The sequence below is a fragment of the Gymnoscopelus braueri genome (genome assembly GCF_963280865.1).
Source record: "Gymnoscopelus braueri genome assembly, chromosome: 9".
Classification (NCBI taxonomy): Eukaryota; Metazoa; Chordata; class Actinopteri; order Myctophiformes; family Myctophidae; genus Gymnoscopelus; species Gymnoscopelus braueri.
Window position 1 is genome coordinate 6,307,370 of NC_137610.1, and position 133,799 is coordinate 6,441,168.

Sequence of the window (133,799 nt, forward strand, 5' to 3'; positions counted from 1 at the left end):
CTTGAAATATATAATCCTTGGTTTCTGTTGTGTGTAAACAATAATAACAATTCAAAGCAGTTTTCCCCAAACCACACCTCCAGTGGCTGTCATAAGAACGAAGGGAGCGCTCTATGATCATGGCACCAGAACCTGCTTGGCTCGCGCAGCTGCAGCCCGTCAAGCCTAATTTATGCTCCGTCCCGCGAAGGTGTCGCACGCAGAGAACACGCCGAGAATAGCAGACCTCCAAGCTCACAACGGTCGCATCCGCGACGCGGTTGTGAGCTTGTATGTCAGCTGTTCTCAGCGCACAATACTGTTGGCCGATGAAGTATATATGTTACAGGGAAATTGGAAAACCAGGGAAATTGTAAAAGGAGCGCTCCTTTTCACCCACCCCAGGCAATTCTGTAGAACCAACATTAGAGAGCAATGCAAGCCACACTAGACTAGAGCCCCCCACCACACACACACACACAGGCGTGTGTGTGCATGTATGCATGCGCACACATGCACACGCACACACGCACACATGTGTGTCGTGGATAGTAATAGTAACCCATGAAAAGATCTATTCTCCCCCTATCGGTTTACTCCGCGCCTAAAAACAAGCATACCTTTCCAATTTCCCAACAAATGCCAATTTCCCTGTGACATATATATGTCTCGCTAGGGCGCACCTCACTAGCCAACACACAAGAGGAGGTTGAATGAACTGAAACCAGTGATCCCCAAAACAACAGGTTTGGGGATCTGTTGGGAATTGATTACATGAAACAGTCACCTGTGCGTCCAGTCTCAATGTTGGTAAACAAATAATTGGTCTATAGTTCATCGCACAACAGCGTTACACAAAGTAGCAAACATAGCCAATCAAGAAGCTCACAACGAACAGCCAATAAAGAAGCTCACAACGAGCAGCCAATCAAGAAGCTCACAACGAACAGCCAATCAAGAAGCTCACAACGAACAGCCAATCAAGAAGTTCACAATGAACAGCCAATCAAGAAGCTCACAACCTGTAGTGATTTAATGTTGCTATTATCTTGAAAGTGAAAGTCTGTGTCGGTTTTATTAATATGTCACCAATGAAAAGTATTAAACAAGAACTTGTGTAAATAATCTAAATAATAACCATTAGAACACAAGGTTCTTTTTTTGGCAATTTCCTGTTTTGGACACCCAACTGAGCCAAAAGAATAGCACTAATATAAACATATATTTATATATTTAATATAATATAAAAATACATTTATGTAATGTAATGTAATGTAATGTTATGTAATGTAATATATAGCACACACCTCTTTACAGTTGTCAGAGTTAGAGAAATGGATGAGGTCATCGTTGTACATTTCCTGGGAGTTGATGATGTCACTGTATTGTTTCTGACTCAGGTCTTTAGGGTTGATTCCATTGGCTCTCAGGAACTCTCTGTACGCTACGCTGAACGCCTGGCCGATGGACTGGGCAATGAGCTGGGCCTGGAAGAAATATACTGAACAATGAACTGGGCCTGGAAGAAATATACTGCACAATGAACTGGGCCTGGAAGAAATATACTGAACAATGAACTGGGCCTGCAAGAAATATACTGAACAATGAACTGGGCCTGGAAGAAATATACTGCACAATGAACTGGGCCTGGAAGAAATATACTGCACAATGAACTGGGCCTGGAAGAAATATACTGAACAATGAGCTGGGCCTGCAAGAAATATACTGAACAATGAACTGGGCCTGGAAGAAATATACTGAACAATGAACTGGGCCTGCAAGAAATATACTGAACAATGAACTGGGCCTGGAAGAAATATACTGAACAATGAACTGGGCCTGCAAGAAATATACTGCACAATGAACTGGGCCTGGAAGAAATATACTGAACAATGAACTGGGCCTGGAAGAAATATACTGAACAATGAACTGGGCCTGGAAGAAATATACTGAACAATGAACTGGGCCTGGAAGAAATATACTGAACAATGAACTGGGCCTGGAAGAAATATACTGAACAATGAACTGGGCCTGGAAGAAATATACTGCACAATGAACTGGGCCTGGAAGAAATATACTGCACAATGAACTGGGCCTGGAAGAAATATACTGAACAATGAACTGGGCCTGGAAGAAATATACTGAACAATGAACTGGGCCTGGAAGAAATATACTGAACAATGAACTGGGCCTGGAAGAAATATACTGAACAATGAACAGGGACTGGACGAAATATGACACTCACGTCCTCTGACTCAAAGACGTAACAGATCATTCTATACTGATTGGTTCCTTCGCTGGGAGAGAGGGGCGGGGCCTCTGTGAGGTCATCAGAGGGGGACTGGGACATCCTCCTCCTCGCCATCAGCACCACGATGCTCCCGATGTCTGCGATGTACGAGATGGTCCTCAACGTACTGTCCATCATGGTCTCCTGAGGGACAGGACACACATAACATACATTCATACAACAACAACAAAAAAAACTTACTTACTGTAACTATGATTCATATTAGTATGTGTTACTGCAGCCCTAGAATGTCTGTGATCTTACATACATTTCATGTATTCCAAATACATAGCCATAGATCGGTCCCTCAGTGCTGCGTCTGTACTCACCCAATATATCGCCACCTTTCCACAAGCTGCACACGGACGACTTTCTGTCCGGGCGAGGGGCCCGGAATGAGTGCAGGACTGAATATATCTAAACTTCCTTTGGGAAGCACAAATGTTTGGGGCACACAATTGGCAGGTTATGTGATTCATTACCCCGCACCAATCACAACGCACCTGTCAATTGTGTGCCCCATTCGTTTGTGCTTCCCAAACACAAGGAAGTTTTCATAATTATGTTCGGTCCAGCAGTCATTACAGGTCCAGCCTCGTCGCGGACAGAGAATGATGTACGTGTGAATCGCGTGGAAAGGTGGAGATATCAGATATCAGTATTAATATCAGATATCAAATTACATGCAGACTGTGGTTTGTGTGTAGTTCCAGACCTATGTGTCTGCGTTGAGCACTTTGACAGTGTAGTGTAGTGTGGTGTAGTGTAGTGTAGTGTAGTGTAGTGTAGTGTAGTGTAGTGTAGTGTAGTGTAGTGTAGTGTAGTGTAGTGTAGTGTAGTGTAGTGTAGTGTAGTGTAGTGTAGTGTAGTGTATTAGTGTGTACTTCCACACCTGTGTGTCTGCGTTGAGCACTTTGACAGTGTAGTGTAGTGTAGTGTAGTGTAGTGTAGTGTAGTGTAGTGTAGTGTAGTGTAGTGTAGTGTAGTGTAGTGTAGTGTAGTGTAGTGTAGTGTAGTGTAGTGTAGTGTATTAGTGTGTACTTCCACACCTGTGTGTCTGCGTTGAGCACTTTGACAGCTTTAGTAGAAATGAACAGATCAACCTCTGTTACCATCTGACAGTCTTCATCTTGGCTCTGGAAAAATACAGAAAATACTGCTTTAATTCATCAGCTGTGTGTGTGTGTCTGTGTGTGCGTGCGTGCGTGCGTGCGTGCGTGCATGCGTGCGTGCGTGCGTGCGTGCGTGCGTGCGTGCGTGCGTGCGTGCGTGCGTGCGTGCGTGCGTGCGTGCGTGCGTGCGTGTGTGTATCACAGTAGAGGCCGATGCTATGCAAACAGCTCCTGCTCATTGTCTAAATACTGGCAGATCAATACAATATGCAACAGCGCCATTCTGTGGTAGGCTTGTGTAATGTAGCTGGAAAAGCCTGGATGGGTCCATATATATATACATATATATACATATATAAATGATATACTATTATATATATAGTATTATATACTGTATAATTTATATACATAAAAAAATATATATAATAGTATATCATTTATATATTCCGTGGTTAAAGGGGTTTATAGGAAAATGTCTGCCCCTCTCGAACCTTGATCCGGCTCACAGCCTCCTGGGCCTGCGTCATGCGGATGGATTTAGATGGGTTCTTGTCAGACAGAACCAGGGTGCAGCCCAGGTAGTTTGCAGCAAAGATGATTCCATCGATCAGGTCCTCTGGCTCACACGGACCTGGGACTACAACAACAGAACACCAACACATCCTTATGATGAAATACCACAACTTATTACAACAACAACACATGTTGAGATATTACAACTTATTACAACAACAACACATCCTCATGTTGAGATATTACAACTTATTACAACAACAACACATCCTCATGTTGAGATATTACAACTTATTACAACAACAACACATCCTCATGTTGAGATATTACAACTTATTACAACAACAGAACACCAACACATCCTCATGTTGAGATATTATAACTTCATGTAAATAAATATTGTATAACGATTATACTATCCAAGAATAAGAAGTATTTACCATCGACAAAGCTGGGGAAAGAAGCAGCCTCCTGTGTTTTCTGCAAAAAGGTTAACATATAGATTACGAACGTGTTAAAAGCACACTTTCTATATCTATAGGGTACAGCTGAACCTTGTGTGTGTGTGTGTGTGTGTGTGTGTGTGTGTGTGTGTGTGTGTGTGTGTGTGTGTGTGTGTGTGTGTGTGTGTGTGTGTGTGTGTGTGTGTGTGTGTGTATGTGTGTGTGTGTGTGTGTGTGTGTGTGTGTGTGTGTGTGTGTGTGTGTGTGTGTGTGTGTGTGTGTGTGTGTGTGTGTGTGTGTAGGCTGTGATAGGGGGTCCTTGATGGAGATCTAGGGCGTCCCCAGCTATCTGATTGATAGTTACTGTATATATGGACCCTGCAGGAGTTATGGTGGTCTGTGGTCTGTGGAACTGGGCTTCCTTGAAATTATAACCTTTGAGAACCAGGGATGATTCTACATGATGGGAGACTAATGAATATATTACCTTGGGGGTGTGGTTTACCTTGGGGGCATGGTTTAGCTTAGGGGTGTGGTTTACCTTGGGGCTGTGGTTTAACTTGGGGGTGTGGTTTCTGTTCTCCACCTCAGGTGCTGGTGCAGCTCCTGTCCTGGCCTGCAGAGGGGGCTCTTCACCCTGCTGCATCAACAATGCTTTCAGTTGCTTTAAATGCTATTCACCATATTCACACGGCGGCCATTTTGCTATCAAGTTAATGAAATAATGCCACCCCGGGTTGTTTTCTTTTTCCTCCCAACCCGCAAATATGGGGGGGAAAATGGCCGCTGTGTGAATATAGTCAATTGTCATCCCAGTGGTGTAAAGGTAGTTCAAGTAGTAATACCACAACATAGAAATACTCTGTTACAAGTAAAAGACCGGTATTCAACATTTTACTTGAGTAAAAGTAAAGTAAATGTAACTCTTTACCTGAGCCAGATTATTGACTCAGGAATGCGACAAAAACAAAAAATAAATCTCCATGAATTGAAGGCTTCATGGGGTGTGTGTAATTGATGGAAAATATGTCATTTTTTGGGTGAACTATACTCCTGTCCTGAGTAACTACTCCAGTACTTAAATGTACTTCCACCACTGTGTAATTCTATGCACATTACAGGACATAATATCATGTAATTGTAATCTTTCATTATGTGTCAGACACAGTGAGAACCACATGAACCCTATTCTGGGAAATGTCATAATAGGAGAGAATTCTCAAAAAGCATCGCAGCACATCGGTGCATTGTGAGCTTTTAGATCGATTCTTTTCAGCGAAGAGATTTGGTTTAGAGGGAAGAAAAGACGGGCCCAAGTACAGAGCTCTGGGGGACCCCGGTCAACAAAGTAAATAGGGGTTTAAGTTGTTAACAAGCAGAGGATGAAGTGTGATCTAGAACAACGCATTCTCACTCCCAAGACGGCTCAGGACCGATCTGACCAAACATTTGACGTCTGGGTGGTCCCAGTGACGGCACTTGTTGACTATAGGGGAGACATGAGTTACCATTCTGTCCCTATATATGTTATTTATAACTATATATGCTATATATAACATATATATGTCCCTATATATGTTCCATATAACATGAGTTACCATTCTGTCCCTATCGGGTTAGGGTTAGGGACTAGGCTAGGGGACTAGGGGAGACATGAGTTACCATTCTGTCCCTATCGGGTTAGGGTTAGGGACTAGGCTAGGGGACTAGGGGAGACATGAGTTACCATTCTGTCCCTATCGGGACGTCACTCCAACGGCCCTGAGTGAGAACGTTCGGCACGGCAACTCGCTCGCCTAGCAGCTCCCTTGGCGGTGCCTCTGGTGGCTCAAGTCCGCTTCACACGACACGCCTTCGTCGTTTTAACTGTTTTTAGCGGAGCCTTCATCCCTTTACGTCTGGGGTTTGAGAACGGCATTTACACATTCCAGGAGTGCGGAAGCGACCAGGACGGCATCAGATGATCTGAAGGGGAGTGGGAGTGAGAGTGTGTAGACTAGAAAGCATTTGCATCAATTACCTCTGGATGTGTCTCTGTCCGTCTCTGGATCTGGTCCTCAGGAGATGCTGGGTTGTGGTGTCTCTGGAGGTCCTCAGGAGACGCTGGGTTGCGGTGTATCTGGAGGTCCTCAGGAGACGGTGGGTTGTGGTGTGGAGCTGTGGGTGGTCTCTGGAGGTCCTCAGGAGACGGTGGGTTGTGGTGTGGAGCTGTGGGTGGTCTCTGGAGGTCCTCAGGAGACGGTGGGTTGTGGTGTGGAGCTGTGGGTGGTCTCTGGAGGTCCTCAGGAGACGGTGGGTTGTGGTGTGGAGCTGTGGGTGATCTCTGGAGGTCCTCGGGAGACGCTGGGTTGTGGTGTGGAGCTGTGGGAGGTCTCTGGAGGTCCTCAGGAGACGGTGGGTTGTGGTGTGGAGCTGTGGGTGATCTCTGGAGGTCCTCAGGAGACGGTGGGTTGTGGTGTGGAGCTGTGGGTGATCTCTGGAGGTCCTCAGGAGACGGTGGGTTGTGGTGTGGAGCTGTGGGTGGTTTCTGTGGAGCGGCAGAAGGTCTGGGAGGGGGAGGGGTCTCTCTACGGTGCTGCTGGACTGGTTGGGTGCGGGAATGGGTCTGACCTTGGGCTTGAACATGCGTCTGTGTTTGACCCTGGGTCTTGTTCTGACCCTGGGTCTGGGTCATGCCTTGGGTCTGGGTCTGACCTTGATACTGCATTGGGCCTTGGTTCTGGCCTTTGGTCTGTGTCTGGCTTTGGGGCTGCATCTGGCTTTGGGGCTGGATCTGGCCTTGGGTCTGGCCTTGGGTCTGTGTCTGGCTTTGGGGCTGGATCTGGCCTTGGGTGTGGCCTTGGGTATGGCTCTGGCTTTGGGACTGCGTCTGGCCTCTAGTCTGCGTCAGGCCCTGGATATGGGTCTGGCCTTGAGTATGCGTCTGGCCTCGGATATGGGATTGGTTCTGCGTTTGGCCTTGGATCTGGCCTTGGATAAGGGCCTGGCTTTGGATATGAGCCTGGCTTTGGATATGGGTCTGGCCTTGGGGCTGCATTGGGCCTTGGGTCTGGGTCTTGCCTTGGGTATGAGTCTGATCTTGGTTCTGGGTCTGGCCTTGGGTCTGGGTCTTGCCTTGGGTAGAAGGGTTAGGGTTAGATGGATGGGTAGAAGGGTTAGGGTTAGTCTGGGTAGAAGGGGGTTTACTTGGTCTAGGTTTGGTCCGTGCCGCTGGATATTTGCCGTCTTTGGACATCATCTTTAGATGTGAGACGTCCTCCACTGCTGCCCGCCTCCCCCGTCCCCTGGTCTGTCTCTCCTTCTCCTTTAAAGGCCTGTGAGAGGAGGTGGTCTCACATGAAGGCCTCTGAGAGGAGGTGGTCTCACACGAAGGCCTTTGAGAGGAGGTGGTCTCACACGAAGGCCTCTGAGAGGAGGTGGTCTCACATGAAGGCCTGTGAGAGGAGGTGGTCTCACACGAAGGCCTGTGAGAGGAGGTGGCCTCACATGAAGGCCTCTGAGAGGAGGAGGCCTCACAGGAAGGAGGCCTGTAAGAGGAGGCCTCATACCCTGCCTTCCTACTACCCCCTGGGGGTTCAGGGTATCTAGTGGTGCGAGGAGGAGCACGATCCTCCCTAATCCTGCCGTCTCCTCCCTTTCTGATCCTGTCTCCCTCGTTAATGCGATAAGGAACCTTCTCGTCTTTCTCCTCCAAGTCTTCTATGAACCTGGCTCCATCCAGCACCTCCTCCATCTCCTCTGGGTCACCACCACCACCAGAGTAGAACATGACCTTCTGGGTGTACTCTCCTGAACCCAACCCGTCCAGTGGTGAAGCCTGCGGCAGGAGCGGATCCACAGACCCGGCAGCGTCTACGTGACACTTGACGTAGCTGCCGTCCTCGGGACAGTACTGGCTGTAGTACCTCCTGTCCACCACACCGTCTCGGACCACATGCAGAACCTCGGTGTAGTCCTGCTCCACGTCAGAACCTACGTTATCGTACTCTGAGCAGGTGTCCTCGTCCATGTCTTCTGCACCGGCCTCACAGTTCATAAAGTAGTGGTGGTTGGTGGTGGTCCCACCAGAAACATCTGGTTTACTGGGACCGGGAGGATGGTTTGGACCCAGGATCCTGTTGATGGGTCCTGGTCTCTTTCCATGAGCCATGGTGGCCGGGACCACAGAGCCCACCGAGCACTCAGTCCTGGAAAGAAAGTTGTTGTTTTTAATTTAATGCTTTCAAGATGTATTATGCGTTTTACATCAGTGGTTCTCAATGCTTTCCTGTCAAACTGTAAGTATGAAGTATTCAGCATTAGGGCCAGGGACCCCCAGGGACCCCCAGGGACCCCCAGGGACCCCCAGCCCCATAACAGAATATTTTTGTATTAAATTTAGTACAGAATTCTGCAATGAGAGAATGAAAACTATGATCTGAAGTCATTTTTATACATGATCTCGATGAGCTAACCTCTAAATAACAGTTAACTTAATCACATTCAACCTGGCATGGCATTATTAGGGCCCAAGCTGCACAGTAGTGTGAAGCCCTATTGAAACTGCAATGAATATTATTCCACTTCCCGATAATGAATCGGGAAAATGAGCGCCTAAACGTACTCAAAAAGTTACGCAACTTTGCACACACATCACAAGTGGCGAATAATTATGTATTTTAATCGTCTCAAAAAGGGGTGTGGGGAATAGCGCCCTCTATAAAGATTTGTGCTTCAAGCCCCACAATACAGTTTCACCAAAATGCATGCAAATTGGTACACACCTGTGTCATGTCCCGACTTAGGCTACAAGAAAGTCTCTTTGAGCCTTTTTACAACCCTAACCCAAACAGTGGCGTTTTTGTGCATTTCACGCCATTTTCACAGGTTGTACTTTAACGAATTCATCCCAGGCGGATTGTCGGATCCGCCTCAAATTCGCTCAGCGTACACAAAAGACCTTAACAATGAAAAGATATCAAAAGCTTGAGTTTTCGTAAAACGGCGTGACCGCTGCGAAGCGTCAAACTTCAACGCCAAACAGGAAGTGAAAATAGCCGATCTACAATTCCTATTGGCTGGGCTTTAAACAGCCATAACTCCAGTTCCCAGCATCGAAAACCTACAAAAATTCCTAGGTACACTCAGACGGCCAATAGGGACAGGCTGAAATTACTTAAGTCCCGCCCCCTCTGTGTTCCTATTGGCTGGGCTTTAAACAGCCATAACTCCAGTTCCCAGCATCGAAAACCTACAAAACTTCCTAGGTAAATGTAGACGGCCAATAGGGACAGGCTGAAATTGCTTAAGCCCCGCCCCCTCTGTGTTCCTATTGGCTGGGCTTTAAACAGCCATAACTCCGGTTCCCAGCATCGAAAACCTACAAAACCTCCTAGGTACACTTAAACGGCCAATAGGCACAGGCTGTAATTGCTTAAGCCCCACCCCGTCTGTGTTCCTATTGGCTGGGGTTTAAACAGCCATAACTCCGGTTCCCAGCATCGAAAACCTACAAAACTTCCTAGGTACACTTAAACGGCCAATAGGCACAGGCTGTAATTGCTTAAGCCCCGCCTCCTCTGTGTTCCTATTGGCTGGGCTTTATCAGCCATAACTCTGGTTCCCAGCATCGGAAACCTACACGATCTACAAGCACACAATAACGTGAAAATTTGATAAAATAATAGGGCTTATTAAGAGTTTAAACTGTTCCTCATTTTGCTGGGCAGTGGGGACCCCCTGGATCCCCCTCGAGGAGCCCTGGGGGTCCCTGGACCCCACTTTGAGAAGCATTGTTTTAGATATTTCTAATAATAGTACAGTAATATAAAGAGAGATACAGATGCGACACAGGCCATCATCCATCCATCCAGTGTATATATACTGTATAATACTGTATACAGTGTATATATACTGTATAATACTGTATACAGTATATGTACTGTATAATACTGTATACAGTAGGCTACAGTGTTACGTCTGCAGGTGACTGACTGCATAGATGCATACATTTGTTGTTCGTAATTATAAATACAAAACATAAAAAAAGCTTCATAATTAAACGTCTCAACAAAACATTAAAAGATAAACAAACACACAGACACCATGAACTGTCCGTGGTGCTGAACTGACAAACAAACGGTTTAATTGTTCTGTAATCTTTAACGCTGTTAATTCTTCATTCATTCATTCATTCTGCGGCTCCTTTTAAGCGTCGATGTATCTGAACCAAAGATGATAAATCGTTACGCCAAACTTTTGCCGCAGCAACTGCAGCAGCATCAGCATCTACAGCCCTATAGGGGGGTTCTGCTCCCTGTTGTTCCCCAGCATCCACAGCGACCAACGCCACATTCATCCAGTGTAATATGATGATGATGATGATGATAATGTCATCTCCATGCACTCTGCAGCATTCATTCATTCCAAACATAAAGGATGCATCATAACAGACTGAGATTACTGACAAGCATCACATTAACCTACTGCTGCAGATCAGCCTCGACCTTCATTATTACTGCAGCCAGACTGTAGGGTGCATGTTACACCTTCATTCATGATGGTGCATGTTACACCCTCATAATGGTGCATGTTACACCCTCATGATGGTGCATGTTACACCCTCATGATGGTGCATGTTACACCCTCATGATGGTGCATGTTACACCCTCATGATGGTGCATATTAGACCCTCATAATGGTGCAGATGGTGCATGTTACACCCCCATGATGGTGCAGTTGGTGCATATTAGACCCTCATAATGGTGCAGATGGTGCATATTACCCCCTCATGATGGTGCAGATGGTGCATATTAGACCATCATAATGGTGCAGATGGTGCATGTTACACCCTCATGATGGTGCATGTTACACCCTCATGATGGTGCATGTTACACCATCACGATGGTGCATGTTAGACTCACACATCCAGCTGCAGCTTTTGTTTTTATCACATCATCAAACAGGCCCTTCATGCGTCTCTAAAACACACAGATGTATTATTATTATTATTACATGAATGTAATCAAAGAGTCACTTTACCAGCATATGGATGTTGTGTTGATCTGATCTCCTCCCGGTGGATCTGATCCTCCAGATCACATTGAAGATGATCAGGATCCTTTCTTTTACAATAAAACGGCTCCTCCAGCAGCACCCCGGAACGTGAGTAGAAACAATACCAAGCCCGTTATTCCACTGAGCGCCTCCAACGGCAAAACAACACAGTGGTGGAAAAAATACTCACATTTTTTACTTAAGTAAAAGTATCAAAACCACAATGTACTCCGACTCCAACAATGTGCACAACTCCATTACAAGTAAACGTTCGGAATTCAAAATTTACTTGAGTAAAAGTACAAAAGTATTATCAACCTGTACTTAAAGTATCAAAAGTAAAAGTACTTGTTATGCGGAAAGTTTTCAAATGTATAGAATTCATAAAAATCATTTGAAAATAGCAGACACATTGTGAGCTTGTAGATCGGCTATTTTCAAATGTAGCCATGGTTCACATGACGCTCGTCTGTCACAAGCGTCATGAAACCACTTGTGCCTAATTTTTATTGAACAATACGGAAGATACGGGTATTTAGACCTAAGCGCTTTGACTTTTTAAATCTATGGCTTTGGTAAAACACTTTACATTTGAAATATGAACGTTTATGTAGATGTACGGGTTGTATATGTAAAAAGTACCAAAACCAGGAACAAGTTGTTCCATGACTGTCTGATAAAGTGGTTAATGTATGTTTTGTAATAATAATCAAAATCTACGAAGTAACTAGTAAATAAGGTTTTCAATTAATTGTAGTGGAGTAAAAGTACAATATTTGCCTCTGAGGTGTAGTGGAGTAGAAGTAAAAGTACTGAAAATCGGAAATACTCCAGTAAAGTTAAAAAAAATACCTCACAATTGTGCTTAAGTACAGTACTTGAGTAAATGTACTTCGTTACTTTACACCACTGGGAAATGATAATTAAGAGACTCAATGAGATATTAAATGAATGATAAAACGTGGAATCTATTTATCTATCAGTATTCCCTGATATAAGTATCATCCATATCACACCTTTGTTCTAACATATTTGCGAAAATAAATAAATAATAATAATCTCGAATATGTTTTCAGGGTTTCTCTTATAAATGCAAATACGTTACAAATTACTTTACTCCTTACATCATTATTATTATTATTATTATTATTATTATTATTATTATCATTATTATTAAATCACCACAGACTTACATTATTATAACATTATTTATCCTCATTTTCAGCTCAATGCATAATATATCAGCAGAATCTAGGCTTTTCTGCCCCCTTGTGGTGAAAATGAGCAAACATGTCTATTAAGTCAGCGCTGAAACCATAACAAAACTTCCGGTAGCTCTTCAAAATAAAACTACATTCTGTCACATTGAACGCTAAAAACCATGAGAGAACTTCCGCTTACTGAACCAACTTGATGTTCCATCATACACTTTGCATCCGGTCTAGAATGGATACGGAAATGGGTTGTGTGTGCCAGTCTGTGTGTATGAACAAATGACCGAATACAGTAGGCGGGCTATAGACCGGATGTGAGCACAGAACAGTAAATAGAGCCTTATTCACCGTACGGCGACGAAGCGCCGAAAATAGACGATCTGTAGAGCTTGTAGATTTGCTATTTTCGACGACAGCGCAGCCGCAGTACCCAGTCACAGAATTCGATAGATCATCAATTTCAGTGTAACACACCAGAAATCTCTATTAGATTCTGCGACCTGACTGTGTTTACATCAGTGTAACAGCTAGCTAGCTGTTAACAGCTAGCTAGCCTATTGCTATTTATGGACGACACCGTCAGAAAGAAAAAAAAAGAAAACGTTACAAATTACTCTACTGTCCTAAATATATATTTAAAAAAAAAACTAGGCCTAGATTATAGTTTTACAAGTATTTCTAGTGTGTGTGTGTGTGTGTGTGTGTGTGTGTGTGTGTGTGTGTGTGAGAGAGAGAGAGAGAGAGAGAGAGAGAGAGAGAGAGAGAGAGAGAGAGAGAGAGAGAGAGAGAGAGAGAGAGAGAGAGAGAGAGAGAGAGAGAGAGAGAGAGAGAGAGAGAGAGAGAGAGAGAGAGAGAGAGAGAGAGAGAGAGAGTGTGTGTGTGTCTTTGTGTGTGTGTGCGCGCGCGTGCGTGTGTGTGTGTGGTTCAGTCACATAATTCCAGTTGTGATCCATTACTTCAGCCTTAAAGCCTCGCTGGGTTCTGCGATCTACTACAGGTCTGTTACAGTGTTGTAGAGGAAGAATAAATAAATACTTATAGTTTATTATTAATAGTTATTTAACATTAAACTGTAACATTATTATTATTCATACACACACAGGTTTATGTTGTAAAGTCTGTGCTGAGGAAGTGGCTTTTTTATTTTGTATTTATTATTAGACTATTAACATTCTGTCAACAATAGGATCTGATGTCTATATGAAACATCTAAACATCTGATCTGTAAACATCTGTAAACACGTCGAGCCTCTTCAACAGGTCAGTTCATCATCATCATAATCATAATAATAATAATAATTCCAAAGCTATCATTGAACCTGAAACATGACTGTCATATCATTTGTTCCCGGTTTTGGTACTTTCTACATTTACAACCCGTACATCTACATAAACGTTCATATTTACAATATAAAGTGCTGACCTCATGGACATCGATGTTACAAGTTAAAGCGCCTGAGTATAAATACCCGTATCTTCTGTAATGTTGAATAAAAAGCATTTTAATCCAATTGGTGGCAATATTCTCATAGTTATAATGTATCAGCTTGCAATACTTCTCCCAACCGATAGGGTCGCGTAGTTGAAAGCATATGGAAAGAAATGGCCGCCGATCGGATTAAAATGCTTTTTATTGAACAATACGGAAGATACGAGTACTTAGACCCACCCGTTTCAACCTGTAACATCCATGGCCATGAGGTCAGCGTTTTATATTGTAAATGTGAACGTTTATGTAGATGTACGTGTTGCAAATGGAGAAAGTACCAAAACCAGATAGAAGTTCCGCCATGACTGACATGATATGACAGTCATGTTAACTATAATGAACACGTAAGCTAACTGAGCTAAACCAGCTGTTTCTCAACGTTGGATCTGGGGAGTGTGGACCATGCCTGGGGTTCCAAATGGACCCTTACATGTCTGTAACTCTGAGTGTAAACATGGAACCAAATGGACCCTTACAGGTCAGTTTGCAAGAAGCACATAAAGTACAGTTCAATACAAGGTCTACTAAGAGGAGTTTAAACCCAAGAAAGCCTATGGCTTGTTTCCATTGGGGTCCTTTGTACTCAATTCATCGACAAGATTAGAGTTTACAAATGGAACCAAATGGACCCTTACAGGTCTGTAGTGTATTCTATATAAGGTTTAGTTGTGGAGGATGTTACAGGATGACTCAGTACAACGTGGTGTAGAATGACCTGATGAGATGGTTTCACAGTTTACTGATAAACCAACCATTTACCAACCTGTCACTCATAAGGAAGCGTCAGTGTATAAGTCATTCAAGGGGTTTTGTCATCGGCACTCACTCCACCAGCTAATCACTCAGCCCACAAGGCTGTGTGTTTCCACTCAAACTACCATAGATCTCATTCTAACAACGGACAAGGACAAAATCCTCAATAGTGGTGTTTCTACCTGTGGCATATCTGATCATAACATGATCTTCTGCACCAGAAAGAAACGTAAACCTAAGACCGGTTACCACAAATCAGTCACGATCAGAGACCTAAAAAATTACAAGAGTGAGGACTTAGATCACAGACTAGAGGAACAGGATTGGTCCGACGTTCTAAACAGCACACAGGTAGACGAATCTTGGCTTGGTTTCAAAACCAAATTCATTCAAATTTTGGACAGTGTGGCTCCCATGAAAACCATCAGGGTCAAAACCCGCTCGGTTCCATGGATGAATTCGGACATCCTTACTGCCATAAAAGTCAGAAACAAAAAGTGTTCTGAGTTTCATAAAGGTAGGATCAAACTCGCCAAATGCTTTAACAAAGGTCTCGAATCCCACGTAGCTAAACTCGAAAAAGAGAAAAACATGCTAAGAAACAAGGTAAATGGCATGCTCCTGTTAGCAGAAAAAAGCTACCTCGATGACAAATTGAGGAAAATCTAAGCAAACCACGAGAGCTTTGGAAGCTACTCAACAACCAACTAGGCTGCAGCAAGAAATTGAAAACCAGGTTTGCAAACATAAGCCTCAAGGTGAATGACACTCTCACTACAACCAAACGGGAAGTGAGAAAAATCCTCAACATATTCTTTACGACCGTGGCCTCAGAACTGGTTGAAAAACTACCCCCTCACTCTGGGAGATATGGTAAAGAGTATGTTGACTCATTTTACGAAAAACAAGGTGTACGCAAAGATGATTTTAAACTCTCCCCTGTGACAACAGATGAGGTGTTTAAAAAATTGAGTGCACTTCAACAACACAGAGCCACAGGACTCGACAACATCCCCGCCAAATTTCTAAAAGACTCAGCCATCTCCATTGCTATTGCTATTCATCAAAAATGTGGAATGCCCTACCAAAAGGAGTAAAGGAGTGTAAAACCCTACTCACTTTCAAAACTGCCCTAAAGATACACCTTCAGGAGGCTGCAATTCAAAAATGGCCCCTGTCCAAGTCCTAACCGACCCCATGTCCTAACCTAACCTACCCCCCTACCCCCCCCCCTCTCTTTCTTCTTTTGTACATATTTTTCACTCTTCATACCAGTAACCTGTAAACCGATTGTATGACATTCTGTATAGTAGTGTGTATTCTGTCATCATGATTTGTGTGCATGGGGTTCTCATCTTAAACAAGCTGCGTGCTTAATGAGATTTCCAGTTTAGTAGACCTTGTATTGTGAATTTGTACTTCCATGTACTGTTATGTACTGTCATGTACTGTTCTCATGTCTTACTAAATAAAGTACATCAATCAATCAATCAACCTCAGGATGGCAGATACATAAACAGACCCCGCCCCCATCGCCCCCAGGTGGTACATATAATATAATATGATATAATATAACCCGATAGCTCTGGTCCATAGAGTTAGAAGGAGTTCTATTCTATCTCTATGGGCCATAGAGTTAGAAGGAGTTCTATTGTAGCTCTATGGTCCATAGAGCTCTAATAACTGTATATGTTTTTATACAGTTTTAACCAAACTGGGGGTCCTTGAAATGAAAAAGGTTGAGAATCACTGAGCTAAACTTCTCTATTCCTCTTCTATCCATCCGTTCCTTCCAGCTATAGGAGCATCTATCCATCCGTTCCTTCCAGCTATAGGAGCATATTATCCATCCATTCCTTCCAGCTATAGGATCATCTTGCTGCATGATGGCTGATAAACCCAGACAGAGACGCTGTTTATCTTCATCCAAGAGGAAAGGAATCTCTAAAGGTTCTAAAGGTTCTGCTGGGACTCCAACAACAACCACCACTCCTCCAATCACCTCCTTCTTCACTAACGCCGCCCCGCCCAGGCTGGCCTGTCCGCTGTGCGGTCAGATGGTACCGAGGTACAGCATCAATGAACACATCGACCTGCAGTGTACACAGTTTGAAAGGGAGGGTTCTGGTCATGTGGTCTCGTCCAGTAGCAGCTTGGCTGTGGAGCCACAGAACGTAAAGCTGTCACCCAAGATAAACCCCACCAACACCCCAGAACAGCACCCGGCATCACCTCCAAGGGACAGGAGTAAAGACATGGAAACCCCCACCACCTCCACCTGCCCTTATTTCAAACAACCAAACACTCAGCAGACGCCACGAGAGGTCAGCAGAACTGTGGTCAGAACTTTAGACCTGGGGAGCCTGTCCTCCAAGCTGTCCAGATCTAGGAGGAGGTGTCCTCCTGGAAGGACACAGAAACATGATGATGAGGATGATGTTGTTGTTCTGGAAGACGAAGGCTCTGAGGCCCTGAGTAGTTCCCAGAAAGAAAACCACCTGGTTCAGAGGTTACACAATAAAGAGTGTCTGACAGTAACTGACCACCTGGTTCAGAGGTTACACCATAAAGAGTGTCTGACAGCAACTGAGCCCACAGCCAGCAGCCCTATGAGGAACCCAGCAGAACATCTCCAGAACGGACCAGAAGAACTTCATGAAGAGGCCACCATCATCATCTACCCCCCAGTCCTTTCTGCTTCCTCCAAACTAACAAAGAGAAAGAAGGTTCAGGCGTCTAGGAGCAAGACCACCGCCTTCAGCAAGAGAGCAAGAGAGGATGAGAGGAAGAGGGAGTCACCCAAAAGAGAGGATGAGAGGAAGAGAGAGTCACCCAGAAGAGAGGATGAGAGGAAGAGAGAGTCACCCAGAAGAGAGGAAGAGAGGAAGAGAGAGTCACCCAGAAGAGAGGAAGAGAGGGAGAGAGAGTCACCCAGAAGAGAGGAAGAGAGGAAGAGAGAGTCACCCAGAAGAGAGGAAGAGAGAGAGAGAGACAAGGACCACGGCCAAATGAAGACATCAGATAATGGCAGCATGCCAGTGATGGACAGTGAGCTCACTACTGACCCCTACAGGACGCCATACTACCTGCGTAACTTCCAGGCCGTAGTGGACAGAGTTCTGGACGATGAGGAGGACAGACGTCTGTTTAACCAGGAGGATCTGTCTGTCATCAACTCCTTTAAGAAGCTCTCAGGTTTGTGGGTTCATTCTGATCGTGTTTTAAAAGCATTTCCCCCTTGTTTAATGACATGTTTAATGACATGTTTCCTTGTTTAATGACATGTTTAATGACATGTTTCCTTGTTTAATGACATGTTTAATGACATGTTTCCTTGTTTAATGACATGTTTAATGACATGTTTCCTTGTTTAATGACATGTTTCCATGTTTCCTTGTTTAATGACATGTTCCCTTGTTTAATGACATGTTTAATGACATGTTTCCTTGTTTAATGACATGTTTCCTTGTTTAATGACTTGTTTATGACTGCTAAATAACTGTAATGTAATGTAATGTCATAGTGACGGCCCAGAAGCTGTATGTGAGACTTTTCCAGAGGAAACTGAAATGGCTGCAGGTCAATAAGCTGGACTATGAGGAGATAAGCTCTGACCTGGGACCTGTGGTTCTGGAGCTGGTTGAGGGGGCTTTTCTACAGACAGGTATCTATCTACTGTATCTACTGTATCTACTGTATCTACTGACCTGGGAGCTGTGGTTCTGGAGCTCGTTGAGGGGCTTTTCTACAGACAGGTATCTATCACTCTATTGTACTGACCTGGTAACTAATAATAATAATAATAATAATAATAATAATAATAATAATAATAATAATACATACGATTTATGTAGCGCTTTTCTAGGTACTCAAAGTGGCTTTACAGAGCAGATAAAAACAACTTTATTAGAACAAACTAGTTAAAAAGGTTAAAACTATAAAAGAAAGGTAAACAAAAACAAAAGGGAGGGAGGGGCAGGGGTTGGGGTTTTATGTAGGGAAGTTTGTTTTTTAAATAAAGATCTTCAAATAGTAAAATCAACAGGAACATTTTTATTTAAAAAAAAAACAGTACTGGGTTTGGTGATGTTCTATATTGTCTGAATCAGCTTTGTTTGTGTTCGTTTACGTGCTAAAAGAGTGACTTTGAGATCTGCTTCAGCGTACAATGTAAGTCAATGAGGAACATATTTTGAATTATCAATTTCTAATCAATGGAGCAATTATTTTTGATTTCTTGTCCTTTGGAGTTACATCATGACAAGGTAAACTCAACCCAAACCTCTACCAGAGTGGTCTTGTCCTTTAACATGTATTAGTTCCTTTACACCATCATTGGACGTGTCGTTTCAGCCTAACCGACTCTTCATCAGACAATGAAGAACACACACAAGCACCTACATACACCCACCCACCCACCCCCATAGCAAAGATAGCCGCTCTACAAGCTCACGTGATGTGACGTGTTGTGAGCTTATAGATCAGTTATTTTCACTATTTATCGTACAACAAAGTAAGCAGGGTTTCAGTGGGTATGAGAACCTGATCCTAGGTCATGTGTGTTCTTTGTTATTGTGCTTCTCACACAGAGATGGAGCTCCATGATGTCAGGGAGGTCCTGGACCTGCTGGCTGCTCCAGAACTCAAAGGTCTGGCTAAGACCTTCCACCTGGGGGCGTCAGGGAGCCACAAACGTGACCTAGTGGAGGGCCTCGTCCGTCTGAGCACCCAGAAGTCCCTCTTCTCTCACAGTCCTGGTAACAACAGCATCCGGGCTGTCATCCTCAGAAGGTGTGTAGATATAACACTGTCTGTCTGTCTGTCTGTCTGTCTGTCTGTCTGTGCATCACAGAGGATCGGTGGTTGTCCAGAACCCACGTGCTGGATGGATCTCCATATAGAGCACCGAAGTCTGACGTAATTTACACATCCTACCTGGGTCGCGGTTTTCCCCCCCGTTCTGAATTCCCATAGACGTGTTTAATATCGCGTCAAATAAGAACTGTGTTCCAAAAATAAACAAATGACCCCGGCGGTTTTACTCTTATGGATATGAACCATCAACTGACGGTGAGAAAACGATAATGTTACTTCCGACGAATTAGTTAAATTTTCGCCAGAAATAGACTGTTTCAAATATGAGTGACTGACTATCATAAACAATACAGAGCCACCTCCCTGACAATATCGCAGAGACAGTTTGTTTATTTTTGGACCACAATTCTTATGAGACGATTCTAAGATGACCCAATGTTATTCTCCATAGCGAAATTACTTCACGAACCAGGGGATGGACGAGTGACGTCAGGACTTCTGTACTCTATATGGACATCTCTGATGTCATCAATATGGGCAGCTCTTACATCTCCATATATGGAGATAGATTGACTAACGTCAGTTCTGGACAACCAGCGATCTGTGACTTTAACGTGTACAGATTAGATCTGACAGACTTTAACGTGTACAGATTAGATCTGACAGACTTTAACGTGTACAGATTAGATCTGACAGACTTTAACTCATTCACTGCCACTGACGTAAAAAACGTAATTTTTCCCGTTTACCAATCCTGCCACTGACGTAAAAAACATAATTTTATTTTTTTCAAAAAATATATAATTTTTTTTTAGTTTTTGTTTCAAATTTGACCCAAAGACCAAGGAGATATGATTGTTTAAAGATCTAGACTCCCATCCACTTCCTTGTTAACTTAAAACTTAAAAATTCTGTATCTCGGCTCCTGAGTACTTTTTTTTTTCGATGAAAGATCTCTGGCAGTGGGCAAACGCGGCCAGCAATAATTGTGGCAGTGAATGAGTTAACATACAGATTAGATCTCCTATGGGCCGTTGTTGTTGGACATGTGTGTCAGTTTGTGTTGTTTGTGATGTCAGACTAGAGCTCTGCTATGCCCTAATAAGGTGTTGCAGATGTTGAGAGAAAGAGATAAAACAGACAGAGATAAAAGACACACAAACACATTTAGCGGCTAACATGTCTGCTGATGATACACACGTTATTGTGGTTTGCTTAAATTAACCTTTAGGCAAAGCAAAGGTGATTGTGAGCTTTAACCATCCAGCTAAACACGTTGTCATCTAACTAGCATGTCCCACAGTGCAGACATGTGGTCTGTTAGCCCCGGTGTGTCCCACAGTGCAGACATGTGGTCTGTTAGCCCCGGTGCTTTTGAAGCCATGCAGCAAACCGATGTATCGCGGCTCGCTGCTTTAAGCGGCCCAGAGCTGAGGCCTCTCCTGCCATGTCTTGTCAGGATGGCTCTCTGCGCCCCGGCCGACCTGAGCCACGCCTGGGCCGAGGACAGGAAGATAATCCTCCGCCTGTTGGCCGGGGTGGAAGCCGTCAATTCTATCGTAGCCTTGTTATCTGTGGACTTCCGTGCTCTGGAGCAGGACGCACGCACGGAGCTGCAGCTCAGAGCCAAGGCAGGAGGTTCTAATGGAGAGAGGAGCATCTTAGTGTCTCAGCTCCACCATGGTTCTAATGGAGGGAGGAGCCTCCAACAAGGCCTGGCCTTGGAGTTCGAACACAGTGACCCTCTTAGGCGTCTCCGCCTGACCCTTCGTGAACTGTTGGCCGTCATGAACTCCAAGGTTTCAGATTCAAATCAAGAGTTTTCCTTGAAATCGTCCGAACTATTTGAAAGCAGCGTTTACTCAGAGGAGGTGGCACACGCGCTCTGCGTCCTGCAAGCAGAGCTGCCCTCCTTGCTGCCCGTCGTGGACGTGGCGTTGGCGTTGCTTCACGTCCGCAACGGCGACTGGTTCCTGTGCCGGCTGGTCGCTAACGTCCCGGACAGCTTCGGCCAGGTCTGCAGGGCTCTGGTCAGGAGCGGAGGAGAATGCCCGGACGAGGAGAGCGTAGCGGCGCGATGCAGAGCGCAGGCCTTGAGACACCTGTGTCGGATGAACCCGTCGGAGGCTCTCAACGTCCGTGGCATGGCGGTGGAGGAGTTCCTCCTGCCGGGTCTGGGTGTAGCCCTGACTCTGGACTACAAGCGGAACGCTGCGGACCACAGTGAGGAGGCCGTCAGTTCCCTGGTCTCCTACGTCAGTAGCCTGCTGCTGGGCAACAACGCCAAGGCGCGTACCTCCTTCAGCATGTTGGTCCACAAGGAGCAGCAGGCCGGTAAGAGGGAGGAGGTGCTGGGCCAGATGCGCACACAGCTGCTGCTGGAGCTGGTGGAGCTCCTGCCAGGCTGCAGCACCTCCCATGTGCCCGGTGACAGCAACACGGAGGAGAGCGGCTCCTCGGGCTTGGCAGACGAACTCAGAGAGGAGCAGACGGTGAAGGCCAGTGCTCTGCTCCGCCTTTACTGCGCTCTCATGGGCGTAGCCGGACTCAGGCCCACGGACGAGGAGGCGAAGCGGGTCCTCCGGCTGATGACCAGCCGACCCCCGGCCACGCCTGCCGGTGTGCGCTTCGTGTCGCTCTCCTTCTGCACGCTGCTGGCGTCTCCCGCTCTGCTCGGCACCCCGCAGCAGGAGCAGCTGACGGCCTCATGGCTGAGATGGATGATTAACGAGGAGGAATACTTTGCTCCGAGCGCTGCCGGCGTGTCGGCCTCCTTCAGGGAGATGCTGTTACTGGTTGCCATGTATTTCCACAGCAACCAGCTCGCCTCCGTCATGGAGCTGGTGTGCTCCACTCTGGGGATGAAGATGGCCATGAAGCCCGGCACTCTGAACAAAATGAAGACCATCTTCACTCAGGAAGTGTTCACGGAGCAGGTGGTGACCGCCCACGCTGCGAGGGTCGCAGTGACTAAACGCCTGAGTGGAAACATCAAGGGCTTCCTGCCCGTTCACTGCGTCTACCAGCTGCTACGTAGTCAGGCTTTCATCACACACAGGGTCTCCATCAAGGACTGGCTCTACCGTCAACTGTGTGAAACCACCACCCCTCTCCACCCGCAGCTGCTGCCCCTCATCGACGCCTACATCAACTCCATCCTGACGCCTGCCTCCCTGGCCACCAACCAGCCTATCACAGAGCAGGAGATACTCAATGTCTTCCAGAAGAGGAGCCAGGAGGCCTACAGCCTCACTGCCCAGCTCCTCATCCTCTACTACGTCCTCACCTACGAGGAGAACCTCCTGGCCGGCACCAAGACACTGGCTTCCATGCAGAGGAAGCCAAAGTGCTACTCTGCCGCTCTCATGGATCAGATTCCCATCAAGTACCTGGTGACCCAGGCCCACGGGCTACAGCAGGAGCTGGGAGTGCTCCACTCGGCGCTGCTGCGCCTGCTGGTCACCAACTACCCCCACCTGTGTCTGGCAGAGGCCTGGATGTGCCAGGAGGAGGTGACGGGCACCCTGCCCCTGCTCAGGAGCACCATGCTGGCTGGCAGATACACCCAGAGCCAGCTCCACCAGGCCTTCCAGGAGCTGCCATCCAGCGGTCCCAGGCTCCTCTGGATCCTGGAGCAGCTGGCGCTGCTGTCACCCAGCGAGCTGATGCCCTACGCCGAGCCGCTGACTGACAGCATGGGCCTGCTGCTGGAGCCCGGGGTGCCCCGACGCGTCCTGCAGACCCTCAACAAGCTGTGGTTTGCCCTCAGTACCGTCATGCCCTGCAGGCTGTGGGCGATGACGGTGAACGCGTTGCGGCCGCCTGCCGCCGCAGACCTCGGACGGCAGACATACGGTCAGAAGGACCTGGTGCTGAACCCTCTGGCCGTGCTGCGCTGTGACCAGAGGGTCTACAGTTGTCCTCCCTTCATGGACATCATCCTGAACGTTTTGAACGGCTACCTGCTGGCCTCCAGGGCTTACCTGCACTGCCACCTCAAGGAGAAGGCCGAGTTGGAGCGGCAGAGTCAGACCGTCGTCTCCAACCTGGACACGCCCGAGGAGGCCACCAGGGAGGAGAAGCACAACAAGAACGCCCTCCTGGCCGTGCAGGACAGTGCGGCCGTGCAGCTGCTGTTGGAGGTGTGTCTCCCGACTCTCCCCACCTCCCAGGAGCAGCAGCAGCTAGCGGCCGCCGGGAACTCAGAGAAGAGCCTCCTGCAGAGCATGAGGGCTCCTCTTTCCGGGAGGCCCAGAGCACCGGGAGACAGGCCAACAGGCCGGAGGAGGAGTGAGGAGGAGGAGAAGGAGGAGGAGGTGGCCGGTGGTGAGACGGAGACGGAGGGAGGTCCGCTCAGTGACCTGCATGAGGTAAAGGGTCTCAGTGACCTGCATGAAGTGCAGGGTCTCAGTGACCTGCATGAAGTGCAGGGTCTCAGTGACCTGCGTGAGGTGCAGAGTCTCAGTGACCTGCATGAGGTGCAGGGTCTGGTCTGCCTCTGGCTGCATCACATGTTCTTGGCCGACCCCAACGTTGCCCAGCTGGTCCACTTCCAGGGCTACCCTGCCGCCCTGCTGCCCCTGACCACCGGGGGCATCCCCTCCATCCACATCTGCCTGGACTTCATCCCCAATCTGCTGCTCCAGCCCCAGTTGGAGAAACAGATCTTTGGCGTCCAGCTGCTGTCACATCTGTGCGGCCGGTACGCCCTCCTCAAGGCCATGAACGTTGCCCGGGTGGCCGTCAGCCTCATGGGCACCCTGCTCACCAAGCTGCCCCGTGCCAAGCGCGTCGCCTTCTTCACGCCCACCTTGCCCTGCCTGGTGACCTTCTGCCAGGCATTCCCTCCGCTGTGTGAGGACGTGGTGGCTCTACTGGTGCAGCTGGCTCAGGTGTGCGCCGCCGTTGTGGCGTCCAGAGGCCCTGCCCTCAGGGCCGGGGGCGTCGACCCCGTCGTCAAACGACTGCAGCGTCTGAAAGACACGCCCCCCAAGGAGGCTCTGTTTCCAGGGGGAGGAGCCTGTTTAAAGCTCGGTGTTCCTCAGAGAACGACAAAGGAGCCTGAGAGAGCAGACCCAGACGTCCAGCTCTGCTACTGTGTGGAGGACACCTTCATGAGCATCATCAGCTCTAGTCTCCATCCAGCATAGAACACGCCTTCATGGTCATCATCAACTCTAGTCTCCATCCACTATAGAACACGCCTTCATGGCCATCGGCAGCTCCAATCTCCATCTTATATAGAACGCGCACACGCACACGCACACGCACACGCACACACACACACACACAGAGGCAAGAGAAGTGCATTGGTGGCTGAGTCAGATTCACATTCCCAGGAAAGGGTTAAACTCATTTTGTCAAAGCCGTTCAGAGAAATAAAAACAACACAGACCTGACTAAAACTAAAAGGTGACGATGGCAGAGAGAACAGACATTAAGGGAAGACGATGAGATCCCTGCCCTTAAAAAGCTTACTTTCATTCAGATGTGTTCAGTGATCCACTGCATTAGTTACTTATAATGCATTATAATCTGCTTATAATTATAGTAATACGAACTCATAAATACTCAGTGCTTTATAACAATAATCATAACACATTATAACGCATTTTATAATGACTTATAAGGTCAACTATTATAACACCTCATAATGGCTGGACACTCAGTTTTTTTTGGCAAGGATCACAGTGTATTGTAATTATGATTGATAGTTGTTGATTGATTGATTGATTGATTGATTGAATACTTTAGTCAGAAATGTAAACAGCACGAGGTACAGTCAGACATTTAAGCTAAAAACACAAAAACGTCCTGGGACTTGTTTCCATTGTAATTCTGTACATTATAATAATCTTTTAATGTATTATAATTACTGTTGTAATGCATTATGGTGTGATTATAAGTCAGTATAAGTGGTCATTATTTGCTTTAAGTAAAGTAATTGCATTCATGAAGATGTGGGCAGAAAGATGTTTTGTTCTTGCATAAATTGAATGTTAAAATACTTTATAAAGTGTTATGATTGTATTATGTGTACTTATGATTGCTTATACCTGTAATTATACGGTGGTGTAAGCTAATTACATTGCATCGATACTTGACCTTATAAGTGATTATAGAATACTTTATAATGTGTCATGATTATTGTTATAAAGCATTGTGATCATGAGTTCTTATAACTGTAATTATATAGTGTTATAAGCACATTATAATGCATTATAAGTATGCTTATTCCCTTGGGTCCATTCTGCACACATACTGTACATGTCCAATCCACCTTCAGAATGTCAGGCATGTTCTCCTGTAAAGGGTCTAAAATATCCTCAGTATTCTCCTAACTTAAGGCATCTTGTCTGTCTGTGACAGATGGCCTGTGTCACTTTCCACCACTCTGCCCCATACCCTAAGGACGCTGCTCTTGAAAACCCTCAACTTCGTTTTTGTGCTGAGACTGGGACTGGGAAAGGGAAAAAAAGTTTTTTATGTTTATTCATATTTATTAAAGCGATCAGTAAATATGAGAATCATAATTGCCAGTTACTTTCAAAAGCTCACAATGCGTTATAATATATATATATATATATTTTTATGTTGAACCTGGCATCCCAGAATGGGGACGCCAGTTTGAAAGAGTTGACAATGACATGGTGTAAATAACCATTGAAACATGACATTTATGTTCATTTCACCAGCTGTTTTCATACATATGTTGATTCATACAGCTGTTTTCATACAGATGTTGTTTCACCAGCTGTTTTCATACAGATGTTATTTCATACAGCTGTTTTCATACAGATGTTTCAGCTGTTTCCACACAGATGTTGTCTCATACAGATGTTTTCATACAGATGTTGTCTCATACAGATGTTTTCATACAGCTGTTTTCATACAGATGTTTCAGCTGTTTTCATACAGATGTTTCAGCTGTTTTCATACAGATGTTGTCTCATACAGATGTTTTCATACAGATGTTTCAGATGTTTTCATACAGATGTTTCAGCTGTTTTCATACAGATGTTTCAGCTGTTTTCATACAGATGTTTTCATACAGATGTTTTCATACAGATGTTGTCTCATACAGATGAAAGGAACCAATTCTAAGAAATTATGCAAAATAATTGTGTTTATCTCAAATAATTGTTATCGGGCGATTATGTCATTGTATTGTGACCCTAACCCTAAAGATGATGAATTTGTAAACCGTTTCCCACTAGTTTTGTGCTGTCAGTCACCGCTTGATTGAATGAACAAAGTATTGATTGAATAAATACAGTATTGATTGAATGAACAAAGTATTGATTGAATGAATAAAGTATTGAATTTGATTGAAACCTTTATTTCAGGGAAATCCATTGAGACCAGGGTCTCTTTTTCAATGGTGCCCTGTGTACAAAAATACATTTACAACAATGGTTTTACATAGGACAAGGACAACAAGGTACATATAAAAATAAAAAGGTTGCAAAAGTTATATATTAAAACCATATATTACACCAAGCAGGTGCAAATGAACAAAGTATTGATTGAGTGAACAAAGTATTGATTGAATGAACAAAGTATTGATTGAGTGAACAAAGTATTGATTGAGTGAACAAAGTATTGATTGAATGAACAAAGTATTCCTCTCATGTGTCCCTGAAGGGCCAAGCAGCTGGGGGGGCCCTGTGTTCGTCTCCATGGAAACCCCAGAGCCGTGTTCTGCCGCCTGCTCCTCCTCTTCTCTCTGACGGACAGTATGGAGGATGATGAGCGAGGAGCAGCTGGAGGTCAAGGTCAGCTGTGGACCATGCTGCTGGTCAACTCAGGACGTCTGGCCTTCCCCGTCTACAGCATCCAGCGCCGTGATAGGCTGTTCCAGGACAGAGAGGAGCTCATCAGGTTACAACTCTAACCCTGACACACTCTATCTATCTATCTATCTATCTATCTATCATTGTAGTAATATCCATCCAGACAGGTATGAGGCAGCAGTTAGTATTAATATTAGTTAGTAGTTAGTATTAGTGTCATAGTACTAATATCCATCCATTCTGACAGGTATGAGGCAGCAGTCCACGCCCAGCAGGAAGTGAGGTCATCCATGCAGGCAGGGCAGTGGGAGGAGTCTCTGGAGCTTTACTGTGCAGCTAAAAGCAGCTGGCAGCTAATCAGAGACACCCAGGACCTCAGGTGATTTTATCCCATAGGCTGAACAGTACTCATATTTTAACCCATAGGCTGAACTGCACTCACATTTTATCCCATAGGCTGAACAGTACTCACATTTTATCCCATAGGCTGAACAGCACTCACATTTTATCCCATAGGCTGAACAGCACTCGCATGTTATCCCATAGGCTCAACAGCACTCATATGTTATCCCATATGCTGAACAGCACTCACATTTTATCCCATAGCCTGAACAGCACTCACATGTTTATCTCATAGCCTGAACAGTACTAACTAACGCACTGTTGTGTGTGGGTGCAGCCAGCAGGTGGCGCTGCCTGTGTTTCTACGTTGTTTCACCACAGGATGGGTTTACACTCGCATCCTCTCCAGAGGAGTGGACATCCTGCAGCGTCTGCGTCGCTATGAGGTCTCACACACACACACACACACACACACACACACACACACACACACACACACACACACACACACACACACACACACACACACACACACACACACACACACACACACACACACCTTTGAGGTCAGATCATTACACACACATGCACGCACGCACACAGGAGGTGTGCGTGATTAGACATAAGGTACACATAGGGCTGATATGGTACCTTTTGATTGATTGAATACTTTATTTTTTTTGCAGAAAAAAATCACATGAAAGTACAGTTTAAATACAAGGTCAACTAAGAAGCCCCTGAAAGCCTAATGGCTTGTTTCAAATGGGGTCCTTATGTAGTCAATTCATAGTGACATTAAATGACAGATATACACTACAATGCAGAACATCATATGAACAGTTTACAAAATGAAAAATAAGAAAAACAAAGGTTATGACTTTTACAGGGGCCAGTTTTGAATTGCAGCCTGAAGGTGGCAACAAACCTGCAACAAACCTTGTGTCACATCAACCAAATACCATGTTCTGGTTCATCTGCTTTCTCAACCGTTATCAACACTTATCACACAATGATCTGCTGATTAGTAAATACAGACAGTACAGTAAGTACAGTTAGTACAGTAAGTACTGTAAGTAGCCTCCAACCAATGTTTCCTGAACCATGTGGCCCACAGCCGATACAGATAAAGTATAAACAGATCATTTAGTAGTAATAGCGGATGCTGCTCAGGGAAGAAAATACTACTGGGATGAACCTACAATTTACAATTTGCCAATTTTTGACCAGAGTTATCCAGAGTGACTTACAGTAAACAAGGTAAACACATACATAGAATATATATAATAATAATATAACAATATAATATAATATAACTTACAGTAAACAAGGTAAACGCATACATAGAATATATATAATAATATAATATAACTTACAGTAAAAAGGGGAAACGCATACATAGAATACAGAGACAGTGTAGTGTCTCAGTAAACTAGGATCACAGGTAGACCAGGAACCTAGCATCAATCTAAATAACATACTATCAAAATAATAATCTCTACATTGAAACTATAGGATCATAGGTAAACAAATAACCTAGCATTTGTCAAAATAACATGCTATCTAAATCGTTAAAACTAGGTCAGGTGCTACAGGCTAAGGCTAGGGCTAAGGCTAACCTGCACATATTAGTTGGTGGTGTTAAGAATATGACCCTATACAGCTTTAAAAAAATACCTGATTACATCAGTAATTTTGTCAATACAGTCTCTACTGTATTTGATGTTGATAATGATTAACACATTTAGTGCCAGAGGTTTTTTAAAACAGGGTACATCCAGTGCCAGCATTTCTTACTGTTTACGCTGATCTGTTTAGTGCTGTAGACGCCACGACGAGGACGCGGATGTAAACAAAGGGTGCGTGCGCGATGGTCGTGGGTCCCGTCTAACGCCTGGAACAATAATATTTCTAACGCGATCCCCCATTGCAGAGTGATCGTGCGTTGAAAATGGCTCGTTTTCACCACGGTAAAAAGATATGGAGATATGGACCTTTTCTCAAGATCCAATCATTGTAGTGGACGGGAGGTAGGTTTTTTGGACTGGATTCACATCCGTCCATTCCATTTTACAGGGTCCACGGATCATTCCTAAGTTGCGTTAGAGCGCCCCATGTGGAAAGAATAAATAAATAAATGTATTTGGTGTTAATGATTAAATGATTAATTATTTTCACAGGAAGCTGTGAGTGTGCTCAGGTCTCTACTGGCTCAGAGTGTTTACTGTCTGGACAGTAGGGGGCGCTGGTGGGACAGGCTGGCATTGAACCTGCAGCAGCACCTCAAACTACCTGAACAGGTGTGTTAATAGCTGACCAGGTGTGTTCATACACTGTTTCACCTCAAACTACCCGAACAGGTGTGTTAATAGCTGACCAGGTGTGTTAATAGCTGACCAGGTGTGTTAATACCTGACCAGGTGTGTTAACACACATATTCTCGTTCCAGGCCATCCAGGCCATCAGAGAGGGTCTCAGGGACCCCCTGGTACGGACCGGTCACCAGCTGTCTCTGCACCAGAGAGCTGTCAGGATGAAGGAGTCTCCTTCCTTTAAGAAGCTCCGTCTACAGCTCAAGGACCTGCCCACTGTGACTGTCCAGGACGTCCCACATGTGAGTCACCTGACCATCACTTTACTGTTGTTTGACCTCTGACCTTACCATCACTTTACTGCTGTTTGACCTGTTACTGTCCTGTTACTGTCCTGACCATCATACTGCTGTTTGACCTGTTACTGCACAACTGAAAAACGGTCATCGAGGCGTGCTTTCAAATGACGCCGCACAAGGCTCTAACTAGGCTAGCGCCGTTATATATCAAGGCGATGACGCGACGTAATTATTATATTTATACTTATATTATATAAACTGCAGGTCGGCTGCCACTCTTAGTTCATTTAGATCACCTTTTAAAACACCCTTCTGTTTGCTGCTGCCTTTCACACTTATTTCCCCCCTTTCTCTTCTAGCCGATTTTCCTATGAATGGAAGTTTAGTCTGAAGTAATTGCGCCGCTTTTTAGTTGTGTTAAATTGTAGGATAATATTAAGTAGGTTTATTACATGGCTTGGTTGAATGCTTGATTCTGATTGGTCAATCGCTGAATTTAGCAGTGTGTTATTTCTGGATAATGACCGCTGAGCTCAATAACAGACCTCTGTCTGATCAAAGACTCAGAGCACCTGCTGCACTGCTTGATTTTATGCTGTATCCAACATGACAGCCTTGTAAACAAACACACCATGTCATTTACAACTAAACGTTGCTCTCAACAATGTTTTTGGAAACATTTAAAGTGAAAAATAGACGATGCAGTAACATAAAATGTATTCCATTTGATCAACACTTCCTTGTTTTCCGAGGCGACCATGTCCACCCAGCGCAACACTTGCCATAAGCAATGAAATACATTGTTTTGTTGTTACTTTTGGGTCAATTTATTTATTAAGTAGCCGTGTAATAAGCGTCCTAACTCTATTAACTCTTTAGGTGACTAAATGTGGACAAAACTGGACATTACTAATTATTAACTCTAATTTTAATACACACATTAATCATGTTACCAAGATTGCCTTCTTTCATCTTAGAAATATTGCACGAATTAAAGTCTATCTGTCGTTGGACGATGCAAAAACATTGATCCACGCTTATGTTTTCTCTCGGCTTGATTACTGCAATGAACTTTACTCTGGCCTGCCAAAGAAAACAACTGACAGATTACAGCTTGTTCAAAATGCTGCAGCCAGAGTTTTAACTAAAACTAAGATGAGAGAACATATTACTCCAGTTCTAGCTTCACTACACTAGCTCCCGGTTGTTTTTAGGATTGATTTTTAAATGATTTTACTAGTTTATAAAGCTCTAAATGGTCTGGCACCTTCCTACCTCTATGACTGCCTGCCTAGATATGTTCCAAACCGGCCCCCGACCTGCTCGAGGTGGCTACAATGACATCTAAAAAACACGGTGAAGCAGCATTCTGCCTCTACGGGCCGACAGCGTGGAATAAACTACTACTAAATAATTACACCTAAGACAGGCAGCCTCTTGACAAGACCTATTTCTTCACTCTTGCTTTTGGTAGATTTCTAAATCTCTGTATTGTTATTCATGTCTTCACTGTTTTGCTATTATTTTAATGTTTTATGCTTTTGCTTTTCTTTTTTTGCTTTATCGTTAAATTTGTTGTACTTTTCTGTTATTGTATTCTTGCTCTGTAAAGCACTTTGAGCTGCATTTCATGTCATGAAAGGTGCTATACAAATAAAGTGTATTATTGTGGGATCGCTAAAGCGATCACACTACTGTTATCTTCACCGTGGGACCGTTTTTTGGACCGTAACTAGTCCTTCATACTTTTAGCTACAAACTCCGTTCCAACTCTTCAACGTTCGGCCTACTCAGGACATGTCGGCTACCATTTGAATTTTTGAAATAATTTGTACTTTTGGAGATATTTCACTTTTAATTGCTTTAGAAACCCCATTCATTTCAATGGAGAAATGACATTTAGCTACAGTGGAGCCTAGCAACTGCTTATTAGACCCTAGCAACACTATTAGAGCCTAGCAACCACCGTTTTACCCTAGCAACCACCAGTTTTACCCTAGCAACCGCATATTAGACCATATAAACTGTATATTAGACCTTAGCAACCCCCTATTAGACCCAAGCAACCGCTTATTAGACCCTAGCAACCGCCTGTTTTACCCTAGCAACCACCAATTAGACCCTAGCAACCGCCTATTAGACCTCAGCAACCGCCTATTAGACCCTAGCAACCACAGTTTTAATCAAACCTTTCAAACCTTTCGAACCTTTCAAACCTTTCAAACCTTTCAAACCTTTCAAACCTTTCACATCTTTCAAACCTTTAGAACCTTTAGAACTTTTCAAACCTTTCAAACCTTTCAAACCTTTCAAACCTTTAGAATCTTTAGAACCTTTAGAACCTTTAAAACCTTTTACATCTTTCAAACCTTTAGAACCTTTCAAACCTTTAGAACCTCTTAAAACCTTTCAAACCTTTCACATCTTTCAAACCTTTAGAACCTCTTACACCTTTCAAACCTTTCAAACCTTTCAAACCTTTCAAACCTTTCAAACCTTTCAAACCTTTAGAACCTTTAAAACCTTTCACATCTTTCAAAACTTTAGAACCTTTCAAACCTTTCAAACTTTTAGAACTTTAAACCTTTCAAACCTTTAACTCTACTAACACTATCAATACTCAATACCATCAACATTCTTAGCGATCCCACACTGTTTCTTCAGGAACAGTACTTTCTAGTTATTATTATTATTTGGGTGACTATCTGTGGACATATGTTAACTCTTTAGGTGACTATCTGTGGACAGCTGTTCCCACACGAGGGGGGAATGGGGAAGAATGTGTTCCTCATGCAGCCAGATGAAGGCGCAGACGAGGCCACTGTCATGTGCTCTGTGGAACAACTGACACTGGCACACTACCGTAGGCAAGGCTTTGACCAAGGTACTGTCTTATCATATAAAATACACACTACAAGTTACTGTCTTATCATATAAAATACACACTACAAGGTACTGTCTTATCATATAAAATACATACTACAAGGTACTGTCTTATCATATAAAATACACACTACAGTACAAGGTACTGTCTTATCATATAAAATACACACTACAAGGTACTGTCTTATCATATAAAATACACACTACAAGGTACTGTCTTATCATATAACATACACACTACCACAGACAAGGCTTTGACCAAGGTACTGTCTTATAATATTTAATATTCTCTTTTTAAATAACCTGGTATACAAGATACCATTTACAATGTAGGTATTTAGCAGACGCTCTTAATCCAGAGCGATTTACTGTAAGCAAGGACAACACAAGATAATACATCAAATGCACAGAAATAGTAATCTAATAATAAACACATAAGTAAACCAAGAACCTATCATCAGTCTAACCGTAGAATAACCAAAAAACCTGTCTACATAACATGCTATCTAAATTACATTTTAGCCTTGCATAAAAGCCTGAAAAGGTCGTCAAGACTAGTGTTACAGGCTGATATAAAATACAGTTCAAACTTTGTTTCATATCAAATCCAGTGTTCTTACATAGTGTACCAGATAAAAGATCAACACTACATGTGTGCTGTCTTCAGTTCTCTAATAGAGTGGTTCTCAAACAGGTCACTCCTGTAAATAACCTTTTCATCCACAGCACCCCTGAATGACATTGTGACTTTATAGCACCTTACATCTATGTCACATTACTCTACGTAAACATGTAACTCTTTCCCCCTCAGATACAGCATATGATGAGGAAAAGAGAAGATCAGTTTCCATCAGGACAGATTGAAAATAGTTTTATACTTGACGTTAAACCACTTTTTTTTTTTACTAATAGAGCACCGAAGTCCTGACATCACCGCCAGTAGAGGGCGCTGTTCCGCTGGTTCGTGGCTTTACTTTTTGTGTTGATATCCTCATTGGGGAATCTTAGATCGCCTCATATAAGAACTGTGTTCCAAAAAGAAACACACCACCCTGGCGATTTTACTCATATGGATATGAAGCATCGACTGAAGGTGTAAATGTACACATTTACCCAAAGAGTAACACAATATAAGCACTAGAAACTAGTCAAACAACCCAAAGACTACATTTCCCATGAACGCGGCTGCTGTAGGGACAGTGATTTCAGACCCGGAAGTAGTAGTTCTTAAGACTTTTAAGGCAGAATTCATTCCATTTTCGCCAGAAACAGGCTGTATCAAATATGAATGAATATCATAAACGATGCAGAGCCACCACCCTGACAGAAACGCCATGGTGGTGTGTTTATGTTAACACAGTTCTTATATGACGTGATCTAAGATTCCCAAATGGGGATTTCAACACAAAAAAATAATAATAATAAAAAAAATAAAATAAAGTGTTCTACTGGTTCCACGAACCAGTGGAACAGCGCCCTCTAGTGGCAGTGACGTCAGACTTCAGCGCTCTATAGGGTTAGGGTTAGTAAAAGTGGTTAAACTGAAGTGAAATGGATACATTCCATATATTATCAAAGTATTGTGCAGCACCCCTGGACTTGCGTCACGGCACCTAGGGTGTCGCAGCACCCACTTTGAGAAGCACTGCTCTAATCCTCATGAATCCTGTGACAACAGGGATACATGGAGAGGGCGGGACCTTCTCCACCTTGTTGGGTCTTCTGCTATGGGACGTTATCTTCATGGAGGGGGTCCCAGATGTGTTCCGAAACCCCTACCAGGTAAAGCAACGTTCTCCTTACTGCCTTCAAGTGCCTTGGAGCTTTGGTTTTATCTGTGTATCTGTATGAGCTTCATGCTTTATGGTAGGTTTGGTTTTATCTGTTCATCTTAGAGGTGTAACGATATAGTAACTGCATTGAAAAATCTTTTAGAATTTTCAACGGTCTACTATATTGATATGCAAACAGCAAAATATCGTATTGTTTGACTTTGTATCGTATCGAATCGTTTTGCAATGCAAATAATCGTATCGAATCGTTTTGCAATGCAAATAATCAATTTTATCAATACTAAGTACTTTTAAGAAGAAAAAAGAGGGGTTTATATCCAGTATCCAGGTATTTATTTTTCACACAGACATTTTGGGTAAATAAATAGTTACTATATCGATTTTAAATCATTGTATCGAATCGTATCATTCTAAATGAACCTGTCCTGTATCGTTCATGTATCGTATCGACTAAATCACTGAATCGAAACGTATCGTATCGTTCTAAATGAACCTGTATCGTTCATGTATCGTATCGACAACCAAGTATCGTGATACGTATCGGATCGTTGTTAAAACGTATCGTTACACCCCTAGTTCATCTGTATGAGCTTCATGCTTTATCGTAGGTCTGGTTTTATCTGTTCATCTCTATGAGCTTCATGCTTTATCATAGGTCTGGTTTTATCTGTTCATCTTCATGCTTTATCGTTTCTTCTTCCCCGACAGACCTGTCCTCTGGACCTGTTTACGGACTGTTTCTATGACAACAGAAAGGAGGCGTTTGACACGCGTGTGCAGGTGATGGAGGAGGCGTGTGTAGAGACGTTGTGTGACATGTTGGAGGAGGTGTGGAGCACCCATGAAGGAACCATGTGTTCCCTGGTCTCCTGGGAGCTGTTCTCCTCTCTACAGCAGGCTAAGGTATTATAGTTGTCTACTCTATAAGGTATTATAGTTGTCTACTCTATAAGGTATTATAGTTGTCTACTCTATAAGGTATTATACTTCTCTACTCTAGAAGGTATTATACTTCTCTACTCTATAAGGTATTATAGTTGTCTACTCTATAAGGCAGCGCTACTCAACCCGCGTTTTTTTTTTTAAGCACAGGATAAAAATATACATTTCCGTTCAAATATATGGGTTGCTAATTTTTTTTTCAAAAACAAACATCAATTGTTACAGGTATAATGCATAGTTTTCTATGCATTTCGGATTTTTTGGGGGGTTTGACCCCCATTTTTTTCCGGCCGTACGGCTTTGCCGCGCGCCCAGGGTAGGTGTCCCTTATTTCAATCTCTGGGAGTTGGCAACCCTAACCTTGCCATACCTTAGCTTTTGCTGAACTGATGCCACTGGACATACACACAAAATAAACAGGTACAGTGAAAAGAATATGATGTCAAAATGTACATTTTCTTATAACAATAACAATGCGTAGTGTGTGTTACAAAATCCAAAAATCCAAAATAGGACCGTCATTTTTAGCTTGCGGCCCCTTGGACTTTTGGTATTTTGCTGAGTGGCCCCTGAGCCATCTTAAGTTGAGTAGCCCTGCTATAAGGTATTATAGTTCTCTACTCTATAAGGCAGGGGTGTCAAACTCATTTTGGTGTCCGGGCAAGATTGGTCAAATGGTGACTTGAGGTGGGCAGGAACCAGTTGCGGACGCACATGCGCGCTCACACGCATTCAGTTATACAGCATTGTTTTTCAATCTGTTGTCTTGTCTCAGAAAACAAACAATGCAATTTGTAACAATAATAATAATAATAATAATAATAAGTGTAATAATAATAATAATTATTATTATTATTATTATTATTATAAACCATTTTAAAGGGCAAGACCACTTTGGTAGAGGTTTGGGTTGTGTAGTTACCTTGCCATGATGTAACTCCAAAGGTGGGCAAGAAATAAAAAATCACACCCTGTGTGAAGTGGGCGGTGTATTCCTAGCTAACTACAATACTGAAAGGAGTCTTTAAATACATTTATTGAAACACTCTTTATGATGGACAAAACCATAACTTGAAAAAAACCAATTTATGGTTTTTTTCAAGTTATGGTTGCTTATATAGGGCTATGCACATGTGTCATGTGACACTGGCCAATCACAGTCCTGAATAGATTGTGATTGGCCAATCACAGCGCAGGATAATTGTACAAATTTCCTGGGCCCAGATCACAGCGCAGGAAAATGTACATTTTTCCAAATCTCACTTATAGGGGCGGTTTCACCGCCCAAAAATAATTGCTCCATTGATTAGAAATTGATAATTCAAAATATGCTCCTCATTGACTTACATTGTACGGTAAAACTGCTCTCAAAGTCACTCTTTTAGCACAAAAACGAACGCAAACAAAGTTGATTCAGACAATATAGAACATCACCATACCCAGTACTGTTTTTTTTTTTAAATAAAAATGTCAACTTCCTGTTGATTTTGCCATTTTTAATAAGTAGAAAACCCGGACTGGATCGGCGGATCCGGATCCAGATCTTCAAATAATAAAATCAACAGGAAGTTCACATTTTTATTAAAAAAACAAACAGTACTGGGTTTGGTGATGCTCTATATTGTCTGAATCAGCTATGTTTGGGTTCATTTATGTGCTAAAAGAGTGACTTTGAGAGCTGTTTTACCGTACAATGTAAGTCAATGAGGAGCATATTTTGAATTATCAATTTCTAATCAATGGAGCAATTATTTTTTATTTCTTGCCCACCTTTGGAGTTACATCATGGCAAGGTAACTACACAACCCAAACCTCTACTAAAGTGGTCTTACCCTTTAAGCAGAATAATTTGAAGTTAAACAATACCTGGTAATGTGTGTGGGTGGTTAAATAATTACATTTATAGAACAGTGGTGTAAAGTAACTAATTACATTTACTCAAGTACTGTACCTAAGTAAAGATTTGACGTATTTTTACTTTACTAGAGTATTTCCAATTTCCAGAACTTTCTACTCCACTACATCTCAGTCACTGCTATAACTTTAAAAAATGTTTTATGAAGATTAGCTACTTTAATTATTTACATTTACAAAAATAGCAGATCTACAAGCTCATAGTGTGGCACTCAGTGCCGCACTATGAGCTTGTATATCTGCTATTTTTTTATATTATTTTATATATTTTATATATATACATATATATATATATACACACACACACACACACACACACACACACACACACACACACACACACACACACACACACAGAGAGATTATTGGGCAGGTATAAAGAAACCTTGACCATTACAAATATATAAATCTTTGGCCTACAAATATATACACTTGGGTGCAATGAATGGAGGAGTCTGAAAACCTTCCCAGAGTAAAACTTCTTTGGTAAGTATATTTGGTACCCAATACACTTCTAATATCTGATAATAATATCTAATAATCTGATCCTGATAGCATTATTGCGGACGCATGCGCTGTTGCCCACTACAGACGAACACCAAAACTCTCACCCCAAAACAGTCACCCCGGGGGAAATCCGGTGATATTCACCTGGTATTCCTAAACGTAACCTTGTTAAACTATGCCTAAACCTAACCTTATTCCTAAACGTAACCTCAGTAAAACTAATAATATGGCTAACCGTAAACTTATTTCTAACCTTATCCTCAGTAAAACAAATACAGGAGTACAAGAACCGCTGGTCAGCGAAAAGAAATGGGGGCGAGCGTGTATTGGGGCGAGTTTTCCGGTTATATTATATTGACGGCACGGCGGCTTGAAGTTGCGAGAGATTCTCTCTGTATGTTGACACAAACACACTGGAGCGATTTAGAAGCATTTTATAAGAAAACGAACGCTTATGTTGATTTAACGTTAGTAGGCCTGTATGTGTTTTATTGTTGGACATGCGGCAGGTTATAACATGGGCTTGACAGCCCCTCTTCTTCGCGGTTTGGCGGATCTGCTGAACGCCGTATCGGCCCGCTCAGACCCACCCACGGCACTTTCATCCCTGAGTACCTGCCAGGGGAGTACATGTGATGGCCCCATGAAGACAAAGCCACACATTTGCATTCCTATGGGCAAGGGTCTATTGGCTGTGTGTCCGCAGCGGACTATGAGTTTAAGGCAGCGGCAGCCTGAGCCCATGTTATTGTTCTCGAGGGGCTGGGTTCACACCTTCTTCAAACGGCGCGGAACACCTCAGCAGTACTCGCGGACCAAAATTGGGACGTTTGCCAGGGTTGATAAACACTGTGTTAGATGTAGTATCAATTTACTATTTTTAAAAGTATTTCGCGGGCCGCTATGTACCTTTCCGCGGGCCGCAAAACGCCCGCGGGCCGCGAGTTTGACAAGTCTGCTATAAGGTATTATAGTTGTCTACTCTATAAGGTATTATACTTCTCTACTCTAGAAGGTATTATACTTCTCTACTCTATGAGGTATTATAGTTGTCTACTCTATAAGGTATTATACTTCTCTACTCTATAAGGTATTATTGCGAACGCGGAAGGAGGCGCGGAAGGAGGCGCGGCGAAGCCGCGCCTCCGACCAAGTGGAGCTTACTATGTAACTGTGCTTGGGTTGTGTGTGTGTGTCTCCATCTGTGTCTCTGTGTTCACGCTCTCATTGGCTCGCGCCCCCATGTGACTCACGCTGTCATTGCCTCGCGCCCCCATGTGACTCACGTGCGTGCACTGCCTATTTGCAGCCGGCAGAGTGCGCCAGAGTGCAGGAATTTAGACAATGCTCTGCACACACACACACACACACACACACACACACACACACACACACAATGTCAATGTTCTCTCCCCATCACGGTGAAATAACACGGATTAAAAGTCCGTAAATACACAATATTTTCGAGCTGCGTTCGCTTCCAGCGTTCGCACGTCTTACTTGCAGTTGTCTACTCTATAAGGTATTATAGTTGTCTACTCTATAAGTTATTATAGTTCTCTACTCTATAAGGTATTATAGTTCTCTACTCTATAAGGTATTCAACCCCTTGTTTGTGCCAAATCGTGCGTGCGTGCGTGTGTGTGTGTATGTGTGCAGAGTGTGGTGTGTTGCTTAGGAGGCGTGTTCTTAGCAGGGATGATGAAGAGGATGATGAAGGACTACAGACACTGTCGTGGAGGTTTACCCGACCTTATGGTGTGGAACTCCAGCTCCTACATCTACAAGGTTATTATTATTATCATTGTTATCATGTTATTAATAATAATATTATTATTGTCTGAGAGAGTATGTTTTAACCCCTGTCTGTCCGTGTGTCCGTCGCCCCCTCCGTCTGTGGACAGCTAATCTCCGTTGGCTTGATCTCAGTGAAACTGTGCACACACACTCCCTGGATGCCAATTCAGAACCTCTGCCCTAAAATTTTTCACATGGGTCTGTTATAGCGCCACCAGGAGGCCGCTTTTTGCTAAACAATTTTTTTTACAGTACTCCTACAGATTTTATCCAAACATCACACACATCGGTACACAGTATCTCTTGTCATTAAACAAAACAGGTTTTTCAGATTTTCCATATTCCATCCTGATTGGCTAAAATGGCTTCCACAGTTTGCAGGAGTGCTCCGTTTTGAACAAAATGCACAGTGTGAACACATGAACACAGTGTGCGATTTCTGTGAAATGGTGCACGTACATTCTATAAAGAAAACAGCACATGGATGCACCTGGGACGTATCATCAGTGTTGTAGCCTGGGGTCGATGGGTGTTTCGGGTCTCAACAACATACACCCTCGCCCAGGTGACCCAGCCGCGGTTGATCAAGCCCCGACTTACGTCCCAGTAGCTACCCACGGTCAGTCCTGTAGGGAAAGACAGGGCCACTCAGTCCGCTTCTCCGGAACTACTCTGCCGGAACTCGGGGAGGCTCTGGCACGTGGAGGAACTAGGCTCTGTGGGTGGCCTCCTGGCCGTGCTCCTCCTTCGTCTCACAAGATCCAGGACCTGAGCGCTGTACCAGATCCGTTGCACCACCCCGATCCAAACATTTCCTTCTGGCGTGATGGTTCCTTCGGCGTGGTGGTACTGCAGGCTCCACTTGCGGCTTGCTTGAATGGCCCTCCTTAAAGGCCTCACCGTGGATTTGTTGGGCTTCTTCCTCACGGAAGACACAGGCTGGAGCGCTAACCCATACTGCTCCCGGGATGCCGTCTACATTCCGGCTATCAACCGTCTCTCCAGTGGTCACCAAACTATTCCTGGTTGTCAGGTAGTCTAATTCCTATGAGCCACTATAAATAGAATCACTAACTATAAAGAAAACATCACATGGATGCACCTGGGGCGTATATTCTCACTAGGCAGAGGAAGAAATGCCACTTGAAATTTTCAAATCAGCCTCATGGTGGCGTTATAACAGGCCGATTCGTGTTTTTACATATAACTGCATCGATCTGTGTAACACTTTGTATGTGCACTCCTTAGAGGCCAAGGAAAAACCTTTAACCTTTAATAGCGCCACCAGGAGGCCGACTCATGTAAAACACATTTTTGGATATTACTCCTTCAGATTTTCTCCAAATTTCACCCAAATCGGTACACATGATCTCTGTAATCATGTGATCAATACGGGTCTGTTTGATTTTTCACATTCCATCCTGATTGGTGAATTCCGAACATTGATAACTTACCTGACCTGGCGGAGACCTGTGCTCCGAAGAGCACTTTTTCTAGTTTTTATTACTATTATTAAATAGACCTTATGGTGTGGAACTCCAGCTCCTACATGTACAAGGTTATTATTATTATGTTATTAATAATATTATTATTATTAATAATAATAATGATAATATTACTATTATTACTTGACCTCATGGTGTAGAACTCCAGCTCCTACATGTACTGGAGAAAGAAAAGGAGAGCGTACCGTATAACCATTTCATATTTTCATAATTTGTTGAAAACCTTTCACACACCTAGATTCAAATAGTTTAAAAGCAGGTGCAAAGCAGACAAACAACACCAACAACATAAAACATATACCCACGGGTATATTTTTTATATTTGTATAATGTCCAAGCGTATATAGTAATTTAATGTAATGTAATATAATAGGTTGACCTGATATGTAAACAGTAAAGTCGTCTTGATGTGTCACCATCTGTCAGTTGAGGGACAGTGCTGTTTATATCCCATATCCCGGAGGGAATGTGACAATACCGTTGCTGTGGAAACGGCAGCCGGTCACAGCTGGGCGTCTGGGTGTGGATGAGATGAGATCAGATATACTCTATTATACTGGACTGTCTAGTTTTATGTTGTTGTTGTAAAACCACACTTTAAGGATCCTGTTGCAAGTTGCAACTCCTTGTGTTGTGTCAAAAATGGAACCAAATAATTTGGTTCCATTTGGACACTCAGAGTTAAGGATTTTACTGTGTATATTGGGGGTCCCGGAGATAAACAATGGCATCAAGCCAGGGCTCCCTGAAATGAAAAATGATTAGGGCTGACACCAAATAATGCCACTCTGTATAACGGATCACCAGCTTCACTTGCCCTATTGCACCATGGGCCTTATCCTGAAGGGATAAACATGGCATCTTTCCATGAGGGCAGTGTTGCTGCTTGGAGTTCAGGTGTCAGTCACACACCTCTCGCCAGGTGTGTGCCGGCAGGTCGCTCAAAACGAGAGCGATTACCAACAGAAGCATATTGGGGTATTTTGGCAATTTTTGGGGGGGGGGGGGGTGCTACCCACACGTTTAGCTGTGTTGCTCATTCCACGAATGCCCGATCCTTACAAGCTGTACCTTTGATTGATTGATTGCAGCCATTGTTTCGGTCCATTGTTTCTGTAGCCAGCTTTCTCCGGACTTTTCAACTTCACAAAGCTCTCAAACTTCTTCTTTGAGGCACGGAATTTACTTATAAGATATCGTTTGGATAGAATTTAGTTGTTTCACTTCATATGTGTGGTCAATTAATCATGACAGAGCCTATTTAAAAATAAAAATTCAGAGAACCGGCAGGGGCGGGCCGTCACACGCAGGTATCCGAATAAGGCACCCTATTTTGGGCATGGCCATCTCAAAAGTCCCGTTGCATCACATTAGTCGCGGAGGTGGCAAAAATGCACTGCAATTGGCTGAAGGCGTAAAACAGTGCGTACTCACCCACCAGCGTATGTTGGCACACACACACACACACACACACACACACACACACACACACACACACACAGATCTGTTGTGCTATAGTCACGGCTTTGTATTGCAAAAAAAAACGGGGAGACAGTGACACCACGCACGTCTCTGTATGTGTGTGTGTGTGTGTGTGTGTGAAGGTTGTGTGTGCTGCTGATGTTTGTTGTGTGAAGCTTAATGTCAGAGTGTTTGTGTTGGAGCGCCTCAGTGCGGCTGCAGAGTTCATGTGCAACATCTTGCATGCGTGGCTGTGGCTTTACCGTTTTCCTTCGCCGTGTCTGTAGGTCACGGCCTGGAGACCCCAGGGGGGGGGGGCGACCCTCTGTTTTTTTTTTTTTTTTTTTTTTTTTTCCATGATTGTACCCCCAAACGACATTTTCTTTGGGGGGGTTAGGGTAGGGGGGGGGTACTAGAATTCTGCCCGCGTAGCGGGCAGAACTTCTAGTGTCATACAATCAGCTATCAGGTTACTGGTATGAAGAGAGAACAAAAACAAATACAAAAGAAGAAGCTGAAAGAGGGGGGGGGGTAGGTTAAGACTTAGACAGGGGCCATTTTCGAATTGCAGCCTCCTGAAGGTGTATCTTTAGGGCAGTTTTGAAAGTGAGTAGGGTTTTACACTCCTTTACTCCTTTTGGTAGGGCATTCCACATTTTTGATGAATAGCATGAGTTCATTCCCTTAGTTGAGCCAAATCTGGGTTGAACATGATTTGTGGAGCTGCCTCTGGTGTTATGATCATGGACTTCATTAACATTTTGGAAGTATTTTGACAAATACAGGGGGATCCCAATGTTGTGGTGTATCTTGAAGACCAGGCCCATAGCAAGTTGCTGTACTCTGTCCTCAACCCTAAGCCATCCAATCCTAGCAAAATGAGCAGGGGTTAGATGGGTTTTATGATTGAGGCCAAGAAGTAGCCTTACAAGTTTGTTTTGGGATGTTTGGAGCCTTGTTTTTAAGGCCTTGGAGGTGATACCATGAAGTGCATGCATAATCATAATGACCTTGAATGAGGGCCCCTGCAAGAATCTTCAGAGTATTCTTACTGACTAGACGATCAATCCTCCACAAATTGCGTGTTGTTTGGTTGACATTTTTGATCACTTTTTCGGCGTTTTTGTTACCAGAGAGGTTTGCCTCCAAGATGGAGCCCAGGTAGGTAATTTCATCCTTTCTTTTGATGACATCATCACCCACTTTGATCGTGAAACTCTCTGCCTTGCTAAGGTTAGGACTGGACCCAAAGAGGATGGATTCAGTTTTACCCAGGTGTAGTGAAAGTTTGTTGTCAGAGAGCCAGATGCAGATCTTGTTGAGTTCAGAGCTGAGAGTTTTCTCAACCTGCAGCCTGTCCCTGTCCGAGACTAGCAGGGCCGAGTCATCTGCGAACAGGAACAGTTTGCAGTCGCAGGCTGATGACATATCATTCACATATATCAGGAACAGTAAAGGTCCTAGTATACTTCCTTGAGGAACACCACAAGTCACAGGGAGGGGGGGGGGGACTGGGTGCCGTTTACTTCCACCACTTGCTCCCTCCCTTCCAGGTAGGATCTCATCCAGTTCACTGACGTATCATCAAAACCTATTGCTTTGAGCTTATTGATCATAATTGGGTGATTAACTGTGTCAAAGGCCTTCTGGAGGTCCAACATGACCATGCCAATATTTGCCCTTGTCGACATCTTGTTTGATAGAGTCGTTCAAATAGAGAAGGCATGTGTCAGTGGAGTGGTTTGTTCTGAAACCAGATTGGAATTTGTAGATTAGATTTTTCTCGGCAAGATACTTATCGACCTGTTCATAGACTATTTTTTCCATGACTTTCGAGATGGAGCTAAGAATAGAAATAGGGCGGTAGTTGCCAGGGTCTAATTTGTTTCCTTTTTTGTACAGAGGGGTCACCCTTGCTTTTTTGAAATTGTTAGGGACCCGTCCCTGTATGATGGAGAGGTTTATTATGTGGGTAATGATTGGAGCAATGGAGGCGGCTGAGTCTTTTAGAAATTTGGCGGGGATATTGTTGAGGCCTGTGTTGATGAAGAGCACTCCATTTTTTAAACACCTCTTCTGTTTTCACTGGGGAGAGTTGTAAAGGTGACTAATCAACGATAAAAATGATATAAAACACAATACCAATTGGTATTATTAAAGGGGAGAAATAACACATTTTTTGTGGGCAGTTTATCTTGGCACAAAGTCTCAAACTAGCAGAGTGCATCTCATCAATCACATGAACCATAGCATATCTATTCTGAGCATGTCATAATGTGAACATTTCTGTATTTCTGAACATTTTAAATATCATGATAAATATGGTATGGTGGATTTGGTACGATGATATTATGGTATCATGGGTTTCTGGTATGGTTACATCCCTAATGAAGTGTTCCATGTTCATTTTAAGAACATAAGGATTATATAATGATTTTGATTGATTTTAATTGAATGGTATAATGATGAACCTGGTGTTCCTTAACAGCTGGTGGAGGTGAAGGGACCCAGCGACCGTCTCTCCCAGAAGCAGCAGATCTGGTTGGACGAGCTGAGTAAGCTGGGAGCAGAGGTGGAGGTCTGTCATGTGACCTCTCAGGGCGCCAGAGGAGCCTGTCTGGAATGACCACACTGCTGAGGATCTACAGCTCTACAGAGGAGCCTGTCTGGAATGACCACACTGCTGAGGATCTACAGCTCTACAGAGGAGCCTGTCTGGAATGACCACACTGCTGAGGATCTACAGATCTACAGAGGAGCCTGTCTGGAATGACCACACTGCTGAAGATCTACTCGAGACTCACCATCTCCGGTTTACTTCCTGTATCTGCGTGAAGTAGGCGGTGCCTTTTTAGGAGACAGGAAGCAGGTTGGAGTCTATTTGTTCCAATGGAAGAGTGAACGTGAACACAGCTTCTGAACCATTCTCTAGCTCCATGGTCACTGAACTAAATATTGGACCCGATCGTCGTCACAAGACACACAATATTTACAAGATTTTCATATTAAATGGCTTTTTTCAGAGACACAAATCAGGAGAAAATCTACTTTATGATCGACCTTTCTCTGTCCCAGCAACGCACTCTCACAGGATCTAGCACCAGTAAACACTGTTGCAAGGCCATACACTAATAATAATAATACTGTATTCTGGTAGTTATCGTTGCTATAAAGTATTTGTTCAGTTAACGGAGGTCTGTGCAGCTCTTTGATAAACAGAACATATTGTTTTAGGTGGGTTGCCAGTTCCAGCCAGTCAGAAGAGAGTACCCATTTATCTGCTTCAATTTTAGTGTTCCAGTTCCAACGTTGTTCTGCTCATTTCTGTGTGTCATCACTTCCAATTCCACTTATGAGTTGCATTTTCTGTTTCCTAAAGAGCTGGAGAGACGTGGAGACTCCTGTTACTGAACAAACACTCTATAGTAATGATTACTATCACAATATAGAGCTATTTAACACTGTCATCACTGTTGGGGTTAAATACTTTGTTATAACACTATGTACATTCTCAGGATTACTGATACTGAGCTGCTCACTTGTGAACTACAGAACTCACTGAATATTAATGAGTATGTTCATGTGCCTTAAAGGGATAGTTCACCCAAACAAATACTTTTTTTCTATGGATTAGTCTCCCCATGGAGACTTGAATTAATGGATTTTTTGTTTTGTTTTTGATGACCAGCGGACCGGTAGGCAGTGGTTCCGGTAGGAGACACAAAGGAGACTCTCTGTGTCACCTACCGGAAACCGCTGCCGGTCATTAAATTGATGACAAAAACACTCCATGGGGTGACTAATCCATAGGGAAAAAAAGTCATTTTGGGGGTGAACTATCCCTTTAATAAATTATTGAGACATATTACCATCATTTAAGCAATGAAACTCAGCTATTGTGTCATGTAAAAGGTGGATGCATGTATGTGCCATATATACTGTATGTACCTTACCATAATATGTATTATTGTATAGTATGACAATAGGACTGCCATTTTATTTATGATAGGCAAGAACTCCATAATAAAAGAGCTAATATTTTCATGTATACTTTGATATGACGATAATGTGTGTGTGTGTGTGTGTGGGTGGGTGGGGCACCTGCTTCTGAAATCACTGGGTGGAGGGCATAGGGTACATTTTTGCCTTCATCTATATGTCGAACTATTATGTATATTTTGCATAATGCAATGTGCTTCATATGCATAATTATGTATTAGGCCTACATGATAAAGACAAAACGACTGAAACCAAGGTAGGTAGGTAGGTAGGTAGGTAGGTACTGATTTAAGTAAATTAAAATATTGCAAATGTATAAAAAATCAAGGTACGATGTTTTTCGTACCCTTTCTTTGCTACTTTGTCTTGATTATAGTAACTTTTTACTACATTATTAGCCAGTTCTTAATCTTACCACATTGTTAACAACGTTGAATATTTATAGTGATTACTGTCATTTTAAATAGTAAAGCATGATAGAGAAGTCTGATGTGAGCTTGTAGATCTGGTATTTTTGAATAAGAACATTTAAGATATTTTTTTTTGTTTGTGCCCAAAATAGTTGTGGTGGCAGGTAGAATGTGGTTAAATATCAAGTAGTAGTATGTTTTAATTTGTACATGTTCAGAGTACAGTGTATTCAAGGTAAAATAAAGCACCCCAGGGTGCATTAAAAGTAAAATAAAGCACCCCAGGGTGCATTCAAGGTAAAATAAAGTACCCCAGGGTGCATTCAAGGTAAAATAAATGACCCCAGGGTTTATTCAAGGTCAAATAAAGTACCCCAGGGTGCATTCAAGGTCAAATAAAGTACCCCAGGGTGCAGTCAAGGTCAAATAAAGTACCCCAGGGTTTATTCAAGGTCAAATAAAGTACCCCAGGGTGCAGTCAAGGTCAAATAAAGTACCCCAGGGTTTATTCAAGGTAAAATAAAGTACCCCAGGGTGCATTCAAGGTAAGATAAAGTACCCCAGGTTTATTCAAGGTAAAATAAAGTACCCCAGGTTTATTCAAGGTAAAATAAAGTACCACAGGTTTATTCAAGGTAAAATAAAGTACCCCAGGTTTATTCAAGGTAAAATAAAGTACCCCAGGGTGCACTCAAGGTCAAATAAAGTACCCCAGGGTGCATTCAAGGTAAAATAAAGTACCCAGGGTGCATTCAAGGTAAAATAAAGTACCCCAGGGTGCATTCAAGGTAAAATAAAGTACCCCAGGGTGCATTCAAGGTAAAATAAAGTACCCCAGGGTGCATTCAAGGTAAAATAAAGTACCCCAGGGTGTGGGGAGGCGGATGAGAGGAAGCTGCATCAACAGTCAGGCTGCAGAGACAGAACATTATATTATAATATAATATATTGATGTTGTAAACATGGAGTCTGTGCTCACAGCATCATTAATGCTGTGTTTCTGTCATCAAACACAAGGTGAGTTTATTCATAAATATAAACATGATGTTATGAAGCTAACGGGCTAGCAGCACTTAGCTTAGCATGGCCTAGCCTTGTTGTGAAGGATGGATGAAAGAATAAAGAGTGATTAATGAAGGAGATAAACCTATAGGATGATGAAAGGGTTATTGTGTTTATCACGGTGCTTTATGGTCACGGTGTGTGTTGTTGTGTAGTTGTGTTGTGTAGTTGTGTTGTTGTGTAGCCATTGTTGTGAGAAGATGGAGAAGATGCCCCGACTGGGGTGATACGTGGACATTAGTGACCTGTGGAAATGTGTGACTCTAGAGGGCGCTGTGTTCGGTGGTTCACGTTAAGAACCCGAACACACAAGGCTGTGTTAGTATCAGTGTTTTCATCTAGAGGGCTTATAGATCAGATTCATCACATTATGATATCAAACAGGCTCAAGGTGAGCTCAGAGAAATAGTATTAAATATAATACAGCCACAGCTGAGCGACAGTGGCCTCTGGAGTCACAGATTTTGATGGGTCACATAGTTTGGTGTAACACCTGCTAAACGTAGCCTTTTACTCTTGTTCATCGCTTTGCTTCACAAACAACTAAATAATAAACATTAACATCTGTCTGGAAACACCTTAGATCTGCTTTATTATCAATGTTTGTTACATTATAGACATGCATAAGACTTTATAGTTGGAACCTTTCTGCTCTTTGATAGTCTAGCATTCTTTCTAAATCAAAGCTTATAAACATAGATATAAGTGTCTTATGTTAAACACTCAGTGCTTGGATTACAGGATGTTTTAATCATATTTAGAGGTTATTAATGAGGTTAATGTTAGATCTCTGACTGTAAGATGTCTGGTAGAGAATGTCAGTCATAATGCATGCATATTATTCCTCTGAACAAAGACTGATTGATGTGATGATAGTCTCAACCATCTATGTATCATCTACTTCTATCTATTTATCTATGCGAGTCTCACCATCTATTTATCTATCTATCATCTACATCTATCTATTTATTTATCTATGAGAGTCTCACAACCATCTGATCTACATCTGATCTATTCATCTATCATATATATATATATATAACTGTCATCTACATCTATATATATCTATCATTATATCTATCATCTACATCTATATATATCTATCATCTACATCTATATGTCACAGGGAAATTGGCATTCCAGGGAAATTGAAAAAGGAGCGCTCGTTTTTAAGCGTGGGGCTACGGCGCGAGGCGGGTTTTTTCGAGACAGGGTTTTTTACACGAGGCGCTCCTCCTCACGAGGAGGAGGAGAAGGAGGAGGAGGCGCGAGGTGGCGCTTTGATGCGAGAGGAGGAGGAGGCGCGAGGCGGGGCTTTGATGCGAGGCGGACCTGGCTTTTGTTATTCCCCCCCCAAGGGGGCGTTCCCGGAACGCTGAACACGCGTTCACACGCACACGTGATAATAGTTATTGTCCATGACGGAGGCGCACCGACATAGCAGAGCTTGAGGCCGAGGAGGCGCGCCTACAGGCGTGAGTGCCCGCCCCGACCGGCCGATGGTCTGCTAGTCGACTCAGCTCCGTCCGAGTTGTAAACCGATAGGGGGAGAATAGATCTTTTCATGGGTTACTATCCACTTGTGCGTGTGTGTCGTGGATAAACTAAAACAAATGTTAAAAGCCAGAACACAATAAAATTATCTTAACAGTCATGCTTTCAATAAACCAAATTGGAAGCATGAGCGTGTATGCGCACACGTGTGTGCATGCGTGCGTGCACACGCATGCACGTTCATGTCTATGCACGTCTATGCACGTTGCATAGATGTTCTAGTCTAGTGTGGCTTGCATTGCCCTCTATTGTTGGTTCTACAGAATTGCCTGGGGGGGTGGGGGTTGAAAACGAGCACTCCCTTTTCAATTTCCCTGGAATGCCAATTTCCCTGTAACATCTATCATCTACATCTATCTATTTAACTATCATCTCAACCCGATCTCACACGACTTAGTATACATTGCACGGAGGTGTCATTCCGTGCATAGACAACTGGAAAACCCGAAAATCCGTGCAATTTTAAAATAAATGGGACCATAATTTAGCTAAACGCATATCATGATGATTGAAAGGAGACTTTAAACTAGCGACTGGAAGCATATAGTATCTATGACAATGTTTATTAAGGTAAGAAAATGAAGTCTAAAGTTAAGTCAAAAACCCATCCGCTTACATTGAGAGAATATTCTTTCTGACACCAGCAGGGGTAAAACAGCAAAACTACAGGCCATTCATATGAACTGTCTCTTCCGTATTGGAGTCAATGTAAAAATCTCAAGCTGGCCCCTTGGTTAGAACATACAGTATAATAGATCTCGTCTCCAGTCTGTTCAGCATCATGTCTACTGAATGTCTTTCTGTGAAACGCATAATGAAGTGTTCCATCTCTGGACTTTTCATTTGATTAGATTTTGGTCAAATAAATATGAGTAAAACACAATATAACTGAAACCCAGGATAAACACATGAAAGTGTAATAAAACTTTGTTTCCAATGTGGTCCTGCAACATAAAATACAAATACATAGTCCAATAAATGACATCGCAGCACATAGCACGTCACATGAACTACACAATACTAAACACTGAAAAAACATCTAAAATCCCAAATATGAAACCATTCAAACTCATCACTAGCCTGTAGCTTATTATTCCATAACTGTATCTTCACACTTTATTTATATGCTTTTACAATGAGACACACCTGACACAGGCATCTCATAGTGTGTGTGTGTGTGTGTGTGTGTGTGTGTGTGTGTGTGTGTGTGTGTGTGTGTGTGTGTGTGTGTGTGTGTGTGTGTGTGTGTGTGTGTGTGTGTGTGTGTGTGTGTGTGTGTGTGTGTGTGTGTGTGTGTGTGTGTGTGTGTGTGTGTGAGAGACTCAGAATACATGTTATTGTCACATCACAGGTTTCCAGGTGTAAATAAGTGGATGAAATACATTTTGGTTTAAGATCCATCATGTAGTTTTAGGGGGGAGGGAGGGGGCAGAGATGAGGAGAAACATGGGAAAGACAAATCAATGATAATGTATGTACAGTATTATGTACATTCATACATATAGCATAAAAAGGCAGCAGGTGTTGTTCCAGGTAACAGTTAGGGGTGAAGTTTTTAGCCTGGGACCAGACGAATCTGCCAGTGCAAAAAAAAAATTGCCCTCTGTGATTTGGGTCTGGAACCGCTCCGTTGTGAATCCATTTCCTGCACCCGAAGTCTGGGGTGACCAATCAGGACGTAGTATTCAAATATGGGAGACTGTAATTGGTAGTTGGTTGTAGGTCTAACCAATTGCGTCCAGAGCCATCGTTTTGATCCCGCCCCTTGGGGGGAAAAAAAGTCCTCATAAAAGCACCAGACTCATATCCACGCAGTGATATACACAAATCCACGGAGCGCTGCCCTGCGCGCAGCCATTGCTGCGGTGTCAACGCTCCGCAGCAAAAAACACCGCAGCAATGGCCGCCTACAGGCAGCGCGTCTGTGGATTCGTCTATAGTCTGGCTACGCGAGGCGATGAAGTTCCTGCCCACCCAGCGCCCACCCGGTACCCTACCCACCCGGTAGTTGTGAGAGCGAGGCGTTCTATTGGTGGAGAGGCTGTGAGAGGGAGGCGTTCTATTGGTGGAGAGGTTGTGGGAGGGGGGGGTTTTATTGGTGGAGAGGTTGTGAGAGGGAGGCGTTCTATTGGTGGAGAGGTTATGAGAGGGAGGCGTTCTATTGGTGGAGAGGTTGTGAGAGGGAGGCGTTCTATTGGTGGAGAGGTTGTGGGAGGGGGGGGGGCTTTTATTGGTGGAGAGGCTGTGAGAGATCTAGCAGATCTAGATTAAATGATTGACAGTTTTAATCCAGTTTTTTTTATTTGTTCTCTTGTTTTCCAGCATTAGTCTGTTTTTTTATCTAATTACATTAATATCCATTAATGTGTGTGAAATCTGCTTGTTATAATTGTGTGCAGCCCGCTATAATGTTATTGAACAGAAGTGGGGAAAATGTGTTTTATGTGTGGGTTGTTTTATCAAAAACCTACAAAAACTGTTATTAAAAATAAATAAATGCACATGGCTGTATAGTCAAAGAGGCATTCAGGGCCTTTAGGGGGGAAAGACAATTATTTGAATGCTATTTAATTATCCCTGTTTACTTGAGCTTTGATATATCTGGAGAAAGAGTTTGAAGTCGGTTGGACAGTTCTAGAGATGAATGAACTACAGACTCACATTTATAGAATTACATTACATTTAGGGATGGGTATTGGCAAGAACCTCATGATACGATACGTATCACAATACTTGGGACACAATACGATTATATCACGATATATTGCGATACGCGATATATTGCGATATCACGATATATTGCGATACGATACTTATTGCATTATATTCTGATACGATATATATACATATATCACAACTACATATTGTGTATATACTGTATATACACTCAGGGCCGGACTTACCGTTGGGCTAGGGTGGGCTGCAGCCCACGGGCCTCCAACTGGGGGGGCCTCCGATTTTTTTGGTAAAAAAAATATATATATATATATTATTATTTTATTTTTTTTATGCCAAAAACTGGAAAAAAAACGAACCCAATCCGCCCAGAACCGCGAAAAAAACGAACCCAATCCGCCCAGAACCGCAAAAAAAATGTGCGAGCGCGCAAAGGGGGCGCGCCTCGAAAATTACTCTAGCCCACGGGCCTCAACTCCTATAAATCCGGCACTGTATACACTACATTGAGTAGCTGCAGATCAGTGATGTTGAATGTTTTTTCATAAAGCCTGTATCTGCAAAAGCAAAAAAAAATAAAAAATGACGGCCTGGAGTATCGATATAGTATGGCGAAATAAAATATTGTGATATATCGCGATAATATTGCCCATCCCTAATAATTACATTATTAGTATTATTATTGACTTGTTATTCTAATTTCTAGGTTCATTGTTTACCTGTGATCCTATAGTTTACTGAGACACTACACTGTCTCTCTGTATTCTATGATCCTATAGTTTATTGAGACACTATACTCTGTCTCTGTATTCTATGATCCTATAGTTTACTGAGACACTACACTGTCTCTCTGTATTCTATGATCCTATAGTTTATTGAGACACTACACTGTCTCTCTGTATTCTATGATCCTATAGTTTACTGAGACACTACACTGTCTCTCTGTATTCTATGATCCTATAGTTTACTGAGACACTACACTGTCTCTGTATTCTATGATCCTATAGTTTACTGAGACACTACACTGTCTCTGTATTCTATGATCCTATAGTTTACTGAGACACTACACTGTCTCTCTGTATTCTATGATCCTATAGTTTACTGAGACACTACACTGTCTCTCTGTATTCTATGATCCTATAGTTTACTGAGACACTACACTGTCTCTATTCTATGATCCTATAGTTTACTGAGACACTACACTGTCTCTCTGTATTCTATGATCCTATAGTTTACTGAGACACTACACTGTCTCTGTATTCTATGATCCTATAGTTTACTGAGACACTACACTGTCTCTCTGTATTCTATGATCCTATAGTTTACTGAGACACTACACTGTCTCTCTGTATTCTATGATCCTATAGTTTATTGAGACACTACACTGTCTCTCTGTATTCTATGATCCTATAGTTTACTGAGACACTACACTGTCTCTCTGTATTCTATGATCCTATAGTTTACTGAGACACTACACTGTCTCTGTATTCTATGATCCTATAGTTTACTGAGACACTGCACTGTCTCTCTGTATTCTATGTATGTGTTTACATTGTTTACTGTAAGTTATATTATTATTCTATATATTCTATATATGTTTACCTTGTTTACTGTAAGTTATATTATATTATTATTATTATATATATTGTATGTATGTCTTTACATTGTTTACTGTAGGTCTCTCTGGATTAACCTGAGAGAGATGCGACCTGGAACGCATCTGTGTCACTTTAGATTTCTTTGGCTATTCAAAAATAGCAGATATACAAGCTCATAGCGCGGCACTGCTATGAGCTTGTAGATCTGCTATTTTTGAAAAATTGTGATTTTCTTTTTCAAGATTTTTTTCAAAAAACTGTTAGGATTTAGAAAACATTTTTAAGAATCGCCTCAGGTCTTAAAGGGTTAAGAGCGTGTGATAAATGAATACACATTGTAACAAGTAATGGTTTCCCTGCAGGTTACTATGGGAATCCTCTGAACCAGTTCATCCGTCACTATGAGGGTCTGTCGTATGATACAGAGCCGGTGAGCAGTAACCACCACAGAGCCAAGAGGGCGCTGTCCCACCATGAGCAGTTCCTGCATTTAGACTTCCATGCCCACGGCAGGTTTGTAGATCTAACTTACTCTCTATTACACTTCTATTAGTCTTGTGTAGCCAGACAACTATTCCACAATCTCTGAATGCTATATAGAGTCTGGAACTATTGTAGGGCAGTTTCGAGGCTCCGTGAGCACCCCAAAAACACATCTCTTAAACCTGTTTTTTTAGGACCCTAAAGGTGTCTAGTTATGATTTCTGCTTGTTGCCCATGTCAACTAATGTCCCATGGGGTTTATTTTTAACCCTTTCTGACACCTACCCCCAACCCAAACCATAACATGAAGATAACAGAGAATACCATAACTCTTGAAGTAAACAACATACAGCGACAAATGAACACATTTTTCTATATCATTTTGACCAAAGTAATTCATTAAAGTGGTTATTATAAAGATTCAAGCACATCTTGACTCTATTTCAGGACATAAACAGCCAAAAACAAGCAGAAAACGTTCAAATCACAATTATCACATCTATATTTCTCTTTGTACTAAACTTTTAAGGTGTATTCTTTTTTACCATATGTTTTTTAGGACCTTTATGGTGTCTAGTTAAGATTTATTCTTGTTGCCCTGGTCAAATAATGGCCCATGGGGTTCATTTTAACCCTTTCTGACACCTATTACCAATCAAACCATAAAATTGAGATAACAGAAAATACCATAACTCCTGAAGTAAACAACATACAGCGACAAATGAACACATTCTTTTACATCATTTTGACCCAAGGAATTCATTGAAGTGGTTATTATAAAGATTCAAGCACATCTTGACTCTATTTCAGGACATAAACAGCCAAAAACAAGCAGAAAACTTTCAAATCACATCTATATTTCTCTTTGTACTACATTTTTAAGGTCTATTCTTTTTTACCATATGTCTTTTCGGACCCTAAAGGTGTCTAGTTAAGTTTTAATATTGTTGCCCTGGTCAAATAAGGTCCCATGGGGTTTATTTTAACCCTTTGTTACACCTATTCCCAACCCGAACCATACAATGGAGACAATAGAAAATACCATAACTCTTGAAGTAAACATACATAGACAAATGAACACATTTCTATATATAATTTTGACCCAAGGAATTAATTAAAGTGGTTATTATTAAGATTCAAGCAGGTCTTGACTCTATTTCAGGACAGAAACTGCAAAAAACTAACAGAAAATGTTCAAATCACATCTATATTAATCCTTGTATTAAATACTTAAGGTGTATTCTACTTTACCCCATGTTTTTAGGACCCTTATGGTGTCTAGTTAAGATTTCTTCTTGTTGCCCAGGTCAACTAATGTCCCATGGGGTTCATTTGGTGACCATTTTAAATCGATGTCCACAGGAGTGGCGTTTTCATATCTGAACCAGACAACGTACAAAGACAAATAAACCCACTTTTTCATAGAATGTTTACACCAGGAATCTAATGGAAAGGTCACTGACATGGTACAACCATTCTTTATTGGTGAAAAACACACAAATATCAAATTCTGGCTTATATTTAGGCATAATATAACTTTCTTAAATAATCAAAACATAATGTCACTGATCGGTATCATCCATCTCAACCTCTTCCCTCTTATCATCATCATCATTAAATATTATTAGGATGATCATACACCAACCTGAAAGCCTTTTGAAATTTGGGGTTCTTCTGGAGCTTTTTGAGTGGTGCCACCTTGCCCTTGAAGGAACTAGTACAGCCCTGATCACTGAATACATGGTACCCAAGCAGGGTGCTACAGTATGGCTGCCCAAGAGAGGTTGCTAGCTCCGTGACATTTACCAGCTGACGGTGCCTGCCTGTGCCAGTGTCAAGGTAGATGAGCAGGTTGATGTCGTCATCAACATCAACAATCATTCTTGGCAAATCTGCTAACACAAGAACTCACCAAAGTTATATAGGTATTGATCAATCAACTCACTTCTCAATCTAATGCCACAAGTTTATGAGCTGTTCCTTCCACGATGAGAGCAGCTGTTTCACATTTTGCCAGCCGGGATGCTGCCTCCTTACTCCCCCAGACCTTGAGCATCAACTGGCAGAACTGTCGCTTATTTTCCACATTGCCCAGAAAGAACTTAAAGTCCTGGGGTTTCCTGGTGCCTGGACCTTGCACTATGAATTTCTCAGAAAGTCCACGCCTCAGCCTCTACTGCGCCCTTAATGGAATCAAGAGTGGTCTTGATTCCATCAAGGCGCAGTAGAGGCTGAGGCGTGGACTAGCTCGCCTGCCCCCATGCCAGGACACACTCATCCCCCACATCCAGTGGGTGAACTATAGAGTGACCTGTTACAAGCGAGCAGCTGAGCCAATCTTTTGGAGGCCTAAATCCTAGGATGATGGTCAGGGGTGGCAGAAGACAGAAGGAGGGATTTTGGAGCCTGTCTGGTCTTGTGGGCCAATTCTGTCCCTATCTCTCATTGACCTGTTGGCTGCTGGTGTCATCAGTGATGATGATGATGAGAGGGAAGAGGATGAGGTGGAGTTTGATGATGAGATGGATGATACTGATCAGTGAAATTGTGTTTTGATATAAGCCAGAATTTGATATTTGTGTGTTTTTCACCAATAAAGAATGGTTGTACCATGTCAGTGACCTTTCCATTAGATTCCTGGTGTAAACATTCAATGAAAAAGTGGGTTTATTTGTCTTTGTACGTTGTCTGGTTCAGATATGAAAACGCCACTCCTGTGGACATCGATTTAAAATGGTCACCAAATGAACCCCATGGGACATTAGTTGACCTGGGCAACAAGAAGAAATCTTAACTAGACACCATGAGGGTCCTAAAAACATGGGGGAAAGTATAATACACCTTAAGTATTTAATACAAGGATTAATATAGATGTTATTTGAACATTTTCTGTTAGTTTTTTAGTTTTTTGCAGTTTCTGTCCTGAAATAGAGTCAAGACCTGCTTGAATCTTAATAATAACCACTTTAATGAATTCCTTGGGTCAAAATTATATATAGAAATGTGTTCATTTGTCTATGTATGTTTACTTCAAGAGTTATGGTATTTTCTATTGTCTCCATTGTATGGTTTGGGTTGGGAATAGGTGTAACAAAGGGTTAAAATAAACCCCATGGGACCTTATTTGACCAGGGCAACAAGATTAAAACTTAACTAGACACCTTTAGGGTCCTAAAAGACATATGGTAAAAAAGAATACACCTTAAAAGTTTAGTACAAAGAGAAATATAGATGTGATAATTGTGATTTGAACATTTCTTGCTAGTTTTTGGCTGTTTCTGCCCTGAAATAGAGTCAAGATGTGCTTGAATCTTAATAAAAACCACTCAAATGCATTCCTTGGGTCCAAATGATATAGAAAAATGTGTTCATTTGTCTCTGTATGTTGTTTACTTCAAGAGTTATGGTATTTTCTGTTACCTCCATTTTATGGTTCAGATTGGGAATAGCCGAATAGGTGTCAGAAAGGGTTAAAATAAACCCCATGGGACATTATTTGACCTGGGCAACAAGAATGAATCTTAACTAGACACCATAAAGGTCCTAAAAAACATATGGTAAAAAAGAATACACGGTAAACGTTTAGTACAAAGAGAAATATAGACGTGATCATTATAATTTCAACATTTTCTGCTAGTTTTTGGCTGTTTCTGCCCTGAAATAGAGTCAATATGTGTTTGAATCTTAATAAAAAACTTTAATGAATTCCTTGGGTCAAAATGATATAGAAAAATGTGTTCATTTGTTGCTGTATGTTGTTTACTTCAAGAGTTATGGTATTCTCTGTTATCTCCATGTTATGGTTTGGGTTGGGGGTAGGTGTCAGAAAGGGTTAAAAATAAACCCCATGGGACATTAGTTGACATGGGCAACAAGCAGAAATCATAACTAGACACCTTTTAGGGTCCTAAAAAAACAGGTTTAAGAGATGTGTTTTTGGGGTGCTCACGGAGCCTCGAAACTGCCCTACTACTACAACTCCCAAAATCCGAGAGAGGAAGCTGGCACTTCCGTTAAATATATTTTAAAACATCTTTACATTTTATTTTTTTATTTCCATTTCTGCTAAGCAGCAAGCTAAATATACATAGATGATTTGTATTTATATTAGGATACATTTGCGCGACTGTAAAGACGAAACGGAAGTGGGGAGGAGGCTTCATATCCGGTTTATATTCTAATCATGATCAGAGCTTCCGAGTCCCAGACTGTATGACCGGAAACATTTGAAAATTGTGGGAGGCAACAGTCTGGCCACGCGAGACTACACTTCTATTAGACACTCTATTAGACTTCCATGCCCACGGCAGGTTTGTAGATCTAACTTCTACTCTCTATTAAACTTCTATATGCACTGTAGGTTTACACTCTATTCCAGTGGTTCTCAATGTGGGGTCCGGGGACCCCCTGGGGTCCTTGACGGGGTCCCCAGCCAAATTATTGATGGTTAGGAATAGGAACCAAATGGACCCTTATGTGTCAGTAACTCTAAGAGTGTACAAATGGAACTAAATTAAGGAGTGATATTTCTACAATTGATACAAATTGCTACACAATCTGTATATCCAGTCATTTTGGGGCATAAACAAGAAGTTGAAGGATATAATTAAGTTTGATAATGATGTATCGTGTACGTTCACATCATGTATACTTAACATTAAATGGAGGTGCCCAGATGTCCCTAGTGCCCACCTATCCTGTATCCATTCATAAATTCAGACTGGTGGAAGCGTAGCAGATTATTCCCCACATCTCATTTCTGAAACACACCCATAGTGGAAGATAGGACTAGGCCGACTTGCTCCTCAGATCAAAAGATGCAATGAGCTCTGAGAAATTCACACAGCGGCCATTTTGCTCTCACGTCTATTTGCGGGTGGGGAAGAAATGCTGGGCTGGCATTATCTCATTAACTTAATAGCATAATGGCTGCCGAGGGAATATGGTGAATAGGCTACGGTACCTCTAATAAAATTAGCATGTTGTTGTTTTATTATCATTATTATCATTATCATTACGTTCTACTAGAGATAAATTAAAAAGCCGTCTGTAAAAAAGTAAACTTGGATGTTTGTGTTTTGACACATCGTTGCCGTGAATGGTGTAAAACTGTGGTAGACTAGTACTCTCCTTCAACTTCACTTCATCTCCTAACTTATTAGCTTAGTCCTGAAAAGAATATCCTAACTAACACGTTTGTCAGTGAGACAGTGCATGGCAGCAGAGAGACAGTCTCTGTTCATGTTACTATGAACACGTAACCCGACACTGGCACTACACGTGTTGCAGCCGAATGTATAGATCAATTATTTGTTCATAAACATTGAGACTGGACGCACAGGTGACTGTTTCACGTAATCAATTCCCAACAGATCCCCAAACCTGTTGTTTTGGGGTGCGCTGGTTTCAGTTCATTCAACCCCCTCTTGTGTGTTTGCTAGTGAGGTGCGCCCTGGCAAGACATATATACTTCATCGCGCAACGGTATTGCGCGCCAAGAACAGCTGACATACAAGCTCACAACCGCGTCGCGGATGAGACCGCTGTGAGCTTGGAGGTCTGCTATTCTCGTCCGTTCTCTGCGCGTGACACCTTCGCGGGACGGAGCATAAATTAGGCTTGACTGGCTGCAGCTGCGCAAGCAAGAGCAGGTTCTGGTGCCATGATCATAGAGCTCTCCCTCTGTTCTTATGACAGCCACTGGAGGTGGGGTTTGGGCGACAACTACTTTGAATTGTTATTATTGTTTACACACAACAGAAACCAAGAAATATATATGTGAAGAGCGAGAGATCACAGTAAAAATCCTAAGCATTCTTCCTCCACACTGGGAGAAAAACAGCATCTGAAAGTTTGATGGGATGCATTTTTACACGTGAGGCTGTGACCACTTTAACATTGCATCTTATGAGTGGTGGGGTTCATTTGGTGCCGGCCTGCGCGCGCATACTGGTTCTTATCAGTGTGACGTTGTCTGATAAGGCGTCTATACTTTGTGGCCCGTGCGCCGAAAATAGTAGATCTACAAGCTCACAACTCCTCACGAGCGTGACACGTTGTGAGCTTGTAGATCTGCTATTTCCGACACGCGGCCCGCTGTACGCCCAAGTATAACTCCGGTTGGGAGCTCTGTGCTGGGGAGCGGAGCTGTTCTCATATTATTTAATGTTCTATTTTTGGGCTGACGGCGGCGATAGGAATATTTTGGCATATCACCCAACCTTAGTAGAAAAGTGTTCCATATTGGAGAGCAGGTCTCCAGCTGTTATTTCATGCTCTGCCATTCTCTATACTGCTTCCTTAACAATAATCACTGTGTCATGTGACACACAGTTTGGCTGACGAGACAGTCAAGATTTCATAAAAACACATTAAACTGTATTAAAAAAGAACGTAAAACCAGGACACCGCACAACCTTAGAGACAAAACCTTATTCATTATTAATAAGTATTATTATGTTGCAGACATTTCAATCTGAGGATGAAGAGAGATAAAACCTTATTCATTATTGTTATTATTAATAATAATAATGATAATAAGTATTATTGTGTTGCAGACATTTCAACCTGAGGATGAAGAGAGACACAACCTTATTCATTATTGTTATTATTAATAATAAGTATTATTGTGTTGCAGACATTTCAACCTGAGGATGAAGAGAGACACATCCTTATTCAGTCCTGACCTGAAGGTAGAGATGTCTGGAGAAGATCTTCCTTATGACACGTCTCACATCTACACAGGAGAAATCTATGGTGAGACTCAGGGCCCCAAAACAGCAGATCTACAAGCTCACAACGCGTATCGCTGTGATTCATCGCTGTGAGCTTGTAGAGCTGCTATTTTCAGCAGGCAAATGTCATATGACAAAGTATAATTAACAACCTTGCAGGCTTTATGTAAAGGTTACAATGTAATTTAGATAGCATGTTATGTAGACAGATCCCAGGTTCATTTGTAGATCTGGAATCCTATCCACAAGTTTCCAGCGGAGCGTGGGCGTCAGTTCCGGTTGTAGGCTATACATATGCTATATACATATGCCTCCGTCGGATATGTCCTGTGATAGGGCCTGTGCCCCACTAAATATGTCCCACACCAGACCTGTGATAGGGCCTGTGCCCCACTAAATATGTCCCCCACCAGGCCTGTGATAGGGCCTGTGCCCCAGTAAATATGTCCCCTACCAGGCCTGTGATAGGGCCTGTGCCCCACTAAATATGTCCCCCACCAGGACTGTGATAGGGCCTGTGCCCCAGTAAATATGTCCCCCACCAGACCTGTGATAGGGCCTGTGCCCCAGTAAATATGTCCCCCACCAGACCTGTGATGGGGCCTGTGCCCCAGTAAATATGTCCCCCACCAGACCTGTGATAGGGTCTGTGCCCCAGTAAATATGTACCCCCACCAGACCTGTGATAGGGCCTGTGGTAAATATGTCCCCCCACCAGACCTGTGATAGGGCCTGTGCCCCACTAAATATGTCCCCCACCAGGACTGTGATAGGGCCTGTGCCCCAGTAAATATGTCCCCCACCAGACCTGTGATGGGGCCTGTGCCCCAGTAAATATGTCCCCCACCAGACCTGTGATAGGGCCTGTGCCCCAGTAAATATGTCCCCCACCAGACCTGTGATAGGGCCTGTGCCCCAGTAAATATGTCCCCCACCAGACCTGTGATAGGGCCTGTGCCCCAGTAAATATGTCCCCCACCAGACCTGTGATAGGGCCTGTGCCCCAGTAAATATGTCCCCCACCAGACCTGTGATAGGGTCTGTGCCCCAGTAAATATGTCCCCCCACCAGACCTGTGATGGGGCCTGTGGTAAATATGTCCCCCCACCAGACCTGTGATAGGGCCTGTGCCCCAGTAAATATGTCCCCCCACCAGACCTGTGATAGGGTCTGTGCCCCATTAAATATGTCCCCCCACCAGACCTGTGATAGGGCCTGTGGTAAATATGTCCCCCCACCAGACCTGTGATAGGGCCTGTGCCCCAGTAAATATGTCCCCCCACCAGACCTGTGATAGGGCCTGTGCCCCAGTAAATATGTCCCCCACCAGACCTGTGATAGGGCCTGTGCCCCAGTAAATATGTCCCCCCACCAGACCTGTGATAGGGCCTGTGCCCCAGTAAATATGTCCCCCACCAGGCCTGTGATACGGCCTGTGCCCCAGTAAATTCCAGCGGAAACAAGTGGATAGTGTGTATAGTTTCAATGTACAGATTATAGATTATTACTCTATAATGTACTTTTACTCTTGATTACCGGACTTTTACTTGTAACAAGAGTATTTCTACGTTTGCAGTATTGATACTTTTACTTAAGTAAAAAATGTGAGTACTTTTTCTACCACTGCCTGTGATCGTAGATTACTGAGACACTACACTGTCTCTCTGCATGTGATGGATTACCTTGTGTTTACCTTGCTTACTGTAAGTGTCTCTGCACAGCAGCGTCTGCTAAATGCCTGCATTATGATTCCAGGTGAGAAAGGAACCCTGAGCCACGGCTCTGTGGTGGACGGGAGGTTTGAGGGCTTCATCCAGACCTACCAGGGAACCTTCTACGTTGAGCCTGCAGAGAGACACCTGAGAGACAAAGATGTTCCCTTCCACTCTGTCATCTACCATGAGGATGATATCAGTGAGTCTTTATTAATCCATTAAGACCGGGAACGCATCAGTGTCATTTTAAGATTTCTTTGGCTATTCAAAAAATTGCAGATATGAGCTTGTAGATCTGCTATTTTTTGAAAAATCGTGGAGAATTTGTGCAAATCCAAATACATATCATTTTGGGGGTCCTTGACATGTAAAAGTTGGAGCACCACTGATATAGCAACATACTGTTAGGATTTAGAAAACATCGCAACCCCATATCAAAATGTGTTGTTCCAGGGACCCCCCACCCCCAGAAGCAAAGATTTGATTTTTTTGCTTTAAAAAATATATATTTTTCAAAAATATTAGATCTACGAGCTCATACCACTATGAGCTATTTTTGAATAGCCAAATAAATCTTAAAATGACACGCATGCGCTCCCCGGATTGGATGGGTCAATAACATGTTATTTAAATAGTAGACTAGTCTACACCCGGTAGCTCAGTCGGTAGAGCACTCGCCTATCGACCACCAGGTCATGGGTTCGATCCCATGAGTAGCACGGCTCGGGCATTCCATCTCCCAGGGGTCTAGTGCATAATAACAGGGATACCGACAATAAGCCTCTCCGTACTACTAACTTAGTCATCTACTATGAAGATGATATCAGTGAGTCCTTATTAACAACATGTTTATTTCACTAGTAAAACATCACACCTTCATATACCGTGATGAAGGGATGGAGGGATGAGAGGAAGGAGAGAATAAGGGATGAGAAAAGGATGTGATGTGTCCTGGAACAAAATATTTTAAGATGGGGGTGGGGTCCGTGGCCAAATACATATAATTTTGGGGGTCCTTGACAGTTTTGTTCCAGGGACCCTCAGAAGCAAAGATTTGAGTTAAAAATGTTTTTTCCAAAAATATGTATAAAGATAAATATATAAATATAAATGGTAGATCTACAAGCTCATAGCGCGGCACTATGCCACTATGTCGTGCTATGAGCTTGTATATCTGCTATTTTTGAATAGCCAAAGTATAAAATAATGGTTATAGACTATAGCAAAAAAATCTAGAATGTGCACAGATGTGTTCCCGGATTGAATGGGTTAAAAAAGTACAGTAAGTACATTGGAGAGAGAGTGTAATCCACAGCTGTACCGTAATGTCTTTAATGTTTGCTCCTCCTCAGATGACACCACACAGCTGTACCATAATGTGTGTAATGTTTGCTCCTCCTCAGATTACCCTCATAAGTACGGCCCAGAGGGAGGCTGTGCTGACAGTTCAGTGTTTGAGAGGATGAAGAAATACCAGAGTTCTGCTGTTCCTGATGTTCCAGATGTTGCAGATGTTCCAACTGTTCCAGATGAGCCCCAGGTCTGTTTAATGTTAATACATTGATATTCTCTCTGCGTGGTCCTCAGACGGCTTAGGAATGCGACAAAAACTAAACAATCTCCATGAATTCAAGGTCTCTTTAACCAAATCTCTTCGCCGAATTAGATCTGCTATTTCCGACAAATGCTCAGAATAGGGATTCTGGGGTTCAAGTGGAAATTGTAAAATAAATAAAAAGTTCCTATCACAAATATTTGGTGAGATTTTTTATAAAGATTTATTATAAAGATGAACTAATCTGAACCACATCACATAATAAAACATATATATATATTTATTATAAAGATGAACTAATCTGAACCACATCACATAATAAAACATATATATATTTATTATAAAGATGATTTATTATAAAGATGAACTAATCTGAACCACATCACATAATAAAACATATACCGGTATATATTTATCATAAAGATGAAATAATCTGAACCACATCACATAATAAAGCAATAAAACACACATTAATTATAAAGATGAACTAACCTGAACCACATCACATAATAAAACATACATATATTTATTATAAAGATGAACTAATCTGAACCACATCACATAATAAAACATATATATATTTATTATAAAGATGAACTAATCTGAACCACATCACATAATAAAACATATATATATTTATTATAAAGATGAACTAATCTGAACCACATCACATAATAAAACATATATATATTTATTATAAAGATGAACTAATCTGAACCACATCACATAATAAAACATACATATACCGGTATTTATTATAAAGATGAACTAATCTGAACCACATCACATAATAAAACATATATATATTTATTATAAAGATCCCAGTCTAAACCCGTTGATCCCAGTCTCCTGAATAATGATGGTGTGAAGCCTAGTGTAAGCTCAATGTCAAAATCACAATATAGAATGTTTCATATTGTTTGGTACAACACCCGTCCTTGGTTCTGGTATTGATGTGTGAGGGGAGGGGTGGGGGGGGATCGTGTTTTTTCATTGACTTTTAGTTTTTGATGTTTACATTTCTAACAGTATTATTCCTGTTGCAGCATTCAGAGGCAGACTCTGCAGGCTCTGTTCTGCTGAGGAAGAGGAGGATGGCTCAGATAGAGAAGAACACATGTCAGCTCTTCATCCAGACGGATCACTTGTTCTTCAAATACTACAAGACCAGAGAGGCTGTCATCGCACAGGTCAGAGGTCACACACATTTTTTGAACAGACCTTTTAGACAAAGTATTTTAAATGTAACCGTGCTGTTTTACATTTTTGCAATCAATCAAAAGCACACACACACACACACACACACACACACACACACACACACACACACACACACACTTGGCATATTTAATATGTCTCCATGTTGTCAGATGATGTCTTCAACTCTGTGACAGACATGTGATTATGAGAGAGAGAGGAAGAGGATTTTGGAGAATTCATTTATTTGGAAAATATATATATATATTTGTGATATCTAGGTATAAATATCCTCCAGTCATGTCATATTGTATTGTTTTTTTGTTGTTATTTTTTATTTTATTTAGAGTAGCCAATTCTTTTTTTACCCCTTTTTCTCCCCAATGTAGTCGTTATGCTAATTGATTCCTCCCCACACACATGTTAGTCCATGAGCTAGACAAGATTTCATTATCGAAAGAGTGGGCAAAACCATACCTATATTAAATTGTTTATAGGGTCAATATAAGTAAATAAATGTATGATAACCTTTCCATAGGAGCAGCTTTTTCATATTTATCACACATTTTGTTATTTTCCCCATATGTACATGACAGGTGAAAAAATTATAACATTTTAAAAATAGTTATCATAATGAAACTTACCCAGTTGATTACTTACATGAAGACAATGATTTATCGTATTACAAGTTTTCTGAAATTGTATATTTAAATATGCAAATTAGGCATTAGGAAAATATGCCCGAATTTGCATAACTTTCCAGAATCAACATTGGAACATTAGACAAAGCCAGAGTCAACATTCTTATTTCATTTTGTTAATATGTTGGAGTCAAAGGTTTTTAACGAGGGAATATTCAATATCTGGCTCAATTTTGGGGCTCTGGCTCATGGACTAAATGCCCAATTTGCATATTTAAATATACAATTTCAGAAAACTTGTAATACGATAAATCATTGTCTTCATGTAAGTAATCAACTGGGGAAGTTTCATTATGATAACTATTTTTTAAATGTTGTAATCTTTTCACCTGTCATGTACGTATGGGGAAAATAACAAAATGTGTGATAAATATGAAAAAGCTACTCCTGTGGAAAGGTTATCATATATTTATTTACTTATATTGACCCTATAAACAATTTAATATAGGTATGGTTTTGCCCACTCTTTCGATAATCATTGCTCAATTTTGGGGCTCATGGACTATGTCTGTGTTGTCACTGCTGTTGTATCCTACTGACTCACCTGCCAGTGAGGAGCCCCCACCGGGAGGACGTAGAGCCTTCGTCCTACTCCTCCCGCCCAACACTCCCCACTGACAGGTGCCGCCCCAGCCCGTAGGAATACGTGCAATGACTGATATCACCCTCCTCCTCCTCTTCCTCCTCTTCCTCCTCCTCCTCCCCGCCCGCCTTCCCTCACCCTAACACCCCGGGCCAATAGTGTTCGTGTAGACGCTCAACAAAGCCGGTTGCAACGCGGTAGATTCCCACAACCCACAACCTCGTTGGTGGTGGACAGGGTCTTTACCACTGAGCCACCTAGTGGTGGTGGACAGGGACTTTACCACTGAGCCACCTAGTGTAGGTGGACAGGGACTTTACCACTGAGCCACCTGGTGGAGGTGGACAGGGACTTTACCACTGAGCCACCTAGTGGTGGTGGACAGGGACTTTACCACTGAGCCACCTAGTGGTGGTGGACAGGGACTTTACCACTGAGCCACCTGGTGGAGGTGGACAGGGACTTTACCACTGAGCCACCTAGTGGTGGTGGACAGGGACTTTACCACTGAGCCACCTAGTGGTGGTGGACAGAGACTTTACCACTGAGCCACCTAGTGGTGGTGGACAGGGACTTTACCACTGAGCCACCTAGTGGAGGTAGACAGGGTCTTTACCACTGAGCCACCTAGTGGAGGTGGACAGGGACTTTACCACTGAGCCACCTAGTGGTGGTGGACAGGGACTTTACCACTGAGCCACCTAGTGGTGGTGGACAGGGACTTTACCACTGAGCCACCTAGTGGAGGTGGACAGGGACTTTACCACTGAGCCACCTAGTGGAGGTGGACAGGGACTTTACCACTGAGCCACCTAGTGGTGGTGGACAGGGACTTTACCACTGAGCCACCTAGTGGTGGTGGACAGGGACTTTACCACTGAGCCACCTAGTGGTGGTGGACAGGGACTTTACCACTGAGCCACCTAGTGGTGGTGGACAGGGACTTTACCACTGAGCCACCCGAGCGCTATTGTATTGTAATTGTATTTCGTTGTATTGTATTGTTGCAGATCTCCAGTCGTGTCATATCATCATATCGTATTGTATTTCATTATATCATTGCAGATCTCCAGTCATGTCATAGTGTAGTGTATTGTATTGTATTGTATTGTATTGTATTGTATTGTATTGTATTGTAATGTATTGTATTGTATCGTTGCAGATCTCCAGTCATGTCAAAGCCATTGATGCCATCTATCAAGGAACAGACTTCATGGGCATCAGAAACATCAGCTTCATGGTGAAGAGGATCAGGGTGAGTCGGAGCCTAAATGTCCCTAAATGTCCCTGTACGCACAACACAACCTTAGCCCGATTTTGTCACCCACGACAAAATTCAGGGCCGTTTCTGAACGATGTAGTTTGACATGTCAGAAGACCAGCGTTCAGCCTCTGCGACGCCCCATGACAACATGTCGTCGATATTACATGTTAAATTATTTTGGTATTTTCTGGCCTAGTGTGACTTACTGTATCCTACGACCCTTTCATTGCGTTGATCAATTATACCATAGAATGAACATGGTGCTGATAGGCTATTGATTTATACTTTATTATATACTGTAGCCTACCAAAGCATTAAGGTTTAAAGTATAGGCCTAATTCATTTATGATTCCATCCTTATGTGTAAAGCCCTACTGGGAAGGTTTTACTAGAGTGCTTGTCCGTGGTTAGTAATTTATTGATTCACGTGGAAATGCCGGGAGCAAGTAGAAACTTCAGGGAGTTTATGTGAGACCTGAATTGTTTGATGGCTTATATGTGCTTTATATCTCTATTGCTATTTGTGGAATACAGCTGAATGAGTGAGTTATAATGCACAGGGTTCATCAATTCATTCCGGTGAGGTGTTTATTTTTATTTTCTGTTCGGTTGGGAGCCAGGGATTCTATTTGTCTGTTGGATTATTATTGACTGGACCAGGCTGTAGGCTGTTTGGATTCTTATTGAGGAGTTGGAATTGAATGACATGCTTCAGCCACGTGAGTTGATGTTGATTCAGGATAGACTCTATTCGGCAGATGCCTGCCCGCTCCAGCTCCTCTGTGTGTGGCACTCTGTCCTTTGTGTGCAGACCAAATCAAATCAAATCAAAGTTTATTTATATAGCACATTTAACATGACAAGGTCAGACAATGGCATACAATAAAATAAGCACAAATAAAACTAGAAAATGTGCTCCTCGGAGCACAGGTCTCCGCCAGGTCAGGTAGGTATGATATGAGTGATGTCATCATGTCATCATGTGTCTCGCTAGCCAATCACAGCTGGTGACAGACGGACACACACACACACACGGACGGACGGAGGGTAAAACATACTCTCCTCCATGCCTTCGGCCTGGCGGAGACAACAAACAAACATTAGCACCCGTCAGGGAAAGACAGGGCTACATCAGCTATCACTGAAGAAATTAGTCTTTAGTAAGGATTTAAAAGTAGCTATCGACTGGGCCGCTTTGATGCGTATGGGCAAACTATTCCAGAGCCTGTGGGCAGCCACCGCAAAGGCCCGGTCACCCCTGTTTTTTTTCCGTGGGTGCTGGCGGCACCTCCAGCAGCAGCTGGTCGGCCGACCTCAAGGCTCTAGGTGGAGAGTGGTCGGAAACTAGATCAGCAAGGGACGGGGGTGCCAACCCATTTTGAATTTTATAAACAAATGTTAAAATCTTAAAATCAATTCGGAAGCGGACAGGGAGCCAATGGAGCGAGGCTAAGACTGGAGTGATGTGGTCTTGCTTCTTTGTCCCAGTGAGGAGACGGGCAGCGGCGTTCTGGATCAGCTGCAGACGCCTCAGCAGTGACTGATCGATGCTAACATATGTGACCAAATTTGGGAGACATTCATCTAGCATTTTTTCATTCATTTTTGGGCGGTGAAACCGCCCCTATATGTGAGGTTTGGAAATTGCACCCCCCCAACCCTGCGCTGTGATTGGCCACCAGTGTACCCCCCTAACCCTGCACCGTGATTGGCCAATCACAGTCTATTCAGGACTGTGATTGGCTAGTGAAACATGACACATGTGCATAGCCCTATAAATAGGACTATGCACTTAAAAAAAACACATTTATGTTTTTTTTTAAGTTAGGGGTGTACAATGGTTGGTCCACAATATTACTTTTCTTTAAGTGAACTTCCATCACTGTGATGACCACTGTGACCACACCGCCCACTTCACACTGGGTGTGATTTTTTTGTTCCTTCACGCCGTTTGGTGCCCCCCCCAAGGTTGGTGCCCTGTGCTGCGCTGATTTTATTCGCCAGATTGGGACGTTCACGGCATATTTTGCACCATCACGGTGCGTTCATCATCGGTAACGAGTGCCTGTAACGTGCTGCGTGCGAGTCGCGCGACTGACTGTGCCTGTGTGTCAGGATTCGAGGCCATACTCACATAATCACGTGCAGCATGCGTCCCCTCCCCCTCCGCCTAATGGCTGTGTATGGGGCCGACTCGTGCTTTAGCGTGATTGTGTGAGTGTGGCTTCAGGAAGTAAATTCGTGTCCCAGCGGTCCCAGCTGTTGGTGCGCGAAAGCGCTTCCCTTCGTCTGATGTGCCGATCTGATGTGCAGATCAACAGTGTGTTATGTTGTGTGTTTGTGTGCAGATCAACAGTGTGTTATATGTTGTGTGTTTGTGTGCAGATCAACACCACCAGTGATGAGAGGGACCGGTCCAACCCGTTCCGCTTCGCAAACATCGGGGTGGAGAAGTTCCTGGAGCTGAACTCAGAACAGAACCATGATGACTACTGTCTGGCCTACGTCTTCACTGACCGAGACTTTGATGACGGAGTTCTGGGCCTGGCCTGGGTCGGTGCTCCTGCAGGTACACACCTAGTGGTACACACCTAGATACACACTAAAGGGTAGCACGGGTCCAAAAAATGGGAACCGAAACGGACCCGTGGATAATTGGACCGGTCCGAACGGAACCGAGAAAATATTCTAAATTACTGGACCCGGTCCGAAACGGACCCGTGCTAGGTGGACCCGGCCCAAAACGGGACTGAGGCAAACTGGAACCGTTCCGAAACGAACCGAGGATAATTAAAATGTATTAGCCCCGGTCTGACCGGGTCTCTAGACCCGTACTGGACCCGGAGCTCATTTATAGCTAAAATCACCGTGGTATTCAGATTAGCCCCCCCCCCCTGCCCCAACAGAGTACTCACAGACAGGCTGCGTCGCGTGCATTCTGCTCTGTGTTGCAGACAGACAACATTTTGCAGACTTTATACCGTCTGTCCCCGCAGATTATGTCCATAAACATGCTCCACACAGACGACGTTCCAACTTGCATCTTCCCGTGGCTTTTGTTTGCGTTTCACCTGCTAAAAAGCCTATATTGTGTTACTACGCAGGTCGCAGCGTAGCCGCCCGGAAGACTCGCCCCCAAAACACACTCGCCCCCATTTTCTTGTATTTGTTTTACTGAGGATAAGGTTAGAAATATGTTTAGGTTTAGACATAGTTTTTTGGAACTGATCCGACCCGTGCCCGAGGGACATGTCAATATTTTGGCCCCGAACCGGCTCGGTTCTCGGTTCGGGGCTCGGGTCTTCGGTTCCGGGTGGACCTGTGCTACCCTCTAATACACACCAAGATACACACCTAGATACACCCCTCTGTGAGAAGAGTAAGTTGTACTCTTACTGTATTCTGACTGTACTGTGTGGGTGTGTATCAGGCAGCTCAGGAGGGATCTGTGAGAAGAGTAAGCTATATTCTGACGGTAAGAAGAAGTCTCTGAACACAGGGATCATAACGGTTCAGAACTACGCCTCCCACGTTCCCCCCAAGGTCTCTCACATCACCTTCGCTCATGAAGTGGGACACAACTTCGGTTCCCCGGTGAGTCCAGACATTTATTATTTATTGTCTCCGAGAGTATGTTTTGCACCCTGTCCGTCCGTCCGTGTGTCATTCTGTCTGTGAACAGCTAATCTCCGGCACTGTTGGCTTGATCGCAGCGAAACTGTGCACACACACTCCCTGGATGCCAATTCAGAACCTCTGCCCCAAATGTTTCACATGGGCCTGTTATGTGCCAACAGGAGGCCGCTTTCTGCCAAAAAAATCTTTTTACATGATCATGACATGACCTCCCAATGCCCCCCCCCCCCCTGTATGAATGAATGAACCATTGTAAAGCACTTTGAGTAAGTTTGAGTACTTAGAAAAGCGCCATATAAATGCAATTCATTATTATTATGACATGATCTCTATAGTCATGTGATCAAGACGAATCTGTTAGATTTTTCATATTCCATCCTGATTGGCTAAGATTGACTTAGATCTAAAGTTTGCAGGAGTGGCGCGTTTTGAACAAAATGCCCGATTGTCTGTTGCCACCCTCTTCAACATTGCCCTATCATAACGCCACCAGGAGGCCGATTAAAAAAATGTAATAAAGAATAATATTACTCCTACAAATGTTGTCCAAACATTACGCAAATCCGTACATATTATCTCTATAGTCAAGTGAACAAGACGGATCCGTCCAATCCGTCCGATTTTTCACATTCCAGCCTGATTGGCGAATTCAGAACATTGCTGGCCCACACTAACCTACCTGACCTGGCGGAGACCTGTGCTCCGTGGAGCACTTTTTCCATTTATTGTATAAATCCATCCACCATCAATCCTACAATAATTCTACAAAGCTCTGTGAGGGTGGTGAGGTGGTGAGGCCAAAATCTCTTCTGCCCGGTTCTCCTCAGTGGCTGGAGCAATTGATCTGCATTTGCACACAGCCATTGACCATTACCATGTGCACGGAACAGCAGAGCCTGTTTTCCGCTTTCGCCAAATGTCATCTGTTTTTTGGGGGTTTTGTGTTCGCTGGCTCCCGGGTTGCCAAATCATGTGAGCATATCCCCCCACGGGTCTAGTAATAATAACGTATTATTATTATATAAGTCCATCCACAATAGAAAGGTCTCCATTTGACCTTTTTCTGTTTCCTAACCCAGTGGTTATGTGAAGGACCCCCACATTCATATAGACCCCCATCTGAAAGGGTTTTGTGCCAGGGACCCCCAGAAGCAAAGATTTGTGTTAAAAATGTTTGCTTAAAAAAAGATTTGCAAAGATGTTCAAGATTATTCAAAAATAGCAGATCTGCTCTTTTTGAATAGCCAAGGTATAAAACAGGTTAACGTGGTTACAATGATTGTGATGCTATATTAACTATGCTGGGGGTCCCCGGACCCCACTTTGAGAACTGCTGTCCTAACATCTGTGCATCTGTGTGTGTGTGTGTGTGTGTGTGTGTGTGTGTGTGTGTGTGGTCAGCATGACTCGGGCTCAGAGTGCACTCCAGGCGAGTCAAAGAGCCAGGACAAGAAGGAGAAGGGGAACTACATCATGTACGCCAGAGCCACGTCAGGAGACAAGCTGAACAACAACAAGTTCTCTCTCTGCAGCGTCAGGAACATCAGCCAGGTTCTGGAGAAGAAGAGAGGAAACTGCTTCGTAGGTAAGAACTGCCGAGCCTCGGGTTCCGTGATTTTCTTTTTTTTTAAAGAATTCTATTACCCTCAAAAAATAAATTTCAACTGCCCCTAGCGGCCTAACGGTAAGGTAAACAACTGCCCCTAGCGGCCTAACGGTAAGGTAAACAACTGCCCCTAGCGGCCTAACGGTAAGGTAAACAACTGCCCCTAGCGGCCTAACGGTAAGGCAGTGGATGTGTTGGATGCAGCTCAAAGTGAACTTTACTCAGGTATCTGGTTTCTGTTCAAGATGTTTTGGCCATTATCTCTGGAAAGGAAGGTCCAATCTGCTCAGTTCAAAACTTGTTGGATGCGTGATTCTCGGGCCTAAATTTATGGTAACTGGGCCGGCCCAGTTAAGGGCCCAGTTGGGGTCATTTTTTAGGCCCGTTTGGTGGATGTGATGCCTTGTGAGCTATTTTCACTGTGAGCTTGTAGATCTGTTATTTAACCTGTGGTAACTGTATATTATTATTAACTGTATATTATTATATTATTATTAACAGAGGTCAGCCTATCTGTGGTAACAGTATATTATTGTTATATTAATAACAGTATATTATTATATTAATAACAGTATATTATTGTTATATTAATAACAGTATATTATTGTCATATTAATAACAGAGTCTGGTCAGCCTATCTGTGGTAACGGGCTGGTAGAGCCAGGAGAGGAGTGTGACTGTGGATACAGTGACCAGTGCAGAGACCAGTGCTGCTACGATGCTAACCAGCCTGACAACAAGAAATGCAAACTGAAGCCTGGGAAAGGCTGCAGGTACGTAAACACTGTTACTGTCCCTGTCCCCTGTCCCCTGTCCCCTGTCCCCTGTCCCCTGTCCCCTGTCCCCTGTCCCCTGTCCCGGTCACTTGTCACTGTCACAGCTTCATGCATATTATAGACATTAGTAGGTAAACACTGTCACAGCTTTATGCATATTATAATATAGACATTAGTACATAAACACTGTCTCTGTCACAGCTTCATGCACATTAGTAGAGTCTGATCCAGGGCAGATCTCTGGGTCAGGAACAAAGGGAGATCCAGAACACTGTCTTTACTTACAGCTAAACTAGTTTTTTGATACAAATCCAATGTTCCAACTGACCTTCATCTGGTATCATGAGATGCCTGATGCAACACACACAGTTGGACCGAAACGTTGTATTTGCATTAAAAACGTTGTTTTTATCTGTAAGTAAAGACGGTGTTCTGGATCTCCCTTTTGTTCCTGTCTCGTGCAATTGACTGCCTGCTCCTACACACCTGTCCAGTATGTGTGTAAAAGGATCTTTCTAACAAACTGACATTTGAATGGATTTTGAATTCTTCCCGTTTTTTTTACCCTCACAGTCCCAGCCAGGGTCCCTGCTGTACCCCAGAGTGTTCTTATAACAGTGTTTTAACCCTCACAGTCCCAGCCAGGGTCCCTGCTGTACCCCAGAGTGCTCGTATAAAGGCCGCAATGAGAAGTGCAGGGAGGAGTCAGAGTGCGCTCACCAGGGAATGTGCAACGGAGGCTCCGCCCAGTGCCCGACCTCTGAACCCAAGGCCAACTTCACCGCCTGCCATGGAGAGACGCAAGTCTGCCTCAACGGGGTATTTAATACTTTATTACTTTATTACTTTATTACTGCCATGGAGAGACACAAGTCTGCCTCAACGGGGTATTTAATACTTTATTACTTATTACTGCCATGGAGAGACACAAGTCTGCCTCGACAGGGTATTTAATACTTTATTACTTTACTTTATTACTTATTACTGCCATGGAGAGACACAAGTCTGCCTCAACGGGGTATTTAATACTTTATTACTTATTACTGCCATGGAGAGACACAAGTCTGCCTCGACAGGGTATTTAATACTTTATTACTTTACTTTATTACTTATTACTGCCATGGAGAGACACAAGTCTGCCTCAACGGGGTATTTAATACTTTATTACTTTACTTTACTACTTTATTACTGCCATGGAGAGACACAATTCTGCCTCAACGGGGTATTTAATACTTTATTACTTTATTACTTTAATACTTTATTACTGCCATGGAGAGACACAATTCTGCCTCAACGGGGTATTTAATACTTTATTACTTTATTACTGTAATACTTTATTACTGCCATGGAGAGACACAAGTCTGCCTCAACGGGGTGAGATTGATTGATTGATTGATTGATTGATTCATTGATTGAATACTTAATTCGACAGAACTGTAAACAGCACGAGGTACAGTCAGACATTAAAGGGATAGTTCACCCCCAAAATGACTCTTTTTCTATGGATTAGTCACCCCGTGGAGACTTTAAGAATTCATGTTTTTGCAGCCTAAGCCAATAATGTGATGACCAGCGGACCGGTAGGCAGCGGTTCCGGTAGGAGACACAAAGGAGACTATTTGTGTCTCCTGCCGGAACCGCTGCCGGTCATCAAGTTATTGGCTTAGGAATGAGACAAGAACAAAACATTTTTCATGAATTAAAGTCTCCATGGGGTGACTAATCCATAGGAAAAAAACATTTTGAGGTCTAAAAGGCCACAGCTCTACCGGCTGACACATCGAAAGAATAATTACTAATAAAATAATCCATAGTTGCCCTAATGATGCAACTGTGCGTTTGATGAAGACAATGATGTCACACGTTTTTTAACGTGTGTATGTGTGTGTGTGTGTGTGTGTGTGTTTGCAGGGCTGTTCCGGCTCCATCTGTGAGAAGTATGGTCTGGAGGTGTGTACATGTGCCAGCAGCAGCCAGGATGGAAAGGACGAGACAGAGCTGTGTCATGTCTGCTGTATGGAGAAGAGTGAGTCACACATCTTCAGCTCTTCTTCTTGTGTTTTGGTGTTGTTGATATAGAGGCTATGTGCGTGACATCATCGTACCCGGAAGTTATGTGGGAACGCCTTCTGAGTGGCAAAAAACTACTTTCTGGCCTTGACAGCCCCATACATCCAAACAGAACAGTCCTATCTGATTGTATTAAACAACGTTAAACTCACCAACATGGTAGCTGTACGGAAAGCTTGAATTATCCTCTTTCTATCTGCAAAGTTTTTGTTTCATAAACATCCACCATAGAGACATGTTATGAGCTACTTTCTGTCAATACATTCTGTGCGGGTGATAGGCCTGACCTCTAGTAGTTGAATAGTCGACTAATTAGTCGAGGGGTGTCTGAGTCGACTGCCAATCTCTTAGTCGAATCACAAAAAATATATTTAAAAAAGAAATTAATTAATTAATTTTAATTATTCGACTGAGAGATTGGCCTAGTTTGTTATATTAATTAACTAATAGTTTGCCAAAAATAGGATATACATCATGATTTATTAGGAGAAACCAAAAGTATATGTTAAATCAGACACTAAGCACCCCTACAGCCCAAATGGAATGTTCCTCTATTGCATAACATATTTTTTGCATGATTTGATTAAGAGATTGGCAGTCGAATCAGACTGATTCGACTGCCAATCTCAGTCGAATCATGCAACAAAAAATTGGCAATTAGTCCCCAATCAGATTCGATTATACAAATCCTTAGTCGGGGACAGGCCTAGCGGGTGATAATTTCAGAGTAAGTGGTAGTAAGCGGGTCAAAGTAAGCGGGTGATAAGTATCAGAGTTTGGAAGCGCTCGTTTTCAATAACTCAACGTCCTGCTGCCTCCTGCATCATGTGACATTTAGAAACAGGGGGTACACAGGACCGTTGAGTGATTTCCAACGAGCAATTCCAACCTCCAATGCTCAATGCTGCTCAATATTCTGCCACTCAGTCTAGATGAGGGGGCGTGTCCCGGTAGACAAGTGATGCATGTGCATACTCTCTATTGTGATGTCAGATTCTGGATCATTATAAATAAATCTGTACGTAGCATCACAGGAGCAGAGTTTTATTTAAAAACGTATATAATAATGTTGCTATATACCTATTTAGCAACATTCTAAATGACACAGATGCTGTCCCAGATTGAAAGGTATGAAGACGTATAGGTTTAACATGTCTATCTGGTTTAAAGTGTGACTGAACTGTGGCGTGGTCCATAGTGAATTTAAATGGTTTATAGTGTGACTGAACTGTGTGGTGGTCCATAGTGAATTTAAATGGTTTATAGTGTGACTGAACTGTGTGGTGGACCATAGTGAATTTAAATGGTTTATAGTGTGACTGAACTGTGGTGTGGTCCACAGTGAATTTAAATGGTTTAAAGTGTGACTGAACTGTGGTGTGGTCCACAGTGAATTTAAATGGTTTATAGTGTGACTGAACTGTGGTGTGGTCCACAGTGAATTTAAATGGTTTATAGTGTGACTGAACTGTGGTGTGGTCCACAGTGAATTTAAATGGTTTATAGTGTGACTGAACTGTGGTGTGGTCCACAGTGAATTTAAATGGTTTATAGTGTGACTGAACTGTGGTGTGGTCCACAGTGAGTCCCAACACATGCAGCAGTACGGGTTCGGAGCGTCTCCTGAGGTTCTTCGGTAAGAAGGTGACCACGCTGCCGGCCGGCTCTCCCTGCAACGACTTCAAAGGCTACTGTGACGTCTTCATGAAGTGTCGCCTGGTGGACGCAGACGGCCCGCTGGCCAGGCTGAAGAAAGCCATCTTCAACCCGGAGCTGTACGAGAACATCGCTGAGTGGATCGTGGTACGTACAGTGTCTCCACCGCTTTAATAGTAATGATGATAATAATAATAACTTGAATTTATATAGCGTCTTTCAAAAACCCAAGGACGCTTTACCATTACAAAAATAAACAAGAGTTTATGAGTTGAACTCTTACTTAAACCCATTGAGACCTGAGGGCAGATCTACAGTTTTCTGAAAAACGTATGTTGCTATATCAGTGGTGCTCAAAACGTTTTCATGTCAAGGACCCCCAGAAGCAAAGATTTGAGTAAAAAAAAATCGCTTTAAGAATATATATATATATATATTCAAAGATTTGCACACATTTTCACGATTATTTTTAAAATAGCAGATCTACAAGCTTGTACATCTGCTATTTTTGAATAGCTAAAGTATGAAATAATGGTTAAAGTGGTCTCCAGCCTGGACTGAGGTGAATCAGAGGACCTCAGGCTACAGACAGAGTTCCAGCAACTCATATAGATCTGGAGGTCCAGGCCGTTAAGAACTTAGTTAACAATAAAACCTTGCACTTGCACCGACTGCAGCCTCATGCGCTCTGCATGGGGCTGCATGCGCTCTGCATGGGGCTGCATGCGCTCTGCATGGGGCTGCATGCGCACTGCATGCAGCGCGCAGCCTCATGCGCTCTGCATGCAGCCCCATGCGCTCTGCATGCAGCCTCATGCGCTCTGCATGCAGCCCCATGCGCTCTGCATGCAGCCCCATGCGCTCTGCATGCAGCCCCATGCGCTCTGCATGCAGCCCCATGCGCTCTGCATGCAGCCTCATGCGCTCTGCATGCAGCCCCATGCGCTCTGCATGCAGCCCCATGCGCTCTGCATGCAGCCTCATGCGCTCTGCATGCAGCCTCATGCGCTCTGCATGCAGCCTCATGCGCTCTGCATGCAGCCTCATGCGCTCTGCATGCAGCCTCATGCGCTCTGCATGCAGCCTCATGCGCTCTGCATGCAGCCCCATGCGCTCTGCATGCAGCCTCATGCGCTCTGCATGCAGCCTCATGCGCTCTGCATGCAGCCCCATGCGCTCTGCATGCAGCCTCATGCGCTCTGCATGCAGCCTCATGCGCTCTGCATGCAGCCCCATGCGCTCTGCATGCAGCCCCATGCGCTCTGCATGCAGCCCCATGCGCTCTGCATGCAGCCCCATGCGCTCTGCATGCAGCCTCATGCGCTCTGCATGCAGCCTCATGCGCTCTGCATGCAGCCCCATGCGCTCTGCATGCAGCCCCATGCGCTCTGCATGCAGCCCCATGCGCTCTGCATGCAGCCCCATGCGCTCTGCATGCAGCCCCATGCGCTCTGCATGCCGCCCCATGTGCATGCGCTTTGCATGCAGCCCCATGTGCATGCGCTCTGCATGCAGCCCCATGCGCTCTGCATGCAGCCTCATGCGCTCTGCATGCAGCCTCATGCGCTCTGCATGCAGCCTCATGCGCTCTGCATGCAGCCGGTGTAGAGGGTGTTACAGTGGTCTAGGTGAGATAAATTAAGGGCATTAACAACTTTACATTTGGGGTAGAATGTATGGACAGTAACAGAGTATATGGACAGTAATGTATATTATAAGGACAGTAATGTATATTATAAGGACAGTCATGTATATTATAAGGACAGTAATGTATATAAGGACGGTAACAGGGTTTCTCCTGCTCTCTAGGCTCATTGGTGGGCGGTGCTGTTGATGGGCATCGCTCTCATCATGTTGATGGCTGGTTTCATTAAGATCTGCAGCGTCCACACACCCAGCAGCAACCCCAAACTACCCCCTCCTAAGCCCCTGCCAGGTGAGTGTACTAATAAACTACCCCCTCCTAAGCCCCTGCCAGGTGAGTGTACTAATAAACTACCCCCTCCTAAGCCCCTGCCAGGTGAGTGTGTTAATAAACTACCCCCTCCTAAGCCCCTGCCAGATGAGTGTGTTAATAAACTACCCCCCCCCCCCCTCCCTGTCTCTCCACACTGGATCTCTAATGATCCTCTAGATCAGGGATGGGCAACTGGCGGCCCACACCGTCACTCAATGCGGCCCCAGGCCAAAATCCCCCCCCAAAAAAATCTTGCACTCTTGAAATCACAAAGAAAAAAATATAGCTGCAAGCAGCAGAGAGAGAGAGAGAGAGAGAGAGAGAGAGACTTGGAAACGGAATAGATTGGAGAGAGCGAGAGAGAGAGAGAGAGAGAGAGAGAGAGAGAGAGACTTGGAAACGGAATAGATTGGAGAGAGAGAGAGAGACTTGGAAACGGAATAGATTGGAGAGAGAGAGAGAGAGAGAGACTTGGAAACGGAATAGATTGGAGAGAGAGAGAGAGAGAGACTTGGAAACGGAATAGATTGGAGAGAGAGAGAGACTTGGAAGCAGAACGGATTGAATGGACATCTCAACCTATTGCCATTAACAGGAATCGAACCCTCAACCTTTGGATTGACAGGCTGCAACACTACCTATAGTGCTATAGCTTTGTACAGATTGAGGTTGTCTGTTGAAGATAAAAGTGAACCAGTGAAAGCAGACGACCTACAAGCTCAGAAACACGTTGCTATCTGAAAAGTTGTGAGATTGTAGATTGGAGAGAGAGAGAGAGAGAGAGACATGGAAACGGAATAGATTGAAGAGATAAGGATAATTCCTTTAACAGGTCCGTTCATGAAAGTCCTTGCGGTCTTGTTTCCAATGAGGGCCTGTGAGCAATTAGGGGTTAAGAGTCTTGCTCAGGGACAAATTTCATTTGCTGGCCTGGCCTGGAATCGTACCTGGGGCAACTAGGGCCTCTGGCTCCCTAGGCTGGCTCACTAACCACTCAGCTATGGCCGCCCCTCAAGTAGGGATGGGCAATATTATCGATATCACGATATATCGCGATATTTTATTTCGCGATACTGTATCGATACTCCAGTATCGATATCGCGATATTTTTTTTTTTTTTTTTTTAAACTTTTTTTTTTTTTTTTTTTTTTTGTGCTTTTTCAGATACAGGCTTTATGAAAAACATTCAAAGAACCGATCACAGATCTGCAGCTACTCAATATGTAGTGTATATATAAACAATATTTAGTTTTGATATATGTATATATCGCAATATATCGCAATATATCGCAATATATCGCAATATATCACAATATATCGCAATATATCGCAATATATCCCAATATCGTGATACGACCCAAGTATCGTGATGCGTATCGCAATATAATCGTATCGTGACCCAAGTATCGTGATACGTATCGTATCGTGAGATTGTTGCCAATACCCATCCCTACCCTCAAGAGAGAGAGAGAGAGAGAGAGAGAGAGAGAGAGACATGGAAACGGAATAGATTGAAGAGGGAGACATGGAAACGGAATAGATTGAAGAGAGAGAGAGAGAGAGACATGGAAACAGAATAGATTGAAGAGAGAGAGAGACATGGAAACATAATAGATTGAAGAGAGAGAGAGATGGAAGCAGAATAGATTGATTGGACATCTCAACCTATTGCCATTAACAGGAATCGAACCCTCAACCTTCGGATTGACAGGCTGCAACACTACCTATAGTGCTATAGCTTTGACCAGACTGAGGTTGTCTGTTGAAGATAAAACTGAACCAGTGAAAGCAGCCGATCTACAAGCTCAGAAACACGTTGCTATCTAAAAAGTTTTGAGATTGTAGATCGGCTATTTTCAGAATGAAGTATGTCATACATTGCAAAAACAGACCTTCTCAGATAAGCAATTAATGTTATCTTTATCAATTGCATATGTATTCATTAATACAGTCTTGTTGTTTGCAATGCACTTTAAATGAAGTCTCCACCAAGTGAGGCTTGAACCGGCAACCTTGATGTTGTGAAACACTCACTTAAGCGGGAAAACATACCCTCTCAAATAAGTATTTCAGGTTAAGTTTAACAATTGCACATGTATTAATTGACACAATCATGTTGTGTGCAATGCAACTTTAATGAAGTCTGCATTAAGTGAGGCTTGAACTGGCAACCTTCAAGTTGTGAGGCACACGTTTAAGGGAGAAGCCATTGGACCAACAGACAAGAACCTGTGAAAAAGGAGATCACACAGATGATACAGTTTCACGCAAATAGCTGAAAAATCCTGGGTTTAAGTGTTTTTCAAACTGCTCAAAATTGCGGACAATCTAAGGGGGGAGCTTACTGGTCAACGTGATACATGTGTTCCTCATGAGTCAAGGCACATGTGTAAGCAGGTTTAATGGCTGTCGGCCAAACGAGGCATGACTTTTGCCTGTTTAAAGTTTGCACTTTCAAAAAATCGCTATAGCGCCCCCCTTTGACCAATTGGAGTAAGATTGGTTTCAGTAATATTTTGAATGACCCTCAACATTAACGCAAAGTTTCAAAGAAATGTGAGTCTGCATGTATGTGTTAGGGGCAGATGAATAATTGTCATAAAACTGCAATATTCATTGGCTCATTAAAGCTTCATTTTTTCACTTATGGAAAATCTTTTGCATCAGTTTGTCGGCATAGGTCCAAAGTTCATGTGTAAAACGTTTCGTGCAGATTACTCAAAAATCCCAGGAGGAGATAGGTTTTAACTGTTTTTCATATAATTCAAAATGGTGGGAGATCTAAAGGTCAGAGGTCAAAAGTCAGAGGGTTAAAGTTGTTCATCATGAGTAGACGCATGTGTGTATTGAAGTGTTATGGCTGTAGGTCAAACAGGGCATGAGTTGTACCTATTCAAAGTTGGCATTTTCAATTGAGTGCTATAAAAAAACCGTCAAAAGGTGGCGCCACCTTTTGACGAAAGATTGTGAGATTTATTTCTTGATAGTTTTTCATGACCATCTACCATATGGCCGAGTTTCGTAAAAAGCGACAGCACGGTTCACCCAGAACTGCGAAAAGTGGCAGAAGAAACAGAATACAGGGAATAATAAAACAGGTCCAGAGCTGAGCTCTGGCCCCGTAACAAAGTAATCTAAACATATCAGAAATGGTGAACTATTGCCTTCAGCTGTTCCAAACATGCAACTTTCCATGAACCATTTTAATTACAACAGTCCACCAGTAGAGCGCGCTCTCGTTTATTTTAATAGAAGCCTTATTAATTATAATTCTAGTGTTCATTTTTGTATATTTTTAAGCCAAGATTACAGCAATACTCTGAAAGGCATACTCAGGAATGTGAAGTTTTGTTTAGCAGTACAGCTGTAGTAAGTTGATAGACGCATTACTAAATGCTAAATATAAACAAAGTTACAACGAATAATAATTGTTAATATCCCTTATTTATCACATATGTGACTATTATGGGCTTTTTGAGTAATGGGGTACTACTGGCGAGAGTGCCGATAAACAATGCGGCCCCCCAGAGTGAAAATGTAGTGGCCCTCACCATTTACAAAGTTGCCCACCCCTGCTCTAGATCTCTACTGATCCACTGTCTCTCCACAGGAACTCTGAAGAGGCGGCGAGCTCAGCAGGCGGCCGCCTCCCAGGTGCAGCCCCCCCACGGGGGTCACGGCGGGGGGCAGCGGCACGGGGCCGGCGGCCCCCCTCCCCAGAGACAGAGCCAGAACCAGAACCAGAGGCCCAGCGGACCTCAGAGACCAAGCCAGCCTCAGAGACACCGGCAGCCCAGAGAGAACTATCAGATGGGACAGCTGAGGCGCTGACACCCCTCCCTACACCCCCCCTCCCCCCAATGCCTTGGCTCCTCCTCCTTGTGCCTACAGTGGGATAAATAAACGTCACTCCATCCAAAGACTGAAGCCCAACAACAAGTCGGCCATCTTGTGTTTGACCGCCGCCCACACGTAGCAAGCTACTCTGATTGGCTCTAAGCGTGGTCGGCGGCCATCTTTTTATCTTCTCTCCCCTCCCTCCATTCTGAAGGAGTGCCAAGGAGTTCAGGAAGCGTAGCCCCCCCCCCCTCCCATAGCTCTGAGAGAGTTCAGATGGAACCACATGGAACCGTTAAAATGAACCCTTACGGGTCCATGTGGTTCCATCTGTACTCTCTCAGAGTTAACAGACCTGTTAAGGGTCACTTTGGATTCAAGGAACCCTGAGGGTCCCCATAAGGACCACTTGCTTTAGAGTGTTTGACGTCTTTTTACTTTTCACGCTCATGGCTGCCTCCTGCTGGTGAGAAAAAGAAAATGTTTCTGTGTTTTTTTTGTTTAGTTTTTTTCCATTTCTTAAAAAAGCCCAGGATTGAATGAGAGAATCTATAATGTACACACACACACACACACACACACACACACACACACACACACACACACACACACACACACACACAGAGGTTGGACCAGTTAAAGATGCAGACAGTCTTGTGCATGTGACTGTACAGATTTAAATGTATCGTAAAAATGAAGAAAAACAACAAAACACTATTTCTTCTACTGTAAAACGTAGAGTTCTTTTTAGTGCTCTCAGGACTTCTACTGTAAAACGTAGAGTTCTTTTTAGTGCTCTCAGGACTTCTACTGTAAAACGTAGAGTTCTTTTTAGTGCTCTCAGGACTTCTACTGTAAAACGTAGAGTTCTTTTTAGTGCTCTCAGGACTTCTACTGTAAAACGTAGAGTTCTTTTTAGTGCTCTCAGGACTTCTTTAACAACGCAAAAGGAAAAGGGTCTCCGTGACGACGAGGTCCAGTTTGTGATTGACGTCCACCTGGTCCAATCACACGGAGCTCCTGAAGAAAATACTGGTTCTCAATGTGGGGTGTAAAACGGGTCCATTTGGTTCTGTTTGTACCCTCAGAGTTACAGACCTGTAAGGGTCCATTTGGTTCCATGTGTACACTCAGAGTTACAGACCTGTAAGGGTCCATTTGGTTCCATGTGTACACTCTCAGAGTTACAGACCTGTAAGGGTCCATTGGGTTCCATGTGTACACTCTCAGAGTTACAGACCTTTTAAGGGTCCATTTGGTTCTGTTTGTACCCTCATAGTTACAGACCTGTAAGGGTCCATTTGGACCCCCAGTGGTCCCCGGACCCATAGACGCCGATAGCGTGGGGGTGTCGTGGGGTCAAAGCCCCCACGGCCCCCACCACATTGATCAGCCCCCACATCAATCTCAGATGTCAGGCGGGGCTAGTGCGGTTCGAGTTGAGCCCCCACTGCCGCGCACATAAATCGGCGTCCCTGCCCGGAGCCCCGGACCTTACATTGAGAACGGTGAAGCAGAATCATGTGATTGGTTGAAGCAGGTTGTCACTCGTTGTCTTTTTTATCGTTTGGTTAAAAAAGGAGTGTGTAAAAAACACTAGATACTGTTTAGAGGAAAAGGTGTAAAAAACACTAGATACTGTTTAGAGGAAAAGGTGTAAAAAAAACACTAGATACTGTTTAGAGGAAAAGGGACCCGCTATTGTCTTCTTGATTTGTTTAGATTTATTTTGTTGATATTGAAGAATAAATAAATAACCACTAATTGAAGCCCATGGTTTTACCTGTTGGGATTAAAGGTGAAGGAGCTCATATTGTATCCATATATGGTGTACAAAGGGGGGGGGGTTCACGTTGTAAAACTTGTACAGTACTTGGAGAAATTAGCATTTCATTTGAAAATGAAATTACATTTTTGATACGTCTTGTTTTATGTTTTTGTATCTAATTCCAGAGTAAATTGTTCAAAGATGTTCATATGTGACAAAAAAATAAAAATGCTTTTCCTCTTAAAGGACCACTTCACCCATTTTAAACCGATCTTCATATAATTGGTCCTGACTACTAATGCTCATTGTAATAGAATGGTACCATTTTATCTGCTCTGTGTCTGTGGACAGTTCAGAAACCCACCTACCAGTGACATCATCGTTAGGCAGGTTTGTTTTTTTTTAAACAAGATTTCACAGTTTTTTATTTAGATTTGTTTTAAGGCGAGAACAATAGCTTCCATTATAGCATGCTAACTTTCCAGAAATAGAAAGCCTGTAGTTTTTTGTTAGCTTGGATTCCTCATCGATGATGTCACTGGTAGGCAGGTTTCTGAACTGTCCACAGCCCTCCTCTGAGACGCAGACCAAGTAGACAAAAATCATATCATTATATTATAATGAGAATTAGCGAGGACCAATTATATGAAGAGTTGAAAATGGGTGAAGTCGGCTTTTAAGTTATTTCATTTCTGTGTGCTCGTTGAAATGGAGTTCATCATCATCAATGGTTAAAAAAAGAAGCAAATCATGGTAAGTGTGGTGGAGTTAATGTTACATATTCATTTCCTGTCTGTTATCTTGTGGCATGGTTTGGTTTGGCTAGAAGAGATGAAGAATAATGCCTGTACATTTTACTTTGTTTTCATTTCGTAGTCTTGGTAAAAAAAAAAGAAAAGAGAAAAAAAAAGGTTTTTAGATAAACGTGCTTCACTGAAATGTCCAAATTGAGTTGAAAATGTTGTAGGTGACGTAGGCCCCGAAAACACTACTGTTCACTGTGTTCTATACAGTATCGCACATTTTTGTTCACTTTGAACATTTTTACTAAAGAAAATAAAAAATAAAAAAATAAATTTTAAATTGTATTGTGCAAAGAGATGTAATTTTTTGGAGTACTTGAAATGCATTAATTAAAGACTCGTTCAAAAAGAGATCCTTGCTTACTGTGTTTGTAGCTCAATACAGCTCTTAGAGTAGTGATTCACTATACAGCTCCTAGAGTAGTGATTCAGCTCCTAGAGTAGTGATTCAGCTCTTAGAGTAGTGATTCACTATACAGCTCCTAGAGTAGTGATTCAGCTCTTAGAGTAGTGATTCACTATACAGCTCCTAGAGTAGTGATTCAGCTCTTAGAGTAGTGATTCACTATACAGCTCCTATAGAGTAGTGATTCACTATACAACTCCTAGAGTGGTGATTCACTATACAGCTAGAGTAGTGATTCACTATTCGCTATGCATCCTGTCATTCTGTCTAAAGACATGCACATTGCTGCTCTCATCTTGCAAGACAGCCATGAGAGGATTGGACACTCCGGACGAAATTACATGCTTTCAGAATTACAACAAAGTGTCTGGATTCCCAAAGCGAACTCTGCAATAAGAAGACTCCTTACGAATTGCGTTGTCTGTAGCAGACACCATGGAAAAGTTGGGGAACAAAAGATGTCCAACTTTCCGCCCGACAGAGTGCTGCCTGACCAACCCCCCTTCACGAACGAGGGGGTCGATTACTTTGGCCCTGTGGAGGTCAAAAGAGGTCGCAGCGCTGTGAAAAGGTACGGCGTGCTCTTTACTTGTCTAACTATTAGAGCCGTACATATAGAGGTTGCACACTCCCTGGACACGGATTTGTGCATAAATGCACTGCGTAGGATTGTGTGTCGAAGAGGACAAGTGAAGATAATTCTATTGGATAACGGCACCAATTTTGTTGGAGCCGAGCGGGAGCTCCGCGAATCCATCCAGCAGTGGAACCAATCCAAAATTTAAAGGAGAGATCCGCCCATTTTAAGTGTTATCTTTGATGTGTCGCTAATCACTCACCATCATTGAAAGGGACGTTGAGTTATTTCAGAGAGTCTATCTATAGTCTATATCTGAAAATCGTCTATTATAACCGATACAAAGTTAGTTTTTTCTCTACTACTGCTCATCGTGGAGTGTCATGATACTCAAACCAAACGTGCACTGAATGTCGCGAGCGAGCTATCGTTCGTGCAGAACGACATGATGCTGGTTGCTTATTTCTTCCACAGACGCCAGGTTCTGTGGAAGAAACAAGCAACCAGCGTCATCAAGTTCTGCACAAACGGAAGCTCGCTCGCGACATTCAGTGCACGTTTGAGTATCATGAGAGTCCACGATGAGCAGTAGTAGAGAAAAAACTAACTTTGTATCGCTAATAATAGACTATTTTCACTCTTACACAGGCTCCCATTATGCCAACGGAGGGGGTCGACAGACTGAACGACACGGGACTCTCTGGAATAACTCAACGTCCCTTTCAATGATGGTGAGTGATTAGCGACACATCAAAGATAACACTTAAAATGTCCGGATCTCTCCTTTAAGATTCACTTATGCAGAGAGGAATCCAATGGATTTTCAATCCACCCAGTGGCTCTCACCATGGCGGAGTTTGGGGGAGGCAAATCCGTACCGTGAGAAAAGTCATGAACTCTGTATTGGAACAGCAGACACTCGGCGATGAGTGACTCCAGACAGTGTTATGTGAAGCTGGGGTTCGACCCACAGTTTGAGAACCACTGGTTTAGAGGGCTCCTTAGATCTATAATGTCTTCTGTCTAACTGGACAGTCATGAAAAGGTAGATCTATAATTTCTTCATGAAAAGGTAGATCTATAGTTTCTTCATGAAAAGATGGATCTATCATTTCTTCATGAAAAGGTAGATCTATAGTTTATTCCTCACAGACACATGGTTGACCAGATGATCAAAGTTTGCCACCATCTGACATGCTTTGGCTATTGTTTTTTGGTTAAAAAAATCATTTTCCATTTAAAGATGACATTTGTACCTTGTACAGTAATTTGTAAACTTGCATCAAGTTTATGAATACATAATGTTAAGAATATTACATGTTTCACCAGTTTCAGTCTTATTTAAGTTTGGGTTTGGACTATTAAAAATGTCTATTTGTCAGCAGGTATTGCCTGGCATAGGCTTACTGTCCCATTCCACACTACCAATTAAACAGTTAATATAATATTCTAGGTTTGGCTCAAATATGAATGTTCAAGGATCTGCTCACCTGACATTTTAGGCCTTAACGTAGTTGGTCTTCAAAATTTTTCAGGCCAGCTTAGCTCTCTCTCTCAGCTTAGCTGAGAGAGAGAGATGAAGCAGGGACCCCAACTACATATTTTAGAAATTTGAGACGCAGATTAAACTTTTTCATAGATGGCTTCCTAGATTATCACACAAGGATTTGGTGGCCCTCCTGTAGTAACTCTGAGGACCCCCTTAGGGGTCCCCAGCCCCCTGTTGAAGACCTATGCCTTGGCTTAGAGAGACTCCTGCTTAGCATCTAAAATAACTGCTCTGTATTTGAGTAGAAATCTGATTTTCAATCAAATTTTCAATCAAACTTTCAACTGTTTTAGTATCAATATGGCCTTCAGTTATCTTACATTGTGCAGATTAATTTAACAGTAGATGTAAAAACATGAAGTATACACAGATTATACTTCATAAAGTGTGTCTTAATGCTGCAGTAACATTTATAGGAATACGGTAGAATAGAAGTTTACTGAAGGCCAACTTGTTTGCTACCAAGTTAATATAATCTTCCCAAAGCCATATATAATGGCATGTGAAAGAATGCTCATCAAATCAATGCTCATCAAATAAACACAGACGCAACAATAACTCTTTAATATTAGGGTCGGACCAAATAATACAAAACGTTATAATACACAAAATGTATTCCTCTTTTACATCATTGTACTCACAAAGGCCACAGCCTCCTCAGATATTGTATTTGAATGAGTTTTCCATGGCAATATAACTGACTTCACCATAAGTAATTATGTATTTATATCTACCTTATATACTATAGTACAGGATGATAAATATGAACCGACGTACAGGAAGTAGCCTACGAGAACAGGAACCAGGACGGATGGGCTCAGCGTGACGTTCAACATACTGAGAAATATGACATTACTGTGTCATACTGTATGTACATAATATGATGTTAATATGACAGTACTGAGTCATATGTACATAATATGATGTTAATATGACAGGTACTGAGTCATATGTACATAATATGATGTTAATATGACAGTACTGAGTCATATGTACATAATATGATGTTAATATGACCGTACTGAGTCATATGTACATAATATGATGTTAATATGACCGTACTGAGTCATATGTACATAATATGATGTTAATATGACAGTACTGAGTCATATATACATAATATGACAACATTTGGACTGATCCAACATTCACCAGAGAATAACGCTTAATTTTTTCTTTCTTTTTTCACCTTAGGAGCCAGAGGTTAACAGATCTCTGACCTTAGGAGCCAGTGAGGTTAGTAGATCTCTGACCTTAACAGATTTCTGACCTTAACAGATCTCTGACCTTAGGAGCCAGTGAGATCTCTGATCGTCGGGGCCCATGAGTTCAAAATGTTGAATCCTCATCTGAGTGGATTTATGGTGTTCAAAGATGTGATTAATCACACTTATATTTATTGTTGACATAATTCTATGATCACAGATCAGATATAGAAGTGATACCAATCCTGGGTTTTTTGGGGGGGTTGAAATACCCCAAAATGTGATCCACTGATGGGGATTTAAATATTTTGAACTCATATAGGCCCCGCCCACTGGACGTACATGAAAGCGTTGCTGGACATGAGGTCAACAAAAGGTCATGAGGTCAACAACATGAGGTCAACAACATGAGGTCAACAACAGGAAGGTCAACAGTACGTTTGCTGGTTTGTAACATCTGGACAGTTTGACAGGACATAAAATGATGCTTTTAGTGTCGTTTGTTCCTTTAGAAGAGAAAACCTGCGTCTAAAACCTTTTCTGTGTCTAAAGCCTGTGAAACGTTCATCTAAGTTCCCAAAAATTCTGGCCAGCAACATGAACCCTTTTGATCCTTATTCTTATTTATTGCTCATTAACGTTCCCTCAGTGAACATTGTTTCAGTTTGTCAAAATAAAGGTTTTTATAATGGATTCAACCAACAGCCTTAAAATAATAAAATAAAGGTTTTCATTGATGGATTTAACCAACAGCCATAAAAATAATACAATAAAACAGCCATGGGAAGACACAGAGGAACACATTATACTTCAGACTCGCCCACACATAAAAAAGAATTGGTCTGTACAAAAAACAATTGAAAAGTCAAACTGAATAAATATCACATCATCACAATCAGACGAGACAACAAGCATCCACATACATAATTATCTTAACACTGTATTACTGTAATAACCCCCTAAAAGTTGAACAAGTTGTCACTTATCGTGTGAATCAAGTGACATGAGACTTTCTTTTTTCTTGAAAACATTACAGCATCGTCTCTAAACAGATTTAGAGGGTTTTCAGCTCATTAAAGAAATAATTTAATAGATACTCTGTTTCTTTTCTTTCTCATAAGTACTGTTATCACATCTAGTCAGGAAATTACACCAACAGCCACACAAAGTATTCCCTCTCCTGGTACAAGTAGTGGTGTAGGAATAGTAGGAGAAACAACCATTATGGTACGATACTAAAGACCACCTACAGTACAATGACACATGTTTCATTATGTATAGAATATATACATATATGATATATATGTATAATAATATACTCCTGACACTCCACAGATATTTGGGTATTCTGTGAGTCGGTCAGTGGTTCTCACAAACGTTTACATTTCTTATAAAGTTCCGTGTTTCCAGAACTTACGGTTAGTTCAAACCTCCTGAGCAGAACCAATCAGGTTCTGAGAAACATAACTTTAAAGGATAGTTCCCCCCAAAATGACTTCTATGGATTAGTCACCCCATGGAGTCTTGAATTCATGGATATTGTTTTTGTTCTTGTCTCATACAATAATGTGATGACCGGCGCCGGCTCGGATAGGAGACACAAAGTGTCAACTTTGTGTCTCCTACCGGAGACATTAGCATCGTTCTGCCGGTCATCAAATTATTGTCTTAGGAATGAGACAAAAACTAAAAAATATCCATGAATTCAAGTCTCCATGATGTGACTAATCCATAGAAAAAAGTCATCTTGGGGGTGAACTATCCCTTTAACCCAAGCCATAGTATGGAAACACATCCAGAACCCCCAATTACAGACCTGTAAACCTGTAGACCTATATCAAATATTTAGCTGGGTACCCTCTGGAACCCCCTTAAGGACCCCTGGGGGTCCCTGCAACCCACTTTGAGAACCACTGACTGTACTGTACAACTTTAGATTTGATGTTTTTACCCAATAAACACCCTTATGTATTTTTATATATATTTGGACTATATGGACTTACTGTAACAACAAATGACCATATCAGGTCCATAACTGCAAACAAAACATCCCTACAGGTCGACAATGATGGACATTTGGAGTGTTGACATAAAGGTACAATTTAAACACTGAGGATCTTAGGAGGGAAACAGACATAACTATATCGGTTATTAATGTCAGGATTGAAACTTTGTGATAAAGTTTTAACCGGCCACTGCTTTGAAGTCATTTAAATATCCGTCTCACATTAGAGACACATTTTTTTTTTAATTGGATGTTTTGTTTTCTCACGTTAGCTTCACAAAACATTTCATTTATTTTTTATAAAGTTCAGGCCAGGTTCTTGACAAACATGTTAAAGGGACAATGCATCTATTTATTACCTTATGGGCTTAACGGAGGATTTCCCTTAAACGTTATTTGTCGTGTTACTAAACATTTATCAAATTGTGAACCGTGGCAGTCAAAGACAATGTTCATAAGCAACCGTGTAAATCATCCCTGTTTACTTTTCCAGAGCGTTACCCTTTAACCTTGAGAATCTATTGTAGTAAAGTCATTATTAAACCAAATAACGTGATATAAGTCAGTATAATGTGGCCTATAGAAGCTAATTCAAGATGAAGGAGCTACATTCTATATGTCTCTATATACTGTACACTGACATGGACCAGGTATAGGTCTGTAAGTATTAACAACCAGCTCCTATAAAAGTAAGTAATCCTCCCTCTTAAACGACTGGGTGGTTGGTATGATGATGTATCGTGTTCTTGGTCGTCCCTCTCTCTCTCTCTCTTGGTCCTACATTACATGGGTTCGTCGTAGTTGTAGGTGGGAGCAGCAGAGTACTGCTGTTGGTTCTGGTTCTGGTTCTGCTGGTTCACGGCTCCCTGCGCCGCTCCCATGGCCGCCTGCTGGGCCGCCTGCTGAACGTGAGGGTTCTTCCAGGCTCCGGTGGTCCACTCCTCCTGAGCCTTGGACATGCTGCCTCCACCGCCGCGGTAGAAGTTATGAACCTGTAGTGTTTACAATGTAGGCGTTTAGCAGACGCTCCTAATCCAGAGCCATTTACAGTATAAGCAAGGAAAACACCACTGGTGGAAAAAGTACTCCGATTTCTTACTTAAGTAAAAGTATCAATTCTGCAATGTGTAAATACTTTATTACAAGTACAAGTCCGGAATTCGAAATTTACTTGAGTAAAAGTACAGAAGTACTGGTATCAAAAGGTACTTCAAAGTAGAAAGTACTGTGTAGAAAGTCATGTTCTGTCATGATGAGATTAGTTTTTGCTTTCATTCCTGATCACACCATTCATGTTAATTTGATTCATTGCAGTGTTCACCCACAGGGGGCAGACAACCCTAGGCCTGGGAGAGGAGGGTAATCACTGGATCACTGGATCATACTTGAGAGAGAGGATTTGTCTTTTACAATAAATCTTGTAATAAAATGTAATCAATTAATTTAATCCCCTCGGATCTATATCCTGCACATAATCCTTCCTCCTATTGACGCAGCCTATCTTAGTTGTACATACACCTCAGTATATATGTATATGTTACAGGGAAATTGGAAAACCAGTGAAATTGAAAAATGAGCGCTCGTTTTCACCCCCCCCCTCGCTTCCCCCTTTGTTATCGATTCACTTTGATTGCGACTGGTGACGTTAATCTGTCTATGTAATCAACACACCTGTTACTAGGCAATTCTGTAGAACCAACACTAGAGGGCAATGCAAGCCACACTAGAGCCCCCCACACACACACACACACGCGCGCGCGCGCGCGTACGCACGCATGCACACTAATTAGAGAGTGTCGTGGATAGTAACCCATGAAAAGATCTATTCTCCCCCTATCGGTTTACAACTTGGACGGCACTGAGTCGACTAGCAGACCATCGGCCGGTCGGCGCGGGCACTCGCGCCTGTTGGCGCTCGGGCGCGCCTCCTCGGCCTCAAGGTCTGCTGAGTCGGCGAGCCTCCGTCATGGACAATAACTATTATCACCGTCACAGTTAAAAATACAACGTTACTCTGCTCAGTTTGGCTAACCGCTTCATTATCCAACCTGTCATAGAATATTTCTCTCATTTTATCCATTTTATTTTCAGCGCTCCTCCGCCTCGCATCAAAGCCCCGCCTCACGCCGAAGCCCCGCGCCTAAAAACGAGCATACCCTTCCAATTTCCCAACGAATGCCAATTTCCCTGTAACATATATATCAGTATATATTAGTATATAGTATATATGTATATATCAGCCTATATGTCACACGCCAGATTTCAATGATTGCACAACCAAACAGTTCTATCTCGATGGACAAAGGCAAACATGGAAAAGAAAGCTATAATGTTCAGGCATTCCAGCCCTCATGTACAAATTGTTTATGCCTTGACAATGTTGTTTGACGAACGCCCAGTGTTGAGCGTCACTTTGCTTTCATCTTTTCTTTTTTTTTTTGTAGTTCTTTATTTACCCAGGGTAGTAGCTGAGCACTTGTGCTCAGCTACTACCTTGGGTAAATAAAGAACTACAAATTTCCAGCAACGCCCTGAACTCATAGACACACATTAAAACCTGGGAGCTGACCAGTACAACCACAGTCTGATACTGTTGTACTGGGAGCTGACCAGTACAACTGACCGGTACAACCACTGTCTAATACTGTAGTACTGGGAGCTGACCGGTACAACCACAGTCTGATACTGTTGTACTGGGAGCTGACCAGTACAACTGACCGGTACAACCACTGTCTAATACTGTTGTACTGTTTTTTTATAATATATATATATTTTATGGATCATAGCAGTCTGTTACGGTCATGGATGAACTTCAACCTGGTGTTTGCACTGTCTTTCTGCCTTTTTGTGTGGGGAAAAACACAGAAAACCCCCAAAAAATCGCACGCCCGCGCGTCACGCGGGCGCGAGGAGTCCCCCCCGACGCACAGCCCCCCTAGGTATTAAGGACTTCCCGCGCGCCTGGTTGTACTGGGAGCTGACCGGTACAACCACAGTGTGTTACTGTTGTACAGGGAGAGACCGCAGGGTAGTTAAAGGACAGTAAGAACCTTAGTGAGGGCGATGAAGGACAGTATATGTAGTTAAAGGACAGAGTAAGAACCTTAGTGAGGGCGATGAAGGACAGTATATGTAGTTAAAGGACAGTAAGAAGCTTAGTGAGGGCGATGAAGGACAGTATATGTAGTTAAAGGACAGAGTAAGAACCTTAGTGAGGGCAATGAAGGACAGTATATGTAGTTAAAGGACAGAGTAAGAACCTTAGTGAGGGCGATGAAGGACAGTATATGTAGTTAAAGGACAGAGTAAGAACCTTAGTGAGGGCGATGAAGGACAGTATATGTAGTTAAAGGACAGTAAGAACCTTAGTGAGGGCGATGAAGGACAGTATATGTACAGTAGTTAAAGGACAGAGTAAGAACCTTAGTGAGGGCGATGAAGGACAGTATATGTAATTAAAGGACAGAGTAAGAAAGAACCTTAGTGAGGGCGATGAAGGACAGCGTAGCCACAGCGGTGAACATCACGGTGGGGATCAGCATCACCACAGCAGAGCCTACATTGGTGCTGAAGAAGGTGATGGTGGCCAGCCAGCCACTGATGAAGAAACAGTGATGGTGGAACGTTATCGTCATAGCAACAACAACATCAACAATAATAATAATAACAACAACAACAATAACAACAACAACAACAACAACAACAACAACAACAACAACAACAGTTGATTCAGTCATGGTCTTGTTTGCCCAAATTCCCATTTTCATTGAATGATTTAACCTCAGTAGACATTTCTCCAGACTTAAAGCTGTAGAGACATTACTCCAGACTTAAAGCTGTAGAGACATTACTCCAGACTTAAAGCTGTAGAGACATTACTCCAGACTTAAAGCTGTAGAGACATTACTCCAGACTTAAAGCTGTAGAGACATTACTCCAGACTTAAAGCTGTAGAGACATTTCTCCAGACTTAAAGCTGTAGTAGACATTTATGATGTTGGCTTATTATTTGTTATTGTGTAGTGTCATTATTGGACACTAGGTGGCGGGCTTTAGATGGACAACACAGGGTGTTTATATATAGCAGCACAGGTGCAGTAATTAGCAGGACTCAGGTAGTAGAGAGCCAAACAGTTCTTATCAGACAGAGAATCACAGCTATAGAAACCACACTGGCATTATGACTGGTACGTTCATATACATGTAAATACTATAATCTGTATGTTTGTCTACTCTGTGTAGCGTCACTTCCTTATCCTACCTGTGAAGGGACGGGCAAAGAAAACAGGATTTTGGACCGTGGACAAACTGCCGTTACATTAACTAAGTCTTAAGGAGGCTTTGGACAACAGTATGCTATTTTTCTGAAGGCAAATTATTTTAAACAGGTAGTGAATTCATTTACCATTTAAATGCTGATTTCAACAAAAGAATAAAGGGAATTATAGTGGAATAAAACATTGAGTTGTTCACATACTGAAAGAGCACTGGGCTACGTATTATAGTGCAAGAGGAAAACCTGATGTCCAGTTGAAGTACTGGACTGTAGAGAATAGTACAATTACTTGATTAAACCTCAGTGGTCATGTCTTACCAATAATAATACTAATAACACAAATACATGATTAAACCTCAGTGGTCATGTCTTACCACGCTCCCCTGCCAGGACGAAGAAGAAGAAGAAAGAGAAGAAGAAGAAGAAGAAGAAGAAGAAGAAGAAGAAGTCTTACCACACTCCCCAGCCAGGTATGCCCACACACTGGATAATACTGATCACAACCTGGGCCATGAAGACGAAGAAGAACGCCATGTAGTTGAAGGAACTGTCCGTCCTAGAAGAGACACAATAATATTAACACCATGTAGTTAATAGTAGAAGAGACAAACACAGACTAGTATCACATCATACAATGATAAACTGAGCTTAAGCTTAATTTATACTCCATGCACTGATTGAAATGTTGTACTTAGATGATGCATGTTATTTAGACTGATACTAGGTTCATTATTTACCTGGTAACCTATAGTTTCTATAGTTTCAATGTACAGATTATTATTTTGATAGTATATTGTTTAGACTGATGCCAGGTTCTTGGTTTACCTGTGATCCTATACTTTACTGAGACACTACACTGTCTCTCTACATTCTATGATCCTATAGTTTACTGAGACACTACACTGTCTCTCTGTATTCTATGATCCTATAGTTTACTGAGACACTACACTGTCTCTCTGTATTCTATGATCCTATAGTTTACTGAGACACTACACTGTCTCTCTGTATTCTATGATCCTATAGTTTACTCACTCTACACTACTCTGTCTGTCTAAATCTAAAATGCCTAAATTGTCCATAGTTAGTCACTTAAAGGCCTTGTAGATGGCTGAACCAGCAGTAAGTAGAGTTAGTACTAAGTAAATGTACTAGTTATAATAGTTACTCACTTAAAGGCCTTGTAGATGGGTCTGAACCAACAGACGTAGGAACAAGGCGTGAACAGGATCAGCCACAGGATGGCCATGCCAAAGTTGGTGGCTCCGCCCCCGCCACACATCCACGCCAGGCAGCCAATGAGATTCACAGCCAACGTGGCGCTATTCACTGTGGAACAAAAACACATTTTTGGCACTGCTAAACCCGCACCCGCTGCCCACTAGAAGTGAATTTCGTCCCATTACTCGTGAATTAGGGATAAGGGAGCTGGCACTGTCTCTAAATGCTATTTCGCACCCCCTATACCCGCTATTCATTATGCCGACTCCACTATTTGCGACCTGGAGGTGTGGCCGTGGGCGTGTTGTTGCATTATCCCCAAAATTGCTATTTTGCCCACACACGTTTGGGAAAATGTATAGCGGAGTTTAGAACCACCCGCAATGGCAACTTGGTTTGGTAGAGCGTGTCTGCAATGGATGTCTGGAGACGGCCAGGGCGCACAGCGCGGCACAACATCCAAAGGCTCCTTCTCTCTCCTCATTCTCAACGAATCTCTGTGATTATAATTTTCCTATAATCAGCAGAAGGGAGAGTGTCAATTCATTGTGTCAATTGTGTTTATATAAGATGATGGCCTATTTTAAAGAAAACAACAATTTGTGCGTCGCGCAATGCAATGCTCTCCAAATTACACACGTCAGTTTTATTCATCGATTAAGCAGGAAATAATGAACTGATTACAAAAATATAAAATTCTCTCTAATCAGTAACATGTAGGTGATATATGTCAAATGTGGTTTTATTGAAAGGCAATCAAAGGCCAGAGCTTAGAAACCAGGTATATGATGTCCATGTTAAATCCCCACAGTGTGCAGTTGCGGTTGCCAGAATTTGCGAGAGGAATAAGCAACCAGGTCTAAGAAAACAAGCCCAAAAGAAGTGACTATAATAGGCCACATGAGCACTTCAAACCTATACTGTATATGTCGGCCATTAACTCTTTCATTGCCACGGACGGTAATTCCTGTTTTTTATTGTTTTATAAAAGTCTCTGTCACTCCTTTCATCAGGTTCACTTTCTACTCAAATAACGTCATCCGAAGATTTCCGCTTCTGTCCACCTACTGTTTATTTGTTTCCTGCAAACGGCTCTCGAGTTAACTGGCTTTGCCCTGGTTTTGGCTAGACACCGTAGTTTTCACATGGTCTAACAAACTGTCCGGTTATATTTTCTTTTCTCTGGACCCTTTGTGTTTACCAACGGTCTAACACGCAATCATAATATATATAAATGTTCTGTGGCCAGCTGGGGAGGTGGGAAATACGTGTATTTTTTGCGAGTAAAACATGTGTTTTGCAAAAAGTAGCCTCCTGGTGGCGCTATAACAGCCCCATGTGAAGAATTGGGCACAGAGGTTCTGCTCTGACATCCAGGGAGTGTGTGTGCACAGTTTTGCTGCGATCAAGCCAGCAGTGACGGAGATTAGCTTCACAGACAGACACACACACACACACACACACACACACACACACACACACACACACACACACACACACACACACACACACACACACACACACACACACACACACACACACACACACACACACACACACACACACACACACACACACACGGATGGACGGACAGGGTGCAAAACATAGTCTCGGCCATTCCTTTCGGCCTGGTGAAGACAATTATCTGTTATCTGTTATCTATCTATTCACTGTCCAACAGAAACACATCATCAAAGACAAACATGAAGATTCAAGCTAAACCAGAAGAATTGAATTGAAGGCAGAAACAGAACTGAGCCCTATATAAATTCACAACGCTTGAGCTTGTAGATCAGTTACTTTCACTTTGCCCCGTAATAGGGACACTAGAGTTCATGTGGTTAAATATCAAATCACTATTAATCTGTTTTACTAATCTAGGCCAAAATAACAACTTCTACTCTAAAACTACTATCGTTCATTTGCATCAGAAAGTGTCTAATGTATTACTACTGCTACTAATCTAATCTAATCTAATAATGTATTACTACTACTACTAATCTAATCTAATCTAATCTAATCTAATAGTGTATTACTACTACTACTACTACTACTGCAGGACTTACATTTAAGTTCAAATGGTAGAACCTATAAGTGAAAATGTAACACATTTTGTCGTTATAATTTAACTAAAATATATTTGTCTATTTAATACAAACAACAGAGATGAATAGGATGAGAATTCAAACAGCAGGTTCATCAGATACAGCATGACAAATCATATATATATATCATATTACTAAACAACGGTTTCTGAGAGCTGGGATCTCTTAGCTGATAACAATAGAATGTGTTCAAAAAAAAATTGGAAATAAACTATTTGTCCCCAGAAAAGTCTTTAAAATGTCCCACTGAATATACAACACAATTTATTATAGTGCTAACAGCAAGAAAGGAAAATATTCAGCAGGGTTCGTGTCATGATTTCAGAACCTGAAAACCTTGCTCTACCAGAATGTAATGTTTACTTTGGAGCCCATAATATTTTGGGTAAAACAAAGTGACACAGAATTTTCACTGTGATCTAATATGAGAGTGACGACACTAGCATAGACTCCCATTGTAAGAATGGAATGCGGAAATGCTCTGTCTGTCTCAATGAGACAGTTCTAATGTTTGGAACTAGTTATAATATAAATGAACTACAGCCCATAGAGTTATAATATAAATGAACTACAGCCCATAGAGTTATAATATAAATGAACTACAGCCCATAGAGTTATAATATAAATGAACTACAGCCCATAGAGTTATAATATAAATGAACTACAGCCCATAGCGGCCCGCTTTGTGGTGAGATCAAAGCGTGACGGAACTCTCTCTCTGTATGGCTCTGGTTATATTGTCCACATAGCAGTGGAAGGGTTAACATCACAATTTAAAGAGGTTTACTTTACACACCGTCCCTGAAGCGTCTGTCAAAATGACAGACAATGGTAGTAGATCGATAACTCACATATCCATAGGTAGTAGATCTTCTTGCATAGACCACGGTGCTGGTCAGGGATCTCATTGAAGTCTTGGTAGAAACATGGTCTCAGAGGGATGAACCTCGGCAGGGGAGGGAAGTTATTTTCTGTCCAAAAAAACAACCACAGTTACACTTCTTAAAATATGTAATAACTATATAATAAGATATAACTATGTAATAAAATATAACTATGTAATGGAATATAACTTTAATAAAATATAACTATGTAATAACATATAACTGTAAAATAATATATCTATGTAATAAATATAACTATGTAATAACATATTTATGTAACAACGACCCAAGCTCATAGAACACAAGCAACCTGGATTCAATAAAATGAGAGTTTAATCAATCATGATTCATGCCTCATAAGTGTATTAATTATTTACAGTAAGTAAGGTTATAATAAGGTTATAATAAGGTTAATAAAGTTATAAAGGTTATAATAAGGTTATTTATTACCTGCCATGGCAGTCAGCTTTATTATCCAGACCTAAACAGAACAAACTGTAAAAACAAACACAACATCAATCACCTATGGCTTAATGCAGGGGTCTTCAACAGGGGGTCCGGGACCCCTAGGGGGTCCTCAGATCTTTATAATAGCATCGCTATTCTGAGGGGAACATTAGCCAAAAATAGCAGATCTACAAGCTTGTAGATCGGCTATTTTTGGCAGAGAGGTTTAGTGTAGAGGTAAAAAAGAGCAGACCAAGTACACGTTTTCTAAGCATTGAGGGTTTAGTGGTGACTCGGCGTCCGAAAGCGTTGGAAAGCGTCTGCTGTTGACAAATTGTTGTCGGATAACGTTGTTCCCTCAAATCGGACCTCTATCGACCCGACTTAGAAAAACCGAGCATGTTCAGTCTTTGGGCCGACTGGTAGAACCGTGGGAGAGAGGGGGGAGGGGGGAGTGAAGCGCTGTAGAGCACCCTGATTGGCTATTAGCTTGTTTGGTCAGACATACCATATTACATACATACATACAATATGTAGTGGGGGTCCCTGCTTCATCTCTCATCTATACAATATGTAGTGGGGGTCCCTGCTTCATCTCTCATCTATACAATATGTAGTGGGGGTCCCTGCTTCATCTCTCATCTATACAATATGTAGAGGGGGTCCCTGCTTCATCTCTCTCTCATCTCTACAATATGTAGTGGGGGTCCCTGCTTCATCTCTCTCTCATCTCTACAATATGTAGGCCTAGTGGGGGTCCCTGCTTCATCTCTCTCATCTCTACAATATGTAGTGGGGGTCCCTGCTTCATCTCTCTCTCATCTCTACAATATAGTGGGGGTCCTTCCCTGCTTCATATCTCATCTCTACAATATGTAGTGGGGGTCCCTGCTTCCTCTCTCTCACACCTAAGGGGTCCTTGGATTGAAAAACCTCAGTAGCTACATGCGACCAGCTTTAATCCACCTCTAGGCCTCATATCAATACATGTCTCTCTCTCTCTCTCTCTCTCTCTCTCTCTCTCTCTCTCTCTCTCTCTCTCTCTCTCTCTCTCTCTCTCACCCTCTCTCTCTCTCTCTCTCTCTCTCTCTCTCTCTCTCTCTCTCTCTCTCGATATATATTTAGATATACATATAGATATATACATATAGATATATCTATATATATAGATATATAGATAATATAATATAATATAATATAATATAATATAATATAATATAATATAATATAATATAATATAATAATAATAATAATAATATGATAGGTGTTAAAGCATCACCCCCCCATATAATATAATATAATATAATATAATATAATATAATAATAATAATATGATAGGTGTTAAAGCATGAAGGTGTAGACCTATGGCCTTCACCCCCCCTGCCCCCCATAGCCTCCTATAATATAATAATAATAAGTGTAATAATAATAATAATAATAATAATAATAATAATAATAATAATAATAATAATAAGATCAGTGTTATAGGCTATAATGATAATAATAATAATTAAAGCATCAAGGCCTTCAGACCCCCCTCCCCCCCATAGCCTCCTATAGGCTATAATGCTGTTTTCACCGAGTATTTCATGTTGATGTATTTATATGAACATTAATGTATCTTTATAATCTTTATAATGAAAACCATGTATTTCATTCATCTCTCATCTCTATATGATCTATATAAAGAATGAATGAAAGAAAGAAAGGAAGAGGAGGTGAAGCTGCTATGAAGGACATCTGATCTCCACATCCATCCATACATTAATATAAACATATTGTAGATCTTAGTGTTTTTATATCAAATGTATTTATAGACTGTTGTGTTTTTCTGTTCTCAGCAGGCGGTGATGCAGCAATAATGATGATTAAATATGATTAAAAATAATAATATGAAGATGGAGGCGTCCTTCAAACAGGAGAAGCATCTTAATGTTATATTTATACTAATATGTAATAATTCATCAACTCTGACTGAACCTATAGAATAACAGGCACGAATATAACAATTATTACTATTAATCATTATTAATCATCTGTTTAATCTATAAATCCAGCTGTGTGTGAGAAATGAAATTCTTACCCTTTAATGTCCGAGATTCAATCAATCAGTGCTTCTGCTTCTCTTAATCGCATTCCATTAATAATCGTTCTTGAATATAAAATAAAACATAAATCTGATAAATCTCTCTTTCTTCACCGAGCGGTTGGGAGTAAAAGTCACGTGATGCGCAGAGCCTGCCAGTCAAGGTGTTACACCGTAATGGTGACCTATTGAATTATGTGACGCCAGGGCTTCTAAACCCAGGATGGACCTCCCATAGATATATATAAAGGCTAGATGACTCACCCGCGCTGCTGGCCAATGGAGTACGACGTTGCCACATGGCGGCCATCTTGAAACAGTCATTCATAACATTATGTCTATGGTGCATATACTTTAAAATAACCATAGCGTGCTCAATTTTCATCCGATTTTCAAACGGTTTGGTGTTTTGTAAACACCAAAGATGTAATAAAATTATAAAATTATAAAATAAAATAAAAAATATGATTATAATTATAAGTATGCAGTATCATAACTACATCTTTGGTGTTTACAAAACACCAAACCGTTTGAAAATCGGATGAAAATTGAGCACGCTATGGTTATTTCAAAGTATATGCACCATAGACATAATGTTATGAATGACTGTTTCAAGATGGCCGCGGTTGAGCTACGCTTGCTCCGTCCCCTTGAGCCATCTAGCCTTTATATATATCTATGGGACCTCCTGCTTTCTCTTTAAATCCGCTGTTATTATAATATATTATTTAAATCAGGCTGTTATTATAATGTATGATTTAAATCAGGTTATTATAAAATATGAAAATGGTGAAAAGGATCATATTTTCATTCCAGCTTTAAATGGTAAAATGTGTTAATATTACAAAATAGTGACCCCTGGCGTCACAAGAAATATCATGTCACAGGTTTCGGTGTAACATCCATATAGCTCGTCGTGACTGTCACATAGCCCCGCCCCTTCCGGCCTCACGGCTGCTCTCCATGGTGCTGAGATGACCATATATGGTGCTGCTGACCATAATATAACCATATATTATAACCATATAACTATATTATAACCATTATGTTATAACTATAACCAGATATTATATTATAACCATATATTATAACTATATATTATAATGTAACCATATATTATAAGTATATATTATAATGTAACCATATATTATAAGTATATATTATAATGTAACCATATATTATAACTATATATTATATTATAACCATATATTATAACTATATATTATAACTCTATGGTTCTGTGATTGTTGAATAAATGATTTAACATCCTGTAATGCAATTGTTATATTAATCTATCTATCAGTGGTTCTCATACATTTCCATGTCAAGGACCGCCACAAAACATTAATTATGGATTTGATTGATACGGACCCCCATTTGAAAGGATTTCTCTCTTTAAAAATAAATAAATAGCAGATCTACAGGCTCACAACACATTTCAATGTGACACATTGTGAGCTTGTAGATCGTCTATTTTCGAATAGCCAAAGTATAAAAATAGGGTTAAAATGTTTAAGGTGATTTTAATGCTATAGCCTATCAACTGATTTTACTCAATTTTCACAGCAGGAGTCTATAAATTCTCGTCTGTCTTTTAGTTTACATAGTTCTCTGACTACTTTAGGGGGTTATTTATTCATTATACAGTTCTTTAATTCAAGGGTCTTTGTTGCCCTCATGTGGACAAAACGTAGCCTGGTATCCAGCCTGCTTCGCTACGTTCGGCGGACTTTTTTTTCTCTCTTCGCTTCTCAGTCTGGAGAGCACCCTATTGACTCGTTTTGCAGAACTACACTGGAACTACATATGTTACGTTGGGCAACGTCGTTGCTGATTGGATGTTGTTCAAACGAATGACGAATCACAACGATCACACTGTTTCTTTTTGTCCCGCCCCGCACCACAGACCAATCAGAAGCCACGGTAGGTTTCGAAGCTAGCGAAGAGAGAAAAAAAAGTCCGCCGAACGTAGCGAAGCAGGCTGGATACCAGGCTAGACAAAACGAGTAAATATAAGTGGAAGTCGTCAATAAATCACTCTGTTTATAAAACATTAAAAACCAGATGAACGCAGCATGACACCAGTTTCTACATTAATAAATCTACAAGCTGACAATGAGACGCATTATGAGCTTGTAGATTGGCTATTTTCGGCGCGAGACACCGTTGTTGAACAGTATTTAAGAATTAAATTTGTAATATAATATATAACTCTCTTCTACACTCTGGTTTAAAGGTCTCAGGTCACGTGGCCTTATTATTGTCGCTCCTTTTGGGCTTGTTTTCATAGACATGATAGTAGTATAGTAGTGTGTATATCTGTCTGCCTCTTATATGTCATCATGATTTGTGTGCATGGGGTTCTCATCTTAAACAAGCTGTGTGCTTAATGAGAGTTCCAGTTTAGTAGACCTTGTATTGTGAATTTGTACTTCCATGTGCTGTTATGTACTGTCATGTACTATTCTCATGTCTTACTAAATAAACTACATCAATCAATCAAACAAACATGGTTGCTTGTTTCTCTCGCAAAGTCTGGCAACACTGGAAGTAGCTGATGTTGGTGTTCTGGTTGGTGTCGCATTGTTTGTGTTCCCCAAATAATGATATAAATACCATATTATTATTATTATACCATATATATTACTATATTTAGTTATAATAAACATATATATTACTATATTTAGTTATAATAAACATATATATTACTATATTTAGTTATAATAAACATATATAGTACTATATTTAGTTATAATAAACATATATATTACTATATTTAGTTAGAATAAACAGATATATTACTATATTTAGTTAGAATAAACTGATATATTACTATATTTAGTTAGAATAAACATATATATTACTATATTTACTTATAATAAACAGATATATTATTATATTTAGTTAGAATAAACAGATATATTATTATATTTAGTTAGAATAAACAGATAATATTACTATATGTATTTACTCGTTAGAATAAAAGATGGACATAAATACCAAATTAAACCTATTTTAAACCAGGGGAATCATTTTAGAGGTGCACGGCACCGGAGGTTCCGGTGGTGTGTTCCGGCTGCTTGATGACGTAAAGCTATTTCCGCTCTGGACCGGATTAGGAACCTGAAGACAGTATCGATCCCACTGAGGCTAGATGTTGTTAAGTTAACATTGATATCTATATGAAGCTAATGCTAATGCTAACATGTTTATTATTATAACTCTATGGACATGACTGACGTCATCAACACCAACAAACACTGAAGGTAAACAACATGCTTTAATGTATTTATTAATTCATAAAGGTTTTGATTCCATGAATGAATGAAGAAGAATCATTAAATACTAAATAAACACTAACTAGCTCAGGATGCTAACTTCAGCTAGCTGCTAACTTATGCTAGCTGCTAACTTCAGCTAGCTGCTTTTGTTTGTTTGATTGAATACTTCATTAACAGTTTGCATAAGAAGCACATAAAGTACAGTTCAATACGAAATAAGCTAAAGGATTTAAACTCAAGAAAGCACTATGTCTTGTTTCCATTGAGGTCCTTTGTACTCAATTCATAGGAACATTTAAGATAGCATAGCATAGCAGCCTCGACTGTTTCTGTTGTAGCCATATGGTTCACATGACGCTCGTCTGTCACAAAGTGTCATGGCGGAACTTCTACCTGGCTTTAGTACTTTCTCCATTTACAGCCCGCACATCTACATAAACGTTCACATTTACAATATAAAGTGCTGATCTCGTGGCCATGGATGTTACAAGTTGAAACGGGTGGGTGTAAGTACCTGCATTTTCTGTAATGTTCAATAAAAAGCTTTTTAATCCGATTGGTGGCCATTTTCTTAGATTGTTTTCCCATGCTTTCAACTACGCGACCTTATCGGTTGGGAGGTGTATTGCACGCTGGTACATTATAACTCTATGAGAAAATGGCCATCGATCGGATTAAAATGATTTTTATTGAACAAAACAGAAGATGCGGGTACTTAGACCCACCCGTTTCAACTTGCAACATCCATGACCATGAGGTCAGCACTTTATATTTGACATGTGAACTTTTATGTAGATGTACGGGTTGTAAATGGAGAGAATACCAAAACCAGGAACACGTTCCGCCATGACAGTTTCAGGGTTAATTCTGTTGGTAAGTTTAGTTTCATAATTAAGTTGTAATCAGACTGACATCAGGGCGATTATATCATGACTAAACATTCAAGTTGACCATTAATCGTCACACAAATAATTGCGATTAACGATTTAATTGTGTTTTTGTTCATTGAGCATTTAAACATATGAATACAATTTAAATTTCTATACTTAAATATACAAATAAATTACTGACACATTTTATAATTTTATACTTTAAAAAATATATTTTTAATAGCAGAAATAGCAGATCTACAAGCTTGTAGATCAGCTATTTCTTGACGATTATTGCAAAAATAACTGCGATTATGTCATAATTGTGACTGGCCTGTGACCAGACATCATGACAATATATCATAATAAATAATACTATAATTATAATATTGTACAGGACGTTGTGGACGTGCTTCCCTAAACGGGACCGTACCTATGTTCCCCAGGTTCTATGTTCCCCGCAAATAAGGTTCTATGTTCCCCACTTACCAAAAAAGGTTCTATGTTCCCTGGGTTCTATGTTCCCCTTTTACCTAAAAAAAGGTTCTATGTTCCCCGTTTACCCCAAAAAAGGTTCTATGTTCTCCATTAACAAAAAAAAGGTTCTATGTTCCCCGCTCACCCAAAAATGCAGGAAACATACATTTTTAATTTCCAATTATTAATAACATCTCTGAACACACACAACTGAACATAATGGGGAGAAATTACTATTATCAGAAACTTGCCCGCCCCTTTCCCCTGGCGGCCATCTTGGTGATATAGAGCACCTTGTAGCAACTCATAATGTAATAACGGCGTAATAACAGTTCATAATATAATAAAATCATGAGCGATAGGCAGCGCAATAACGGGTTTTTGCATAATATAATAACGTAATAATTTGTTAAATTACGTTTTTTTTTTTATATAATTGTTTTTGGCTTTATCTGCCTTTTATTAGATAGTATACAGTAGTCTGAGAGGAAATGGGGAGAGAGAGATGGAAGTGAAACGCAGCAAAGTCCGTCGGGATCGGGAGTCGAACCCGCGACACGCTGTGCCCGGACCGCCACGCCAGCCGTCCGGGCCATAACTGGTCAAATTGTTGAGAAAAGCGTTACATCTTATAATCAGTATCAGTATCATGGTCAGTGTCATGGTCAACATCATGCTCAGTTTTATGGCAAGTGTCAGTATCATGTTGGTATCATGGTCAGTATCATGTCAGTACCATGTCAATATCATGTCAGTATCATGGTAGTATCATGGTAGTATCATGGTCAGTATCATGTTAGTATCATGGTCAGTATCATGGTCAGTATCATGTCAGTATCATGTCAATATCATGTCAATATCATGTCAGTATCATGTCAGTATCATGTCAGTATCATGGTAGTATCATGGTCAGTATCATGGTCAGTATCATGTCAGTATCATGCCAATATCATGACAGTATCAACCTTTTTAACATCATATAAACACCATAAAAGGCCTACACCAAAATGTAGGGAAAAAAAGAAAACCTTGTCAGACAAGAGGAAATGCCTGTCAAAAAGGCAAGGGGGTTGGGGGATATAGCCAATAAAAAAACATGCATCATTAACAACAACAACAACAAAAGCAAAACAACACCAGAACTACACTAAAATTGAAGAAATTCCTGTAAAAAATGGAAGATATGCCTATCAAATTTGGCAAAATCAAAAATGTACACGGTCTAGCCCATGTAAATGATACGGCTGACAGCTAGCCTGGTTCCAGACGAATCTGCCTTTGCAAAATTGCATCGCACTTTAGCCCTCGGCAGCAGTGTGTCGTGTGATATTGTCTGGCCACGCGAGGCTAGCTGACAGCCCTCCAGTATGAAGGCAGATCTCTGTGGCCCTGATTGTATTGCGGTTAAACATGAGGTTAAACATGAGGTATCATGTCAGTATCATGGTCATATGATATGACCATGTGATCATGGTCATATGGAAAGGCATGGCGAGAGAGTATGTTTTACCCCCTGTCTGTCCGTCCGTCCGTCCGTCTGTCCGTCCGTGTGTGTGTCCTGTCCGTGTGTTACCAGCTAATCTCCGGCACCATTGGCCCGCTCGCTGCGAAACTGTGCACACACACTCCCTCGATACCAATTCAGAACCTCTGCCCCAAATTTTTCACATGGGCCTGTTATAGCGCCACCAGGAGGCCGATTTGTGCAAAACCCATTTTTTGACATTACTCCTACAGATTTTATCCAAACGTCATGCAAATCGGTACACTGTATCTCTATAGTCATGTGATCAACCCGGATCTGTCCGATTTCCCATATTCCATCCTGATTGGCTAAGGTTGGCTTCCAAAGTTTGCAGGATTGGTCCGTTTTGAACAAAATGCCTCGAATCATGAACGCAGCTTGCAATTTCCATGAAATTTCACACGCACATTCCCACTAGGCCGAGGAAGAAATGCCACCCATTTCACATTGGCCTGTTATAGCGCCACCAGCAGGTCTAATTTAGCAAAACACATTTTTGGAACAAAATGCCACAAATCATAAATGCAGTGTCCGATTGCCGTGAAAGGCCTAGGAAGAAATGGCACCCTTTTCACATTGGCCTATTATACCGCCACCAGGAGGCCACAATAACGTACCTGACCTGGCGTAGACCTGTGCTCTGAGGAGCACTTTTTCTAGTAACTTTTTTTATATACTTTATAAATTAAGCACTTTGAAACTGAAGATGATGGCCAATGTTGATGATAGTAAAAATGATAATGATATCGTATCGATATCGTGAGCCCAATATCGTGTATTGTATCATATGTACCGTGAAATTAATGTATCGTGACACCCCTAAATAGATTTTGAGTCATGTCAAAGAAGTTTTCAAAACATGATATTTTGACACTTTAAAAACTGAAAAATTACAAATAACTAATGGGTATAAATACATGTATTTAAACCTTTTTAAATGTCTCACCATTTCCTGCATTTTTGGGTGAGCGGGGAACATAGAACCCTTTTTTGGTTGAGCGGGGAACATAGAACCCGGGGAACATAGAACCTTTTTTGGGGGGGGAGGGGAACATAGAACCTGGGGAACATAGGTACAGTCCCATATAAACTAGCCATCTCTGATGATGATTTTATTTGAATAGTTTATGAACAGTTTGCAGATTTTATTATAATAGTTTATTAACAGATTGTACAGAGTTAGGTGTGTGTGTGTGTGTGTGTGTGTGTGTGTGTGTGTGTGTGTGTGTGTGTGTGTGTGTGTGTGTGTGTGTGTGTGTGTGTGTGTGTGTGTGTGTGTGTGTGTGTGTGTGTGTGTGTGTGTTTAATTGGCCTACAGTTCTAGGTTAATGTTTAAAACAATGTTGTAATTCATTAAGCAGCAACATTACAATAAATAAAGAAAAACATCACATGGATGCAACTGGGACGTATCATCAGTGTTGTAGCCTGGGGTCATCGGGTGTTTCGGGTCTCGCAACATACACCCTCGCCCAGGTGACCCAGCCAGGGTTGATCAAGCCCCGACTTACGTCCCAGTAGCTACCCACGGTCAGTCCTATAGGGAAAGACAGGGCCACTCAGTCCGCTTCTCCGGAAGTACTCTGCCGGGACTCGGGGAGGCTCTGGCACATCAATCAATTGTCTAGTGGTCACCAGGTTATCATGGAGGATATCAGGGAGCTGGTGTCTTCATGTCGCAGTCTGTTAGTTGTCATTAACATCGTTAACAGTGATGTTAATTATCTCGTTAACAGGTGATCATGGAGGCGGTCAGAGATCTGGTGGTCTCATGTCTTCACAGAGACCCTGTAGTCGTTAACATCTTTAACAGTGGTTTATTATCTCGTTAACAGGTGATCATGGAGGCGGTCAGAGAGCTGATGGTCTGATGTCTTCACAGATACCCTGTAGTTATTAACATTGTTAACAGTGGTTAATTATCTCGTTAACAGGTGATCATGGAGGCGGTCAGAGAGCTGGTGGTCTGATGTCTTCACAGATACCCTGTACTTATTAACATTGTTAACAGTGGTTAATGATCTCGTTAACATCATTAACAGTGGTTAATTATCTCGTTAAAGGGTGATCATGGAGGCGGTCAGGGATCTGGTGATCTCATGTCTCATGTCTCCACAGAGACCCTGTAGTTGTTAACATCGTTAACAGTGATGTTAATGATCTCGTTAACAGGTGATCATGGAGGCGGTCAGGGATCTGGTGGTCTCATGTCTCCACAGAGACCCTGTTGCAGCAGATCTTCGTCTCAGCCTGTTCGTAGCAGCGGCTCAGAGCTATAAGAGAGACTCTGTCCTCAGACCGTTTCCTCCATCATACATCAGCACAGAAAACAAAGACTTTGAGGAGCTGGTAAGATAAATATACTCTATATTATTATTCACACATATACTGTATGTTATTATTCACAAATATACTGTATGTTATTATTCACAAATATACTGTATGTTATTATTCAATCTACCAATATGTGTTTCTCATCCATTGAAAACTCTGTGATACAAAGGAAACATTTATGAGGTGTTTTACTTAACATGTAAATATGTCTTGAAAGGTGCTGTTATGTCTTATTATGATTCATTTCTAATACTTCTCAAACGGCACTGAAGTACTATTTATTTATTATATACTTGAGCCAAACAAAGGCATTCATACATAAAGCAAACGCAATATCTCATGTTTACCAGAAAATACCTTCAATGCTGGTTCTGTTAGTTTAGTTTGACAGCAATAGAAACAGTCAGCAGAATGAGGCTCACTTTAGCTGTAAAAATATAATAATAATAATGATAATATGATGAATGTTCTACAGCTAACAGATGCTAGCTCTCTGCCTGGTGTGAGGGATCTGGTGAGACTGAGATCTGGAGAATCAAACCATCATTTATCTCTGGTCCACTGGGTTCTGTCTTCTAGAAGCTTTGCTGTCAAAACCCTGCAGAAAGAAGAGGTAGAGAGAACTATTGATTATTGTCTCATGGCATGGCGAGAGAGTATGTTTTGCACCTTGTCCGTCTGTCCGTCCGTCCATCTGTGAGCAGCTAATCTCGGGCACCGTTTGCTTGATCGCAGCGAAACTGTGCACACACACTCCCTGGATAACAATTCAGAGCCTATGGCCCACATTTTTCACATGGGCCTCCAGGAGGCAGACTTATATAAAACATATTTTTTTATATTACTCCTACAGATTTGATCCAAATTTCACGTAAATCAGTACACATGATCTCTATAGTCATGTGATCAAGATGGATCTGTTAGATTTTTCATATTCCATCCTGATTGGCTAAGATTGACATCTAAAGTATGCAGGACTGGCCCGTTTTGAATAAAATGTTGCAAATCCGATTTGCGGTGAAACTTTGCACGCACATTTGCACTACGTTGAGGAACAAATGCCACCTCTTCAACATTGCCCTATTATAGTGCCACCAGGAGGCCGATTTTTGCAAAACTATTTTTTAAAATATTTCTCCTACTAATGTTTATCACGGAAATCGCATGGGTACGCATGATCTCTTTAGTCAAGTGATCAAGACGGATCCGTCCGATCCGCCTGATTTTTCACGTTCCAGCCTGATTCACGAATTCCGAACTTTGCTGGCCCACACTAACCTAACTGACCTGGCGGAGACCTGTGCCTAGTTAGACATTATTCTATTGATTGTTTTTTTTGTCTGATTAAAACCCTATTTGATGATACTTTTGTTCAATGGTGTGAGCACAATGCACAAAGAATAGCAGCTCTACAAGCTCACAACACGTTGCTGTGATGTTGCACAAAGAATAGCAGCTCTACAAGCTCACAACACGTTGCTGTGCGACAATTACTTGATTACAATTTATTATTTTGTATTATCAATGAACCCATTTAAGACCGGGAACGGTCTTAATGGGTCTCTGTGTCATTTTTAGATTTCTTTGGCTATTCAAAAATAGCAGATCTACAAGCTCATAGCGCGGCGCTATGAGCTTGTAGATCTGCTATTTTTTTTAAAAATGTTGAAAATTTGTGCAAATCTTTTGAATATATATATATATATATATATATATATATATATATATATATATATGTGTATATATATATATATTTTAAGCGAACATTTATAACTCAAATCTTTGCTTCTGGGGGTCCCTGGAACAACAAATCTTTGCTTCTGGGGGTCCCTGGAACAACAGCTATTAAAAAATAGCAGATCTACAAACTCATAGCGCAGCGCTATGAGTTTGTAGATCTGCTATTTTTTTTTATGTTGAAAATGTGTGCAAATCAAAAAAAAAAAAAAAAAAAAGAATATATATATATATAGATCTACAAACTCATAGCGCAGCGCTATGAGTTTGTAGATCTGCTATTTTTTTTTATGTTGAAAATGTGTGCAAATCCAAAAAAAAAAAGAAAAAAAAGAATATATATATATATATATATATATATATATATATATATATATATATATATATACATATATATATATTATTTTTATTATGCGAACATTTATAACGCAAATCTTTGCTTCTGGGGGTCCCTGGAACAACATATTTTTGAGAACTCTTTTTCGCTCATGGGTGTATTCTATTTAATGAATTAATATCCTATGATATGAACTATATGTACTGTAATACACTACCATGTGTGAAACAAAATAAAATGAAATGAAATGAAAAGATGGGGGTCCGTGGCCAAATACATATCATTTTGGGGGTCCTTGACATGAAAACGTTTGAGAACCACTGATATAGTAACATAGGTTTTTTCCAAAAACTGTAAGGATTTAGTAGACATTTTGCAGAATCGGCCTCAGGCCTTAATGGGTTAAATAATAATAATGATAATATTAATGCTGGTTTGTGTTCAGTATGCTAAACTCTGCATCCTGACAGAGATGCTAAACTCTGCTTTGTGTTCAGTATGCTAAACTCTGCTTTGTGTTCAGTATGCTAAACTCTGCTTTGTGTTCAGTATGCTAAACTCTGCTTTGTGTTCAGTATGCTAAACTCTGCTTTGTGTTCAGTATGCTAAACTCTGCAGCCTGACGGAGAATGAAGGCATCTCTACGCCCGTACCAGACTTCCTGTTTGAGCTGGAATACAGCGACCAGCTCAACCTCCAGTTCCAGAAGACCAGAGGAGACCGAGACGTTTTCTACGCCTTCCATGGGAGTCGCCTGGAGAACTTTCACTCTATAGTTCACAACGGTCTGCACTGTCACCTTAATAAGGTTAATATACTATATATATATATACATATATATACAATACCATATATATATACCATATATATATATATATATATATATATATAACTGGAGAACTTCCACTCTATAGTTCACAAGGGTCTGCACTGTCACCTTAACAAGGTTAGTATACTATATACATATAAACTGCCCACAAAAAGTTGAGAAACTTTGGTCGATTATTTCTCCCCTTTTAATAATACCAATTGGTATTGTGTTTTATATCATATTTTTATCGTTGATTATGTTAATGGTTATGTTGCAGACATCTCTCTTTGGGGAGGTGTTTATGGTTATGTTTATGGTTATGTTGCAGACGTCTCTTTGGGGAGGTGTTTATGGTTATGTTTATGGTTATGTTTCAGACCTCTCTCTTTGGGGAGGTGTTTATGGTTATGGTTATGTTTATGGTTATGTTAATGGTTATGTTGCAGACGTCTTTCTTTGGGGAGGTGTTTATGGTTATGTTTATGGTTATGTTTCAGACCTCTCTCTTTGGGGAGGTGTTTATGGTTATGTTTATGGTTATGGTTATGTTAATGGTTATGTTGCAGACATCTCTCTTTGGGGAAGTGTTTATGGTTATGTTTATGGTTATGTTTCAGACCTCTCTCTTTGGGGAGGGGACCTACCTCACCAGTGACCTCAGCATGGCGGTCCTCTACAGTCCCCATGGTAACGGATGGAGGGAGAGTCTACTGGGCTCTCAGCTGAGCTGTGTGGCGCTCTGTGAGGTCATCGACCACCCAGAGGTCAAATGTCAGGTGAAGAGGAAAGGTAGGTTGTTGTGAGAGGTCAGAGGTCAAGGGTCAGGTGGTCTGCCGTTATCATGATGTTTTAAATCTTAAGACATTTACCTAGCTTTTAGCATCACTCCTTTTTTTTTCTATTTCTATTTTTGTTACATTTCCTTTTTCCCTTTGTGTTTTTAAAATGTTTTATTGTCCTATTTCCTATCCTTTTTCCTTTCATTAATGTTAATGAAATGTTATATAATGTTTCATTAATGAGAGAGAGAACATACGCTGAGGTAACCGGAACCATCGCTCCAAAACACACTCGCCCCCATTGTTTACTGAGCTGAGGTGTAGGAGTACCTGGTGGCGACCGTTCCCAGGTCGCCGGTCACTTTTCGCTGAGGTTACCGGAACGCTCCGTAAGATGTTATAACAGTTTATATCCAGGCCATATAGCGACACATTGTTGACCGTGGTGTGTTGTTACTATTATTATTATTGTTTGGCATCGGGAAGGAGAGTCTGACATCATTCTTCCTAATTTTTCAAAGGTAGGCCTCGTTAGTTATAGGCTGCTGTAGCCTACGGATTAAACAAGTGTTCTGTGACAGTGTTAATAAACACATGTTTACTAAATAAAGTCTCATTTTTATTATCATTAGGGCTTTGATGCTAATTCTAAACATGAAGGCTGCCGTTGTGGTGCTTAAAGGAAAGGGCGCTTTGCGATCTCCTCTAAACTGCGCAGCGAAAGAAAAAAAGAAATCGATCGATACATCGATAAATGCCCCCAACACGTCCAGACGCAAAACATGAGTCGTTTCCCATCCCTAGTTTGTAATGTGGGCTAGCATGGGAGCGTCTCTGAGGAATCTGGTGGGGTGTCGTCATGGCCTTGGTTGGCTGAAGAGCCATGAGTTTCTTTTGGCACATCTTCTTTACAGGTTTAATTGAGAACGCTTCTTCGCTTCTTTTTGAACCCCCAGGTTTTCATAGTGAGCTTGGATCTGATCTAGACCATGAATGCGAGGGAAGTTTGTCAACCCTCAATTTGGCAATTGTAGTGAAAAAAACTGTTAAAACAGTTTAGCCACAATCAGTTTGTCAGTAATGAGCGAGCCTCTTGAAATAATGCAGAGGTTTGTAGATCTAGTTTGAAGCTGGTTGTTGCAGCCTAGTTGTTTTAGAGCCTTCCAGAGTTTATCTGAGGACGTTTAAGTTTTCCTCAATATTTTCATTTAAATAATTCCTTTTGGCATTTTTATCTCATGCTGTTTACTATGTTACGTAGTTTTTTGCTCTTTACAAATGGATGCTTATTACTGTGTTTCTTGTATGCAGAGTAGCTTTTGTTTCTGAGTTGTTACCACTGAACACACTAATGCTGGCTGCCTGCCTGTTGTACATCTATCAGACTGTAATAAATAATACTGATAATAATAATAATAATAATAATTATATATTATATATTACAGACTGTGAGCTGGTGGACCGTCAGCGCTCCAGAGCCAAGAACAGTGAGGGAGGAGAGGTTCCTCAGAAATACTTCATCGTCACCAACAACCTTCTGCTGAGAGTCAAATACCTGCTGGTCTATTCCCAGAGGAGACACATGTCCAGGTCATAATAATAATAATTAAAGCTGAAAGTAGCGATAAGCGGGGCCAAGGCATGAAAGGCAAAAAGCAATATGCAACAATAACACAATAAGACGGAGAAACAGAATAGATTGAACTTGAGACAAAGCAGCCCATGTAATTAACAAATGAGCATTCGCAACAGCTGAGCAGAGTGCTGAGGGATTGTGGCTAGCAATCCAGGGTTAAGAACCTTACTCATAGACACCTCAACCCATGGCCATAGACAGGAATCGAACCCTCAACCTTCGGACTCACAGGCTGTCACAGTAGTGATTGAGCATGATGGTGTCTGTTGAAGATCATAGACTCTTGCCTTCTGCCATGAACCGAGCCCCTGTTTCACTAACACTAAGATCAGTTGTTCACAAACCATTTACCAATAGAGAAATGTGATGTCTCCTCTGTACCAAAACTAGTGAAAGTAGCCGATCTACAAGCTCACAAAGCGTTGCTATCTGAAAAGTTGTGAGATTGTAGGTCGGCTATTTTCACAGTGAAGTATGTCATACATTGAAAAAACATACTCTCAAATAAGCATTTCATGTCATCTTTAACAATTGCACATGCATTAATTGATACAATCATGTTGTGTGCAATGCAATTTAAATGAAGTCTGCATGAGGTGAGGCTTGAACCAGCGACCTTGTGATTACTAGGCTGATGCTGTAGCGAGAAGCCATTGGACAAACAGACCTGAAGTTGTGAAAAAGGAGCTGACACAGTTTCACGCAAATTGCTCAGAAATCCTGGGTTTAAGTGTTTTTCAAACTGCTCAATATGGCGGAATATCTAAGGGCGGAGCTTACTGGTCAAAGTGATAGATGTGTTCCTTATGAGTCAAGGCACATGTGTAAGCAAGTTTCATGGCTGTCGGCCAAACGAGGCATGACTTATGCCTGTTTAAAGTTTGCATTTTCAAAAAATTGCTGTAGTGCCCCCCTTTGGCCAATTGAAGTAAGATTGGTTTCAGTGATATTTGGAATGACCCTCTACATAACTGCAAAGTTTCAAAGAAATGTGAGTCTGCATGTATGTGTTAGGGGCAGATGAATAATTGTCATAAAACTGCAATATTCATTGGCTCATAAAAGCTTACATTTATTTTCATGTTTTGTCGGCATAGGTCCAAAGTACATGTGTAGAAAGTTTCGTGCAGATTGCAAAAAAATCCCAGGAGGAGTTTGATTTTAACTGCTTTTCATATAATTCAAAATGGTGGGAGATCTAAAGGTCAAAAGTCAGACCATGAAAGTTCATGTCTGTAGGTCAATCAGGGCATTAGTTCAAAGTTGGCATTATTCAATTGATTGCTATAGCGCCACCCTTTGGCCAATGGTTGTGAGTTTCGTCCCTTGGCCGTTTGGCATAGTCCTCTACCATATTGCCGATTTTCGTAAAAAGTTGTCGCACGGTTAGGCCGTGACAGAAGAATAGCGAAAGTGTACAGATGCAATAAGGGTCCACGGCCCTTTGGCCTTGGCCCCTTAATTATTATTATAATATGGTCTATTCCCAGAGGAGACACTTGTCCAGGTAATAATAATAAGGTGTAATGATTTTAATAATAATTATCATTTTGGAGGTTGAATGAAATGTAGGTTTTTCTAAATGTAGAAGAAAAAGTGGAAATAGCTGATCTACAAGCTTACAACACGTTACATCATGTAGATTGTAAATCGGCTATGTTTAAACTTTTTGGGGCTCTAAATTGGACTTAATTGGCTAATAATCACAAATGGATTCAGTTCATAGTACTAACTAACACGTGTGTGTGTGTGTGTGTGTGTGTGTGTGTGTGTGTGTGTGTGTGTAGACATTCCAGCAGGACCTCCTGGGTGGTCCGCCATCATTTTGCCATCATGATGAGTCTCTACATCCTTCTGCTCATGTGCATCGGTGCCTTTAACTCCACCTCCTTCTGGAGCTTCTGGAACAAACTGTTCTAAACTCCTCCCCCTTATCTGTGCTAAACTCCTCCCCCTTCTGGAACAAACTGTTCTAAACTCCTCCCCCTTCTGTTCTAAACTCCTCCCCCTTCTCTGTTCTATACTCCTCCCCCTTCTGCTCATTCTGGAACAAGCTGTTTTAAACCCCTCCCCCTTCTGGAGCTTCTGGAACAAACAGTTTGTCTGAATCTCCACACACTATATATATGATGTATATATAGTATATGATATATATATATATATACATTATAACACATTCTCCTCTCAGACGTCAAACGGTAGACACCATTCTGTCTCTATCAGGACGTAACTCCAACGGCGCTGAGTCGGCTGAAGCTGACTTTGCACCGTTCGGCACGGCGAAGCGGGAGTTCACTATGAGTCACTCTGGTATGTTATGGTACGTTCTGGGAGTGAGAGTGTTTAGGAAACTTAACTGTTAGGAACGACTCCAGGCTGTTATTTGTTCATTAGTGCCTTTTATTCAACATCATTACAGACAATCTGGGTTTAGGATGAAGAAGATGCATGATGAAGGTTTTAGTCTCTCTCTGTTATTACAACAGAATTATCATAGCCTTCCCATGGGTGTAATTAAGATATTATAGCCTTTCCATGGGTTTAATTAAGATATTATATCCTTTCCATGGGTGTAATTAAGATATTATATCCTTTCCATGGGATTAATTAAGATATTATAGCCTTTCCATGCATTTGGAAATATGCTCTGAAAACTCAGATAATTCTGGTGTTGACGTCATACAGTTAGTTCTGATTATTATCAGTTAATTAATGAACAGTCAGAGTAGAAACTCATTAACTAACGTTGACGTTTTCGTCTTTTAAAATTCTTTCAGTTCATCCCCATTGTTTAAACATGAAACATGCTGTTTTGTTAAAGAGTCAAGGACTCCCAAATTGATACAGGATGTATTTTGCCACGGACCCCCATCTCAAAAGATTTTGTGCCAGGGACCCTCGTACGAAAACATTTGTTTAAAACAAAGGTTTTCTAAATTATTCCCCATTTTTCACATTTTATACCCTACGTTCACACAGACACATCAGTCAGCGTTTTGTTCTAAACACGTAGCAAAGGACCATCTGAAATGAGCTTTTATTATAGAGTTTAGTTTCTTTTTTATTTTCTCAGTGACTTTCAGTCTGTAAGTACAGTCAGGGTTTCCTGACTGTAGGGTTTTTTCCCAATAATGCAGAATCATTCATCTTATTGTGTATTCATGTATCATTGTGTTAAAGGGCCATTCTGTCATTTTATTTGTCATTCATCTTATTGTGTATTCATGTATCATTGTGTTAAAGGGCCATTCTGTAATTTTCATATCATTGTTTTTTGGGTTCTGGGTCACTTGTTCTTCTGTCCACCAAAGAGTGTAAAGTTTAAGACCAGAGCTTGTAGCACCCATGCAACTAGTCGCAACTCCTTGCAACAACACAGTTTTAAGGCCAGTCTACACCAATGCAACTCCTGGCAAATGTCATTGAGGCTCAAAGTGCTTTACAGAGCAACAATACAATTACAGAAAAAGTGCAAATAATTTAACAATAACAGAAAAGCAAAAGCAAGGAGTTGTAAGTAGTTGCATTGGTGTGGTCTGGCCTTAGAGCTGGTCAGTCACAACGTTCTGTCCACTGACCACAGTGGTTACTAGTAGTTTAAAGTCATACTGTGTAACTTTTAGAAAGTAAACAAAAGTCATTTTGATATCATCTTTCACTGGTATGTTCTTCTGGATATGGGGGGTTAATAACACATAAATGTGTTATTATGACAACTTCTCGAAACTCTTTAAACACTATGTTTATCACTATGTGTTCCCCCGACACTCACGGCAAAATGACATACTGTAGGAGGATGAATTGAATTTATGTGTTTTAACGTTAATGAACTCAATTTCTGGCAACTTGTTGTTCCAAAGTATGGACGGGCTCTAGGACCATGCAGCCATTCCATTTTGAGCGACACTTCTATATTGATGAATCCATGTTACACCGTATGACTCTGAGAAGAGCAAAAAAACACTGTCTTCACCTCAAGCGACCGAAACGTGTCTGAATTTAAGTATTTTTGTTGTAAGTATACAAGAATATGTGCAGGACCCCCTTTTTGCTCTTCTCAAGTTCATTACTCCTTTATACACGCCTGTCCATATCAGTAGGTGTTCAGAAGGACTTTTCTACACTGTATGGACGTTATGCTTCTGTCACTAGATTTATTGGAACGTTGGTGACTCTTGTTCAGTAAATCTTTATATTTACTTTTATATTCCTTGTAAAGCTGTAGATCTTCATCAACTATTGACTTTTTTTTGTTATAAATTGTAAAAAATAGTAATAAAACTATAATAAATACTTTATTGCCTGAAGGAGTGTTAAATAAAATCGAGTGTAAAAGGGAACACGACACCTGTATTATAGTTTAGAGTTAGTTAGTCTTCCTAGGACCTTATAAAAGTACATAATTAATTCATCACAAAAATGAGTGAAAACGGCTGATCTTCAAGCTTTTAGATCAGAACGTTTCGGGGAATTTATTTTTGTTTGTTTGTTTTTTAATCTTCTTTAGGGGAAACAAATGGTATATTTACCGTGCTTAAGTCGTGACCATTATAAAAGGGTCCGCTACCCGAGATGGGTCTCCACCCTAGGTTTGGGAACACTGCTGTTTAGCTTGTATAATGAATGTTAATAAGAATGACAGACAGCTTTAGAGTCATTTCATTGTTAAGGCTTGTTGTGAATATTACTGTGTGGAACCAGGCCAATCCAGCTAATAATGATAATAATCTTTATTGTCTCCTCAGGAATATTCATCTTCACTGTCAGAAAAACACATTTATATACTATGGCACACAACCACAACATAACACCAAGACAAGTCCCCAGTATACATAGCCTGGACTAAACATTCACAAGTTACTGGCCCTCATTTATCAAAGTGGTGTAGACCAAATAATGGGCGTACGGCGAGATCGAGTCAGAGATCTCACGTCAGCTCGTGAGTCCACGTAGACAACATTTTATAAAGGCATACATCATGGGCATGCACGCCTATTTCATTTCCAAGTGACAATGACGAGCAATTAAAATCTAATGTAGCCTATTTGCAATGTTGAAAGTTAGGTGCTTAATCATTCACTCATTTAAACAAACTGCTTTAACAGTCATTCAGATAAGATTGTAGATCTGCTATTTTCAAAATATACGAGCACTTATGCGAGAGACGGGACCGGTGCAGCTGTAATCTTTTCATGGACAGTGAGGTCTCCAAACGTATCAAACTCCCAAAATTCACCAGAACACAGGAAATGACATCTACTCTGTTAAAAGGTTTCGGGGGAAGAACCCCAGACACCTCGCTTGGGGAGGTGTCCCCCCCCCCCAAAAAAAAAACTTGATTCTCACAGTCTAATGTTGGCAGTCTTGCGTAAGGTGATTCCTGGGCTCAAATATAAGCTGGTTTGTTTGTACACTCCATAAATAAACGAGGGCCACTGGTGGGAACCAGGCCAATCCAGCTCACTACATGAATATCAAGTCAAACATGAAGGTCAGATCCTTCCCTGTAATCTGTTCTTTTTCTCTATTGTTCTGTGTTGTTCATTCAAACTTTAACATAAAAGACACATTTATTACACCTGGCAGTGGCTCAGGGCCTTGTTATCTAACTCTGTTATCTGAGCTTTTTATCAGTCAAATATGAGGCTGATAAACATGACAGACTGCTTTGTTTAAGATCTTCCTGATAGGCCACTGATACAGTGGTGTGTTCATCTGAAGCTAAAACCATAATGTATACTTCACTGTCCGGAGTCCCCCAAGGGTCTGTACTGGACCCCCTCTTTTTCTTTTACCTGTAAAACAAATCTCTTCACTGAAAATAGCCGATCTACAAGCTCACAACGTGTCGCATTGTGACACATTGGCTATTTCTGCAGGATGTTCACCTTTTTTTGGGGGGTGATGATAATATAAGGACACATTCAAGTATCTGACAATGTATAAAGTCACCAACTTTGATGAGACAGGATTTTGTGGTTCTAAAAACATTTTTCCCCTGAAAACATAGTTTCTGCATAGGATCATAGAATACAGAGACAGTGTAGTGTCTCAGTAAACTATAGGATCATAGAATACAGAGACAGTGTAGTGTCTCAGTAAACTATAGGATCATAGAATACAGAGAGACTGTGTTGTGTCTCAGTAAACTATAGGATCATAGAATGTAGAGAGACAGTGTAGTGTCTCAGTAAACTATAGGATCATAGAATAAAGAGAGACAGTGTAGTGTCTCAGTAAACTATAGGATCATAGAATACAGAGAGACAGTGTAGTGTCTCAGTAAACTATAGGATCATAGAATACAGAGAGACAGTGTAGTGTCTCAGTAAACTATAGGATCATAGAATACAGAGAGACAGTGTAGTGTCTCAGTAAACTATAGGATCATAGAATACAGAGAGACAGTGTAGTGTCTCAGTAAACTATAGGATCATTTTAACCTTTACATAAGACTAAGGTCGTCAAGGTTACGGGCTGAGAGGCGGAGCCTGAAGAGGTGAGCGTTCAGCCTTATTACATGCCCCGCCCCCATCTCTACAGGGTGTCTGAGTGACAGGATGAAAACAATAAGTCATTCTTCTAGAGGAATATTACAAAGAACAAGCTATCCTTTGTTGTTCCACTTCATTCTGTCTCTGTATGAGCTGCATCATAAATGCTCTGTTATTCAATAACTATCAAGTTGTGTGTGTGTGCGCCAACATCATTGATACATGTTTATACTTATTGTTTCTGTCGGGCAGAAACCTTGTATCTCCGTAGTTCAACTGTTTATGTTTTTCCGAGTAGTTCACCCAAAAAATATATAATTTTCTATCAATTACACCCCATGAAGCCTTGAATTAATTCATTTGTTGTTAAATAGCTCTATATTGTGATAGTAATCATTACTATATAGCAATGAGTTCTAGAATACAGAGCTTTAACCTTTAAACAAAAACATATCACTTAACCAACCTTTAAACTGCACAGAAAGGTTGAACAAAATATAAACTACGATCCACATAAGAGCTTAAGTTAGTACTTAATATTGTAGATATGAATGAAAGACGTGAGGCGATGTACAGTAGTACTGTATGAAATTAAATTTAATTCACTATTTTAACTAAATAAATGGTTTTCAGGTTTCACATAGAGTTGGGAGATAGCTGCCATGTTCATTTGCTACATTGTTACTGGTGTTGACGTCCTGTGAGATTCATCAGCAGCCATCAGCTGGGTGCATGTGGACAGGATGGAACCAGGCACATGAAATACCCTTCAGGATGACTCTGTTGAAACACATGAAACACAATAAAACACGTGTCAGTTACAGTTTAATGCCCAAAGCTAAACACATTGATTTATTCTACAAAACAAAACCAGTGGCTAGGTGGTTACAGTGACCTACCAGTAAGGTGATGCTAGGTGGTTGTGGATGACCTACCAGTAAGGTGATGCTAGGTGGTTACAGTGACCTACCAGTAAGGTGATGCTAGGTGGTTGTGGATGACCTACCAGTAAGGTGATGCTAGGTGGTTACAGTGACCTACCAGTAAGGTGATGCTAGGTGGTTGTGGATGACCTACCAGTAAGGTGATGCTAGGTGGTTACAGTGACCTACCAGTAAGGTGATGCTAGGTGGTTGTGGATGACCTACCAGTAAGGTGATGCTAGGTGGTTACAGTGACCTACCAGTAAGGTGATGCTAGGTGGTTGTGGATGACCTACCAGTAAGGTGATGCTAGGTGGTTACAGTGACCTACCAGTAAGGTGATGCTAGGTGGTTACAGTGACCTACCAGTAAGGTGATGCTAGGTGGTCACAGTGACCTACCAGTAAGGTGATGCTAGGTGGTTGTGGATGACCTACCAGTAAGGTGATGCTAGGTGGTTGTGGATGACCTACCAGTAAGGTGATGCTAGGTGGTTGTGGATGACCTACCAGTAAGGTGATGCTAGGTGGTTGTGGATGACCTACCAGTAAGGTGATGCTAGGTGGTTGTGGATGACCTACCAGTAAGGTGATGCTAGGTGGTTACAGTGACCTACCAGTAAGGTGATGCTAGGTGGTTGTGGATGACCAACCAGTAAGGTGATGCTAGGTGGTTGTGGATGACCTACCAGTAGGTTGAGGTGATGCTAGGGGGTTGTGGATGACCTACCATTAAGGTGATGCTAGGTGGTTGTGGATGACCTACCAGTAGGTTGAGGTGATGCTAGGGGGTTGTGGATGACCTACCAGTAAGGTGATGCTAGGTGGTTGTGGATGACCTAGCGGTAGGCTGTGACACACAGGTTGGAGAGGTGATGCTAGGGGGTTGTGGATGACCTACCGGTAGGCTGTGACACACAGGGTGGAGAGGTGATGCTAGGTGGTTGTGGATGCATCGTCCAAACTGCCTCAGACAGGAAGTGTCATTTGGGCTGCAGGGGCGGGAACAGGCTGGGGGCGGAGCTTTGAGGAGCAGACAACCTGAACAGGAAGTGTGCTGACAGGAGCCGTGACACGGCTGTTTCTGTACCGAAACAAACCTAGAAAATAACATGTTTTACATGAATAATTATATATTAATACATTAACATATCATCGCTGTTGGGCACAATGAAAGTATTAAAAAGTGCTTTATCATCACCTTGACAACAACTTATAGAATATGATGTTTATCATCACCATGACAACCTCTGTTATAGAATATGATGTGTAGCATCACCATGACAACCACTGTTATAGAATATGATGTTTATCCTCACCTTGCTGAGCAGATCTCAGAGGGGTTGGCCTGGCAGAAGTCCTTAGAACATTCTGGAAGACAGTTCTCCTCATCCTGGGACTCCAACACTGCATCAAACCAGATTATTTCCCTTATTGATGTGTATGTGTACATATATACAGCATTAAACCAGATTAATCATCCTCATTGATGTGTATGTGTACATATATACAGCATTAAACCAACCAGGTATTCCTAACCTTCACCTCAGTAAAACTATGTCTAAACCTAACCTTTTTCCTAACCTTAACCTCAGTAAAACTATGTCTAAACCTAACCTTATTCCTAACCTTCACCTCAGGTAAAACTATGTCTAAACCTAACCTTTTTCCTAACCTTAACCACAGTAAAACTATGTCTAAACCTAACCTTTTTCCTAACCTTAACCACAGTAAAACTACGTCTAAAATTAAACCTAACCTTATTCCTAACCTTAACCTCAATAAAACTAATAGGCTACGCTGGGGGCGAGCCTATTCAGAACACCATATCAGTCCTCAGCTCATAAAAACACAGTAAATGTATTATTATTGATACAAGATGCACCACGTATGAGACATTAAAGGTGCTGGAAGATATTTTAGGGTTGTACGTTTTTTATTGTATTATTATAGCTCAATATTGTGATGGTAGTCGTTGCTAGAGTGTTTTGTTCAGTAACCTGTCTCTCCTGCTCTTTAGTAAACACGTGGGCCATTTTATGTCAGAAAAGACTACTAATGTTCCAACTCCTTTTATCAGCTCCTTTCTTTGTTTCATCTGTTTATCCTGTATGAGTTCTCTCTCCTGATTGGATGAGATTGTCATCCCACCTGTTTACTGAAGAGCGGAGAGACGGGGAGACAGACCCCTGTTATTGACACACACTCTTATGATTAAAGCAATTTAACACTTATTTTAACAAGAATATTTCACTTATACCCCCGATATTAAACACATAGTTTAACTAGACAAAGTGCTCCTCAGAGCACATGTCTCCGCCAGGTCAGGTACGTTATTGTGGCCTCCTGGTGGCGTTATAATAGGCCAATGTGAAAAGGGTGCCATTTGTTCTTAGGCATTTCACGGCAAGCAGACACTGCATTCATGATTTGAGGCATTTTGTTCCAAAAATGTGTTTTGCTAGATTAGACCTGCTGGTGACGCTATAACAGGCCAATGTGAAAAGGGTGACATTTCCTCGGCCTAGTGGGAATGTGTGGGAAATTCTCACGGAAATCGCACGCTTCGTTGATGATTTGAGGCATTTTGTTCAAAACAAACCTATCCTGCAAACTTGGAAGACAATCTTAGCCAATCAGGATGGAATATGGAAAATATGACAGACCCGTGTTGATCACAGGACTCTAGAGATACTGTATACCGATTTGCGTGATGTTTGGACAAAAGCTGTAGGAGTAATATCAAAAAATGTGTTTTCCAAAAGTCGGCCTCCTGATGGCGCTATAACAGGCCAATCTGAAAAGGTTCGGCTTTGGCATCCAGGGAGTGTGTGTGCACAGTTTCGCGAGCGACCGGGCCAACGGTGCCGGAGATTAGCTGTTCACAGACAGACGGACACACGGACGGACGGACAGGGTGCAAAACATAGTCATAGTCTCGTTTCATAGTCTGCCTTTTGGCCTGGCGGAGACAATAAATATATAAGATAATAAATACTAAGATTAATGAATGTATGTAGCAGGATGGGCGTTGGTTCCCGCGCTGCCCACGGCCCCTCCTCCTCCCACTCGTCATCAGTGAGCTGATTGGTTCCTGCAGTATTTAGGCCGTTAGCTGTCTGTCTCCGTTAGTTGTGGCGCATGTCGCCACACCGTCCTCGGCGGGGGCGTGTCCACGGTCAACTTGGTTCCTCTAAACCAAGCTGACCCGGGTGTAGTTGCACCATTGGAACAAAATGCCGCAAATCCACCCTAAAATGCCATCCTATCATAGCGCCACGCCGCCACCAGGAGGCCGATTTTTGCAAAACCATTTGTTTTATATTGCCTTACAAATGTTGTCCAAACATCACGAAAATCGGTACATACTATCTCTTTAGTCAAGTGATCAAGACGGATCCGTCCGATTTTTCATATTCCATCCTGATTGGCTGACTCCGAACATTGCTGGCCCACAATAACCTACCTGACCTGGCGGAGCACTTTTTCTAGTTAACTATAAAATGGTAGAATGAAAATAATAATCTGTACCTGCTGTACAGCTTCCTGTGTTCTCATGTAGCTTCCTGTCAGTGATATCATCATCATCATCGTGGTGCTGAACGTTAAGGACACACACCAGGCCCCGGTCACACTTCCCCAGGTGGTCCCATGTGCCCCCGCAGGGCTCCCCGGCCAGGCGGGCGCACGCCGGGCAGCAGCCGCACACGCCCGTGGTGATGCCGCCTGGACACTGCAGCTTCAGCGCCCGCCTCTGGGTGGCGCAGTGGAGCCGCTCACAGGGCGGGCAGTGGAGGCTCTGCAGGGTCTGAGCTGTGCCAGGGGGGGCGCTGTGGGACCCTGTCGTCATCATCATGCCCATGAGGACTGAGCCGGTTACCAAGAAGAACAACCACATGTTTGAGTCTTAACTTAATAATATCTGTTATATATCAGCTATCCTGCAGGATTAGTCTAACTTAATGCTATCCTGCAGGATTAGTCTAACTTAATGCTATCCTGCAGGATTAGTCTAACTTAATGCTATCCTGCAGGATTAGTCTAACTTAATGTTATCCTACAGGTTGAGTCTAACTTAATGTTATCCTGCAAGTTGAGTCTAACTTAATGTTATCCTGCAAGTTGAGACTTATGTTATCCTGCAGGATTAGTCTGACTTAATGTTATCCTGTAGGATTAATCTAACTTAATGTTATCCTGCAGGATTAATCTAAATTAATGTTATTCTGCAGGATTAATCTAATTTAATGTTATCTTGCAGGATTAATCTAACTTAATGTTATCCTGCAGGATTAATCTAACTTAATGTTATCCTGCAAGTTGAGTCTTAACTTAATGTTATCCTGCAGGCTGAGAGCCTTTTTATGTGATGCACCTTTTATAAGCCACTCCCTCCACCCCGACTGACAGCCAATAGTTGACTGTGTGTTTGTGTGTGTCGTGTGTGTGTGTTTGTGTGTGTGTGTGTGTCTGTCCGTCTGTCTGTCTGTCTGTCTGTCTGTCTGTCTGTCTGTCTGTCTGTCTGTCTGTCTGTCTGTCTGTCTGTCTGTCTGTGTGTGTGTGTGTGTGTGTGTGTGTGTGTGTGTGTGTGTGTGTGTGTGTGTGTGTGTGTGTGTGTGTGTGTGTGTGTGTGTGTGTGTGTGTGTGTGTGTGTGTGTGTGTGTGTGTGTGTGTGTGTGTGTGTAATATGCTGTTAATTATCCCTACAGCTTATCTTTATGACACTGGTTCTCAAAGTGAGTTCTGCTCAATTAAATAGTTCAGTTCAGTTTGTACTGATGGTCCATTGTGGAACCTTGGGCCGTCAACCTTTACTTTATAGAGTGCAGTCAGAAGACAGGCCTTGATAGCCACAGCGTTGATATACTGAATGTAATAGATAAGAACTTCAGAATTCTCCAGGCGCTCAACCGAACGCTTGTTTGCATGCAGACTTAGATGTGGAGCGAATTGCCTTCGTGATATATCAGGTCGTATTGTTTTAATATCATTAATTTGCTGTTCTTTTATTCACATAGTATAGAGGGAATCTCCCTTGTTTGTCAATAAAGATGCCTTGCGCATGTAAAAGGTAATTTCTGTGTATGTCGTCTATAAACTGGACTTTAGGGTTTATTGAACCAAGAGTGACAGGTCTGGCACGGCACATCAGCTGGTGACCCCGACCGTGACCCTGTCCAGTCCAGACGACCGCTGGATCCATAAGATCCAAATAACAATTCGCCCATACACTATGTGCTACAATTCCTTGGGGCCCCAGGAAGGGTACACGCGGTGCTATATGTGAATTGTATTATACCAAATTTAGGTCAATTATTAAAGACAATGTGTAAATATGATTGCATACATGTGAAGTCACCACTGAACAGCAGATTGAATGACCTTTGTGTTTAATACTTAGGCTCTGTACTTCCTATACCCCATGATGTCCTGTTAGCGTGGCTGGGTGGACCGAGTTGATCCTCCCAGCAACTGTCTCTGTATATGTTTATGAGACCACCGGAGACACCCCGACGTTTTTATACACGGATGTTTAACTATCAGCTGTTACTATCAGTGAGGTTAGGGGGTAGGCTCCCCAATCCCTTGCTGGTAACAGGCGGCAGCGGGGTCGCAAGGCTCCCAGAGCACGTTAAAGACAATATATAGTGCTGGGGAGAGACTGAAGGGCCCCCGTGTTCTGTCAAGGATGAATCAACATCCTAGCTGTGGAACCGTCTAGTCGGTGTGCCGACTGCCGCTCTCTCCTAGGGTTGGCAGCACATGGTGCGTGGATGACAGTCCACACCTAACCGGACGGGAGCGCGTGACTCACCGGTTACAGGCAAGGCGGGTGAAAACGGTTAATATTCTGGTTCCCGTAGCCAAGCGGGGCCAGGACAAGACCGTCGGTTTCCTGCCTGGGGCGCCAACCACGCCTACGGGTAAGGGATCGCTATCGACTGGGTCACCCGCCGGTCGGATCGCAAAAAGCATTAATTCCATGGCGTGCTCCCCGACAGGAGGCGGGTGTGGTCGCTGCGTTCGGCTCAATGTACAGTCAGGCCATCACAAGCTGAAAGCGACCGCCGGAGTGCTACAGTTACTAATCGAGTGATGCTCCTGTGATCGGTGGGCTTTGAAAAGAAGACGCCGGGAAGCAGGAGACTTGAACTCTCTATCCAGGGTGACCTGGGTGTAGACCTCAAGTGGAAAGGGGTCTAGCCTGGGACTGCGCCCCGGTGGGGAGGTTCGAAAGACTTAAGTGATGTGTTGTTGTGTATGTCAAAAAAGGTAAAGGAGGGTGGCACCCTGGCCTCTGCACATTCCTATGCTGTGTGCCCTGCCGGGTGTCAGGTCAAGGAGGGAAATAATATGATAGAGATCAAAGACTCACCATCAAACCCCCACCCAATTTTTTTTTAGATAAAGGAGGGACACTACACATTTAATTTGAGTAGTACCAATATCACTCTCAGCCAGACAGGAACATACCATTGTTTCATGGGGTACATCTATGCTGCCCAAGGCCACTGAACGACCCCAGAATACATATTAATTTTGATTTTGATTTTGATAGTAATGTTGGGGGACATAATCTGATCGTAGCGATCTCCCTGGCAGCTTTAGGCACATTAAATATAGGCTGTCTTGCCCTTCGCAAATGGCAAGTGATAAGAGAGCAGTGACAGAGTGATCCCAATACACACCACAGAAACATTATATTGCCACCTGGGCCCCCATGCTGAACTTGACGAAGAACACCCCTGCACGATATCTACGCCCCGACTTTCGACCTCAAGGAGGGTACGGATCTGACTGGCGCTTGGGGGTTGGGGCCCCTGTGTATAATACGGGGGGCTCCGGTCTCAGGCCCCAGGAGGGTACGGACCCGGGGGGCTCGGGAGTGGGACCTCCGCCTCTTAGCTCATTCAGTGCCAAGTACATTCGTTAATGGCACTGGATGGGTTGGGGGGGGGGGGCCTAGTCTTGGGCTCTGTCGGAACCTCCTCCTCCGGGCTCGGAAAAGTGACCACCTCAACCAGAGGAATTGGAGAAGAAACCAAAAATGCACACAGAGAACAAGTGAAATGATTTTTTTTTTTTTTTTTTTTTTTTAAATATATATATATTACACATGAGGTTAGGGGGTAGGCTCCCCAATCCCTTGTGTGTAACAGGCGGCAGCGGGGTCGCAAGGCTCCCAGAGCACGTTAAAGACTATATATAGTGCTGGGGAGAGACTGAAGGGCCCCCGTGTTCTGTCAAGGATGAATCAACATCCTAGCTGTGGAACCGTCTAGTCGGTGTGCCGACTGCCGCTCTCTCCTAGGGTTGGCAGCACATGGTGCGTGGATGACAGTCCACACCTAACCGGACGGGAGCGCGTGACTCACCGGTTACAGGCAAGGCGGGTGAAAACGGTTAATATTCTGGTTCCCGTAGCCAAGCGGGGCCAGGACAAGACCGTCGGTTTCCTGCCTGGGGCGCCAACCACGCCTACGGGTAAGGGATCGCTATCGACTGGGTCACCCGCCGGTCGGATCGCAAAAAGCATTAATTCCATGGCGTGCTCCCCGACAGGAGGCGGGTGTGGTCGCTGCGTTCGGCTCAATGTACAGTCAGGCCATCACAAGCTGAAAGCGACCGCCGGAGTGCTACAGTTACTAAGCGAGTGATGCTCCTGTGATCGGTGGGCTTTGAAAAGAAGACGCCGGGAAGCAGGAGACTTGAACTCTCTATCCAGGGTGACCTGGGTGTAGACCTCAAGTGGAAAGGGGTCTAGCCTGGGACTGCGCCCCGGTGGGGAGGTTCGAAAGACTTAAGTGGTTAGAATAGTTGCTTGTAAAGGAAAACTCAGTGGGAATGCCCCACTGAGGGACCCTAAGTTTAGCAATGCGATATGGAATCAAATGATGTAATTGTCCCCAATAAGAGCTCATGTCCAGATGGTAGGTTTGGGACTGCCCCAGCCTAGTTCAGAGTTTCCCCTTCAAAGAAAAGGGTTTTCCTCGGCTCACATGACTCAAAAAGAGAAAAATGGGACCTGATTTTTTAAACATGCAATATGTTATGCTAGATGATAATTGCTATAAAGTACTGTTTAGATTTTAATCTTGTGTTGTTGTGGGTACTAAATTCGTACCCAAGGAGGGCTTGATGGTCCATTGTGGAACCTTGGGCCGTCAACCTTTACTTTATAGAGTGCAGTCAGAAGACAGGCCTTGATAGCCACAGCGTTGATATACTGAATGTAATAGATAAGAACTTCAGAATTCTCCAGGCGCTCAACCGAACGCTTGTTTGCATGCAGACTTAGATGTGGAGCGAATTGCCTTCGTGATATATCAGGTCGTATTGTTTTAATATCATTAATTTGCTGTTCTTTTATTCACATAGTATAGAGGGAATCTCCCTTGTTTGTCAATAAAGATGCCTTGCGCATGTAAAAGGTAATTTCTGTGTATGTCGTCTATAAACTGGACTTTAGGGTTTATTGAACCAAGAGTGACAGGTCTGGCACGGCACATCAGTACTCTCAGAGTTAAATTGGACAGTACAGTGTAGATTAGCGTCCCATATATAAACGTTGTATCAAATGAGGGTCTGTGACTGTGGTTTAATGCTTTAAGTGGGGGTCCTTGAAACAACATTTAAAAAGTGTTGTCTTAACCACATTATAGACAGATAAACATGCCTTAACCAGACATTACACACTTTTGCTACAATGTGCAGCAAAGTGTCAGCATATTTGATCATGGTGTCATGTGTGAACGTGCGCTGAATGGCAGCAATGTTGTTTCACCATTGATGCTCCAACATGTTGGTAAAACATTACAGATAAACAGTTATTTCTCTGTTTAAAAAAGCTTTTATTATTATCATTATTAGTATTATGAAGGGCAAATCATTATTGATTTGCAGGTCTGTTGGGAAAAACAGCAGAAAAAACATATTATCACCTTTACTTTATAAAATAAACGAACGAAGTTATTCTATCCTATCCTATCCTATCCTATCCTATCCTATCC

The 133,799-nt window shown here is 42.1% G+C and overlaps 5 protein-coding genes across 7 annotated transcripts; 4 read left to right on the forward strand and 1 right to left on the reverse strand.

The window, feature by feature from the left end:
• The first annotated feature begins 13,540 nt into the window (after nt 1–13,540).
• fan1 (FANCD2 and FANCI associated nuclease 1) lies at nt 13,541–47,193 on the forward strand. The gene is made up of 14 exons (XM_080436679.1): nt 13,541–13,846; nt 16,625–18,023; nt 18,352–18,492; nt 19,418–19,619; nt 27,288–27,524; nt 27,684–27,815; nt 28,116–28,224; nt 29,956–30,075; nt 30,225–30,389; nt 33,117–33,270; nt 34,948–35,051; nt 35,771–35,965; nt 40,085–40,213; nt 45,677–47,193. Exons 2-14 carry the CDS (start codon nt 16,712–16,714, stop codon nt 45,812–45,814), a joined length of 3,138 nt encoding a protein of 1,045 aa, XP_080292805.1. The 5' UTR covers nt 13,541–13,846; nt 16,625–16,711; the 3' UTR covers nt 45,815–47,193.
• Nucleotides 20,936–24,793, forward strand: LOC308091545 (integrator complex subunit 2-like; the record flags this gene model as incomplete). Its single annotated transcript, XM_080437207.1, has 2 exons — nt 20,936–24,013; nt 24,122–24,793. The coding sequence occupies 2 exons, from the start codon at nt 20,936–20,938 to the stop codon at nt 24,791–24,793; spliced, it is 3,750 nt and encodes a 1,249-aa protein (XP_080293333.1).
• A 1,284-nt stretch (nt 47,194–48,477) lies between the features above and the next one.
• Nucleotides 48,478–87,170, forward strand: LOC308091234 (disintegrin and metalloproteinase domain-containing protein 10-like). Of its 2 annotated transcripts, XM_080436685.1 has the most exons (17): nt 48,478–48,614; nt 54,850–55,000; nt 61,608–61,726; nt 63,460–63,618; nt 64,823–64,959; nt 66,021–66,164; nt 68,618–68,710; nt 71,105–71,288; nt 72,150–72,313; nt 73,757–73,940; nt 74,584–74,734; nt 75,373–75,556; nt 76,649–76,763; nt 78,390–78,610; nt 80,273–80,399; nt 84,031–85,317; nt 85,506–87,170. In XM_080436685.1, the coding sequence occupies exons 1-16, from the start codon at nt 48,560–48,562 to the stop codon at nt 84,249–84,251; spliced, it is 2,409 nt and encodes an 802-aa protein (XP_080292811.1). In that variant the 5' UTR covers nt 48,478–48,559; the 3' UTR covers nt 84,252–85,317; nt 85,506–87,170. The 2 variants fall into 2 exon arrangements, with proteins under 2 accessions (XP_080292811.1, XP_080292812.1); XM_080436686.1 differs by lacking the exons at nt 48,478–48,614; nt 54,850–55,000; nt 85,506–87,170 and adding an exon at nt 59,266–59,280 and having other exon boundaries at nt 84,031–84,499.
• A 2,739-nt stretch (nt 87,171–89,909) lies between these two features.
• scamp5a (secretory carrier membrane protein 5a) lies at nt 89,910–103,724 on the reverse strand. 2 transcript variants are annotated; one of them, XR_013933687.1, is made up of 8 exons: nt 103,584–103,724; nt 101,504–101,548; nt 101,021–101,140; nt 98,016–98,172; nt 97,301–97,402; nt 96,050–96,167; nt 90,631–93,562; nt 89,910–90,580 (listed from the first exon to the last, which is right to left on the reverse strand). XR_013933687.1 is itself a non-coding variant. In XM_080436702.1 (7 exons), exons 2-7 carry the CDS (start codon nt 101,508–101,510, stop codon nt 93,353–93,355), a joined length of 714 nt encoding a protein of 237 aa, XP_080292828.1. In that variant the 5' UTR covers nt 101,511–101,548; nt 103,584–103,724; the 3' UTR covers nt 89,910–93,352. The 2 variants fall into 2 exon arrangements, 1 of the variants encoding a protein (XP_080292828.1); XM_080436702.1 differs by having other exon boundaries at nt 89,910–93,562.
• A 3,006-nt stretch (nt 103,725–106,730) lies between these two features.
• On the forward strand, nt 106,731–119,384 carry parp16 (poly (ADP-ribose) polymerase family, member 16). Its single transcript, XM_080436700.1, has 7 exons — nt 106,731–106,852; nt 111,911–112,087; nt 112,548–112,685; nt 114,748–114,954; nt 115,575–115,746; nt 117,182–117,326; nt 119,160–119,384. Exons 2-7 carry the CDS (start codon nt 111,917–111,919, stop codon nt 119,290–119,292), a joined length of 966 nt encoding a protein of 321 aa, XP_080292826.1. The 5' UTR covers nt 106,731–106,852; nt 111,911–111,916; the 3' UTR covers nt 119,293–119,384.
• The last annotated feature ends 14,415 nt before the right edge of the window (nt 119,385–133,799 follow it).

What these genes read in the sequence shown, in the direction of transcription:
- fan1 (XM_080436679.1), top strand. Translation starts at nt 16,712, where the DNA reads ATGATGGCTGATAAACCCAGACAGAGACGCTGTTTATCTTCATCCAAG. An exon ending in TGTTCCGAAACCCCTACCAG is followed by an intron (nt 35,052 to 35,770) that starts GTAAAGCAACGT and finishes CTTCCCCGACAG; the next exon opens with ACCTGTCCTCTGGACCTGTT. An exon ending in CCAGCTCCTACATCTACAAG is followed by an intron (nt 40,214 to 45,676) that starts GTTATTATTATT and finishes GTTCCTTAACAG; the next exon opens with CTGGTGGAGGTGAAGGGACC.
- LOC308091234 (XM_080436685.1), top strand. Translation starts at nt 48,560, where the DNA reads ATGGAGTCTGTGCTCACAGCATCATTAATGCTGTGTTTCTGTCATCAA. An exon ending in GACTTCCATGCCCACGGCAG is followed by an intron (nt 55,001 to 61,607) that starts GTTTGTAGATCT and finishes ATTGTGTTGCAG; the next exon opens with ACATTTCAACCTGAGGATGA. An exon ending in CTGGGTCGGTGCTCCTGCAG is followed by an intron (nt 71,289 to 72,149) that starts GTACACACCTAG and finishes GGTGTGTATCAG; the next exon opens with GCAGCTCAGGAGGGATCTGT.
- scamp5a (XM_080436702.1), bottom strand. An exon ending in ATACCTGGCTGGGGAGTGTG is followed by an intron (nt 96,168 to 97,300) that starts GTAAGACTTCTT and finishes TTTCTTCATCAG; the next exon opens with TGGCTGGCTGGCCACCATCA. An exon ending in CCTTCATCGCCCTCACTAAG is followed by an intron (nt 93,563 to 96,049) that starts GTTCTTTCTTAC and finishes TAAACACTACAG; the next exon opens with GTTCATAACTTCTACCGCGG.
- parp16 (XM_080436700.1), top strand. Translation starts at nt 111,917, where the DNA reads ATGGAGGCGGTCAGGGATCTGGTGGTCTCATGTCTCCACAGAGACCCT. An exon ending in TGCACTGTCACCTTAATAAG is followed by an intron (nt 114,955 to 115,574) that starts GTTAATATACTA and finishes GTTATGTTTCAG; the next exon opens with ACCTCTCTCTTTGGGGAGGG. An exon ending in CAGAGGAGACACATGTCCAG is followed by an intron (nt 117,327 to 119,159) that starts GTCATAATAATA and finishes GTGTGTGTGTAG; the next exon opens with ACATTCCAGCAGGACCTCCT.